General features: G+C 37.9%; 6 protein-coding genes and 3 pseudogenes across 11 annotated transcripts; 3 read left to right on the top strand and 6 right to left on the bottom strand.

Moving 5' to 3' along the window:
• The first annotated feature begins 26430 nt into the window (after positions 1–26430).
• Positions 26431–34286, top strand: LOC149842802 (ATP-citrate synthase beta chain protein 1-like). 2 transcript variants are annotated; one of them, XM_089999445.1, is made up of 17 exons: positions 26431–26618; positions 28065–28193; positions 28299–28401; positions 28507–28572; positions 28677–28800; positions 29007–29141; positions 29589–29649; positions 29724–29800; positions 30446–30601; positions 30685–30813; positions 30950–31082; positions 31185–31312; positions 31429–31534; positions 31715–31791; positions 32267–32337; positions 33130–33414; positions 33953–34286. In XM_089999445.1, exons 2-17 carry the CDS (start codon positions 28094–28096, stop codon positions 34026–34028), a joined length of 1827 nt encoding a protein of 608 aa, XP_089855571.1. In that variant the 5' UTR covers positions 26431–26618; positions 28065–28093; the 3' UTR covers positions 34029–34286. The 2 variants fall into 2 exon arrangements, with proteins under 2 accessions (XP_089855571.1, XP_089855572.1); XM_089999446.1 differs by lacking the exon at positions 33953–34286 and having other exon boundaries at positions 33088–33211.
• A 1425-nt stretch (positions 34287–35711) lies between these two features.
• Positions 35712–38543, bottom strand: LOC149842801 (small ribosomal subunit protein eS21y-like). Of its 2 annotated transcripts, none has more exons than XM_089999448.1 (4): positions 38486–38543; positions 36551–36641; positions 36185–36317; positions 35712–35896 (listed from the first exon to the last, which is right to left on the bottom strand). In XM_089999448.1, exons 2-4 carry the CDS (start codon positions 36598–36600, stop codon positions 35834–35836), a joined length of 246 nt encoding a protein of 81 aa, XP_089855574.1. In that variant the 5' UTR covers positions 36601–36641; positions 38486–38543; the 3' UTR covers positions 35712–35833. The 2 variants fall into 2 exon arrangements, with proteins under 2 accessions (XP_089855574.1, XP_089855573.1); XM_089999447.1 differs by having other exon boundaries at positions 38447–38538.
• Positions 38544–41035: 2492 nt separating this feature from the next.
• LOC149842800 (putative inorganic phosphate transporter 1-7) lies at positions 41036–42620 on the bottom strand (annotated as a pseudogene).
• Positions 42621–53199: 10579 nt separating this feature from the next.
• LOC149842799 (prohibitin-1, mitochondrial-like) lies at positions 53200–54499 on the bottom strand (annotated as a pseudogene).
• A 9027-nt stretch (positions 54500–63526) lies between these two features.
• LOC149842798 (uncharacterized) lies at positions 63527–64861 on the bottom strand. The gene is made up of 3 exons (XM_090001590.1): positions 64732–64861; positions 64570–64645; positions 63527–64448 (listed from the first exon to the last, which is right to left on the bottom strand). Exons 1-3 carry the CDS (start codon positions 64768–64770, stop codon positions 63631–63633), a joined length of 933 nt encoding a protein of 310 aa, XP_089857716.1. The 5' UTR covers positions 64771–64861; the 3' UTR covers positions 63527–63630.
• A 9970-nt stretch (positions 64862–74831) lies between these two features.
• LOC149842797 (uveal autoantigen with coiled-coil/ankyrin) lies at positions 74832–88968 on the bottom strand. Of its 4 annotated transcripts, none has more exons than XM_090001586.1 (7): positions 88652–88952; positions 88462–88500; positions 88301–88351; positions 88114–88167; positions 87873–87926; positions 87720–87791; positions 74832–75006 (listed from the first exon to the last, which is right to left on the bottom strand). In XM_090001586.1, the coding sequence occupies exons 1-7, from the start codon at positions 88706–88708 to the stop codon at positions 74956–74958; spliced, it is 378 nt and encodes a 125-aa protein (XP_089857712.1). In that variant the 5' UTR covers positions 88709–88952; the 3' UTR covers positions 74832–74955. The 4 variants fall into 4 exon arrangements, with proteins under 4 accessions (XP_089857712.1, XP_089857711.1, XP_089857714.1 ...); XM_090001585.1 differs by having other exon boundaries at positions 88301–88354; positions 88652–88951; XM_090001587.1 differs by lacking the exon at positions 74832–75006 and adding an exon at positions 75444–75601 and having other exon boundaries at positions 88301–88354; positions 88652–88968.
• Positions 88969–90137: 1169 nt separating this feature from the next.
• On the bottom strand, positions 90138–104766 carry LOC149842796 (NADH dehydrogenase [ubiquinone] iron-sulfur protein 5-B-like). Its single transcript, XM_090001589.1, has 2 exons — positions 104534–104766; positions 90138–90431 (listed from the first exon to the last, which is right to left on the bottom strand). The coding sequence occupies exons 1-2, from the start codon at positions 104681–104683 to the stop codon at positions 90339–90341; spliced, it is 243 nt and encodes an 80-aa protein (XP_089857715.1). The 5' UTR covers positions 104684–104766; the 3' UTR covers positions 90138–90338.
• A 2280-nt stretch (positions 104767–107046) lies between these two features.
• On the top strand, positions 107047–118142 carry LOC149842795 (dephospho-CoA kinase-like). Its single transcript, XM_089999443.1, has 4 exons — positions 107047–107179; positions 113927–114038; positions 114654–114799; positions 117544–118142. Exons 2-4 carry the CDS (start codon positions 113931–113933, stop codon positions 117977–117979), a joined length of 690 nt encoding a protein of 229 aa, XP_089855569.1. The 5' UTR covers positions 107047–107179; positions 113927–113930; the 3' UTR covers positions 117980–118142.
• Positions 118143–120262: 2120 nt separating this feature from the next.
• LOC149842794 (spliceosome-associated protein 130 A pseudogene) lies at positions 120263–121021 on the top strand (annotated as a pseudogene).
• Positions 121022–125246: the final 4225 nt, after the last annotated feature.

The raw sequence follows: 125246 nt of genomic DNA, 5'->3' as shown, positions 1-125246 counted from the left end.
AACAATAAAGATATTGATTGTTTTCGATGAGGCAGAGTTTCAATATGTGATGTATCACTTCTTTTTAATCTTGGACATGCGTGTGCACATGTGCGCATGGAATGGAGAGAGAGAGAGAGAGAGAGAGAGAGAGAGAGAGAGAGAGAGAGAGAGAGAGAGAATGTGTAGGTATTTATAAAATTTCACCGAGCTTATAATCATGTGCATAACTGTTTAGTATACACTGTATGAACCAACATGCGAATTTCGTTGGGGAATTCGTTGGGGCGTTCCCTACTAACCGACGCCCTGTACTCTATAGGCCCGAAGGCAGTGATAAGTGGGCAAGGGTAGTTAGGACATTGCCCGATTGCGGCAAACCGGTGCTCGGGGGTGGGTTCAAATAGGCAAGGGTTCCTGCACTTTGTTGGATGGGTGAGGGTAAAAAAGATAGTTCAAGACCATACAATTAGGTTAGCCACTTGGAACATAGGGTCTTTTAACAGGTAAGTTGGTAGAGTTAGTAGATGTTGTGTAGGAGAAAGATTGATATTTTATGTTTACAAGAGACTAAATGAGTAGGTAATAAAGCAAAAATGATACAACCTTGGGGATATAAGATTTGGTATATAAGAATACATAGGAATAAGAATGAAGTTGAGATTGTTATTAGTCGTGAGTTTATAGATAATGTAGTTGAGGTCTGTAGGAAGGGGGATATGATTATACTTATTAGATTAGTAGTAGGTACGGATATTATTAATTTTATTAGTGTTTATGCACTTCAAGTTGGTTTAGATGATTTCATTAATCTTCAATTTTGAAAAGATTTAGACGGAGTAGTACAAGGGATATCTCATGGTGAAAAAATTTTCATCGGCGGAGACCTTAATGGACATGTAGGCATTAATAGAGATGGATTTGAGAGTATCCATGAAGGCTATGATATAGGAGAAATAAATGAAAGTGGAGAAAGGATTTTAGATTTTTGTTTGTCCTATGATTTGATCTTAGCCAATACGTGGTTTAGGAAGAGGGAGTCTCACCTAGTAACATTTAAAAGTAGGGTTAATACGAGTCAGATAGATTTTTTCCTACTTAGAAAGAGAGATAGGGGTTGTTGGATCAATTGTAAGGTTATACCGGGAGAAAGTGTAGCTACACAACATAGAGTCTTAATTTTAGATCTTAGAATTAGACAATGCCGCAAAAGGGATAGACATAGGATAAATCCTAGAATTAAGTGGTGAGCACTGAAAGGAGCTAAACAAGGAATGTTTGTAGAGCAGGTAGTTAAGGAAGCTGGTTGGTATCTCGAGGATGATTCATAATCAATGTGGAATAAGATAGCAGGTGACATGAGAAGGGTGGCTAAGGAGGTATTGGGTGAGTCTAAAGGCGGTGCACCATTAGGTAATGATACATAATGGTGGAACGAGGATGTCAAATTAGCTATTAAGGTTAAAAGAGAGTGTTATAGAAATCTAAGTAAGAGTCGTGATAATGAGAATTTGGAAAAGTATATGATAGCAAAGAAGGAAGCTAAAAAAATAGTTCGAAACGCGAAGGATAATGTATATAAGAAGGTTTATGACAAGTTGGATACCAAAGAGGGCGAGAAGGATATTTATAGGCTTGCAAAGATGAGAGTTAGGAAATCGAGGGATCTGGGTATGGTTAGATGTATCAAAGATGAAACACAAAGGGTTTTAGTCAAAGATGAGGAGATTAAGGAGAGATGGAAAGATTATTTTGATAAGCTATTTAATTGCAGTCATGCTCAGGATCTTGAAGACATCTCTATTCATTTTCATGAGATGAATCGTGACTTCATGCGCAAGATTCAAAAGAAAGAAATTACAGAGGCTTTGAAGAAAATGCAATCCAGAAAGGCAGTTAGCTCGGATGGTATACCTATCGAGACTTGAAAATGTTTGGGGGAGAAAGGTTTAGTACGGTTGACAAATCTTTTTAACAAGATTTGGCGCACAAATAAGATGCCTAATTAGTGGAGGAAGAGTACTTTGGTGCCTCTCTATAAGAATAAGGGTGATACACAAGATTGCATAAACTATCGTGGTATAAAACTCATGAGTCATACTATGAAACTTTATGAGAGGGTGATTGAGTGTAGGTTGAGGAAGGTTGCCATGATATCGAAGAATCAATTTGGTTTTATGCCTGGAAGATCAACTATGAAAGCTATACATATTCTTAGACAACTTATTGAGAGATATAGAAAGGGGAACAAAGATTTGCATATGGTTTTTATTGATTTGGAGAAGGCATACGATAGAGTATCTAGGGACGTTCTCTGGTGGACAATGATGAAGAAATGTATCTTTCTCAAGTACATTAGTGTAATTAAAGATATGTACGAAGGAGTAGTAACCAATGTCCACTCTTGTGGAGGGGTGACAAACAATTTTTCTATAACGGTTGGGTTACATCAATGATCTGCATTAAGCCCTTTCCTTTTTGCTATAGTGATAGATGAACTTATGAGATCAATTCAAGAAAATGTGTCGTGGTGTATGTTGTTTGCTGATGATATTCTTTTGATTGATGAGTCTAGAGCTGGGGTTAATGCTAAGTTAGAATTATGGAGACAGACTTTGGAAGCAAGAGGTAGAGGTTTTACGTTGAGTAAGAGTAAGACAAAATATATGGAATGTCGGTTTAGTAAGCAACAAAGTAGGGATGAGAGCGTAGTGAAGCTTGGTGAGCAACAAATAGCGGTGGATGACTGTTTCAAATATTTGTGATCTATCATTCAAAAGAATGAATAAATTGATGGAGATGTAAATCATAGGATTAAGGTTGGGTGGATGAAATAGAAAAGTGCAATTGGAGTGTTGTGCGATCGTAGAATGCCATTGTTGTTGAAGGAGAAGTTTTATAGGACAACAATTAGACCCGCTTTACTATATGGTACGGAATGTTGTATGCTTCGATGGATGTGTGGAAATACGCTAAAAGATAAGATTCAGAACGAGAAAATACGTAAGAAGGTAGGCGTTACATCCATTGAAAATAAGATGAGTGAGAATCATTTACGATGGTTTGAGCATATTCGACGAAGGCCTAATGATGCTCCGGTTAGAAGGATGGAGAAATAAGAAAATCTATTAGTTAAAAGAGGCTGGGGTAGGCCTAAGAAGACTTGGATGGAGATAATAAGCAATGATATGAATGCTTTGAACTTCACCGAGGACATGACATTGAATAGAAATGATTGGAGGAGAAGGATTCATGTGGAGGAGCCAAAATGATTTTCTTTTTGGTTCATATCGCCGACCCCGATTGTTTGGGATGAAGGCGTTGTTGTTGTTGTTGTATCGAGCTTAGATAATCATGCATTGCCAAATAACTTTGGCGTTGTAAAGTCCAAGTCAATACAAGACCAAAGCCAAAAAAGACAATCCCTATAATCAAAGTGCCCAAGGAAAGAATCTATAAGCAGAGTGAAAAAAGGCACAAAAAACAAATCATGCTCAAGGGAAAATTAGCAAGACTTGGACCCATGTTAGAAATAGTAGGAGGATTCAACTAGATAGACTTTGAAAATGGAATGAACAGCTTTTAACATGAACTGTGTTGGCTTTTGTTGTTTGAAAAATGTGAGCCTCGGCATCATTTGTCTAGTTGAATATTTAATGGAATCACCAGGCATCTTGTGGGCTATTTGTTCACTCCCCCAAAGATAACAATATTAAATAAAACAAATAACAGCAAAAGAATAATAATATGACATAAATTCATGACGTCTTAGTTACGGGTGTAAATAGTTCTAATATAGATTGATACCGATCTGAATCCACATTTTATCTCAGGATTCATATCCTTGAAATAAGATCTGAATATGCATTCAGATTTGGATTTGAATTAGCTTGGAATAGTTAAAGATTGAGATCAGTCGTTCTAGGTCAGATCTAATTCAGCTTTGTAAAAAAGAATCTGATCTGATTTTTTTTTTGTTTACAGGTAAAGATTTTTTTTTTCAAAAAATGATTGTACTGTACCCTAAAAAATGATGTGTTTTTCTAAAACCCCACAAATTTTCAAAGTCTGTCTGATGACCAAAACAGTAAATAGCCAACTTTGTTAGGACTTTTTTACTTTTTGCATGTGTGAAACAGACAGTTTGCACGATATATCTATCCGCTCGTCGGGTATCACAAACTCTCACTTAAAAGAATGTCCGCATATTTTTCTTTGCGAACATCACGAAGTTCGCATAATAATATTTGTGAACATCCTTTTAAATTCAAACCTCGAAACTTTGCAAATACCTAACTAAGTTCACATATATATCCTCTTAATAGGTGAAGTTTCGTCAAATATGTGAAGTTTCTTCCAAATATGCAAATTTTCTCTCAAGAGATTCATAAATACATATTGATTTGCGCAAATTTTTAGCATGCAAGTATGTGTAACTTAATATGCTTTGGTGAATCATATATATATATATACACACACACATTTTTCAATTTTTTCTTTTTTTTTGGTTTATTTTTGAAAAGAATCATAACCCTTTTCCCTCTAAAACCGTAAGCATTTTCTCTCTTTCCTTGCGGCGAGTTCTATAATTTTTTTTGCTGTATTCCAATGAGGTTGTAGTATCATCCTTTTTATCGACTTTCTCAGTTAGGTCAAAAGTTGAGTTCCATACAAACAATGTACATATGCTTATTGTTATATTTCATTCTGATTTTTTTGTAGATATAAACATTTAATAGTCTATGCATATTTGTGTTTGGTTGTTGCTGTGGTTGTTTTTTGTATGTTTTTATGTATTTTATTGAATACTTTCTACCAGATTTAGCGTTTAGAGTTTTTTCACACACACACACACACACATATATATATATATATATATATATTTGTTTGTGTTGTAGCCGACTTATGTTTTTTTTTCTTATTTTTTAGTTAATATTCAGTGTTTTTATATTAGTGTAATGAGGTTAAGAGTTTACTGTTCATATCCATTGAATATGGGTTAAGGAGTTACTGTGGGTAGTTGGTTTTCAGAGTGATTGATTTAGGTAGTTTATGTTAATTGAATGTATGAAATGTATTTAGATGATCTTTTTTCACATTCTATTTTCATTAGATGAATGATGTGTGGTTGGTATATGCAGTTAATGATGGACTCTGAAATGGATAGAGTATACTACTGTAGCACTAATCACTCTATTTACATATTTATAATTGTCTTAAAAAATAATAGTTATAAAAAAATTATGGCTTTATTGTCTCGTAAAACCAAATATGAGGAAGAATCAATGGTCACCCGTTGTAGTTTTTCTTTGAACCTAGATAGCCAACAAATATGGATGGATGTGTTGGACCATGATGATGCGAAATTAATGTATTTCATAGTGATGTTTACTTAGTTGCTCACAAATATAAAGAAATGAAAAATGTGCATATATCTGAAGCACCATCTATCAAACTTAGTCCTTTGGCGATCATTCAACTGTCCCAAATATTGAACGATATTGATGTCCTAAACATTCAGCTTAGGCACACAGAGCCGATTAGAGTTATAGATGTTTGACGTGCAGGCAATGAAGAACAAATAATTGATATTGTACATGATCATTACAGAGGATGCTAAATCACGTAGGCAGACCAATGCTAATTATGCTTAAAATTAATGATGGATGTAAAGTTGAATAAGTTCTCATTCGATGGGTTCTCCTATAATGAAGATCAATTAAAAATTATTGAAACAAAAGAATCTCGTTTGTATGACGACTTGCATAACAAACAAATTAATGTTTGTGAACAATTCTATAGGCTAACAACAAGCTCAAATAATCAAGAAATTACTTTAAGTAAAATGTTTAATGATCTCCAACATTGTCGTAAATTTTTGAAAGATCATGTGATCATGAATAACTCTAAAACAAAATTATTAAAGAGTTGCAATAACATAGTCATGATCGTATGCATGAGAAATAACCCACAAACAATGGTTAATTGCTTCTGAAAGATCCATTACACAAATTTACACATAATAGGGTTCTTTCAAGTGAAGTATTAAAGTGAACATACATGTGATGGATCAATGGGCAATCATGTAGTAAAAAAAATATATTCCAAGTGAATTTCATGTTATTTATAAACACATGCACGATAAGCCAAAGATAACTCAAAGAGAAATCATAAATGACATCAATAGCAAGGAATGTGTGGATGTTACTTACAAACAAGCATGACATGGATGAGAACAAACTAAGGATTTGTTATATGGTTCATTCGAAGAGTCCTTCAGGATGCTTCTCTCTTATTTGGATCATTTGATGAAGGCTAACCGAGGATTGCTCGGGTACATTAAGACCAATTAGAAATGTCAATTTTAGTACTTGTTCTTATCCTTTCATACAAACATTGGTGATTTTTTTTAAAGATGTCCTCCAGTTTTTATGGTAGATGACACATTGGAAGATATACAAGTATATTATTGTCGGCTCATAATATTGATCCTTATGGTGAGATATTTCAGTAGCCATTATAATTACTGATAAAGAGTCAAAGAATTCATGGGCATGATTTTTGAAGCATCTAAAAGCAAAACTTATATGCTTTGATTTATATAATATAGGAGTGCAACTTACATTTATCTCAGACATAAAGGTCTAAAGTATGTTGTCTTTCACATATGACATACATGTCGTGTTGGATATTGCATGAAGCATTTGACAACGAACTTTTTTAAGTGATTTAGTCTACCACTCTGTGGTGAAGTGCAGCTCGAGCAACCATGAGATGACAACACAATTATTTTTTTTTAAAAAAATCTTGAAGCAAGATGAAGCCACATACAATTATTTTGTCATTGATGTGAAACTGGAACATTGGGCTAACAATCACTTTTCAACAAAAAATATTGATGCTTAACATTTAATATAATATAGAGCTTTAATTCATGAATGCTCGCAAGTCGCGATAAGCCCTTAATTTCTCTTATTGAAAGGCTTCGTCTTATGCTGATGAAACTTTTTGAGAAAAAAAAGAATATCGGACAACATATGGTTGGTGTTGTGGTGCCAAAGGTAAAAGAAAAGCTTGAAGAATTGAAAAGAAAGACACAATAACTATGTGTGCAAGTAATGCATTGCCACCAATATCGATATGAAGCCCGCGATCAACCACACGATTATAGCATTGATCTTGACAAGCAAAAAATGCTCTTGTGAATGGTGACAAGTTTGCAAGATTCTAAGAAAACAAGCGATCACATGCATTTTGCATGAGGACAAGCTACCAGAGGATTACTGCGACAAATTTTTCACAGTTGGACCATATTGAACTACATATAATGGATATCCATTTCTTTCGATGACAAATAATGTCTCAACATCGCTTTATTGATTCTTACACCTGTCTATTTACCAAAAGTGGTATATAAAGCAGGATGACCTAAGGTAAAGAGACAGAGAACAAAATATAAGGATGTTGTGCTATACAAGTACAATGTATGTGGTGAGGTTGACCACAATAGGTGGAAATGCAAATAACAATATGTTATAATACACATAAATGAATGAAATAAATGTGATGTATGAACAAGATGTGAACTATGAGTTTAAATTTTGGATGTTTTTTAAATATTTTATTCTCTGAAAATTATATTTTATAAGTAAAGAATGTTTCTTAAACAATTAACAAGGTTTTATATGTGTAAATGCTATCAATTTGAATTGTGTAATTGTAAACATGTGGAAACTGTAAACAAGTAATTTGTGTCTTTGTAAAGCGGTGAATTGTGTAAATACTATAAATTGAGCAGCTAAAACAATAAACTTGCGAGGATGAGAAAGTCCACATAAAATATAAGAGAGCAATGACAAATATTTATGATGATGAAGTTCACATCAAATATAGGAGAACAATGACAAATATTTGTGAGGATGAAGTCTGCATAAAATATAAGCAAACAATGATAAATATTTGCAAGGACGAGGAAGTCTGCATAAAATATAAGCAAATAATGACCAACATTTACGAGGATAGAAAGTTCATGAGGTATATGTGAACTTAGTCTAGTATTTGCATAAAATATACACAAACTTCATGAGTATAACAAACTTGGTCCAATTTTTTGCGAAGTTATATAGTTATGTTTAACTTCACATATATAGAACAAAGTTTACATAAATATATTTGCAAACTTCTTGTAAACATGTCGAAACTTCACAAATATTGCACAGGTGATTCATAAATTTACTGAAGACTTAAATGCGAACCTCACCATATTTTTGTGAAAGTTCCTATAAGCATTAACTTTGACACTTTGATTTTTAAAATAATGTTTCGATAGCAAAAAAGTGATTGTTCGATTTTAGGGTTTGCTTTTGCCTTTAAAAAGCGATGATAGAGAAGATTTTGGAACGACAAGGGAGGATGCTATGGCTAAGGTGGAGAAGATTTTGGAAAAAATAGGTGGTGGATATGCTGAGGTGGTGAATGATATTGATGATCCTTAATAAAAGGAGCCAACTTCGGTTGTGGAGAATGCATAGAGGAGTTGATTTTGCCTCAATCATTTACTTGAGAGAAGAGAGGGTCTGCAAGCAAAAATAGTAATTCGACTAACATTAAAAAGTAAAAAATTGAACCTAAAATGCTATGCGGAGTTATGCCTGACTGAAAATGAACCCTTAAAGAAACACATGCATACTCCAAGGTTGGGTTGCAGGATTCACAGGTTCGAGAGTCGGATTGCAGAAAAGTCAATTTTGGCTCAATCATTTGTTGGAGAAAAGAGAGGGTCTACAGACAAAAACAATAACTTGATTGACATTAAGAGGCCAAAGATCGAACCCTCTAATGTTGAGCTATGTGATCGGATTTTGTTAATCGTTATTTTAAAACATATTTTTTTATTGAAATACTTTGAAAAGTCACCAATCAAGTAATAAAACCGACTTCCCACTGTCGTGGTGAGTACAAATCGATCCACAGGGAACATGATACACGCAGATTAAATCGAACAATCACACTTTATTGATATCAAACTTGTTCAATTACAGAAAACAATACAATGAAAATTAAATTGAACAAGTTATAAAAAAAAGAAAAACAATGATATGAATCCAAAGCTTTATGGAGTATGTTGAGAACTGCAGCTTTGTATCACCATGCATTGGTCGTCCAACGAAGGGAGGGATAGAAGGAAAGCGATTTAAGTCCATGGACTGCACGACTGAACTCGTTATGTGGAGGCTTCACATCAACATAGCCATTGCTGCTACTGCAAGGGGTACACCCAATGGAGGTGCCGAATGGTGGAAGGTAAACCGAGCCACGCTCGAATGGGGAAGAAGATTGGAGAGGAAGGGCCGATCGTTCCTAATGGAGTAGACAACACCCCAGTTAGGAAGAGCTCCTTCGTTGGTCTGTAGACCCTGCAAAAACAACAATATCACACGTTATTGTGTAAGCAATATGAAGGGGAAGAAGATGGAAGAGGAAGAGAATGAAACACATAAGAGAAAATGCAAAGGCATGAAGAAGAAGCTTGGAAACTCATGGAAATGGAGAAAGAAGGAGATGGGCATGAAGAGGGAGGCGTGGAGGGGGCTGAGGTGTTCAGTTGGGCATAAATCCTTAGGCAAAAATGATTTTCCTAGGGTTTGTAGCCACCATTTATAGTAAAATCCCAAATTTTACTATTTCCAGAAAAGGGATTAAAAGAGAATTATTTGTTGGGTGCCCTTTTTAGAGGGGGTTTTTAGTAAATAAAAAAAAAACCGAGTTTAGGTCTGTTTGGGCTTGGATCATATGGTTTTTGCATGGATCCACGACCCATATTGGCCATTTGAATCTGGATTTTTCCCAATTCGCCCCGAGGTTTGACCTAATGCACTGAAAATGCAATAGCTTTCTCATTTTAACTCCGATTCAAATGAGATTCAAACCATAGCTCATTCATGTTCAAATGCATCTAAATGTGGGTTCTAAACCTAAAAATGATGCTTTAATGCATGACTCTAATGTAATCTTTGATGCACAATTTATGTTTCATCAAATACCCCCATGCTAGAATGATTGCTAGTCCCTAGCAATTTGCACTACCCTGACAATAAAGATACAGACTTACCTGATAAAAATGCAAATTATTTTATTAAATTAACTCAATTTTGTAGGAATAACAGTTGCATTTTGCTCATGCAACAAGAACTTTCAACTCTTGGGTTACCCTAGTGGACGAGCAAGGTCTCGTGAGGGTTTGCAGAGATGCTACCCACAAACATCAGAAATCATGCAGAATTTCAAAATTTTCTTCTAAAATGCTAGGCAATTCTAGAAATCAAATTTAGCAGACATTTCATGTAATTTTTCACTTTTCAGAACATAAATAGATATTCTATGCCTCCACGATAAAATTTTTCCTTTCACTCTTCTAAAAATAGCATTTATCTATGATTGTTTCTCAGAAAATCATGTATTATCATGCTGTTGTTCATTTTTCATCACTCATATCTTTTTCTGCACAGTCTTTCATTCTACTTCTAAGTAATGACTTTTTCTTTTCATTAAGCTCTTATTTTCATTGAATTTTTAATTTTTCTAATTTTTTCTTTTGCTAGCTTGCATGTGGTTTGCTTTTGTGTCCTGTGCAATGTTAATGCCATCCTATACCACTATCTGTATGTTAAAGACATTAACTAGACAAAAAAATGACTTCATTTATCCCTTCGACATGAGGTTCAAACACTTTAACTTGTGTCTGATCTCAGCTTCTAAGGTTCACGAAGTTCTCACTTTCCATTTTGAATGAAATTCAAACATTTTAACTTGTGTCTGAAGTCATCGTACTCGGGATTGTGAAATCATTCAAACAACCTAACACATGCTCTTTTCTTTTGAGCTCTAGCTTTTTCTTTATATTTTTTAATTACTTAGTAGTTTATTTCGAACAGTGCTTACTTATACTTTGTGATTCAAAATTATCTTTTCACATTCAAATACAATCTTTTCTTTGAACTTCACATAAACACTCATTCTATTTAGCTTTGTTCAGATTTTTTTTTCTTATGGGGCTTTTAAAATTTCTAACATGTCAGATAATGTCCACAACATTCATATATGCTAATTTTTTTTTGAAACGCCTAATTTATGAGTTTTAGCTACTGAAACATGATAAATAAAAGAAATAATGTGTATCTATCTACTGACCGCCCCCCCCCTCTCCCCCATGCTTGAATGACACTGTCCCTAGTGGCATGCATGATGTAAGAATGCAATGTAGATGCACACTAAAAGACTTTCAAATTCAAGACGAGAGAAATGATAGATACAACCTGATATGCGGGGCCTCTTGAACTGATTCTTGACTTGATCATGCTCCACCACTAAGCATACGCGGATGCTTAGTTTTCAGCTGACCTTGCCAATTGTCTGCTTTGAAGGTCGTGTCCTGAATCTGGTAACCTATACTCACACAATGAATGTCAGATAAACCTGCATGAATCAAATCAAATGTAAGCTTATATGAAATCAAATGACAAAAATAAATGCTAAAATCAAAGATCCTAATTCTACTATATACATATGATATATTCTTCCGCTCAGACCCTATTCCTTTGTGAGATCTCAGGCCTCGGACTTACCGGCCTGTAAGGTATCTGAAATGTAGGGCTTCAGTCTTTGCCCATTCTCCTTGAATGTGCCTTTGGTACATGGGTCAAATAATGTCACTTCCCCGTGTAGAAATACTTCTCTCACAATGTAAGGTCCATCCCATCTTGGCCTTAATTTACCTGGGAACAGATGCAAATGAGAATTGAACAACCAAACTTTCTGATCTGGCTCAAACACTTTTCTGACAATATGCTTATCATGAAAGTTCCAGCTTTATATAACTTAGTATTCTCGTATGCATCATTCCTGAGCTCTTCTAGTTCAGTGAGCTGCAATGATCGCTCTTTGCCAGCCTAGGTGATATCGAAGTTAAACTTTTTGATTTCCTAGTAAGCCTTATGTTCCAATTTGATAGAGAGGTGCATGCTTTCCTAAAAACAAGATGATACAGAGACATGCCAATAGGGGTTTTAAACATAGTCCTATATTCCCAAAGAGCATCATCTAAGCGCTGAGACCAATCCTTGCGGTTCAGATAGACTGTCTTTTCTAAGATTTGCTTGATTTCTCTATTAGAAACCTTGACCTGTCCATTGGTCTGCGGATGATAAAGAGTGGTGAAACGATGATTGACAAAGTATTTTCTCAAGAGAGAAGCTACCTGTACATTCCTGAAATGTTTTCCACCATCACTTATCATCGCGCGTGGCACACCAAAATGACTTAAAATATTGTGCTTAATGAACTTAAGCACGACTCAGTGGTCATTGGTCTTGGTTGCCATAGCTTCGACCCACTTGGACACGTAATCAACCACCACCAAGATATACAAATTGCCGAACGATGGCGGGAATGAGCTCATAAAATCTATGCCCCAAACATCAAAATTTTTAACAATTAGAATCAGGAGCAAGGGCATCATGTCCCTCTTGGACATGTTCCCTGTCTTCTGACATCGGATACACTTTCTGTAGAACTCATGCGCATCTCTGTGGAGTGTGGGCTAAAAAAATCTAGACTGCAAAACCTTTGCAGCTGTCTTCCTACTGCTAAAGTGTCCTCCACAAGTTAGCGAATGACAAAAATTGAGGATGGATTCATACTCCCCCTCTGGGTCGCACCTCTTAATGATCTGGTCCACACAATATCTGAACAACTCTGGTTTATCCTAATAGTACTGCCTCCCCTGTGCTAAGAATCGCTCTCGCTCATTCTTATTCCAATGCACATAAATCTGTCTCGAAACCAGATAGTTTACAATAATTGCGAACCAGGGTAACTGCGATGTTCCGACAACCATAATCTGCTCATTGGGGAAAAAATCACTGATCGGCCTCTGATCTTGAGTAGAATCCATGATCAGTCTAGAGAGACGGTCTGCTACTACGTTCTCACTACCCTTCTTATCTCGAATCTCAAAATCAAACTCCTGTAGTAGCATGACCCATTGGATGAGCCTCAGTTTGGTGTCTTTCTTGCTGAGAAGGTACTTTAATGCAGCGTGATCAGAATAGACAACCACCTTGGAATCGAGAAGATAGGATCTAAACTTGTCCACAATGAACACTACTGCGAGCAGTTCCTTCTCTGTCGTAGTGTAGTTCATCTGAGCATCAGCCAGATTTCTGCTCGCATAGTATATCACATAGGGCTTCTTGTCAATCCTTTGCCCTAAAATGACCTCCATCGCATAATCAAAAGCATCGCATATGATCTCAAATGGCAGCGTCCAATCAGGAGATCTCAAAATGGGCGTAGTGGTTAAGGCCTCTTTGAGTGTCTCAAAGGCCTTCCTGCAATCATCATCAAATTCAAAGGGCGGATCCTTTGCCAATAATGAGCAGAGCGGTCGAGAGATTTTGCTGAAATCCTTGATGAACCGCCTGTAAAATTCGGCATGCCCTAAGAATAAACGTACCTGCCTAACAGTGATGGGTGAAGTCAATCGTGAAATCGACTCCACCTTCGCTCGATCAACCTCTATCCATCTTTTAGACACAATATGTCCAAGCACAATCCATTCTTGAACCATAAAATGGCTCTTCTCCCAACTCAATACTAGGTTCGTCTCCATATACCTACTTAGTACTCAAGTAAGTTTCTGGAGGCAATCCTTAAAGGAAGAGTTGTACACAGAAAAATTGTCCATAAAGACTTCCATGACATCGTCCACTATGTCAGAGAAAATAACTATCATGCACCTCTAAAAAGTTGTCGAGGCATTGCAGAGCCCAAACAACATATGCCTAAACGCAAAGGTGCCATATAAACAGGTAAATGTGGTTTTCTCCTGGTCATCAGGATGAACATCTACTTGATTATATCCCGAATATCCGTCCAAGAAGCAGTAGTAGCTCTGTTCAGCGAGTCTTTTCAGAATCTGATCAATGAATGGAAACGGGAAGTGATCATTCTGTGTTGCGGCATTTAGCTTCCTATAGTAAATACAGACTCGCCACCCTGTGGTGGTCCTCATCGGAATGCTTTCCCTCTTTTCGTTCTCTACAACAGTGAGCCTTGATTTTTTCGATACGATCTGAAATAGACTGACCCACTGACTATCAGAAATGGGGTATATGATTCCCGCATCTAACCACTTGACCACCTCATTTTTCACCACCTCCTTTATATTGGGGTTCAATCTTTTCTGCATATCGTGCACCAGTTTGGATTCTTCATCACAATGAATCTGGTGCATACAGAATAAATGATCAATCCCTTTCAAATCTGCAACCCCCCAACCGATCACCGCCTTGTGCTCTCTCAAGATGTCTATCAGTCTCCGCTCCTGCTCCTGCTCCTCAGTGAGCTGCAATTAGATGATCACAGGCAGAGTCTCACCAACTCCGAGGTATGCATACTTGAGTGATTCCGATAAGGGTTTCAACTCAAGTTGTGGGGGAGACTCTATCGATAGTTTGGCTGAGGTCTTAACAAGTGGTGGGAGATGTTCATTGCTCTTTCTCTAATGATGGGGTCTTGATGGCGCTAACGACACATCTACACTATATCTACACCTATCGTCTATTGTATAGTACATATCAAGGGATTCCTCTGTCATATACAACTCCAGATGTGCTTCTACTAAATCTTGGGCTATATCATCCTGAAAGCACTCCGTATCTCCCACTGGACCCATCGTGGCATTGAAGATGTTCAGCTTGACCTTTCAGTTGCCGAACCACAAGTCCATAGCTCCGGTTCTGCAGTTGATGCAGGCATTGACAATCGCCAAAAATGGTCTACCCAGAATGATCGGAGTTTGGTGCTGGCTATCAACTCCCTCCATGTCAAGGATAATGAAATCGATCGGAAAGTAGAAATCATCCACTTTCACTAGCACATCTTTCAAGATACCTCTCGGCACCTTGACAGAGCGATCTGCTAGTTGAAGCATAATCGGGGCCGTTCTCATTTCTCCTAGCCCAAATGAATCATAGAAATATCCAGGCAAAATGTTCACGCTTGCTCGAAGGTCGAGCAAAGCGCGTTTTATCCTGATGTTTCTTATGGTGCATGATATAATTGGGGCTCCAGGGTCCTTGAGCTTTGGTGGAGTCTGGTGCTAAAGCATCGAACTCACATGCTCAGTCATATGGACCTTGGTAGGAACTCTTTCTTTAGATTTCCTCTTATGGGTACAGAGTTCCTTGAGGAATTTGGCATATATCGGCACTTGTTGAATGATATCTAGCAAAGTCATATTGATCTGCGCATGTTTGAAGATCTCAAGCATGTCCTGGACCTTCGTCCTTTCCTTTCCTCTACTAATGAGAGATTCTAACGCCTTGGGATAGGGTGGCTTGGGGATATACATCGAGGGGTCCTCTTCTTTGTGAGAAGGCTCACTTCTATCATGATTCTGAACTGGGGGCGAGGACTAAGCCGCATAAGATGGTATGATTGATTCTGGCTCATCTGTCCTTGCTCTACTTTCGACATGATACTCATATCCGCTCCTAAGGGCCACAACTGCTTTGGTCTATTGTTGTGAATCTGTCATGTACATGCCTCCTAACATCGGTTCTTTGCCTTTAGGATTCACCACAACCTGACTCGACAAGCTGCCCTCAGGTCTCTTACTTATTGATTATGCTAATTGCCCCATCTGCGATTCTAACTTCGCAATGGATTGAGTATGAGAACTCAAGATTTGGCTACACTTCTCGAAGGCATTCTAATTAGAGTTTTTTCACCTCTTGGAATGCCATGAGAAGTCTCTCTTCGAAAGAAGTCTGCTGAGCAGACTCTTGCAAGAGCTGAGGAGAATAAGGAGAAGTGATCTGAGGAAAGCTCAGCCTCTGAAATGTTTGAGTAAAAGGTGGCGACCAAGCAGACTGAGAGGGGAGAAGCTGAGTGGAAGTCTGAGGATTCTTTCACGAGAAGTTTGGATGGTTATGCCACCCTGGGTTATATGTAGATGAATATGGGTTGTTTGGGGGCCTGGCGTAACTCTAAGCGGCCTGAACTTGCTTTTGCACAAATTCAGGATACTGAGCTGCCGAAGGGCACTCAGTGACAACATGTGCCAGACTGACACGTAATGTGCACACTGGATGAAGTTGGGATGGGCTCGAGAGAAGTTGGTCCAACTTCTGAGAAAGCATATCCACTTTGCTTTGCAGCTCAGTAGACTGACCAATCTCTAAAACACCACCCCGCTTTGGTCCGCTGGGTGTGACTCTCTCAGAGCGAGAGGTAGAGGCATGGTGCAAAGAGTTCTCGGCAAGAGTATCGAATAAATGCTAAGCCTCCTCGCTCTTCAACATAAAGGTCCCTCCACATTAAGCATCGATCATCTGATGATTCTGGTCAAACAATCCATCGTAGAAACTCTGCACCAACTGTCATCTCGACACCTGGTGGTGAGGGCATTTCATAAGGAGTTCTTTCATCCTTTCCCACGTCTCATGAAATTTTTCGCCATCCATTTCAGAGAAACTAATGATGGCTCACCTGAATTGGTTTGTCCGTCCGATGGGAAAGTAGTTCTTCAGTAACTCCTGCTGAAGTTGATCCCATGACCCTGTAACTATCGTATCCAAGGATTTCAGCCAATACTTAGCTTTATCCTTCAGTGAAAATGGGAAGATGGTCAATTTCAAAGTATCGTCCTCAAAATTCTAGATTTTTACAGTAGAGCAGATTTCGAGAAACTCATCTAGGTGCTGTTAGGGATCCTCATGACTAAGACCATAAAATGATGGTAACATCTGTATCACGCTGGCCTTAATCTCATAGTGTGGCACTCCTATAGCTGGTCTTCTAATACAGGATGCCTGGGTATACTCCGTAGGCAGGAAGTACTCCCTGAGAGGGCGCATCAAAGCTTCGGGTTCTAGGCCCCCCATTTCGGTTTGGCTCCGAGGAGAATGTAAAATTCTCTCTGGATCTTCAACAAAAGGATGAAGAGGAACACCCAAAAACATATGCCCTTGCATACACTTGAACTAAGTCTAGATGTGTGCAACAAAACCTACTCTCTAAGTTCCTAACTACGTAAGTATAAAAGCAGAAAGCTAAGAACGAAAGCAGACTTAGACTAAATACAATTAACTACGCTAAGTATGCTTAAACAGAATGAAAATAACAGAAATAAATCTACTCTAAGTATGCTTAAGTACAAAAATAAAAGTTCACACTATGTTTTCTAGAACTCACATGTTTAATCGATTCAGAAGAATGAAGATTTGTGAATCCTAAATAAGCAGAATGTGAATCCTATATGTACTTACTAGTTCTACTAACTAGAACAATAAAAATACGACTAACTAAACAAATATCAATAAATTGTAATATTAGAAGTAAAAGAGTATAATCGCCGTTCCTCGGCAACGACGCCAAAAACTTGATCGGATTTTGTTAATCATTATTTTAAAACATTTTTTTATTGAAATACTTTAGAAATTCGCCAATCAAGTAATAAAACTGACTTCCCACTATCGTGGTGAGTACGAATCGATCCACAGTGAATGTGATACACTCAGATTAAATCGAACAATCACACTTTATTGATATCAAACTTGTTCAATTACAGAGAATAATACAATGAAAATTAAATCGAACAAGTTATAAAAAAAAGAAAAACAACGATATGAATCCAAAGCTTTACAGAGTATGCTGAGAACTGCAACTTTGTATCACCATGCGTTGGCCGTCCGACGAAGGGAGGGGTAGAAGGGGAGCGATTTAAGCCCATGGACTGCACGGCTGAACTCGTTATGTGGAGGCTTCACATCAACATAGCCACTGCTGCTACTGCAAGGGGTACACCCAATGGAGGCACCGAATGGTGGAAGGTAAACCGAGCCACGCTCGAATGGGGAAGAAGATCGGAGAGGAATGGCCGATCGTTCCTAATGGAGTAGACATCAACCCAGTTAGGAAGAGCTTCTTCATTGGTCTGTCGACTCTGCAAAAACAACAATATCACACGTTATTGTGTAAGCAATATGAAGGGGAAGAAGATGGAAGAGGAAGAGAATGAAACACATAAGAGAAAATGCAAAGGCATGAAGGAGAAGCTTGGAAACTTGTGAAAATGGAGAAGGAATGAGATAGTCATGAAGAGGAAGGCGTGGAGGAGGCTGAGGAGTTTAGTTGGGTGCAAATCCCTAGGCAAAAATGATTTGCCTAGGGTTTGTAGCAACCATTTATAGTAAAATCCCAAATTTTACTATTTTCAGAAAAGAGATTAAAAGGGAGTTATTTGTTGGGCGCCCTTTTTAGAGGGGGAGAGGGGGTTAGTAAATAAAATTAAAAATCGAGTATGGGTCTGTTTGGGCTTGGATCATATGGTTTTTGCATGGATCCAAGACCCATATTGGCCATTTGGATATGGATTTGCCCCCGAGGTTTGACCCAATGCACTGAAAATGCAATAACTTTTTCGTTTTAACTCATGCGAACCATAGCTCATTCATGTTTAAATGCATCTAAATGTGGGTTTTAAACCAAATAATGATGATTTAATGCATGCCTCTAATGTAATCTTTGATGCACAATTTATGCTTCATCACTATATACTGTGAATGTTTGTAACATGTTCATCTTTGAATAAATAAAGTGAATATATGTATGAGAATGTTTAATTTTGAATGACTAAAATATATATATATATATATATATATATATATATATATATATATATATATATATATATATATATATATATATATGAGCAAGTTTATTTTTAAATGAATGAAATGAATATATGTATGACCACATTTAGTTTGAATGAATTGAATGAAGTTGTATGAACAAGTTATTTTCATGCGGATCATACAAGTTTTAAGAGGTTTCAATTTCAAGAAGTTCGTTACATTTATGTGATTTTAGTTCAGTATTTGCAAAGTTACGTGATTCAGCTTAAATTCACATATATTTTTATGCGAACTTTGTGAGGTATATGCAGATTTAGTACAATGTTGACGTTACGAGGTTCAGCTTAACAAAAAGTTCACACTTTTTTTAAGCGAATTTCATATTATATATGCGAATTAGTTAGGTATTTGTGAAGTTTCGATGTTTGAGTTTAAAATGATGTTCACAAATATTATTATGCGAACTTTGTGATGTCCACAAAGAAATGTGTGGACCCCCTTTTAAGTAAGAGTTTATGATACCCGATGTGTTGAGCGATATATCGATTGAACTTCGTGAGTTTCTCACATGCGAAGGATAAAATGATCCTAATGATGTTGGCTATATGCAGTTTCAGGCGGATTTTGACAAATTGTGAAGCTTTTAAGATAACACATCGTTTTTACATTATAGTACGGTCATTTTTCATTTTTGTCCTGGATCTAGTATTACCATGTATATTCCAAATCTGAATTCAAAACCCTATCTCATCAGATATGATTCAGATTCATATCGAGCATGATTTGAGCCCGTCCAATCTGCACCAATGTTGTCAGTATCGATGTGAATCAGTCGATTCAACTGCGATTCACCTCAAAATCAGTACAATTCAGCTGAATCAGTGTTGTATCAGTGTTGTATCAGCCCTTATTTAAAATTTTTATTGCTTTTGGGTTTTTAATGCTTTTCTAAATTAAAAATAAAAGAGAGTAAAGGTGACTGATTCAGCTCGATGGTTCTACTCTGAATCGTTCAGGTCTGAAACCCATATTAACAACATTGGTTTGCACCCTTAATCTTAATCTTAATCTTAATGAAAGGGTTCTTGGATCCAAACTCTCTAGAAGGTATTATCCCAGCTTACATAATTTGGATGAACTTGTGAGGAGTCGGCTTTCAACTGCACTTCCAGCAATAAAACGTTAGTTGGGCTATTTAATGAGGGGTCATTGTATGTGCAACTGCAACCAACCTGTGATTGAATCTGTTTATCTGCATTAGTGATCACATGATCGAATCAGATTCTATATTTATTGATTCGACTCTACACCACTACGGGTGTGTCCGTAGCTTTCAGAGGTGGGCCATGTGAGGCAGGGTGGTGGTGGGTCCCACCTTGGGTTTTTTTTTTGCTTCGGCGAGGGTTCCTCATCATAAAAAAAAAGAAAAGAAAAAGAAAAAGATTCTAAACCACTACGGCTACTGAGCTGAGAAGAGTCCACACCCACCAATTGCTCTTTTCAACATCATCTTTTTAAGCAAACCCACTGATGTAGAAGCAATGCATCAAGAATTCAGTCCATATCTACCAACAAGAAAAGCTTGGAGACCACACTCAGGACTAGGGCCGTCGAAGGGTCCTTTTTGTATAGGATACCCAAGCAGACCCGGACCTGAAAAGTGTCAACCTGAATAATATTCGGGCCGACCCGAGAAATCCAAGTCATTGTGAGCTGACAAAAAAGGGAAAGGGGAAAGGAAAAGGGAATGACAACCAAACCAACCTCTTCCATTGCAACAGTTACCAATCCCTGTTGTGTCAACATCTACATATATCTGACCTAGGCCCACAAGGGCTTGGCTCATCTGGCAGGTGCGACTTGTGAATATTACCAAGATGACAGGATGTCACAAGTTTCAGTTCGAAACCCATGGGTGACATCGCTTGTCGAAGCTCAATGTATTCTCCAGCAGGCAGGGGTGAGTGATGGAGGGTTTTTTCTCTCAAACTATCCAATATATATATATATATATATATATATATATATATATATATATATATATATATATATATATATAATCACTAGAATATGAGAATTGAAAATATAAGAACTATGTGTGAACCACAATTTTCATGATTTTTTTGTTCTTTTCACTTGAATCTGACCGTACTAATATAATCTACATGCTTAGTTTCATAAGAACACGCTCTTGAATCATCCTATTTTGATCCATAAATGAGTTTTTTTAAGGCTTTAAAATCAGTGACTCATATTCTTCATAAATATTCAAGCATTAAAAATCTGCAAAAAAAATATTGAAAATGCACATATTTCTCGTTCTCATATTTTGGTTTTCATATATATATATATATAATCACTAGAATATGATAACTGAAAATATGGGCATTTCCAACACTTTTTTTTTGCAAATCCAACCATGTGGATGTGCTTGGCACCGTGAATTTGCTAGGAATCAATTATTGGATCGTGTATTTTTGATGAAAAATATATTTTTTGAATGCTTGAATATTTATGAAGATTATGAGCCATTGATTTTAAAGTCTTAAAAAAATCTCATTTATGCATCAAAATCAGATGATTCAAGAACGGTTTCTTATAAAACCAAAATCTTGATCACATACGTACGGTTAGATTCAAGAAAAGAACAAATTTTTTATAAAAATTGTAGTTCACACATTAGTTCTCCTATTCTAGTGATTATATATATATATATATATATATATATATATATATATATATATATATATATATATATATATATATATCTTCTCTCCATCCAAATCTGTGTCTGATTACGAATCCTATTACCTTAAATCCAATTATATCCTACCAGAGTCCAATCCATTTACATCCCTTATTATTTTTAAAAGATAGGTGGGACACAAGACAATGTCACAATGTGACGTTTGGTCATGCACCTACCCCTAACCAACAGCCAACCACATCTCATAATTAAATTTTCAAAAAGCTGCAACCAAAATAGAATGGAAAGCTTACAAGGAGCGAATTCATGATTAATTTACCCAGCCCACCTCCTAACCGTGCCCCCTACAATGGACAATCAACGTTTCGGATCTGGAGCAGGTAAATACATAAGGATTCAGATCAAAATAGGATCCGGAGCAGCCAAGAATTGCAAAACCTTCATCCTGGATCCAACTCATTTGCATCCCTAATCATGCCCTTCATTCTTGGTTGAAAAACAAAGCACAAGAACAAAGACACCATGCTCATCCTTGCACCTCTCTCTCTCTCTCTCTCACACACACACACACACAGTAATGAAGTTACAGTTTGCATCTCTTCAATCCACTGGTCCAGTACATTAACTGCAGAGACAGCATGGTGGACAAGTACCACCATTACTGCACAATTGGTCTATTACTAAGGGCCGACCCAGCCCAGGGACCATGGGCCTGACAAAGCTCTTGTGGGGTTTGGGTTATTTCAGGTCCGGGTCGGACACTTCTAAATCTTTCTGTATATGTTTGGGCTGTATTGATATAGTCTTTTCACCCTACCAAATGCGATCCCACTTGGACCCAGTTCGGCCCAAGACTTACCAGGCTTGAGGCTGCACAAGCAGCCCAAACCTAACTCATCTTGGGTCGGATACCTGACTAATCGTTGGGTACCCAACCCGATGTCCATCCCTATCCAAAAAGAGGCTCCAGGACCACGGGATCCATCAAGATTTGTTTCTGTTTTTTATTTCATCTTTTTCACATCTTATCAATTCAATCTTCTTTGTTTCTTTTATTATACAAACCGATTTCATTTTGTTAAAACAAACCCAACTCAAAATCTTAACAAGGTTCCTTAAGGGTTTGATAAGTTCATTAGGAGCATGTTAATGCACAATAAGAGTGAATTATATAATAATAATGATGTTGTACACTAAATTGATTAACGAGTTTTGGTTGAACTGAGATGGAGGTTGGCTGTTTGAGTTCAAATTGCACCGGGTTGAAGCTCAAAAGTGTACGGGTTATGACCTGATATTCACTTGAATAAGATTTGATAGGACCCGGATTTAGGCTGGATGTAATAGGTCTGATTAGCTAATCAGGTTGGATCTGGTGGATTCGAGTAGGATGTGGAACAAATCTAGTTTAGGCTGGATGTAACAGGTCTGATTAGCTAATCAGGTCCGATCTGTTGGATTCGAGTGGGATAGGGAACAAATCTAGTACATAAATTGTGAAACCAGTTTTGTGTCCAACCCGAATTCTGATCTTTAGCGATTATCCTTAACCTAAAAAGAAAATTGTAAAAGCTAGGGCGTCTCGGTTATGATATCCATACCTATCTCTGTGTATGGTTATGACTAAGCCATGCCCAATTGAGATTGGGGACCATAAACTCAAAGTTGGACATAATTCAGGTGCACCGCTAACCCACCTGGCCCTAGTGCATTTGTTACCCCTTTCATGGCCCTACTTAACAAGTTTTATCGTAAGGGTGCAAATGGACTTGATTTGATTTTTTGAAAAATATAGTACGTCAGAATCTAAAAAATAACCTTTAAACTTTATGAAATTCAACACATCAAAAATCACTTATTCTAATATACGATTGTAAAGTTACGGCTTCGGCGGCAAGATGACTATGTCAAGTGCTATCTAATTTTAGGACTAAAATATATATGATTTAAGCAGAAATTTTAATAAATAATATAAATAAATTGATAATCACGTCAAGAAATAGATAAAAAGAAAATGTACATTTCACCATCCACAGCTATATCAACTTACTTTAAGTTGAACCGGCGTAAGGATCAAGCTTTTGTGTCCACTCTAGGGTTAGAAGCACACCTAATGGGGAAAACCTGAGAATGACTATTGGCTACATGACATAAGGTCCATTGCTCCTCCTTATGGTGAGACTTTCTGTTTATAGACTATGTAGACTCTAGTCTTCCATTAAGAAAAAAAGTCACGGTTGATGCTAACCTTCAAAAATACTTTTTAAATTGACAAAGTAATCACTCATTAGATAATATTTTTAATTAAAAATAAGACTTAAAAGTTATAGAGATTTTATAGATACAAAAAATAAAATTTAATAAACACAATAATTATAAAAAAACAAGATTTACAAATAAATTGGTTGGCAAATCAGGATTTTAACTCAATATATGCATATTTACTAGTATACTAAATGAGACCTTAATATAATGCGGTTATACTAGTTACCATTAAAGGCATCCAAAAAGCTTTGCTCACCCCGTACATAAATATATGGTAACAATATAATATACAATGATTGTTCGAGACTAAAGTTCATGTAGCCAATATCTCAAAAGCTTTGAAGAAAGAGTGGTTATTAACCATTGCCTCTTAATAAGGCTATATGCCCTCACAAACATCAAATTGCCTAACTGACATAGATACAAAATCAAATCTATTACAAACATGTGCCGCAAGTTCTACGATCTTGGCTGAGTCTTCAAGTAATTTTCTCATACTAATGCCATGAGTAGGTCTATCTTTTGAAGGTGTCATTTTCAAGAGATCTTATTACAGAAAAACAATAAGATACACTGCATTGCCCGTATTCACTCAGGCTTGTACCCCTAACTTGATTCGTGAGACATCAAAGGTATTGTATCCAAAAGTTGTAAGGTTGAGACTTTTTCTTGTGTTCAAATATTGATATACCTTATATATGTTTCTAGATAAGCTCATCCAGCAACCAAAACTAGTAAAACCATGATAAAATATTATATAAGTCATAATTGTATACAATATCAATACAATGATTCATTAACATAATCATGGTCATATTTGAATATTCATAAATTTTATCAAAAGCTATGCAAGACCATATAAAATGTCCAACATTTTATCATATTTTCAATACACATCAAGCATATTATTTTTTAATATAAATGCTTAATATAAGATCTAAGTGTGCATTCAAACGGAATTTGAATTTACTTAATCAAATTATTCATTGGACTTGGATAAAGTTCATAATTAATATATGATATTGGATCTTCATTCAAAATCCAATCCATTTTTCATTTTGATACCGAAAGGCTTGTTTTATTTTTTTTCTACAAGATCCAATATTACCATATATATATATATATATATATATATATATATATATATATATAGGAAAATGCATAAGCGCTTAATGCATAGGTGCTTACCATGCTTAATCATGTTGATTGCCCATCACGTGCATTGATGGATGATCATGTAAAAAAAAATGAAATCACGTAAAAAATGGCTCAAAAAGCACCAAATGGACTTTAGCGACCCACTTAGAGTGCTACTACTCTGCCGGGTCCTTGGATCTACTGCAAACATGCAAACATGTGTGTCATAAGTCCCACAATTAAGCTCCTATGCATTAAGCACCTACGCAGTTCGTGATTAAGTATGAAAACCTCCTCAATGGAAAACCCTCCAAAACCTTTTTGATGGACACTTTATTGGATTTTTGGTGTTTTTTTTTAAAAATTTTAATCATACAAATCACTTCTTGGAGTATTTGATTCCAATGCATGGATAGTTTTTTTATAAGTTTTAAAATCAACAACTTACAATTTTCACAAATTCTCGAAGCTCCAAATACCATTTTTTCTATCCAAAATTCATGATCCAAGTGTTGATTTATAATACATCACTCATCTGAACACATTTGTAAGATCAGAATTTTGAAAGGGTTTTCATTGGAGAGGTTTTAGTTTTCATAGACATGGAAAATAGAAAATGTACCAACCCTACCCACTAAGAATTTTTTTCAATATTTTTTTGAAATACTGACCTTACTTATGTGTTCAACATGATTGATTTATTAGAAATTGACAATTGAATAATGTATTTTGGATGAAAAAATGTTATTTGAAGCCTTAAAATTTTATGAAAATTGTAGACGGTTGATTTTTGAATCTTATAAAAACATATCTATAAATCAGAATCAAATGATCCAAGTGTCAATTTCTAGTAAAACAATCATGCTATCAGAATTTTGAAAAAGCATGAAAAATTGACTGTCCAATCTGGTACCATCTGACAAGGTCGGGTAGCTTCCCACTGCCACATATATATATATATATATATATATATATATATATCAAATCTTAATAAATGGCTTATTGAATTTATTACAAATTGAAAGGGTGCAGCATGATCCAAAAAGCATCAGACTTGTTTGCATCACGCATGGTAAGAGGGCACTGCTTGAGGCGCTTTTATACTACAACACCATTCAATAGTACCTACTCTTGTTTGCATGCATCTAACGATCCAACGTTACAATCTAGTCAACCGGGGCATTGATCAGAAAATAGCTCAAAACACACACACACACACATATATATATATATATTAAACCATGGTAATCCGGCCAGCCACCGGCTGAGATGGTGTCACCCCCCTCCGGCGACACCATCCAGGCCAGCGGCTGGCCCAGAAATGGCCAGCCATCTTTGTTTTTTTTTAAATTGAGGGCTGGGGTAACACCGATCAAGTCATTTCTTGGCCGATGGCTGGCCAAAAAATCGCCAAACTTATTTTGTTTTTGAGTGACCAAAGACATGAAAATCAGATTTTTGGCATCCAAACAGGTTCATAAAATTTTTTTTTGGCAAATCAAAAACCTGATTTTAAGCAACTGACAAACCCATGTTTGGTCAATTGAGGTAAAAGCTGAGGGCGTTTTAGCAATTGAAGAGAGATTCAGAGGCGCTCATGCGTGGGCTGCAGCTACTAAAGAAGCCCGCTTAACTATCGAACTCCTCACACCACGTGACGCGCGCTTCGTTTTGTTGCTCATCATCTATACCTACCAACACCCTCTGCTCCTTCCCCCTCTCACTCCCTCTTTCGTCTTCATCGCTCCCTCTGTTCTTCCTTCTAGTCCTCTACTGCGTCTGCGTCTGCGTCTCTCTGCAGCGAATCTGAGATCATAAATCCTGAACTTGAGGTTATTTTCCCGGTTTATCCTAAATCATCATGTTTTCGTTGCTCTTTGCCTGATATGTTTCTTTTATGATGTTGTTTTTTGGTTTTAGAAAGATGCTTGAGATTATGATGTAGTTTTTTCCTCGTTCGTTTTTTTCTGTTTTTTGTTACTTTTTTCTTTTCGTCTGTTCTTGCGGAGGATTGAAGAGATCTTGAAATTTTAGTTAAAATTTTCTTTTTCTGCAAAGTTAATCACCGTTTTGAAGAGTGTATGTTCCAAATCTGAATGTGGAGAATTGATTTGAGTTTTCTGGGAGCTAGGATCTGAAAATTTTTCGTTTTTTTATGAATTTCGTGAGATTTTTCTCTCTAGAGGCTTGCATTTTGTTTTCTGTTGATTAGGGATGGGTAGAGTTGTGGCATTTGAGTTTATGGACTTTGTTAGAAACTTTCGGAAATTTTTCTTTCGCATCTTGTATTTTTTTTCCTTCATTTTTTAAAATCGAGTCTTTTGTTGGAAATGATTCTCTTTGTCTTATCAAATGTTATTTCGGAGTTGAAATTTATTTGATTTGTTGCAAAATGGTGGGTTTTGTTGCATCTTATATTTTTTTGGGTTGAACCGTGGAAGTTAGGGGGCTTTTTGGTGGACGTTCTTGGATTTTATTGAAGTATAGGGATGTTTATATTAACAAAAAATTTGTTTTTTTTTACTTTTTTTTTGGGGTCGAATCGTTTGATTTATTGATCTAAACTCTATTTATCATTCTCCTGAAACTTCTGTATTTTCGTATTTCTTTTGTTATGCTGGGATCTTGGCTTCTTCTTCTTCTTTCCCCACCTTCTTCTGGAGGTAAGGTTAAATGGTCCTCTGATTGAAAGAGCAAGTGTGTATAATTTCACGTATGCAATTTTGTTTTCCTCCTTGGGTTGTTTGTGGATCATTTTGAAGCGCATAATTTAGTATCATATTGAATTTTTACTTCTTCCCAATTTGGGTGCTTTAGTTATAGGATATAGTTTTTATAGCCGTATTATGTGAATAGGTGGGAGAAATTATCAATTGTGTTGGGGAAGGAACAAAATATCCCTTTTTGTTTTATGGATAACAAGTTTTAATAACTTTTAAGGTTTTTTGAAATAACCAGATTCCATATTTTATTATTTGTGTCGCATTTTGTGGTGCTGCCTTTATTTCTTCATCTCGAGATCATTAATTTCATTAGTTCTTTTCATATCTCCCACCTATTCAGATGATAAGGCTAGCGTTAGTTTAATAGGCTATTAAACTGTTGGTTAGAGGGAGCAAAACCTTTGACAGGCGCTTTAAACTGGCACAGATTGTTGTACTTGTACCATTCACGATCTTTCTTTGGATCAACACTTGTGCTTGCTATTATCGTTAATCGTTTCTGCAAACAAACTTTCATTATGTTCAGAAGTCCAATAAATCCATCATCTCCTGCAGGTTGTTTATGCTGAAGGCCATTTGACAACATGGCGACTGGGCAACTATTCTCCAAAAATACGCAAGCTTTATTTTACAACTATAAACAGCTTCCTATTCAGCGCATGCTTGATTTTGACTTTCTATGTGGTTCGTCTTTCTCCATAATAAAAATGCCAATATATACATTATAATTACAATTCCATAATTTATGGTTCATGTTGAGTTGCTAACCCTATGTGCTGGTGTATCTAGGAAGGGAGACTCCATCTGTTGCTGGCATAATAAATCCTGGTTCTGAGGGATTTCAGAAACTATTTTTTGGTCAGGAGGAAATTGCCATCCCTGTCCACGGAAGGTGATCAAGTTTCCTAATTACAATTGTTATAATTCTGATCTATAAACAGACGTTCCAGCAATCAGAAAAATCTTCCTAACAAGCCTCCGATTTTTCTTTCTCCAGCATTGAAGCAGCATGTAGTGCACACCCAACTGCTGACGTTTTTATCAACTTTGCATCCTTTAGAAGGTCAGTGACAGGCTCATGCATAAGTTAGAAACATTATACAGGCATTCAGTAGGACGTTTTTCTAGTGTTGCCTGACTGAATTAGTGTTTTTGCTGTATTTTCAGTGCAGCTGCTTCCTCCTTCGCTGCTCTTAAACAGCCTACCATCAGGGTTGTGGCTATAATTGCTGAAGGTGTTCCAGAATCTGATACTAAGCAGTTGATTGCTTATGCCAAGGCTAATAATAAGGTGGAGTTATTGACTTCCCTTTCATTTTGGATTCTATTTGCATTTCTTGGGAAAGTGGTGCAACTTGTAAAATTGCAAAAGATTGCAGATACACGTGAATTCATCTGAAACTTACTTTAGGTGGAAATTCAAGTCAGTTTTTGTCTGGGAAGGAGCAATTTCTTGTTCATGTCACATTTAACCTTACTAGCTGATCTCAATGACAGGTGGTTATTGGTCCTGCTACTGTTGGTGGTATTCAAGCAGGTGCATTTAAGATAGGGGATACTGCAGGAACAATTGACAATATAATTCATTGCAAGCTTTATCGGCCTGGATCTGTTGGATTTGTCTCCAAATCTGTATGCACTTTTCCAATTTCTCACTTGGTGTTTAACTTTGACTTCTTTGCTATGCTTCTTATTCTTTGTTTGTTTTCATAGGGAAAAAAATGTGCTCTTGTTATTGTTTATTCTGCCAGCATGCTTGTTATGGATGAATCACAGTCTTAAGAGCTGCACCTATAACAGACTGAACACTGAACAGCTTCTGTAATGAAACTTTCTAACCTCTAGATTGCATGCATCTGTAGAAGTAGAACCTTAAAAGACTAATGTTAGCAGTGTACTGTCCTCATTATATTTGCTCGATGAAGTCATTATGAACTGGTGATGCAGCATATTATTGTGTAACACAATTGCTTCAGTTAATGTTTGTATGGATGCATGTCTCTGGCAGCGTTAGTTTCAGTCATCTTCGTTAAGTCAATGAAAAAAGGTGAATCTCTTATTTCTTCACTATAAATTCAGGGTGGGATGTCAAATGAAATGTACAACACGATTGCACGTGTCACAGATGGCATTTATGAAGGTATACACAGCTGTCACATATTGCTATTGGAGCATCCATATTCCAGGGTTTCTGTTTATTATTCATTTTTGCAGGCATAGCAATTGGAGGAGACGTCTTCCCGGGCTCAACGCTTTCTGATCATATCTTGCGGTTCAATAACATTCCTCAGGTAGTTCATAAATTCATTGTCTGCTATTGTCTTTTGATGGTTCTTGTACATGTTTTTACCTGCTACATCTGTTCCACATTTTTGTTTTTTGCCCAAATGAATACTGAAAACTGATGGTAATGCTGGCATAGTTCCTAATCCTGTAGGGTTTTTACTTGAAAAGATTAAATTCTAGTTCTTCTTGCACACAGTTTCTGAACCCGGTCATAGCACTAAGTATTGATCTGAATGATAAGTTCTCTATGCAGAAGCCATACCATTGGAGGCCCCTGTTGTTGATTTTTAGAACTGCAGATTTGGACTGCAGAAACCGAGTCACTCTTGATTTTTCAAACCTTGGTCTTGAATGAATCTGAATTCAATGCTTGTTCCTAAGTCATTAGCATGATACTTCTAACATTTAAGCTATGTGCTGTGTTGGGCTTGTTCAGCTTTCTATAAACATGTCTATTCTGTAGGCTTTTATAAACATAAGCTCTTTTACAGAGCTCTACAAAAGGAAAATTTTAGTTGAATGGAAGCATTTGGAATAATACCTTGCATTTGAAATTTTATATGAAAATTTTCCCTTTGTTTCTTCTTTGCAGGCCTTAATGCCTTCAAGTGACCTAAAATTTGTGTTGGCTTTATTAATTGACATTATAGGTTAAAATGATGGTGGTTCTGGGGGAGCTTGGTGGGCGAGATGAATATTCCTTAGTTGAGGCCCTAAAACAAGGAAAAATACATAAGCCAGTTGTAGCCTGGGTCAGTGGAACCTGTGCGACACTCTTCAAATCAGAAGTGCAATTTGGCCATGCTGTAAGACGTTGATCATTTTTTTTCACTGTTATGCTGAAAGACCATTTCTCTCCTTTAATCTCTATTAAAATCTTCAAACTCAGGGTGCTAAAAGTGGGGGAGAATTGGAATCTGCTCAAGCAAAGAATCAAGCATTAAGGGAATCAGGTGCAGTGGTTCCAACTTCCTATGAAGTATTTGAGGATGCTATTAAAGCAACATTCCAGAAACTTGTATGTTATCATTATGTCTCTCCACATACAGCTATATTATAGTTTCAATATTTTGAAGCCTGCCTTGGCCAATTAGCCATGTGTATGAAACCTACAGTGGAGCCTTATCCCACATTGTATTGCTTTCTTTATTTAGGTTGAAGAAGGAAAGATATCGCCTGTACCTGTAGTCAAACCACCTCCTATTCCAGAGGATCTTAATACAGCTATTAAAAGTGGAAAAGTTCGTGCACCAACTCATATTATCTCCACAATCTCTGATGACAGAGGTTTGACTCTTGGATTACCTTAGGATTTGCTTAATTTTGTAGTGTTACATGGTCTCAAAGTCTTGGTTGACTCTTTCCTAAGTTATCCCATTCTGTATCCAGGTGAGGAGCCATGCTATGCTGGTGTGCCAATGTCAACTATTGTGGAACGAGGTTATGGTGTTGGTGATGTTATCTCGCTTCTTTGGTTTAAGCGTAGCCTTCCAAGATATTGCACACAGTTCATTGAGGTGAGGTTGCTGTGTACCACCTTCCAACACACAGACCTATCTCTTTTTATTTTGTGGCACAATTTTGAGAATGGCTGCGATGCAGTTAGCTTATCAAACTGTCTTCACTTTGTCAGATTTGCATCATGCTATGTGCTGACCATGGTCCTTGTGTCTCTGGAGCTCACAACACGATAGTTACTGCACGGGCTGGAAAAGATCTCGTGTCAAGTCTTGTTTCTGGTAAGACATAATTTGTTTGCTGCTTGTTGCTTAAGTGTAATGATAGTTGGATGTGTTGAACCTAGTTTAGGGTTTCCCTGTAATGCACTAAGTAGGAGTGTAATGTGCTATTCTTTCAAACATTTAAGAGCTGGTCTAGTTCCTTTGAAGGGATGTTAAATCCTTCTATATTCCAAACAGGGCTGCTCACTATTGGTCCACGATTTGGTGGTGCCATCGACGATGCTGCTCGGTTTTTTAAGGATGCCTATGATAAGGTAAGTTTGGACAAAGGATCTTGTAGGTATCCATAGTAGGGGTGCCAACAAGTCAGTTTTACCCAGACCCGACCCAGACCAAACCCTATAGGGTACGGGTATGGTGACAAATAAGAAGACCCGGTCCGGACCCGAAGGTCCAATTCATACATGGACCGGGTATATTTTGTGAAATTTTATACCAGATCTGGGCTCGACCTGAGTTCCGATTAATACCCGCCAATTTTTCAATGTAAAAATGATAACAAATATTATTTTACCGGGTATGATCGGGGTCTGGTTCATGTAGTTCTTATCGGGTCCCGGTATGATTTCTCTTATAGTAGACCCGGCCCAAAAATCTGGTCGAAGTCTGGTTCCACCTGGGTCCGAACCAAATCCGACCTGTTGACACCCCTAATCCATAGGCTTTAAGTTGTTTGTAACTTTACCAGATTAGATCAACTGAAGAAATTTGTTTGTTGTTCCACCTCAGGGCCTTTCTCCTTACGAGTTTGTTGAAGGAATGAAAAAGAAAGGCATTCGAGTTCCTGGCATTGGTCACAGGTATAGGAAATTGCATAATTGACCAGTCATGGTACATATTGTCATGTTGGTCACTTGGTCCTGATTTCACATGTAATGCATTCGAGTTCCTTGCATTGATCATGGGTATATGAAATTGCATAATTGATCAGTCATCCTACATCATCATGTTAGTCCTGATTCCACGTGACACTGTTTTATATCACATAGTGTAGTATAAAATAAATAGTTGGAAGTGTTTCACTTGCAAATCCTATTGCTTCTAGCATTAAAGGAAATGTATTTTCTCTTCAAACGAGTCTGCTTGAGTTTGGCTCAATATGTCTGGAGTTCAAATCCCATTACTTCCTGCTTAGAAAGTTTTTTTCTTCTTCTCTTTTTCTGTAAACAAGCCAGGGTTGGCTCAGCTCATTTAGCTTGTGCTCATCATGAGCTTGAGGTCAGCTCAACTGGCCACAAAAATGACCTGAGTTTGAACACCTCCAATTCGGTTCATTCGTCTCATTTACCAGCTGTAACCCCTATCCCACCTCCAATAATAAAAGAACAAAAAGACATGGGGCTACTTCTCTAGAAAGGCACAGAGATTGACTTGATGTGGTGTGGTCATGTAGCTCCGAGTCCATACCGATTTCTGAGAATTCTACATTAGTAAATATTGTCCTTTGTCTTGACATCGATCATTCTAGTTGTGTTATGTAGTTATCGTTCGGCTAGATATCAAGTTACTTGGTATACTTAAATCTTAATTGTTTGATGCTTTATTTCAAGATCTTGAAGCAACCTCTAAAACCAATTCTTCTTTGGTGAAAGAATCAAGAGAGGAGACAACAGAGATAAGAGGGTGGAGCTGCTGCAAAAATATGCACATACATATTTTCCTTCTGTGAAATATATGGAATATGCGGTGCAAGTAGAGAAGTACACCCTCTCAAAGGCAAACAACCTGGTACTGAATGTTGATGGAGCTATTGGGTCACTTTTCCTGGATCTCCTTTCTGGTAGTGGAATGTTCACCAAGCAAGAAATTGATGAGATCGTTGAGATTGGTTATCTTAATGGGCTGTTTGTGCTGGCACGCTCAATCGGTCTGATTGGGTAAGTTTTTCTGAACAGCATAAAGCATTAGATTTCATATTTCTACCCTGCTTTTCTGCTGGATGCATGCTTCTTAGGTGCATACATCTTATCTGAGTACTTGGAACTCAATTGCTCACGTTACTATTGAAGGGCCATTTCTCAATAATTGATGCAATTGTGGTCCCTTTAGCTGATAATAGTGTTTTCAAGTACGACTCAGAATCATGCAAGGTTTTGCTGGTCATTTTGGAAAATCAGCGCATGCATGCAAAAAATAAGATGTACCATGCACATGCATGCACAGACTATTCCAGCCTGTTTATTGCATCTTATCTTGACGGAACCATCTCGAGTTATTAGCACTCCAGTTGTGATTTCTGTTAGACCTGGATTTTAACATTGAGTTTGCACCTTGTTCACTTTCCAGTCACCAGTGCCAACGAATTTTCACTATCAAGAAAAATGAAAATATTTGATTCCTTGTCCAAGAGAATGCAACTCGAACCAATCCAGCTCTCATTATCAATATTTTGACTGTTGTTTTGGAAATGCACAGGCATACGTTCGACCAGAAGAGACTAAAACAGCCACTGTACCGACACCCCTGGGAAGATGTTCTTTACACAAAGTAAGAATGGAGTTTTGCTGTTGCTGATTACTTTGCCCACCTTTCTTTGAAGATGTTCTTTACACAAAGTAAGAATGGAGTTTTGCTGGCTTTTTGCTGTTGCTGATTACTTTGCGCACCTTTCTTTCTTGTCTTTGGGTTTCTGTTGTTTCTATTGCATATGAAGCATACCAAGGAGGGAACAGTTTTTTCACTGCTAATGTATTAGGCGGCTGTATTGAGACGAATTATAATTTAACATGTGCGGCAGTTTATTCTGGTAACTGGCTACCTGTTATAGTGTTATTGATTAATAACTTCCTCTAATTATCAATCCTGAAATTCTTGTATCCAAGGCTAGCAATTGTTTCTAGTGGCTGGAGAGGGTCACTATAAACAATTAGGTCTGCCTATTTTTTTGAAAAAAATAGGTCTGACTATTGAGCATTTTGTATTCAAGAGATTTTGATTCTTAAAAAAATTCTGAATCGTAATTCATAAATATCTCAACTGAGAATGTGCTTAGATCCCGTTATTTGGACCTGTCAATTCTATTCCCTTGCTTGGCGCCCGACACCCTTGGACCCTCGCAAAACCTTTAGTATCTCCTCTAACAATCCTTCATACCTTGACCTAAGAATTACTGATTCCACAATCTGGGTCACCTCTCTACCGGCATATGCTGTCCTGGTCAACTTTGTCCCCGAACCAAAGTAAGCATGCCTCCCAAGCTCCAGCACAATATCCAGACTTAGTGGAAAGGAAAGCCGCTTTCCCATACCATACTCAAGACCCCACCACTTGCAAAGGGAGAAAGGGAGCTTCCCGCAAAATTTTACAAAGGCATGTAAAGAAATGCAGTTTCATGTTTCTTTGAAAAAGGCTTCTGCTATGTTTAGGGATGCAAACAGAACATCCAAAAATTGCAAAACCTCCATCCTGGATCCGACCCATTTGCATCCCTAGCTAAGAAAAATAAGAGCAAAAGGCATACACCAAGGAGACGGCCCTTTGACCTTAATCTGCAAGAACAAAAGGTTACCAAATGGACCATTGGAAGGTTCCAACTAGGCCGAGTTACAACTTAATTTGCATCCTCCAACTTGAGCTAAAAAAGCTTCACTGTGACATATCACCATCTAAAGTGCAGCCTAAACAAAGATGAATTTAGTAATAACACTTTCTCAATTTCAGTTAAAAACTTTTCAGTGACGCATCACCCTTTGAGATGCAGCCTAAGAAACTGTGTTTAGCAATACCAACATCAACAATTATATGAAGCATGCCATCACTCCAGTTGTAAACTCCGTTTCACTCGTTCGTTCAGTCGCTAGTTCTTGTCTCCTTACTGACCAGGAAAGTTTGCATAAGGATTTCCCAGCTCTAAAACCATTTCTATATTAAAAAACTAGCTTTTTTTTTGTTGAAAAATAAGATATCTCATCCTCTGGCTATATACATTGTAATTGCACGTTTAGCTTATTAGGAAAAGCAACTCATCCGAGGTCTTCAACTCAACACCTTTCACAACCCCACCCCCCATCCAGTTCTCTCACTTAAGCAAGGGTTCCTCATCACCAAAAAATTAAAAAACAAAGACCTACCAGTTGACTTGTTCCATCCCTGAGGTCGAAACTCACAGCGATTCTATTGTAAACGTCTAATAATTCAGCACTCTTTGATATGCTCTTGCAATGACCAAAAGAAATGCAGTGAATGAAAAACATTCAAACTGGGGAATGTTTTACGAAAACTAAATGATGACAAAATCCAAGACAGCAAGAAACATTAAGCTCTCAAACAAGTAAAATTCTTGAGAAAAATTTTCTCCTACTGTCGAATTTCTGCCTTCTTCTTTTGCCACAACCTGTCCAAAGCACTGTCTGCATCCCCCTGTAAAAAAACAAACCTCAGCATAAGAACCAAATGAACTTTTTTAGAATTGCATTTATTCAGTTTGACAATACAATTTCCAAGGATAACAATATAATTATATAAATTATAAAACTCCAGATCAAGAAAGACGTTATTTTTTCTCTCTGGCATGTTGAGTCCTTTCTCTTCCAGAAGAGTTGTAATCCTAATTGATTATTTTCCACAGGACAAGACAAAACACAAAATTCAGGAACAAAGACACATCCTGTCCTTTCTCTAGCTGATATATTAATTTTGGAGGTAAACCTGTGCTCGGACGAAACCACAGAGCGCAAAAGTGGTGAATTGACCAGTGTAAATGCCATTCTCATCCAGATGTCCAAGGTTTATCTGAACAGAGGCATGATCCTTTGAAGTAATGAGACGATTCGTTGCAGAACTGCACAACAAGATGCACAAGTAAAAAAAAAGAGAAAAAATCTAATCACCTCTATGTATGTACAAAGATCAATAGAAATGAAAATCAGAATATGAATCAACTTGATATAAGAAATATAATTTGAAAGAGATAAAAACTATTCCAATCATAGAAAAGGGTACATATGTGTTTTCTTTTTTTTGAGACTATAAAAGAGTTGTATGTATTTCTAATTTCTGGATAAATTTTATTACCATTTCCTTGGGATGTAAAGATCCATGTATTGACCCTCTTCATTCTGCATCTTGTCAGTGATTTAAGAAGTGCTACGCAAGTTCAATCTACCTGCAACAAGATATCACAACCAAATGTTAGATAATCCCCAAGTTTGAAAGAAGCTGCAACCTAATTTTAGTTTTAAAGGATTGAAATATTTATCAGTTCAGCTGATAGAAGAGCAGCTTTTGATACATTTTTTTAAAAGAATACAGAACCAGCAGTACCTGGTTTTACATATGCAAATAGGCAATCATGTTATCAGAAATCAAAATTTTATCATTTAACATGGTGAATTCTTAATTCCTCGGCCATGTATTAGTTGCAAATAACAAATCCTATCACAAACTGACAATCTTGCTGACTCAATAATCCATTAGGAATGTTGACATAGCTACTGAATCTTAGCCATCCTACTCTCTGTCCAGGATAAGCTAATGGATTCATTTTTTGTGTGTCTTAGTTTGTAGCATTCAACAAGAGGAACTAACAAGTTACCCATGGAACATGATGAAAGGCATTGCAGTACAAACATACTTCTAAGACAAATTTTAGTACACGACCAAAAGCAACAACTAGTTCACAGACAGAGGAATGAGAAATTGATTAAGAGGCCATTGACAAAAAATCCCCCACATAACTTACAAAATCCAAAGGATAAACTGTTGCCCATGGAACATGATGAAAGGCGTTGCAGTACAAACATACTTCTAAGACAAATTTTAGTACACGACCAAAAGCAACAACTAGTTCACAGACAGAGGAATGAGAAATTGATTAAGAGGCCATTGACAAAAAATCCCCCACATAATTTACAAAATCCAAAGGATAAACTTGTTATACTAATGCATATTTGATTGCAACCATTCATGGCTGATTTGGGATATTGAATTACGCACCCTGACAGCAGACCAGGTATTTCCGTGCATCAAAAAAGTTCAATGTGCCACAGTTATCTAGATAAATGGGATGAGTTGAGATATTGTATTGTGCAACACAACACATTACCCTAAATCATCACAGGTTTCTTGGCTACTTGCCCTAAAAATAAACAAGAAGGGCTAACCAGACAAAGATGGTCGACCCAGAACTAAATATTAAAAGCCTTGAATCAACAAACCAATGACACACTACACCATGATGCCTTATACAAGCCGATACAAATTGGGTCCCAGCATTAACATAGACCGCATGAAACCCGATTTAGTCATTAATTCATTACAGACTCTAGTGATGGAACAGAATTACCAGCAGTCATTCATACCCAATCAACCCGGTTGATTAAGCCTTATTCCCTAAGGATTCAATCCAACACCCTAAATTTAATGTTGATTCAATCTGAGCCACATAATCCAAAGATGAGGATCCAATAAACCAACCAACTGACGATAGCATCACAAGGTAACATTGCAACCACATGAGAGATCAAGGTGGAATCATGTAGTTCCCAAAAACTCAATTGATACTAAGTATGCAAAACCAATGCCTATTGCACGTAAAGTTATCCATTTTATCTAATCTCCCACAGATCAAAAGATACCGATAAAATCAACTCCATCCTTATGTTTTCAGAAGAAAAAGAAGATCACACTCCGAACGGAATAATTTCGCAAAAAATAAAAAAATAAAACGCGCTAAAAAGAGAAACACGGTATCCAGATCGCAAGCGTCCAGCATTAGCAACCAGAAATTCGACTAAAGAACGAAAGCAAAGATCCTTCGGCGATTTGACCTCTAGAACAAAAGGAAACACATAAACACGACAAAATTGTCCATAAGTATATGCAAATACTATGGCAAAAACCACAATGGTTCAGATGCAATGGTCAGATTCACCATGAAATCCAGAATTCTAATGGATTAGGGATACTCACAAGCACTTCAGAGAGAGAGAAGAGAGAGAGAGAGATCACCGGAAGCCTCTTACGGAGCCGCAACACAAAAACCCTATAATTTCTTTAGCGATGAGGCGAGGCCGCTAGGGTTGTATTGGCTTTATAGACGCGTGACATCCTCGGGTTGGATATAAAAACTAACTTAGATCCATACCCGCAAATCTGAGGTGGGTCCACGCTAGGGGTGCAAACGGGTCGGATTCGGTCTAGATCTTATCAGATCCGAATCCCGATCCGAAGAGGTACTGTTGGATACGATCCCAAATACATGTGGAAATAGTAATACTGGATCTGGAAAAAATATAACAGAAAAAAAAGTGATTTACATGTAAATTTTTTCATCCGATCAGATTTTGATTCAGATTAACTCCAGACCCAACTTAATTGCTGATAGGAATCTAAAGGTAATCCAATTGAACAGATTCTAATCTGATCCGAATGGGCATTGGGATTAATAACATGTCGGATTCGAATTGAATATCCAGCCATATCCTATCCGTTTTCAGCCCTAGTCCACGGTAGGGCTATCAAAGGGTCGAGAGTATCCGATGGCCCGACCCATCAAATTGTACCCAAACCAGCCCAAATAACTAGTTGCCAGTTTTATGTTTTGTCAGATCGTGTAAATTAAAGAGCTTACATTCACTAAAAATGCATGGGTAAACCTAGGTTGGGTTGGATATCCAATAAAACTCATAATGCAACCCAACTTGAGAAATAATAAGAGTTGGGCTTGAGTAGACCCATATAATATCCGTGTCAGCATTTTTTTGTGTTCATACTTGCTCACAGTAGCTGAGATGCGTATGCTTAGATGGATGTATGGAAATACAATAAAAGATAAGATTCGGAATGAGGAGATACCTAAGAAGGTAGGCGTTGCACCCATTGAAAATAAGATGAGAGAGAATCGTTTACAATGGTTTAGACATATTCGGCGAAGGCCTAATGATGCTCCAATTAGAAGGATGGAGAAACGAGAAAATATATTAGTTAAAAGAGGTTGGGGTAGGCCTAAGAAGACATGGATGGAGATGATAGGAAAGGATATGAATGCTTTGAACCTCACCGAGAACATGGCATTGGATAGAAATGATTGGAGGAGAAGGATTCATGTGGAAGACTCAGAATGATTTTCTTTTTTGGTTCATATCGCCTACCCCAATTGTTTTGGGATGAAGGCGTAGTTGTTGTTGTTGTTGTTGTATACTTGCATATTCGGGTTTAGGTCCGATAAAGTACCCAATATAAACTTGACTCCTGTAGGTTTGGGGATGGGATGTAATACTTATTCAAGAGTTGGATCCAAAAGTCGTGATGATCCAACTCAAAGTCAGCTTAAGTTTGCGACAAGGTGGTTCGAAACGTGTTGAACTTGTGCAATTGAAGCTTGCCACGTCCTAACTTGTTTACCAGCCTTATGATCAACTTTAAAACCTTTTAATTACTTTTTTTTAAGGCAAGCTGGGGTTAGTCAATACCACCGGTTTTGAACCTGCAACGTCCCACCACAAGGAGACCTGCACTAACAGCTCCTACCAACCACACACAACTCCTCGTTGGTAACTTTTAAATTTTAGTACTCTTTATGATCGACCTGAAAAGATCAGGTGCAATATGATTGCATAAATATTTGTGCAATAAGCACAAAATCACTGTTCATCTTGGGGACAGGCTTGACAGTTGTGGAGCCCAAGGCCTTATGGAAGGCGATCAGATGCTTAATGCACAAACTTTTAAGGTGTCTTTGATTACTTCATATCTCTGGAGAGGACCTCTTGTTCATTTGATCATGGCGTGGGGCTCACATCTTGATCCAACTTTCATGCAAATTAAGGATCTCAAAATCGAGGTTTCGTTTTAGGCCCAAACCCTTCCAAGTTCACAAATTTGAAGCCCGAGAAGAGGGGGGGGGGGGGGTTGTATGTTGGATCCTGGTACAAATCCAGTATGGCCAATGGGTCTCATATGGAACCCTGATGTTGGATCCAGATAATGGATTTAAAATATGGATCTAAGTAATTAAATCCAATGATCTAGTGTAGTGGGCTAGGAATCCAATGACCTACTTACATAGTGGGCCATTGAGATATGAACAACTATGATAGTGGTGAATCCTACTTCATATTAGATTTCCAACATAATTAAGAACCCAATAAGCTGATTATGGCTGGGTAACGACTACCTAGGAGAGGATAAATACTCAAGCCCTTGTCTCTACAAGCAAGTGAGAGCTCTCTATAATTTTATATAGAAACCCACCTAAAACAGGTCGTTAATCTCAACTCTATTCCCTTCTCCAATTTCTTGCCTTCACTGCGCATACCTCGATTCTAATTTCTACACGCCACAATCTTAATTCCTTTAATGGTATCATAACCAAGTTGCGACAGACATTGCTTTACTGATTCGCCTGTAGAGCATGTGACTTTTGTTCGTGGAGTATCAATGACGAAAAGTGTTGTTCTGCTCTTTGAAGTGCAAAGGCCCCACACCAAATGACTTTTGTTCATCCATGAAACAGGATACCCAAAAAGCACCACCCATCAATGTACCTGCTTAAGTCCTTTACACAGGAGGAACCGTGATGCTCTCATCTGCAACGCTGCCTCTGGTGGCTCCCTTCGACTCGCCAGAGGCCTCCTCGAGGGACCTCCCTTTTGACACATGCACTAGGAACATAAACAAGAAGCCGAGCAAGTTGCAAGCTGCCAACATGAACAACGAGTTCCTCATGTCGATTACCAGCTGGTACCCCCTATCCACCTTTGTCGGGTCGGGGCTCTGCTCATCATACAGGAACCCAAATGCCCCCACGATCGCTCTGGCCTTCCCCATCGTCGTCGATATCCCATGGAACGTCGACTGCAACCTTGTCAAAAATATCTTTGCTAGCACCACGAATGTCGTTGCGTTCGGCTCGAAGTTGGAGAAGAAAAACGTGAATGCGTACAACACCAAAAACTCGATACGAGTCTTCGATATGAGCCAGTGCTCGTAGGGAACCTCTAGTGCCAGCATGAATGCCATCATGAACGTTAACCCCCCCGAGCTGGATGTAGAATCGCCTGATGCGATTGATGAACGCCATGGTGAACCTGTAGCCTGAAACAGTGGAGAAGAGGGCGATGAGGGTTTGGGCTCGGGCGATGTACACCTCCTCGATCACACCCATCGTCTCCACCATTAGAATCCATCCCATTTTCGAGAAGATGTCCTTCTGAAATAGGTTATGGCTGTAGAATGCCACATCTAGTAGGAACAAGGTGGTTGTCATCCCCAATAGCGGTGTCACATACTGCCTAGTGAACTCCGAGTTGAACAACCCAAACCAGTTAGATTCATCCGATATGATCCGATCAACCTCAATATCGATGTTGAGCATCTTGGACATGTTGGTTGCGACACGCTTTGCATCCCGGGCCACGAGCGCCATGAACCGGGCGGTCTCGGGCATCCACATCCGCCAATAGTAGGTGAGCACGATGGAAAGCATGTTGAACATGAGTTTGAGATGCCAGACGTAGTCAGACTGGGGAGGGACTGATCGAATCATATCGGCTTTGAAGCTGGGTGAGTCATATCAGGCCCGAAAGGCGGCCGAGATGACGATGGCAACCATCCCGCCGGCTAGGATGCTGAAGCCTTGCATGGCAAAAATGACCGCGATGAAGGAACCCCTGGTTTTCTTGTTGGCGTACTCCAAAATGATAGTCGCGGAGAGGGGGTAATCGCCGTCAATGCCGAAGCCAAGATGAAAGTGGAAGGAGCAGATCATGGCCATCACGACAGTGTGGGACATGCCAAAGGAGAAGCCAAATGCGATGGAGCAGATGACCATGAGCACGAGGGTGAGGTTGTAGACGTGCTTCTGGCCAAGCTTGTTGCCAAGCCAACCAAAGAAGAGCTGGTTGATGAGGGTGCTACAGAAAGTGATGTCGTTGATGGCAACAAAGATGTTTGGCGGGAGGGAACCCAGATTGTTGTAGCCGAGCTGATGGTAGTAGATGTGGCTGAGGAGATTGGTGATGAGGGAGATGTAGAAGAGGTCGTAGGCATCGGTGAAGAATCCCATACTAGCTATGACTATGGCGGTGAAGTGGTACCACTATATATTCACCACGTCCAGCGCCTGCAACTGCTCCCTTGCCATTGTTGTTGGCGCAACCATCGATCTTCATCACTGCCTACCGCGGTTACCGAATCTCATGGCAAAGGCAACGACGAGGGTGAAGGTGGCAGTGAGGGCGAACACAGTCGCGCCCCCTTTGGTTTCTCTGTTTTTCCGTTTCGTAAAAGGGGGAAAACCCTCTCTTTTACGAAAGTAGATGAAAAAAAAACCAGGTTTGGAAGAATTAAGACCCCCTCAATTGTTTGGTATAAACACTTTTTCAAGTATTTTTACTTCTTTGCCCTCTCTCTCTTTTTTGATATTTTTAGTCGCATCCATTTTTTGTTTGATTACTATTATGCCCCTATACTTTTTGAGTTATTTCTCTTGTATCCTCTATTTTACAAAACAGAGGCCTCTATTTATGGGTAATTCCAGAAATAGGCTTGTTCTCTAGATATTATTCGAGACAGGGTTATTGTGTCCAGTTTTTTCAGAACCACCCCATATTTTTATAAAATTATAAAAAACCACCTAGAGTTCTCTATTTAACTCAAAAATTTATGGATATTATGTTATGGATTATTGATTTTACCCAGAACTGTTTCTGACTTTTATGATTTTGCAGAAAAATGCTTCTGGTTAGCGAAATACCCCCCAAAATTTTATCGAGACATGTTTGAATGTAGATTGGTTTAACTTAGTATAGATAGTTTCTCATAAACCTGGTTGGATCCAGTAAATTTCTTTTGGACCCAGTTATAATCTGCTTTGGATCTGATATGAGAGAGGTTGCTTTTTACATGCATCTGACTTGAATCCTTAAATATTTGCATATTATCTTTTATATGCTTTAATATTCTATTCATGTTTTGGATCATATTATATTTTGATTCAATATGTCTTTTTTCTTTATCGAGTTTTATATGGATCAAGTATAATGAGACAAGGATTTATTAGATCTAAAGTTTGGGTCAAGATTGGATCTGATCGGTATTAGATCAGATGTTTGGATCTAGTAAGGTGACACGGACCTTGGTTTGATCCAGTAAAATATTTCAGATCTGGTTGAATTTGTATAGATCTTGATAGACCAAAATAAGAATAAAATCAAATTGATTGAGTACTGATCCAATTGAATGAGTTTAGATCCAAGCAATGCTAATGGATCTTGTTGAAATTTAATGGATCTAAATAGATCCAATTTGATTTTTTTTATTCAAAGCTCATAGTATGATATATACCCAATTATAGTTTGATGCATGGATAGTCTCTTATTGAATGAATCTAATGTTGTATCGAGATAGTATAATTCTCATATAGGGGATATCCAGTTTTGTGATGGATCCAGTTAAGTATAAATTGTTGTATATGGGATATGAATCTAGAGACAAAACTATATATATATATATATATATATATATATATTCAGATATATTATATAGATCTAGATTAATCCAAGTTTTATGTTGGATTTACATAGTACCAGGCCATATATTTGGACCTAATAATGACATATATTTTGTATGAGTCTTTGTTTGACCTGGATAGATCTAGAGAAGTAGAATGTTGATTGTGTAATGTGGATTTACTTGCATTTGAAACATAGGGTTATCGATATGGATTTGGATTATGGTCAAATCCTGTGTGATCCATGGTTTTATTTAAGCTTGTATGAAGATCCATTTTAATATGGATTGTGTTGGGCTTGATAGATAATATTTCAAGTCAGATTTGGATATGCACTCGTACAAATCTAATGAATTTGGGTATATATATCGAGTAGATCTGGTAATGGATCCGAACTTATATGTTCAAAAGATTGTGGTTTGATTAAAGCCTTAGAATTAGCTCATCATGTTTGGCATATCCAAATGGTAATGGGATAACTCTCATTGAATATGGATATAATGCATATTCAAATTAGATTTGGATATAGAGATTCATGCTTTACTTCATGATGAAAAATCAACCTAGTCTCTGTGTATCCTTATGATATATCATGAAGGAAATGTTCAATTAGTTTATGTAAAACCATATGATGTCATAGCTTAATACAAATATTGTTTAAATGCAATGCATTAGAATAATGTGAGTTGAATTATAATTTTACACATGCATGTGAGGATATTTTGTATATAATGACAAATAATCATTATAAATAATTCTTCCTATGGTATGCTGACATGAATGAATATTTTTCATACTTTAAAGGCTTATGCATAAAATACAACATGGTGAGTCATATTTATGACTATTTGGATATACTAATCTAAAATAATCAGGTGATGATCAACATGTGATAGTGCACATGGATAGTGGGAGTATAAATTATGATAAAAGTTTGAAAAGTGGGAGTATTTGTTATATTTGGCAAATTATGGACTTATGAATTAATAAATTCTTTAGTACTTTACTATAATGCATGCTTATAATATGGTTATGAAAGAGCTACAAGAAGAACCCCATGACTATGTGAAACCCATATTATGATATAGTCACATTTTCTTTAGAACTATGGACTGCATGACTCAATATGCAGTGGATGGTGAATACTTGAAATAAACTGTTACACATTAAAGGTTATAATAAAATTTATGACATGATAAAAAAATAACTTAGTTTGTGAATGACTAGCCTCATGATAGGGATATATCCTGAATGAGAAATCCATCTAGCGTAGGTAAAATCTCATGATGTCATATAGTTATGAGTGTGATACACAATGCATCGATTATGATACAATGTGGGTGTTCACCCCATATGGCCGATGGGTTTCACATAGAACCCATATGTTGGATCTAGGTAATGAATATGAAATATGAATCTTGGTAATTAAGTCCAATGATCCAGTGTAGTAGGCTAGGAATCCAATGACTCACTTACTCAGTGGGCCATTGAGATATGAACCATTATAATAGTGGTGGACCTCACTTCACATTGGATTCCCAACATGATTGGGAATCTAATGAGATGGTTATGGCTAGGTAATAACTACCTAAGGAAGGATAAGTACCCCAACACCTACCTCTACAGGCAAGTGAGAGCTCTCGATAATTCTATCGAGAAACCCCCTTAAAGCAGGCTGTTAATCTCAACTCTATTCCCTTCTCCTCTATCTTGCTTTCACTGCGCAAACCTCGATTCTAATTCCTACGCACCATGGTCTTAATTCCTTCAAGGGGGAGGGGGGGGGGGCTCAGACTAAAAATCCTTGTGTCTATAGTTAAGATCCAAGATAATCAAACGAACGATTGTCAGAGACACTTCATTTTTTTCTTTTAAACTTTTATCACTACATCCTATCCAACACAGGATATGGATAAATCAGCGTTTGGTTTCATTGTGAACACACACACCTTTTGGATGTATGACATTGTTTAGGTTTTTGTAGGACATGGACGTGGATACTTTCATAAGCTTTGTTGTCTCTTGAAAAAAAAGAAGAAGAGTGGGTGTTTTAAAATTTGTTTACAATTGATTTCTCATTTTTAAATTTTCTTGTATGACAAGAAGGTTTTACTGTCTTTATTATTTATTTATTTATTATTTTCTGTCATTAGTTCATGTCATTGCTTTGTGTAAACTAAGAATATGGAATTGAGGCATATGTATTATATAGAACTCATGGCAAACTATAAAAATTAACCGTACTTTACGACAAAAATGATGCGTTTCTTAAAAAAACCCATAATTTGTCAAAATTTGACCAAAACCGTAAATGTTGAGCATTAAAATAACTATTTTAAGCTTCACATGTGCAAACCTTCTAAGGATATGCAAATTTCCTCTATGATAGACTTTACTACTAATTTTTGACCAAAAAATTGAAGGATTTCAGGAAAACATAGAAAAGAACACAAAAACTAAGCAAAAACACCTTTCCAACGATATTTGAATCACTAAAAAATGATGAATGAGTGCTGAGATACATCCCCGATAACGTTCCAAAAAAAAGAAAAACAAACACAATTGTGTCAACCTCGATTATTTTTTGTTATTTTCGGTCACCTGCATCAGAAATTCAAAAAAATAATAAAAAGGGCAAATAAATCGACATACTAGCTTTTCTGTGCCACCAAGATCGATTTGATTTGATGAACGGGTTAGGATAAACGTTCTTTGAAAGATAAAATTTTTAATTGTATTGCACCCTTTGATTAAAGGATAAATTTACATGATTTTTTTTGCGAACCTCATGAGGTCCGCATAAAATATAAACAAAAAATAACTAATATTTGTGAGGATGAGAAAGTCTAGATATATTTTATGCAAAGATGAGGAAGTTCACATATATTTTATGTGAGGATGAGTAAGTTTGCATATATTTTATGTAAGGATGACCTTACGAAGTCAACATAAAATATATGCAGACTTTCTCATAATTACATAAAATATATGTGAACTTCATCGCATCCTTCTTCATCCTTGCCTATATTTATGTTGACTTCCTCATCCTCACAAATACTGGTTATTTTTTGCCTATATTTTATGTGAACTTCGTGAGGTCCACAAAAAAAAAGTATGTGAATCTACTTTTTAGTCAGAAGGTGCGATACAGTTGACAAGTCTACCTTACACAGAATGTTTCTTCCTAACTGCTCATCAAATGATCTTGGTGGGGTTGAAAAGCTAATGCGTCAATTTGTTTGCCATTTTTATTATTTTTCTGGATTTTTGGTGTAGATGATTCAAAAATAACATAGAATAATCGAGCTTGAAGCAATCGTGCATGTTCATCATCTTTTTTGGAACGTTGTCTAGGATGTATCTCAACACTCGTTCACTGTTTTTCAGTAATTCAGATGTCATTGGAAAGATATTTTTTTTTAGTTTCTTTGTTCCTTTGTGTGTTTATTTAGAATCCTTAATTTTTTGAGTAAAAAATCATTAGTAAAGTCTGTCACAGAGAAAATTCACATATCCTTGAAAGGTTCATACATGACAAGGTTAAAATAGTTATTTTAATGCCCAACATTTGCGGTTTTGGTCATCGAGTGAATTTTGGCAAATAATAGAGTTTTTTTAAGAAAATACATCCTTTTTATCATACATTACCATCATTTTTTGTAAAAAGACATGTTTACAAACTTGTGAGCCACTTTCACGTAGCATTACTTCTATGTAAGGGTGATCATAAAAAGAGGGTCCACTATGCAGCATGTTTTGCCGAAACTACCAGAAACTGAGGCACTACTTACCTATCCAAATGGGTATTCTTTATGAGCTAGACAAAAGAGAAGCATATCAGGTCATGCTGAACATGAGCATTTTTGCTCATGCTGACATCATGGTCGTCTGTTTGCATTTTGGATGAATGCCACATGGTTTTGTTGACTTTTGAGCTTTTTAAAATGCAAATCGGATGGCCACAATGTCAGCATGAGCAAAAAGCCTCATGTTCAGAATGACTTGATCTGCTTCTAGACAAAAGGAGAGCCACCCATCATTGACCGCACATTGACAGGCCTTCGATTGGTAAAACCCTTGAGGACCCCTGCTTAGGAGGTGCCTATAATTGACTTTAAATTCATTGCAGACAAGCTCCCTGAGGGCAAGGAGTGAGTCCACAGAGTTTTATGCTACTAGGACATCGACCTTATGTATGGCAGGCAAAGCCAGAGCATCTCGATCTGTGATCCTGCGAGTGGTTTCTCCATGTAAATATATAAAAAAAATCCTTCGCAGAGAAGAACCAATATCCCCATGGAGTTAAATAATCTTATAGGTGAACTTGCTCATAGCTCTCTCGAAGGGAAAATTCTTAGATCTCAATGAAAGAGAGACCAAGGGGCATTTGAGCACCAAATTTTAAGCATGCTAGAATCTCGATTGCATCAGATTTCATGCTAAGATTTCATTTTGGACCAAAACCATCTTATACTTAAAATGCTCAAAATTTAAGCAGCTTGGGAGCTTTAAGCTAGATGGGATGATGGCTATTGGTAAACCCTACACATGATCCATTGCTTGATCCTTTTTCTTAAGGCATTTCTAAGGTCCAGACTAAGCATAGTCAAGAAAACCCAATTGCGGCATTATACTGCCATTTTGATCCAAAGAAAAATTATAAGCTTGACCTCAACCCCTACAGACAGACTATTCCTAGTCAACTAGGGACGTCAATGAAGATTTTATCTGATATCCAGATTCGATTCAGTTTAGTTGCATTTGGTAAACCAAAACCATATCTGATTATAATTGGATGCAGATAGAGTTTTCATTTTTTGCTACCGAAACTAACAAATATTTGAATTTGACAGATATCTCCAAATCCGTTTACATGTAAAAAAGCTGATCTGGTATGAGCTTTTCACCATTTGAAACCGAATTATGAATGCAAATCCATTTAGCCAACATCCTATTAGTTGATCCGATCCAAATGTGAACCCTTTACATCCCTATAGTCAACAACCTAGAATGAAGCCAGCTTGCTTCATTTGGAATATATTACACACGCATTTCCGAGAAAAAATGGATCAAAAATTTGTTTCTCACAAAATTTTGAAAATTTGAAAGAAGCGTCTAATTTTGGCACTTCTGAAGCAAGTTTCCAAGGTCTTAAGAAGCTTTCAATGATTATGGCTCATACAATAGGGCAAGTAAAATAATTTTCTGAAGAAAAGAAACTTGTAGTCACCCCCAAAGCCTTCAGGATGATGTTGTCTAAATCAGCATGAATTTGAATCTAGCAGTTCAAGCGCACAACAGGGAGCTACTAGGATGACTAAAATGACCCAAGACCATATTTCCTAATATCCCAAGTAGCCATTTAAGTTTGAGACAATGGTCTTAGACAAAGGGCCAACATGCCTTATTCCATACTTGCTTGTTGTAATATCGCGTATTTTAGTACTTAGTCATTTTATAATTTTGACAAAAAAATTGGCTAAGTGTAGGAGAAAAATTGTGTGAGGCTCAATTTTTAGACTGGAGTCTTTGAGTTTGGGCTTGACCTAGGTCTCATCGACAAAGTCAAGGCGAGCCAATCGAAGCAAGATAAAGAGTTTTAATTTCGACTTTTAAATTCAACCAAATTTCAGGTTATTTTCAAACAAAATTCGGAATTTGATATTAGTGTTATATATTGTTGGATGCGTCTCGAAACTTTGAGCGCAACAATATTTCACTTTCCTAAATTCGAGTTAAGGTTGGGTCAAAAATCATATTTTTCTGAAAATTTTAGCAGTTTGTCGAAACAGATCTGGAGTTGGATCAGATTATATCCAATGCATAAGATTCAAATTATTATGAATTTGGACCTTATGTAAGACCCACTTTAAACTGAATTTAATCTAGATCTTGATTCATTTTCGTTTTGGGCATGGGTTTAGACTTTTGGATTTGGATCGGGATCCAAATCCAAGCTCCATAATTTTTCTAGCTTTAAATTGAATATAAAGTTTTAATTTGGGGTTTAATAAGGTTAGGGAGCCTTCTGCGTGAATTTGGTCATTTTTAGAAGTTTTTAGATATTTTTTATTAATTAATATTTAATAAATAAATAATATTAATTCCAAATTTCTATTTTTGGGCTGAGTAGGACTTATTAATAGCATCCTTATTCTTGCTTAAGAGAGGGTAAGAAAGAGTTTTAAAAGTTTTAAAAAGGGGGAAAAATTACCAAATGTAGAAAAGTCAACTTTTTGAAGAGTTTCAAAAAAATTGGAAACTATAGCAAGTGAGAGAGTTTCATCTTTTGGAAACTCTCTTAGAGAGGGCTGGAGAAAAGGGGGGGGGGGGGGGGGAGGCGTCTTCCCCTCTCTCACTCATTATATAAAGAAAAAAAAAAGAGAAGGAAAAAGAGAAAGAAAGAGGGAAAGAGGAGAGAGAAAGAAAGAGAGAAAGGGAAGAAGAGGAAAGAGAGAAAGGAGGAAGAAGAAGGTCTTCTTTTCCAGCCATCCAACCCCTTTTTCATCATTATTTTTTTCATTTCTTTCGATCCACGCAAAGGTACAAGTCTCTTCTTTTGAATCTAGGTGAGAAATCAAATGCTGGTTCGATTTCATTTAATCTCTTGGATGAAATTCATGGGGAAAACGTTCTTATGGTTGTTTCCTTAAAAACACATGGGGGATGATCTATGGATCTTCTTTCATGGCTGATTTTCGGATGTTCTTTCATCCCTTTTAAATATATATATATGTATATATATATATATATATGATTGAATACGGCTCACGATTTTCTGTTTTGTCTTGTTGGTTTAATATGCATGTTATGGGTGTTGAAAGATGGTGTTCTTACATATGCATAAGTGCATACATAAGTATGCATTGCTAGGAAATCTGTTTATGCACCTTTTTTTTATGGTTATTAGATGTGGCATGTTCATGCACGATGGGTTTTGTTTTATTACTGTTGTGCTCCAGCCAACTCACAGTCGGTTGAGCCTTTGGGCTATCAGCCCCAACTGACTAGGCTGCGTGATTGACCCAGTCGACTGGGTCGGGTGGGTGGGTTTGGCTGTATGCTAGACCCAGTCGAATGGGTCGGCTGAGTCATGTTTTTGTCTAAAAAAAAGGGGTTAATAAATTTTTTTTATGGTGGTTGTTCAGCCCTGATAGCACATGCATGTCCGGACTGGGGCTTGTGCATGGGATGTCAGGTCCAGTCGACAGGGTCGGCTGGGCTGACTCAGCCAACCTGGCTTGGTAGAGACTTGCCTAGCCCAGTTCGCCTGCCAAGGTTGGTCAGACCCGACCCAGCTGACCCAGGTTATCTGGACTTGCTGGGAACCCCAACCGACTAGGTCGGCTGGGTGTGAACCCTGTAAAAAAGCAAACAAATTGAGGTGGCTGGATTTGTGTTCTTTCCAAAAGAAAAAAGATGTATTGTATGAAGCCCATGTATATTTCTAGATTTTTGCCCTTGTGAAGGATTCAACTATGTGCATGTTAGAAAAGAATTTTCACATGCTTATGATGAACTAATTTTGCGTGATCAATATTCAAATGCAATGTTAACTACATGGGTATTTTGTGAGCAAGTATAAAATCTAAGATTTTAGATTATGTTGCATGTATAGTTGCACAAGTGGTCACATGTTTATGAATGAAAGCTCACATGTGACGCAAGTATGTGAATTAAAGCTTGCATTTGCCATGAATAAATGCATTTAATGAAGTCATGCAATTGACATGAATGCGTGAATCAAATGAAAGCATGCAATGAATATAAAGTGGAATTCATGCGCATGCATATTATCGTTTTAAGCACATCTTTAAATGACATTTATAAATGTACATTGAGAAGCATTTAGAAGTAATGCATTGTGGTATGTTATTCATGATTTTTGCATATGGTGCATCGATGATCCAAGTTAATCATTGTAGGCCTAAAGAGCCTCGAGCACTGAATGCTCCTTCTTTATTTACTTTTAAATGCATCGCAAAAATCATATTTATTTTTATTGCATTATGTTTACACTGTTCTATGTTTTTCCGTGGGCGATGGTCTCATGATGACTCTCGCAGGGGTAGATGCGAGCTTTTGCCTCATGCATATTTCTGCTATGCTTTAGATCATGCATATTTACCTGTTTTCTTAATTGTTACATGCATATTTACCTGTTTTCTTAATTGTTACATGTTGGTAGTTGCATGATATTGTTCCCTAATACATGTTAACTGGTTATTTTGCTTAAATGGTGATATCTGTTATTTATTAAATATCTCCTTATGCTTAATAGTTATTTCCTATTATGTGAATACTTAATTGAATTATGAATTTGTCATAAATTCATACCTCTAAGATATTGCATAAATCTTATTTATATTTTTTATGCTCATTTATTTCATTAGAGGGATTCATATGCAGATTTTTTTGGATTTTTGACACTCTTACTTTTATGGTTTTCGCAGCCACAGAGAATCAGTGAAATGACTAGCTTCTTAAAGAGCTACGAGTGTCACAATCTTGCTAGACAGTTCACCGAAGGATACTGTGACTCAGTTTTCCTTTATTTACTTTTATGTCATTTAAATAACTCTGATATGTCTCTTGTAATTAGTGTTAAACATTCTTTATTTCATAATTAATAAATAATGAGTTGCTATAGTTTGGGGTGATAAATGTAAGATCTTTTGTGGTGTGTTTGACTATTCAATTGAGAGTGAAACGGTAAAGGCCTCTGGGATCTGAAAATATTTTCGCAATTGATTTAAAAAAAAAATCTGCATTTTTAAGAAGTATGAGTTGGGGTCGTTACATTTGTAGTGCATTGCTTGAGTGCAAACCTGATCAATTTTGCCGACTCCCATTAAGAGCAAATCTGATTAGATTTGTAAAGCTTTGCTTTAGTGCAAACTTGATCGGTCTACAATTTCAAGAAGTAATAAAAAAAAATGATTCAAGTGTCATTTTTTAGTAAATTTATCATTAGTCAGATTTTTATATAAAAAACTGAAAACCCTTATCCAAACTCAGCACTCAAGCACAAAAAGAGTTAGGCACCTACCTTTTTCATCCTTACAAAAATTGCCCGGTAATTTCAATCATTATGGTCTTTTGACATGTAAATAGACATCATTCACAAGGAAGTCTTATATGATTCTATCGCTCTAAAAAAAAATAAGAGCCCGAATACCACTCGATGCAGAACGTCTACCACTATTGGAGATAAGGTTGGAAGACACGCCTTGTCATTTCTTTGGTGTGTCCGGATTGATCGTTTGGAGGTTCAGCAACAGATCTTCTGAGCTCAAAAATACCCTATTGGCAGAATTTGAGATCGTCTGTGCTATCTCCCTTGCAGCTTCAATTTTTCTTAATGTAATGAATGCAGGATTGTTAGAAATGGTTTGACCAATCAGCTGAGCACTCTTGGCCTCACCCTGGACAAACACAAACTAAATAGATTAAACAAACTAGTTGCAGGAAGGTTACATGCAATGAAACGTGGAGGTCAATGCAGCATAAAACCAAGATAATTTTGAGTAGATGCCGAAAAAATGAAACCACACACGCAGCAATGGAATGATGATCTTGACGAGAGAACCAAAGGCGATTTCTCACCTGTTCTCCGATAATAGCACTCTTTTCGTCATGTTCTGCCTTCTCCACAACAAACTTCTCTCGCTCTTTTTCTTGTGCATTAATCTGCTTAGCTTCAATTGCAACAGTAAACTCCTTCCCATGACGTTAGACTTGTGATGGAGACATCATCCAGTGCTGTGTTGAAATATGCTGTTCTATCAGTCAGTATTTTCCTTATCTCCCTACTAACAGTCTGCAAAGTTGACACAGTTATTTATTATGCATTGATCAAAAAGGGTCAAGAGACTAATACTTGTAGTACATAATGTGATCAGCATCTTCAGCCATGTTTAAACCAGAGCATGAAGTTAGTTTCAAAATGTAAACTTGATTTGTTGATTGTTTAATTGAAATGCCCAAAGGTTATTGAGAGATTGGCAGAGCAGTTAATCATAACTTGTGACCATGATGACAGCCACTACCTTAAATCTGGAAAAGTTACAAGCTCATACCTCTCGCTGAGAGATCAGCTGGCTGGCATTGTATTGTGCAACCACTGCTTTTAGAGATTCATGAATTATTGAAGGCAGGACTCTCTCATTGTAATTTTCACCAAGCGCTCGGTAGATTGTTGGTAATTGATCTGGTATGGGTGGAGTAAGAACTCGAAGAGCAACTCTGACCTGAGTAGATGCATGACCATCACATGTGATTCAAAATTTTAAGTTGTAAACAAATTTGAACAGGAAAAATACAAAAAAAAACTAAAATCTCTCTCTCTCTCTCTCTCTCTCTGCCAGCAGATTGACCTCTGTTGGAGGTAAGGTGAGTTGTAGATATCATGGTACATCACGAGGGTTATGAAATAAATGCCAATGCTTGTTCTCAATTGCTTTTTCTGAAAGAGTATCTGTACCACTAGCAACCAGCCAGTAAGATCTCATGTAGTTCTCTTTGTTTAGAGAATAAGTTACTCTTGTGGTGAGAATAATATGTATATGACCCATTAAAAATCAAGAAATGTAACTTAGTGTTTGTATTTAATGGTTCTCATTATTTTGTTTTTTGAGCAAGGCATTGGCTCTTTTGTTGGATAATCAGTTGTGAGTATTGAGGGTATTCTGCAGTTTCAACTCCAATCTATTTCATTTATTGCCAAAGAATATAACAAATCAGAATTTACAATTTGTTGGAAGCCTTCTTGATCATGATCTACCAATTTCCATTAGGGTAGAGACATTGCATAATAGAAGAATTGTTACATGCATTATATTTTTTTGAGTATGCTAACACTGGAAGTATATAATATAAATAAAGTATGCGTGATTATGCATGTGTATTGGATTTGACACTGTGCATATATTAGATTGATAAACAAGTTCACATTACTATCAAACGAACAACCCTCTTCAACCTCTCAAATGGTTATTAGAAACATCAAATTTTCAGGGAGAAACTGGATCATACAATATTGTGCAGAATAAGGTGGGCATAAGAGTAAACTATACGAATTCAGTAATAATCATCTTAATATTGGTTTATGTTTGATCTTAATTGATTGTAGTACATGTGTTGCACCTTTTCATTGGTTGTTGATTATTCTATTGATTAATCAAAATTATTGTCAATTTCTATACTTATCTATGCATTTTTAGCTTGTAAATGTTTCTCATTTTTTATGCACCCTTTTTCCTTTCACAATTTAACAAATTGATGACCTAAATGTTCAGGTATCTGCTACTGTTTTACCATATGAAAAAGCTGCTCAACTGTGTGGTCGATATCTACCTGATTACATCTCTAAGGTTAGCTGATTGGTTAGGCATTAATCTAGGTCAGCCTGAATTACTTAATGTTGTTTGCCTAGGAGAGCATACGCTATTGGCTTCATTTGTAGTTTCCAAACATGAGTTGCCCATGCCTTGGATTTTGAATATTTTGACAATCCATTTATTATATCAATCATGACGTGCTGCATGCATGCAAAGTATCTAAGCACTAGAGCTTAGTTCTGTCAGCAACAAAAAGAGGGTTAGATACAAATAATCCTCCCTTTGGTATATGATTACGAGTGAAATGATATGCTGATTGTATGCTTCCATAGTGAAACTGCCTAGTATATGATCACAATGAAATTAACATATCTGGATAAAAAATGAACTAGCTATGACATTAGTCTTAAAGAAAAAAAAGTGCGCTAAACACATTACTTTGGTTGTTCAATATTTTGTCTTAAAGAAATATGATTTTATGCACATGTTAGTCGTGATATGTCATTTGTATTAAAAATAAATTGTTTTTGTGATAGCATATCTATGATTTAATCTGCAAATAACATGCATTGTGATGCGATTAAACTTGAGTCCCTTTAATCTAGTCATGTCATATGAATTTTACGTTGAGATCAACATGCATAATTTCTTAAATCCCGAAAGTGACGACCTGTAAAAAGAGCTACCTGATTTGCGGTCAGAGTACAACCACCATGGAGAGTAGGCCGTCTGTGATTTAACGACATAGAAACTCTATTTTGTTGCATGCTTAGTAAGATATAAAGTGTGAACCCTAATGATATTTTAAGATTGAGAGTGAGATTCATCATGATTATTTCACGAAATCACTCGTGGAAGAATGAGTGAAACACGAGCTTAAGAGTATTGTTCAATGTAATAAACTTAAAATACGACTTACAGTTGTATTCACATAGTATTTGAGACTCTAGACAACTATAGATGGTTGAAAGTCATTGTGGCTAAGATGTACTATAAACCATGCAGAGATTGAGTTTGAGCCTGACTTCTCGACTAGCTACCGGTGGTGTTTTTCTTGTTATTTCACTGTAATGCCTAGTGATCTGGGGATTACTATGAGTGTATGATTCATAATATAGCTAACATTATATAATTGGGGTGTTCTACGCGAGTTGCTACACCCACGGATAGCTATGACCGGTATAGCCGACTTAGTGTTATAGTTTGGTGTGAGTTAGTGTTTTATTGAAAAAGTTAAGAGGAAAAAAATTAAAACATACAAACCTTATGTGATTTGTCGAAAACTAAACTTAGAGTAGAGACTTAGAGCCCACTATAATTGTAAGTTAAAGTCATTATTTACTTATAAATATTCTTTATTGAGTTGTAGACTCATTTCCTGTATAATTACAACGGTAGGTTTCATGCACACTAACATAGGCAGAATGTGATCAACTACTCAAACTTTGCAACAAAATACTTGTTGATTTATTTTCTTGTCATCGAATAGTTATGCAACCATTATTTCTGCATGTTATGAACTTTGTGAAAGAAATTGAGTTATTAGAAAAATAAAAAAAATGTAACTATGTTTTCTTTGTGTGAACTTTGTATGTTTTTTCTTTGGAAAGTAATGCCAACTTGACTTAGACTCTTAAGGTCCTAGATCGGGGTATTACAAAATAGTATTGAAGCCAGGTTCATAAAAAAAAGTTTATCATTCAAAACAAGTTCAATGACATAGAATATAGTATAAGTCTCTACTCTCTAAAAATACGATAGTGACTTGGTTGTTTTGTAATTAAGAATGACTAGCGAGTGCGATAATTATAGAGATCATAGGGCGTAAGAACCTTTTAGGCCATCGATCGTAGAGACAGAAGAATTCATCGATGCAATGACGATGATTGCTGGAATCATGACGAGCATGACTCAAATAGTGCAAGAGTTGACATCACAACTCCCACCGATCTATATTATAATTGAAGAAAGAAAAACGTATTGACATAACGACCCCGACATTACTCAGTAGTGATGCCCGCAGTCCTACGAATGATAGCCACAACTCTATGGGCAAGACTCAGCAGTTTCACCATCTAAGAGCTCGGTCAGTGCGTGGTGCGTGGGTGAACGGTGAAGGACTTAATTATAGTTTTATCTCATATCTTTTGGTGTTCCTGCGATGTCATTCGATGAATTGATGTACTAAACTATGGTTTAGTAGTCTTAGCATGGTGCATTGGTTAAAACTCTCTGTCCCTTTCCTTAACAAGTTAGAAATTACTAAAACCGTGTTTTTTGCTTTTAGGCAATCATTTCTCTGCTTTAGGTTGAAAACTCTACGTCTCTTTCTTCAAATAGTATAATATGACATATCTTCTTTGACCTGCACACCTACTCGCATTGCACCCACCAATGAAGTGGTTATGCATGAGCTCACACAAAGATACAGCACCGTCGTGTCTTCTTTCTAACTCAAGTTTTCATGTTGGGCCCAGACTTGAAATGAATAGGAGCTTTACACTGTGGATTAGTTATTTCTTGCAAGCCATGTCATAATCTTTTTTCTCCTACTATTTTTCCTCCAATGAGGAATGGGGGAAACCACCCTTAGGACTAGAGACCTAGTCACGCTGGCTGACTGCGATACTAACGGTCGCTTTTCTGGCAGTGTAAACCCGTGGTGCACCATTTGCCCCCCAGGGAGTCGCCTTACTTTGGCACAAGCAAGGACCATAATGCATTTTCCCCTTCTTATATGCTAGGGGTTGATACCCATGAAAATGGAATCTTGACCACCCATCTTTTGTCCAAGCCCCCCTTCCCACTACACCAAACCCCTTGGGGCTAATTTTTTCTTTTAACATTTAAAACTTGAATTTTCAATGAAAGAAGCATTGTCATACATCTCAATTGAGTAGAGGCTGATACTTTTAGTCTATGGTAAGGGGCCCTTTGACAACATGCGTTTTTTTGCAGCATACTTCTCTCTCTCTCTCTCTCTGTGTGTGTGTGTGTGTGTGTGTGTGTGCACGCCTGTGATGCACTAGCCCTGACTGAACCTTTGAAGGCTTCAAAGTGGCTTTTCCATTTCAAAATTTCAACAAAGCCAATGCTAGATCTTAACTAAAAAGTTGCAAAAACAGCACTCTAATTACTTACAGCTTAGTGAGTAAAAGTAAAAGAAAACCTTGTCAGACCTGTTCGATCAAAGTAGTAACTAGTAACTAATTATAACATAGACAATAATTCTTGTAGGTCCACGAGCAGGCATATATACACACACACACAGAGAGAGAGAGAGAGAGAGAGAGAGAGAGAGAGAGTACATAAATGATAAATGATGACCTTAGAGCCTTTGTTCTTTTTACTGTCCTTCAAAGCTCCCACTCCTTTCGTAGTGAATGATGACCACCTTAGTCTTTGATTTTAAAGTGAAAATGAAGTGTTTATTTTCTATCTTCAGTTTGACAACCCTAATACAATCAAAGGAAATTGAACTTGCCCATGGTTCAGTTGGAAAAAATAAGTCTCACAGCTGCCTTTTATACCAAGTTTCTGCCCATTTCGTGTGTGTGTGTATGTGTGTATGTGTGTAAAACGAGTGTAAAGGCAATTTATACACAACCATCACATACCAAACCCTAAACGATGGCTGTGGGTGGGAATGATTGCCTATAGTGACTCACGTAATTGACAGCACAGTGAGATGACATTGGCCTTGAGCTCTGCTTGGGAGCCCGGAGTTGGTGGGTGTTGGGGGGGATTCACAGAAATCCCAACACCTGCCACTATTTGGGAGCTAGGATACGACAAATTCCAAATTGGTTGTTGTTGGCAACATTAACGCAGGACATCCTTGCCAGCTCCCTTCTCAACTCCTCTGGCCCGCTGCCTTCTCAACTCCTTTTAAGCCTTGTTTGGAAACTAGCCGTTGGAGGTAGCCGGAGTGAGTAGGGAATATCGAGCACCAAAGTCATTTGTGATGAATGCAGTGGTAGAAAATAATGACTCCACCAGTTCCACGTTTCACTTTCCACCTGGATGAGGTGGTGGTTGCCAACTACTACTTGCTCCGGCAACCTTCTCTTTTTAGCTGCATTCCAAACAGCCGCACAAGTGAAAGTGGTAAATTCCCAGTTGAACCGTTCCACTTATCCCAAATAACCATGTGGATTTGCTAAAACCACAAATTTTGAGGATTTCGCATCTGCATCCTCAATTGCTACTGATTGGCAGTTTCTGAACAGGGTCTTAATTACTTTATATGGGCGGTTTACGAGCTTGTAGTTGGCAAGGAGATGCCAACTTCAACCACTTGCCGAATACCAGCTCCCAAACAGTGGTGAGTGTTGGCAAATCCCAAAGCTCATAAATCCTGGATTTTGGGATATCCAAGATTTGGCATTTCAATGCCAAATAAAGACTCCAAAATGGTCCTTACTCTTATTGGTTTTATTGCTTACCAATGACCTTCCATCTTTCACCTCTCTTTCTCTCCGTTTGATATTTAAGAATTAAGGGGAAACTCCAAACGAGGTGGTGGAACTCTAGAGAAAATGACACACTGCCATATGAACATGGACCACCCCCAAGCGGTAAAACCCCCTTCTCACACCAGGGAACTGCTGCTTTTGCCTTACGAAAGGATGCACACCTCGAGTATTGAAATTTTAACCTCCTTTATAACGTCCTTTAGCTTTCATGCCAACCCACCTAGCCAGGTGTATGGAGCCTAGGGGTGGCAATCATGTCGGGTTGGCGGGTCGACCCGACGGGTTGGCGGGTCAGCAAACCTCAACCCGAACCCGACTCGTTTATTAAACGGGTCGGTTGTGGCAAACATGAACCCGGCCCGTTTAATAAACGGGTAACCCGACACGACCCGCCAACCCATTTAATAAATGGGTTGGGTCGGGTAAACGGGTTCTCAGGTTGGCAGGTCGGGTTGACGGGTCGGGTTGGCAGACAGGTTGGCGGGTTGACCCGCCCGCCTAACCCGTTTATTAAACGGGTCAGCCGGGTTGACGGGTCGGGTTGGCGGGTTGGTAGACAGGTTGGCGGGTTGACCCGCCCGCCTAACCCGTTTATTAAACGGGTCAGCCGGGTTGGCGGGTTGGCATACCCCCAACCCGAACCCGACCCGTTTAATAAACGGGTAGGCGGGTCAACCCGTTTATTAAATGGGTTGGCTTAAGCCCAACCCGAACCTGCCTAAGAGGTGGGTTGGCGAGTCGTGCCAGGTTTTGCCACCCCTAATGGAGCCCATGTAAAGACTGGCAAATGCAAAAGAGGGAGGATCATGTGAAATGTGATTGCACATTTTTAGTGTGCTGATGCACCATCTTTGGGATGCAGCCTATCAGCTGTGGGGTCCCAACAGCAGATGGTTGGTGTTGAGGTGCAGCAGCGCACTAGAAGTGTGCAATCACATTGCACCTGATCTCAATTCAATGCAAAATGCTTCAAGCTGTCCGAGGCACAAAATTCTGTTTAATTTTCAAGATACTGTTTGCTGTATCTAGAGCATAGCTCTCTCGCACCAATTTCACAAACGTTAAATCGCATCAAACTAAAGCTAAAGCAAGATTGTCTCTAGTAGCTGTAGCTGAAACGTTGCTCTCTCTCTCCAGTTATCTGCTTTTTGCAAGTTGTCATAAAGATTCAAATAATTGCTTTGGCAGTCTTTATGCTTAAATGTAGTAAAAATACAGCTTGGCTTTTCCATTCAGTCATTTTTTGCGTTTAGATTCCAACCTACCTTCTGCCTCAACGTGACCAGTTTCTTTTGGATCTACTCAAATCACACCCTTAAATAGAGGAGCCTTCCATCACCTCTGTGGAATCTGTATTAAAACAAGTGGGGGTGTAGCTGCCTACCAAAAAACAAGAGCAACTCTCTATGATAGGGCACAACTTTTTCTTTTTCTTTTCTAGGCATTGTTCCTCCATGATCCAATAATAACCAAAACAATATGTTCCTTAATAATAGATTATGGTGAGAATTAATTGAAACCCTCAAGGAACATATTCAAAAGAACCAGGTGGAAATTGACAAAAGTTGGAGCTTGGGATATGATCTTAGCGAGATTCGGTCAACTGATAAATCATCTAAGGTACTGTTTGATATTTGGATTACTTGCAACAACTGACAAATGAACTGAATTGATCTCTTCAAGCTTCGCGCGTTTTTGCTCAATATAAGCATCAACTCAAGCCCAGGCTGAACCATTATGAGCATCAGCTCACCCTATCTAGCTCGTTTACCAAAAAATTAAAAGAAAAATAGAAGATGAGCGCTCAAATTTATTTGCATTTTTTTCTTACAAGCCATCTAACAGATCAGCTATTTACAGTCATTTTTCTTTTTTCCAATACAAAATATCTCACAAGTTGGGCAACTTTTTGTAAATTAATGTGAAGAGATGAACTAACATTTTGTAACTAAGCCATGCTCCACGAATAATTTATTCATGTGTTGGTATGTGATATATATCCAATAAAATGTACGCATATTTTATCAATACAAGTTATCCAAACTTATGCGAGCCAGGGCGAGCCTAGATGAGCATCCTTGCTGGTTAAGCTTGGCTCATTTAAGAAAACAAACTCATAATGAACTGAACACAAATAATAACCAAATACAGCTACACCCTAGGCCGAGCCTGAGCCAAGCTGAGAGATGAACGGTGAGCTGTTCGTCTCATTTCCAAGCCATAGCTTTGACTTAGGGAGTTTCCCACCCTTGGCTTCACTTAGGGTTGTTTGAAAGCCTCGGATCTGAGATCTGATGTGGCATGGGGAAGGCTTATGTGGCATAGGCCAGAGGAAAATATCAAAAGCTTCTCAAACACAAGATCTCAGAATTAAGGATCTGAGATCCCCCATATACAAGGGAATAAGGGTGAGATCCTGCACCTGATAACAGGCAGAGAGGGTCCCTTCTTAGATTCTTGGACCTCAAACCCAAGGAACTCTCTTGGATTTTAGATCCGAGGATTTAAATGCACACATACATTTTTCCTGAATGGGTTGGGAATCGGGACACCAATAGCCTCAACCCAACATTACTACTAGATCCCTAGCATATATATAGAACCGTTTAGTTACTAAAAAGAGGTGGGATTTGTGGTTGTGTAATTAGAGTTTTCTGAATTTTTATACTCACCATCTCTTTTTTTTTTTGGGATAGTCCAAGGGAAAACACCCCCATCACCCACTGCACATTGGATGGCCTTGGGTTGGTAAAACCCTTGAGGACCCCCCAGACCACCGGGGAGTACACCGAGCTTTGACATTGCCCCAAGGAACACCACCTATGGGTTTTGAACTTGTGACATCCCAACAACTTGGTGACATTAAGTTAACCCTACCAGATGAGCAGAGCCCTTGTGAGCATACTCAGGCACTGACCTAGAGTAAATCCTCAGAGAAATCACCATCTCCTCTAATGCGGTTTCTTAATTATTCTACTGTTTAGTTGGCTAACTAGCACTCTCTCTCTCTCTCTCACACACACATCCTGACCTTGTTTGGGAATTGGGATAGAAGATAATCTGATGAGCAGTTCGGTCATCACATGGCAAGCAATCAAAATCAATTCTTAACAACAAAAAGCACAAATTTGAGAAAGATAACCAGCCCATCAACCAAACAAATACATCCACTTAAGAGATAACGATAACAATAACAGCCAGCCCACAATAAGCCAAACTTATCATGGCCAGCTAAGAGCAACCACAAGGTATGTGAGCTTTCCCCAAGATAACAATGGTTTTTTTAAACACAAAGAGAGGGAAGATGACCCCCCCAAATCACATTAATTTACTAGCGTTCAAGTGGGAATCTACTAGCCCTCCTCCACACTCGAAAGGATAAACCACCAACCAGAAGTGACAAAATTCCATAATGCAAACCAACTAATTTGTACAACCTAATCACCCATTTTTTTTTAAAAAAAAGGGCCAAAGTCTTATGTCCACCATGACCCAACTAAGTGATTAACTACTTAAAACTTTTTGCCCCTCTTTTTATAACCCATAATTAAGAAAGATAAGCACTGCCAATTAGCTCTTTTTTCAACTAAAAAGGCAAATATTTTTATCTAAAAACTATTATATATAAAAAAAACAGATTCCACACTATCTTTCCTTATTAAGCTAAAGTTTCTCCGTTTTTGCATTCTACTACACATCAGCAAAAATGTCATCCAAGAACAAGAAGAAAAAAAGAACAAAAGGGCATATAACCAAAAAAGAAAAATGTACAGGGAGGGCATGTCGACTTTGCTAACCTCCGCCGGAGATTCTCCTCCGGCGGATTCGTCACATCACCGAGCAACCGGTGGCGTTCTCGTCGTTGAACATGTAGTAGTCCTCCGGATTCTGCGGGTAAGATCCCGGCGGGACGTACCGGACGATCCCGCCGGAGCTGTACGGCACCATGAACGATGCGTCGACGTAGGGAGGGAGCGCGTAGCACCCGCCGTAGCTCAGAACGGGAGTGGCCGTGCTGTAATTCAAGGCCGGCGTCCATTGGCCCCATCCGGCGGATACCGGCGGAACCAGCGGTACGTATTGCTGGAGCAGCTGAGGATGGGGCGCCGGAGCAAGGAACGCTCCAGCACCTTGGGTGGTGATAGCCGGAGCCCCCGACGCTGCCGGAATCTGATCACCACCTCCGCCGCCAGTATTTGCGGCAACACCATTATCGGAATTCTCACCACTACCCTTCTTACCCTTCTTCTTACCTCCGCCACCACCACCACCGCCTTCGCCGGCCTTACCACCATCTGGCGGTGTCACCTCCCCGGCCGGTTTTTCGGCCGCGGCTGCTTTCGCCCCATCCCCATCGCCGGATTTCGCACCACCGGCATCCTTCGCCGCTCCATCTTTCGTTCCGCTGCCTCCGCCGTTCTTCTTTCCGGAATTCTCGGTAGATTTTCCAGCGGAGTCTTTCTCATTCTTGCCACCGCCCTTGCCACCCTCTCCAGCGGCCTTCTTGCCGGATTTATCCTCCTTCTCCGGCCATAATTCGGCGTGCTTTCCGTACTTCTGGAGCTTCTTGATCAGCGTATCGACGTCGATGTCTCCGGTGACCGTCACCTTCTGTTGGACGGAGTCCACGGTCGTCAAGAATACCCCTGCACCGGAAAACCACCAACCCAGAAAAGAAAAAAAAATCAAACCGAGTCAGAAACCACCATGAAACAAAGAAACCGCTCGGAAAACAACTACGGATTCGAGAAAACGAAGATTTCCGACCATCGATGCCCTGCAACACTTTCTTCACCTTCTTCTTGCAGCCTTCGCAGTGGATGTAAACCTTCAATACCCACGTCTGCAAACAAAGAAGAATAAGAATTACAGAGTGTGCGGGAAGTTACACCATCTTATGAGAGAGAGATAGAGAGAGAAAATGGGTACCTTGTATTTGAGAGGTTTAGAGGATTCATCTGTCTCCATTGCCAAGGAACGAAGGAAATGAAAAAGGGGTGGGCTGCTGCAGTAGAGAGAGAGAGAGGGAGAGAGAGAGAGAGAGAGAGAGGACGTTTTGGGAGGGATTTTAGGAGAGGTTTTCAGGGGAAGGAATGCAGAGGAACCTATAGTGTAATTGGAGGGAAAAGAGAGGCGGTTCTAGGGTATCATAAATGCCAAATTTTCGTACCATGAAGATCTTAAAAAAAAAAAAAGTATTATAATATTATGGTCTCACCGTAACACTGTTACTATTGGCATTTATGGTGAAAGTTAATTACTTCATTATAATATTTTATGACATAAGGGTGGAAGGCGCTTTTTTTTTTATCTTTTTACCTTTTTTTTTTTTAAAGGTAGGCTCATGCTTTTTCATATTGTTGAAACGTGAGTGGTATGCGAGGAGCCACTCAGAAAAAAAAAATGAGAAGGATTGAGATGGGCACTTAGATACACAAAATGAGAAAAGATGCACATACACTTAATGGAAGTTACAACAGAAAAGAATATGGAACTAACCTGATTGCCCTAATTTAATTGAGACCGAATCTGTTGGACAGCATTTTATAATGAGTCGATGTCCTTGTTGTTCATCTTCCAAAATTTTGTTGGGTTTCTTGAAGTCAATATAATGTTAGGCCCGTATGAGAGGGGACTTCAATTCAAATAGGTGAAGACAATGATGTACCTCTTTGGAATCTACACTATATCATGGTAGTTGAATCTACACTATACCATGATGGTGTATATAAGTACAATTTCGCAAAATAAAATATTATTGTCATTAATACACGCAACCCCTAATTTGGTGGCTCCAAATGGTTGGTATTTAGGATCTTACGCCATGAGAGAGAGAGAGAGAGACTTACGTTCGATCCAGCTCCTTGAAGATACGTGGATTAAGCATAATGGTCACTTCATAAAGATAAGGGAGGTTTAAAAAGATAGCGGTTTTTCTATCACCACTAGTCAACTGGAAAATTGGGGGCATGGTTATACTTTTTTGATTGACATATTTCAGTGGGTGGGCTTTTTCATGTGGTTCATAACGATCCAGTACGTTTGATAGCTTGTTCAGTGTTGGAAGAAATGAATAAAAAGAATAGAGCAGGACATTGGTTTTGTTAATTTTGTTCTTTTTGTGCTAAGTTTCTTAATCAATAAAAAAAAACTAATCAAGAAGAAAACCCTAATCTATAAAAATCAAACAAAAATCCCTAATCTAAGAAAACTCTCACATGTGAAAACCTAAAAATACCTTAAAAAGAAATTTGATTCAAACCGAAATAGAAGAAGAAAAAGAAAAAAGAAGAGAAAAAAAAAACTCATCGATGGCCTTACCCCCGACGACGCATCGCCCGGACGGCAGCCTCATCCCTGGCATCGGTGACTCCCTGTCTGTCAAGGGGAGAGAGAGACCCTTACCCCCGATTTTATTTTAACGTGTTTCTCACGTCCTGTTCTTTTTGTAATAGGAGAAGGGGTGTTACAAAAAGAACAACTTTTAAAGATGCGGAGTATCCACGGCATCCCTTGTTGAAATCACAGTCTCTTACATCCATTTCGGGCGGAGGACAGTGATTCAAACATACTCTTAGGTAGCAGCCTAGAGTATAGTTATGTGCATTAAGAACTAAGGGACAACTTTGATGAATGAGTGGTCATAGTCATACTCATATGGTTTGAATTGGTAGGCCCTCCAAAGATATGTGAATAGTGTTGCTACAGTTTTCCCAAGAACATGACCGCTTAGAGAAATGATCCTCTTAATTAATTGAGAGAGCCTCTTAGGGCTTTCATAGCATATTTTTCTTCCTTGCCAAAATTTCTCAAATCCCTATTCACAATTCACAAATGCAGCCTACGTTTTGCAAGAAAACCACTTTTTTTATTGACTGAAACCATGCACAACTTGGCATTCTTTTCCATAATCGCTAAAGATACTTTTTTTATGGCAATTTAGTGTTCTTCTTTCTAATCAATCGAAGTAATGACCCCACATAGTTTAAAGGCCATAATTAAGTCATTTGAGTACTATATGATTGAAACAAAGTCCTTTTATGGCTCCATGAGATAATTATTCACAACATGCACCATTTGATTCCTCCTAGATCTCATGTGTTGAAAAAGCTCGCATCTAAAAGCCATTGCTTTGCTCTAAACTAAAGAATATGAAGGTGAAAAGGAACAAAGGAGACTAAAAGAAAACATGTGAGCCAAGTGCATTTTGGTTAAAGGCTTAAAGGTGTGCTATGCCCCCCTTGAAGGGCAAATGACAGTGACAACTTCAGAAATTAAAAGAAAAGTAAAAAAAAAAAAAAACTTGGATGTAGAGTTCGTTTGGTGTCAACACAATTGTGACCAAATTCATGTATTTCAAATTTTCCATACACTGGGAGTTCATGAACTTGGTCACATCTAGATGATGCTAAACAAAATTTTCACTTAATTTTCACTTAACACTGCCTTTGAATGCCTCGGTTATCAAATCCTGGATATCAGATTTGAGATCTAGGGATTTAAAGTAAGGGTGTCAACAGGTCAAGTTTGGTTCGGACCCAGTGGAACCAGACTTGGACCAGATTTTTGGGTATGGTATCGAGACCGGACCCAGGTCTAATCGGGTACACTATAAGATAACCCATATCTGGACCCGATAAAAACTACATTAACCAGACCCAGACCATACTCGGCGAAACCATATTTTTTTATCATTTTTACATTGAAAATTTGTGGGTCTTAATCTAAACTTGGGCCTGGTATAAAATTTCACAAACTATACCCAAGTCCATGTATTAATTGGACCTTCAGGTCCGGACCTGGTTTTTAATCGGGTCTTCTTATTTATCACCATACTCAGACCCTATAGGGTTTGATTCAGGTCAAGGTTCGGGTAAACCGGGCCCGTTGACACTCCTAATTTAAAGTTCATGAATCTCTAGCTTGCCCCACCCACCCACAAACACCTACTCCTTATCCCAAAGTACCAGTCAAAGCTTCTCTCCATATGGAAATGAATATCATGATTATTACAAAATATGACATTTTCCTTAAAATGGAGTTGCCAATTTAAGCCTCAACAAACAAAATGCATAATTAGGGCTGTAAATATGTTGGTTATACAACGGATCCAACAGGAATCTGACTGAAATTTGTGCTTCTGATGGATGGAGTTATTCAGACCTGTATGAACTGATTCCCTCAGGATGCATTTGATACCCTCGGATCTCAGATCTGATCAATCTCGATCAGATTTTAAATCTACACACCTCCCCCTTTTATCTCACAAGGCTGTGGATCTCAGATCCGAGGTAGCCTTGGATCTGAGATCCACTGTTTGCAATCTGGGATCTTAGTGCCATTCCAGCCCCACATCCGTGAGACTCTGCCGCCACAGATCCAAGGATATGAGATTAATACAACGCCAACATTATTTGATTCCAAATTCGGAGAAATACCTATTGTACCATCTTTAAATTTTACTAGTTCACCTGCCATTACTTCCTCGAGACCACGAATAGGATCAATGCCATCGCCCATATCAGTGTTCACAATTTTTACTTCTCTATTATATTGCTCAATCTGATAGAGGATAGTATTACTAATTTCGTTGGGTCTAATAGTTACCAGTCCATGGGGTTCAAACGCATCGTCAGGTTCAGGCAGACATGGACCAAGGTAGACCAGATCTTGACCACATGTGGTCCAGTAAGATTCAGATCTAGAGCCACTTAGGATTTGTAAAGTTGGACATTGACTTGGACCCAGCAGGGTCCGTCCCAGATTTGATCTGCTAACAGACCTCCAGAGCAAAGTATGGATGGATGAGTTCTGGTCTCCCTTTTCCAGTCATTTTCACTAAAGCGATCTATGTTATTTGGCAGTAAGGGTTTCATCCAGAGCTTGAAATGCTAACCAAGTTCAGGAATTTCCATCCCTTTGTTGTTGTTCAAGAACTTGGTCGTGTGATACATGATCCCAAACGTACCCAAGACCACCTATTCTGTGAAATACATTCAAGATCAGGAACTTGGTCACATGGTGCCCCATGTACAATAAAAAAAATTGGTGCTAGTGATATAAAAACAGAGAAACACTTATGGTTCCCATGCTTTCCCTATATGTCATGATTTCCATTTTGGCTAATGCTAGGTTCACCTCCAAAGTTATAGTCCTCCTTTCTTGGCTTCCTATTTTTGTGTCACATGATGGAAGATAGAACTGAAAAAAAAAAAACAAATGAAAACCAAACCCAAGCACTTAAGCCTTTGGAAGGAATCTTCTCCAGGGCTTGTATGAAGTTATGAACTCCAAGCTAGCATGTAACTTGAGTGAAGCATCTCCTTCCAAAATAAAAAAGATACTTAAAAAAGATTTGTTTAAAAGTATAATCATGCAACACATTAGCACCTACCATTCTAAAAATCAAGGAAACACAATTTTTTAGGGAACCATCCTTTCAGTAATATAAAAAAAACAGGCTCAAGTTTTCTGAAAAGACATTTTGTGGCCCTTCTTTTCAATGAAACTTGAAGCGTGTAAAATTGTGCCTGCTGTATAATAACAAAAGCAAAACACACTTTTTCCAATCAAAGTTAAAAAATATATTTCATATGCATCTTAACCATGAAACTAGCTTTAGAACTATTTTTACAGTTTCATTGAAAACATGGTTTCTGAAATGAGTTTCAGAAAACATGGGCCCTGTTTTTGAGATATCAGGCAAAAGGACGAGACTCTAATTTCCAATTTCCATTTTTTTTTTTGAAAGGCAAGCTTGGGTCAGGCAGAGCCTTACCAGTTACACAACGATACCATTGGGATTCGAACTCGCAACACCTCAACATAAGGTGACGTGCAATAGCTGTTCCTACCAGACAAGGACAGCCCCGGTTGGTACCAATTAATAATTTGAGATAGAGAAGTTCCAAGTGCATCATCTACAGGTCTTTTTTGTATAATTTTCCATTAATGGTATATAAGGGAACAAGCCCTCACAAGAGCGTGCACTTGGCTAGGGGCGAGCACAGGCGGTGCAAACCCTGCACCATGATTTCTAATCGATCAGCCCCGATACAGATTATGATGAGGGAAGATCAGGTGCACGCTTTCAGTGTACTGCTGCACCTGATTGCTGATGCAGCCTGTCAGCTATGGGGCCTAACAGCTGATAGATGGTGATCAGTGTTAGGTGCAAGAAGGGAGGGGAGAGGAAATTTCAAGAAGAAACCTGGGGTGTTTTTCTTTTTTGGAAAAAGTTTGGTTTTGATGGTGTGAAATAGTCCCACATTGATCGTGTTTGAGTTTGTTGTGAGATTTATAATCCACATGTAAACTCTTACACTTGATTCTGAGAACAAGAGGGTGGGATGACTACCACACACGTGTGCGCCCTGCTCGCCGTGTTGGGCTGTGCTGATCAAGATATGCCTTTTGGAACTTATCAGAGTCACACTTGTTCAAATCTAGTAACTCTTTGCAAGAGTCATGTCTATTCAAAATGAGCAACTCTTCAAGAGTCATGTCCTTTCGAACAGATCTCTTCCACGTCTATATAAACATGGTTAGAGAGGTTCCAAAGGAACGGATGTACACTCAATCATCTCTCTCTCTAAAAGTGTGCAATCACATTGCACCTGATCCTCCCTCGATTATGACAACATTGCCCCGTGGGAGTACTCTCAGATTTGGCCTATGTGGTGAAGGTACACACTTCAGGTATCAAACTCATGACCTCCTTTAACTTGAACACTTTTAAACCCACTCACCCTAGCCAGTTGTATCGAGCTTTGGGATTATAAACTTATTATTGGCGATTGTGGAAAGGATTTAGCAAAAGAGGGCTGGACCAGGAAAGAAAAAAGTTCAGTAAAAAAGAGCTCAGACATGGATGCTACTTTAAAATTTTACTGCATTCAAGGGCTCGTTGGTTCTGGCCAAGAAATGTGATCTTGTACTTTAGTGAGGTTGGTGCGCTGTTGTTTCCTAAGACCATTGGTGGGTCAACCAAAAATAGATGGCTGTGCTCATATTCAGGTGGGACCCATCTCGTATAAGCCATAGAGCAGGTGTACCCTCCAAAGAGTAGGTGCCTTACTCTCTGAAAAAGATTCTTTTGCTCCTTATCCTGATGCTAACAGTCTGAGTAGACGATCCTTGGTCAGGCTCATTGTCATGAAAGAACTTCAATAACAGGAGACTAAGGACATGATTAGTGCTTTGGGTGAGTCGGTCTTACATAACTCAGACCAAGTTTAAGGCCCTAAGCATGATCATGGTCTGTTTTTTCCTAGCTTCTATGTGACATAATTTCCTGATTGCGACAAATGTAAAGGAGAGAAACACGGCAGGGTTTGCGAACTCTTAACTAGATCAATGGAGTTCATGAACTTGGGCAAATGGGGAATTGCAAAAATGCAGCTGGAGCCATGTACTGGGCAGTGGGCTCTTCAAGCAGGAAGAGGCCTTTCGCACTTGTAATAACGGGATGTACCGAACCTGCTGTCTGGGGCTGTCAATGGTTCAGGTATACTGGTTGGACGCGTTGGGGTTCTTTTGGTAGTGGAAATTTAAAAAAAAAAGGCAGTTATGAGCCATTAATCTTTCAAGACATTTTTGTACTTTCTCAGGCTTTTCACAAAAAGCATATTGCAAACAAGCGAAATAGTTGGAACAAGTTTACAAAATACAAAAAGAACAGCAAGTACTGAAAAAAAAGTCAAAACTACAAATATGAACCTTTCCAAGATATCAGCAATAAATTAAACATATATAGAGCTATATTTGATTCTTACATTAAAAAAACCCATAATACTTTCAATTTATTATATTTTATTAAGAGTCCATTCCTATACAATCAAGTATGTAGAATATATTATATAGTCAAATTGGAGAAAAACATAAAAATACCTTTCTAAAGCTCAGTAATATGGCAGTAAGCATGAATTGAAGTAGGCAGTTAACACCCTACTGTATATATGGTTAAGATTTGTTGCAATACTTTGTATGTGCAAACGACCAAGCAAATGTGGCAGGCTTTTTCTGATCAACATATTTTGCTTATTGAAAATCGGCTTTTGGATAGCCAGAATCTGACCTGTATACAAACTTTTTTGCCAATCCAAAAATCAAGTTTTTCGACTCGTAAAAGCATGTTTTTCCTCAAAAAACATGATCCAAGAATTGATTCTTACTAAATCAAGCATGTTGAACACATCTACGAGGTTAGATTTTGTCAAAACAACTCGCATGGTGAGATTTAATCTAGATTGTAGGTACAATCTTTGTACCAAATATAAACCTATATATATATATATAAGGTAATTAGAATATGTAAACCAGCAAATCATGTTTGATAGTATGCACACCATCAGGAGTGCAACCCATTCTTTCTCCTTCCTTTCTTTCCCCTTTTCCCTCCCACCACCTCCGCCACAGCCCCTTCTGTCTCCCCGCTGGTGGATGACCTTCCATTCCTTGGGTTCAGCTTTTCCTACCTGCACTCGCGCAACAGTAGGCTTTAGGGATGGCAGTGGACCGGGGAAAAACAGGGCCCTGTCTCCCCCCATTTGACAGGGGATGGAGGACATGAAACGGAAAATGAACCGGGGATGAAGGTTAAAATCAAAACCCATGCAGGAATGGAGGTAGGGATGGACTTACTCTTGCCCCTGCCCTGCCCTCAACCTCTATTAAAAAAATTACTATTATACCTTTATAAATATTATAAAATCCTATATATATATATATATATATATATATATATATATATTCATAACCCTAATATAAAACCCTTTCTCGAATCTCTCCTCTCTTCTTTCTCTGACGAGCCACGCAAGCTTCCATACCTCTTATCTCCTTGTTCTCTTTACTCTAACAGTAGAAGGCAGCAACAACGAAAGGATCAGAGAAATGAGGCCCCTTCCCACCTCGCATCGTTTGGACCGGGGATGAAGGACATGAAACAGAAAATGGACCAGGGATGGAGGTTAAAATCAAAATCCGTGGGGGATGGAGGCAGGGCTGGTGGGCAAAAATTTGAGAAGGTCTCCACCCCAGCCCCCACCCCTGCCCCAGTCTACTACCATCCCTAGTCGGCTCCTCACCTAGCCGATGAGCTTCTTCACCTTGTCACAATCGTAGGTGAGGTTTGAGAGCACATCGTGCACCACCAGCCGTTCGGCCAACCAGTCGTCCCTTTCTTGCTGCCCCTTCCCTCCCTCACCCTCCTCTCCCTCCGCAATGGACTCATCGGGTATACACTCTACAACCAAGAGAGAGTATGACTCACTGGCACCAACTACCTCACGATAGCGTCCTACAGTGAAGGTACCCAGAACCTAAGCTTCGATGGCTCATTTGTGCCGAAGATGGCGGTGCCAACAACTACAATGGATCAAAAGAGTTTTTGCGGGAGAGAGAGAGGACATTGTCCAAATCCCGATGGGTGGGTGGTGGGAGGGGAAAGGATAAAGAGAAAGGAGTGGTTACAATATTAGGATTAGATGGCTCCTACTCGTCTAAACCAACAAACATAATATATATATATATATATATATATATATATAAGAAAACTGTAATATGTTTGTTGTATGAATCAAAATTTTCATAGTTTTTTTTTGCAAATCTAACCCAGTTCATTGCGGTCCATTTGCTAGGATCAGATTTCTTGATCATCATAATTGGAACAAGAAATATGATTTTTTATGCTTAAATATTTATGAAAAATCTAAGTTGTTGATTTTCAACCCTTAAAAGATATTTATTATACATCATAATTGATTCTATAAAAACCAAGAGGCTAAATCACATCCGTAAAGTGAAATTTTTGAAAAAAGTAAAAAACCTATGAAAATCTTGGTTTATACTAGTAAACATATTTGCGGTACCCTATATATATATATATATATATATATATATATGTGTGTGTGTGTGTGAGAGAGGCTTGAAAATCAACGGCTCAAAATTTTTGCAAATATTCAAGCATACAAAATCACATTTCTTGATCCGATTACACACACACACATATATATATACCAAAGCTAGGCGCCTATCATGAGTTTTAACTGGGGTTTTTGAGGTGTTTTTCACAAATCCGACCCTACAAATGTGTTCAGCATGATCGAGTTGCTAAAGAACCACACTTAGACCTTGTTTTTTATGAAAAAACATGAAATTTTCAGCTTAAATATTTATGAAATTTGTAAGCCATAAATTTTCAGACCTTATAAAAACCTATCTATATGTCAGAATTGAATGCTCCAAGTGTTAATTCCTATAAAATCAAGTGAAACACATCTGTATGGTCAAAATTGAGAAAAACATGAAAAACCCCTTCATAAACCCGATAGACTGGTGGTAGGCATGGATCGGAGTAGGCAGCCACCCTCTAATTGTATGTAAACTAAATCCAACTAAATGTCAAAAAATGTGAGCTCGTACTAAACTATTTAAGGTAAAACATAATCACAAATCTCATTCTCAAGAAAATATCATGAAATCTCAACATATATAAAGTATAAACATTGATAAAAATAAAAATAAAATACACCAACCAGATATGGATTCAGCAAGATGCCAGTTCTCAACAGAAGCCCGAGTGATTGTTTAGACCCATAACTGCTAAGCCCAAATATGTCTGACCCAATCGTGTTTATATCAAGATTGGATTTTTAGCATCCCTAGCTGCAAAACCAATTTCTGCCAAGCTATCCAGACTGAGCTAAACCTGCACTTGCAAACATGGGAGTATACCACCATATGTCATCCTGGTGTGTGTGTATATATATATATATAAAAGTGCAAATCACTGAGTCTATTTGCTAGGAAGTCGACACTTGGATTGCATTTTTTGAATAAAAAATGTGATTTTTGAGATTTAAAATTTACAAAAATTGCGCACCATTGATTTTGAAACCCTAAAGAAACTTGCTCACCCACGGAAAACGGCCGGTTATGTTGGTTCATACCCACCAAGAGAGAGAGAGAGAGAGAGAGAGAGAGAGAGAGAGAGAGAGAGAGAGAGTATCAATCCATATTAGATCAGGATGTTTTCTCTCCATATATTTTCGAAGAAAAAACCACATATGACTTGGTAAATTGTGGGACCAAGTTTTATAAAATTGTCCATGTAAAACATAAAAAAGATGTACACCCCATAATTTCTCATTAGAGCTACTTGTTTTCAGTTTGGTCCACATTTTCCACTTTGGGCGCGTCATTCATCTGCAAGACATAAATCTGTTATTTACCACCATGACAACTGTAATACCTGACCTAGCTGGCCAAGTGGGCTCGAGCGCACCTGGCTCGGCTGGGTCAAAGAGGGGTGCCTTTCCTCTCCTCCACGATAACCGAGTGTTGGGGAGGGGAAAGGCCCCCAAACTAAAATCATTGACAAGGAGACCTTCCCCTCCCCCACGCAGGTAGTGGGGGAGAGGGAGAGGTCCCTCATTAATGGGAGATTAATGGGGAGGTGAAACCCCCATTTCCCATGGGCTTATAAAAGCCCATGGGTCCCTCTCTCAGTCCCCCATTTGCAGTGATAGAGAGTTTGAGAAGGGAGAGACAAAGTAAAGTTGCAAATAAAAAGTAAAAATGGCATTTATTTCAAGCATTGCGGAATTCATTTCTCTCCATTACAGAGTTTAGCTAATCTGATTAAGTTCAGCTGGATTTCAAGAATCCATCTCTCCATTACAGGAGTTAACGAAGCGATTACAACCTCCTTATAGCTTGTAATCTGTGTGGAGAATCTACAAGTTGGCTGATTCACCAGATTATAAGGATTCAATTACTTGAATTTTTTAAAAAGGAAAGCCTACAACCAAAAGAAATAAAATGGCAAAATTGTCAGGATAACGCGCAGAGTCGGGCAACTTTTCATTTGATCGTTTTTTTTTTGACAACCAGGGAAAACCATCTGACTCACCTGTGAATGCATTGGATCATAAGATAAATAAAATGAGTCTAGTTCCAAACCCAGTTGACCTGCCCCTAAGAGTACCCAGTACCAATATGGTATGACGCGGACACTATACTGATATGGGAGCTTGGTAGAAGTAAAGAAAAAGGAAAATATGAGTGAAATGACAAGACACAAAATGTAAGTGGTTCGGATATGAGAATCCTACATCCACGGCAAGAGAAGCACACTTGTTATTTTGATAAGGGGCAAACATGCACTTATATACAAGAAAGGTAAAAATGCCAAAACTAAAGAATGAGGAATCAAAAGTGGGATTTCTTTTCCTTGAATTTTGAGATAAAAATCACAAATCCAATTGATCCGACCTTATCACACTTGCAATTATGCTCCTTCATTTGAGGTCTCTTGCAATTATCGATATCAATAACCGACTCCTTCATTTGAGGTCTCTTGCGATTATCGATATCAATAACCGACTCCTTCATTTGAGATATCTTGCAATTATCGGTATTATCCATAACCGACTCCTTCATTTGATGTATCATTTATTGATCTCCTTGCATATGGTGTTTTTGGTCTACAAATGTAGCCACAAATGTAGCTGTATCCCCTGTATCACCTCTATCCAATGGTTTGTTAGATTCATACTTATCAAAAATGCTTTTAGTCTCACTCAAACTAAACCAACTGCATATGCCGAGTTTACCCCTCAAAACTCCAAATTGAGATTTTCCCAATGCCATGATAAAAATGTTTCTAAGATATCTGTCCGATTTCACAAATTTTGTAATGAGATTTCCATGGGCTACCATATCTCTTACATAGTGAAAGTCTATCTGAATGTGCTTTGATCTGTTATGAAAGACAAAATTAATAGACATGTGAAGAGCGTTGATGTTATCACAATAAAGAGTAAGTGGTTTCATAATAGGAATGCCAATGTCGTGCAATAACGAGAGCAACCAAGTGAGTTCAACAGCAATTGATGCCATAGCACGATATTCTGCCTTAGAACTTGACCTAGTGACAACATTTTGTTTCTTCGCACTCCATAATATGCAATTACTCCTGAGAAAAGTACAAAATCCGATTGTAGATCGCCTAGTGATAGGACAACCAACCCAATCTACATCGCAAAACACATATAACTCAAGTGTGCTGTGAGAGAGAATTTTCATCCCGAAATCGATGGTTCCTTTAACATACCGAAGGATTCACTTATTGAAAATGTCTAATTTTTGGTGTGTGCATGAACTGACTGCCATAGTTTACTCCAAACGAGAGTTTTGGACTTGTGATAGTGAGGTACTGCAGAAAATCGACAATGCTTCTGTATAGCGTAGGGTCTTTAAAATCTTGATCACTTTCCCTATTTACCTGACCCTTGGAAATTATGGGCATGTTCTTTGACTTGCATTCAAGCATTTTTTCCCATTTCAAAATCTCTTTAGCATATTTAGTTTGGCATAGAAACATACCATCTTTGGTATAGACGACTTCCATGCCTAGAAAGTAATGAAGTTTTCCAAGATCTTTGACAAAAAATTATTTTTGCAATTCGCCAGAAAAGTAGTCTATAAGGGTATTGTTATTGCTAGTTAAAACCATATCATCGACATAGATAAGTAAAATCATGATATTATGCTTGAAATGAAAAGTAAGGATGGAAGGTTCTGACACGCAATTGGAAAAATCGTAGGAGAACAAAAAATTTCTCAATCGTTCAAACTAAGCGCGACAAGCTTGGCACAACCCATATAAAGCCTTCTTGAGTTTACAAACATGCTTAGGATATTTTTCATCTTCAAAACCTAAGAGTTGTTTGATGTAAACAACTTCATTAAGGGTCCCATAAAAAAAACATTTTTCACGTCTAACTGTTTGATAGCCCAATTCTTAACAGTGACCATCGTGAGGACAACTCTAATATTAGCAGGGCGTATGACAGGAAAAACAGTATCTTGAAAATCAATTCCTTCAATTTGATTGAAACTGCGAGCAACTAAACATACTTTAAGTCTATCCAAACTTCCATCAACTTTTAGTTTGGTTTTAAAAACCCATTTTGAACCCACTATGTTCATGGATGGTTTCCATTGAACTAAGTCTCAAGTGTGATTAGCAGCTAAAGTTGTGATTTCTCCATCCATGGCAAGTTTCCATCCTGGATGAGTCAAGGCCTCTTTGATGGACTTCGGATCTCTTGGAATAGAATCATACAAAATGTGAAGATTAAGATATTTGGGATTTGGTTTGAAGATACCTGTCATACTTCTGGTCACCATAGGGTGAGGGGTATGAGTTTGTTCTGGAGTAGGCTCATCAAGTTGCATTGGAATAACCAAATGATCGTTGAGATCCACCTCACGAGTATGGTTAGACTCAAGATTAGCATTCATTTCAATAGGTATTGGTTGTTCAACTGTATTCAGAATGGTGGTTATTTGATCGAAACACTCATTGATATTGAGGAGAGGTTGCTCGATGCATGTCTCCTCACTATTGTCGTTAGGACCTTAACTATTAAAAACCAACATATTCTCAGTAAGTTGATCATAACAAGTAACATTTTGGTTGTTTGTGACCCCAAGGACTGCAGTACTCTCAAAAGATTTGGAATTATTGTCGGTCTCCCAGTTTTTAAAAAAACCTTCGTGATTTCAATTTTCACTAATTGAAAAATCTCTTGAAATATTTTCATCTTTATATAATAAGGGCGGGTCCTAGTAAGGTATATTATGCTCATAAAAAACATGTCTTGACATGTATATACCATGGTTGCCAGTTGAGGAAGCGGGAGCGAGAAGCGATACGGGAAGCGGGAGCGGGAAGCGAGGCACTTTCAAAATTTTAGGAAGCAGGGAAGCGTGGGACCACTTAGGACCGATTCGGGAAGCGTCTCGGAAGCGACCTAGGAAGCGTCTCGGAAGCGACCTAGGAAGTGTCTCGGAAGCGACTCAGAAGCAACCTAGGAAGCGTCTCGGAAGCGAGGGGGAAGCGAAAAAATAAAAATAAAAAATAAAAAATACAAAAAAATTGAAAAAAAAAACAGGGGAAGCGTGATGGGAAGCGCGCTTCCCATTAAAGGGAAGCACGTCCCCCATTAAAGGGAAACGCATCCCCCATTAAAGGGAAGCGCGCTTCCCAAAAAAGGGGGACACTTCCCCCCACGCTTCAGAAGCGCGACGTTTCGCGCTTCCGAAGCGCGACGTTGCGCGCTTCGGGGAAGCGCGCTTCCCCTTTTAGCTAGGCGCTTCCGGTAACCCTGGTATATACACCCAGTAGCGGGGTGAAGACACTTGTATCTCTTATGTTTCACGCTATATCCCAGAAAAGCACAAGAAAGAGATTTATTATCAAATTTACTTTTTCTATAGTCTCTCATCAAATAGAGGAAGCATCAAGATCCAAAAACTCGAAGACTCGAATAATCCAGTTGCGTTCCAAACAAACGAAAATAAGAAGAATCCATGTTTAAACTGGAAGAAGGAAGACGATTTATTAAAAAAATGACCGTTGAAAAAGCTTTCACCCAATATCGTTTTGGAACGACACTACGAAAAATCATGGTAAGACCCAACTCAGTGATATTTTGATGTTTTCTTTCTGTAACACCATTTTGTTATGGTGTCATGGGACATGATATTTGATGACTTACGCCAATATCATCAAGATACTTGATAAATTTGTTACTTATGAACTCACCACCGCCATCCGATTGAAACACTTTAATTTTGTTATCAAGCTGGTGTTCAACATATTTATGAAACTGAACAAAACTTAAAAAAAAAAAGACTTTTGCTTCAAAGGATATATCCATGTGAACCTTTTGTTATCATCGATAAAAACTACATAATAGCGATAATTATCGCGAGACGGGATGGGAGCTGGTCCCTAAATATCAGAATACACATTTTCAAAAGGTTCTTGAGTTCTATTATCAGAATCTAAAAATGGTAGGCGACAAGCCATACCAAGCTGACAACTAGCACATATGGTACTTTTATTACTGAGAATAATATCAATAAGTTTGTTTTTATTCAAATATCTCACGATACTCATTTGAGGATGTCCAGGCCGCTCATGCCATTTTTCTTCTGAAACCTTTCAAAATTGTGTGGAGAAGAACACCTCTGAACTTCCGCCAAGAGCATAGAGACCTCCTTTTCTACTATCCTGGGCTACTATTCTCCTCGTTTTCCTGTTCTTTATAACATATTCAGATGAAGAAAATTCAAAAATATATGACAAGTCCTTTGTTAGCTGGCCGACGGACACAAGATCTTTCTTGAGAGAAGGAATATACATGACATCTGGTAAATGAATAGAAACAAAATTTACCTTAATACTAGTACTTTCGGTGTGAGTAATGGGAATTTTTTCTCCATTCCCCACCATCACAAGGTCATTGCCAGTATAAGGTTTTATATTATGTAATTTACCTGAGTTCCTAGACATGTGTATTGTCATTCCAGTGTCAGCAAACCATTCAACATCTTGACTTTTGGATATTGTCATTGCAGCCAAAGCTTGAGGCGCATCATCAGGTTGAAAAGTATGATTGAATCAATTGAAACACTTCAATGCAGAGTGATTTTTCTTGTTGCAAATTTGACAAACAACACCTGCTTCCTTTCCTTTCTTTTTAGCATTTTGCAGTTGAGATTCACTATTTTTCTTTGAATCATTGGAACTTTTGTTTTGAAAAAAATGTCCCTTTAAGTTAAGCTTGTAATTATTATTTCCATGCCCTCTTCCCTTACTCGATGTATGTTGCCCGTAAAAAAGCTATTTGTCACTGGTTGGACTCATGCATCTTATTTCTTTATTCTCAACTTTGTAAGAAGGAAATAATTTTCTTATATGAAGGAACAAGTGGCTTCAATATGGTTGTTACAAATGACTCATATTCATGAAAGTCCTTGTAACAACCAAAAGACCTTTTTATAGTATTGAATAGGTTTGCCAATGGCGGCAAGATCATCACAAATGAATTTAAATTTTTGAATATAAATGTCGATGGTATTTGTACCTTTCTTAATAATAGTCATCATGTGCATAAGATGAAATTCTCTTTCTTGAGATTCCTAAGCAAAAGTGTTGACCAGGGTCATCCATATTTCCTTCGATGTCTCTAATCGAACAACAAGTCCGAGAATACTTTCAAACAAAGTTCCAATGATCCAGCCTTTCAAAAGACGATATGATTTTTTCTAGGTTGAGTATTGAGGATTTAGAACCTCCTTCAATTCGGAATTAACATCAATGCTAATATGAATCATGATAGCATGTCTTGGCTTTCGATTAAAGTCATGATTTGGGTTCTCCACAAGAGAAAATTGGAGTGAGACAACTTCAAGGAGACGAAATTCGACACATTTAGTGTCGCAGGACATGGGTAGATCAACGGTTGAGACGCAGGTGAAGCCATAAAAATGAGATGAGCAAAATCACCTCGATGACTCTATTACCATAAAGAAAAAGGAAAATAAGAGTGAAAGAGCAAGACATGAAATGTATGTGGTTCGGATATGAGAATCCTACATCCACAGCAAGAGAAGCACACTTGTTATTTTGATACAGTGGCAAACATATACTTATATACAAAAAAGGTAAAAACGCCAAAACCAAAGAATCAGGAATCAAAAGTGGGATTTCTTAAAAGAAATCACCACAGTTTGCATATTCAGCTGAAGGAGAGAGAGAGGAAGAAAAGAGAAAGAGAGAGATGCTAAAAAATGGCAGCCACATTGGAGATGCCTAACTCTAATCCTTTATTATGAATCATATAATACAAAAGGTTTAAAATACATGCAAATAACAAAAATGCCATTACATAAAGAAATCAGTCTAAGAATGATAAGACACGGATCTGGATCCGATTAAGATCTGATGATGTCAAAACACATTTTATCAACCTCCCTTAAGTTGTGCATGGTCATGGACCATGGACAACTTGTTCTTTAAGAACCAAAATTGATGCTTTGTTAGGCCTTTGGTGAACAAATCTGCAACTTGGCTTTCTGTACGAATGTGACGAGCTTCAATCTTTTTGTCTTCAACCTTCAATCTGATGAAATTTTGATTTATCTCAATATGCTTTGTGCGACCATGCTATATAGGATTATAACCAATGTTAATAGCATTATGATTATCACACAAAAAAAAATGATTATAAGATTTCTTCTCCAAGATCTGCAAGAAGATGTCTAACCCATGTAGCTTCAGTTGTCCCAGCTACCATAGACCTATATTCAGCTTCAGTATTGGATTTAGCAATGACTCTTTGTTTTCTGCTACTCCATGACACCAAATTTTTTTCAATAAATATATAATATCCAGATGGGTTGGAGATCCGGATGAAAGGCGACCTAAGTGATGATCTCATATCCCTTATTGTCAATCCAATTTCTTTGATAAAAAAGACTGTCCCTAATAGTTTCTTTCAAAAATCTTAAAATTCTTTTCACGACTTCAACATGACCAGTTATTAATTCAGACATGAATTGAGAAACTTGATTAACAGAATATACGATGTCTGGCCTGGTAAAAGTGAGATATTGAAGCATTTCAACGATACTGTCGGATCATTATATAAGTCTCCATCATTAGAACTCAAATTTTGATGTAAAATACAAGTTGTGCTTAGGGGCATACAATCAAACATCTCTGCCTTGTTCAAAAGATCAAGAGTATTTATGTTGAGTTAGAGTTAAAACATCACCTCCTCTATCCACCTCAACCCCGAGAAAATACCTTAAGTCACCAAGATCTTTCATCTTAAAGTTTTGCATCAATAACTCTTTCACAAACTGTATATGACTGTTAGAATTGCCTGCAAGAATTATGTCATCAACATATATAAGTAATAAAGTAGTGACATCATTATCCTTGAAAATGAAAAGAGAATGATCAAGGGAGCATATGCGAAAACCATAGTTTTGAATTTTGAGGAAAAAACTATCAAACCAAGAACGAGAGCCTTGCTTCAATCCATAAAGAGCACTTTTCAGTTTACAGACATAATCCTTGGGTTATCCTTCAGCATATCCAAGAGGTTGCTCAATGAAAACTTCCTCCTTCAAATCTTCATGTAAGAAGGCATTTTTAACATTAAACTGGCTTAACTGCCAACCATAATCAACAACCAGAGATATAACAACCTGTATTGTTCCCATCTTAACAACAAGATTGAAAGTTTCATCATAGTCTTACCCATATTCTTGCGTGAAACCGCATGCCACAAGTCTTACTTTATATATTTCAATACATCAATTAGGTTTATACTTTATCTTATAAACCCATTTGCACCCAACAACATTTTTCTTCTCAGGTCTACGAACAATTTCCCAGGTTTGACATTCATGAAGAGCTTACATTTTGTCATTCATAGCCGATTTAATAGCTTGATGAAAGTTGGCAGGTTCATTATGCTTCTCTACTTGAGACGTATCCTTTTCGATCTTCTCAAAGAAGGTTGACTCATATCCTGCTCAACATTGCCTGTGACATTATCTCTTCCCCTTTGGCCATAAACTTGACCAGAAAATCTTTGAAATTCTCTAGGCATTTCATTTTTAGAAGGATGTGAAGGTTCGAGATTTTGTTCATTTGAATTCAATTCTTCACAAAATGGTTGACAAGATCTCTTTTCACTCTCAAATAATTCAGCACTTAACTAGGGATCATAAACTTCAACATTTTGAGATAAGTTCTCTTCTTGAACTAATGACATGTAATCAAAATTTTGTTCATCAAAGACAACATTTCTGAAAATCTTGATACGCTTTGTTACCGGATGATAACATTTGTATCCATTATAATCACCCGCATATCCAACAAATTTACACTTCACAACTTTATCCTGAAACTTATTCCTCACAGATTTGTCAATATGAACATAACAAACACGACCAAAAGTGTGCAAGTTATTATAATTTGGAAGCTTTCCAAGAAGAGTAAAAAATGGGGACTTGTCTTCTAAAATTCCTATGGGTAGACGGTTAATCATATGTACAACAGTATGAAAGGCTTCTGTCCAATGAATAATAGAAATGTTATTATCATTAAGTATACTCATGACACTTTCAACGATATGTCCATGTTTCCTTTCAGCCACTTCATTCTGTTGAGGAGTGTGTGGATAGGACACACGTCTACTTATCCTATTATTTCAAAGAAAATTGAGAAAGTCATTTGAAGAATATTCACCTCCACCATCACATTGGAAATACACAACATTGAAAGAGAAACGATTCTTAACAAGGGCACAAAAGTCTTGAAACAATCTAAAAACTTTAGACTTGTGTTTCATGAAGTATATTCAGGTGAAATGAGAATAATTGTCAATGAATAAAACATAATATCAACATTCAGATGAAGAACATACATGAGTTGGCCTCCATACATCAGAATACACAATTTCAAAAGCTTTTGAGGCTCTTTCATTAACAAGATTAAAATGAAGAACATGACTCTTACATAACTGACAGCTTGAACATTTTTTGACATCTAAGTCAGAATGAAGACAGGACTCTAAAATCAAATTTTCTGACACAAGTTTCTTAATGAAACCATGACTATAATGACCCAACCGATTGTGCCACAAATTTGGCTTATTACATTGAGAAAGACTAAAAACATCTGTATGGCAAGACTTAAGACCCTGAGATGTTTGCCCCAAAAAAGGTGACTTCAAGGTAGAAGAAGAATGAAAAGTTGAATCCTCCTTGAAAATGTACATGTTTCCTCATCGCTCCCCCTCAACGAACATCTTCTTGGTTTGAAGATCCTTAACATGCATAGAAGAGGGAGTAAATTCGACAAAAGAATTTGTATCATCAACAAGTTTAGATATAGAAACAATATTCTTTTTTATATTGAGAGCGAAAAGAATATTGAATAGGTTAAGAGAAGTACTAGATAAAGGAATTTATGCACTTCTAACATGAGAAATATGTTGATGTGATCCATCTCCAGTAACCATACAATCTTTTTCACAATAAGGAGATAAATTCAAGAGCTTACCAGCATTACCAGTGACATGGGAGACTGCTTCAGAATCTACATACCATTCCCCTTGATCATTTTGCTTAAAACTCATCTGAGATAAAGCTGCAAGCAAAAGTTGTTGTATATCTCCAGAAGATCTTTGTCCATTAGATTCCCTTTTTGTTTCCTGGTTTATTATTTTTTCTTTTGTTTTGAGGATTAAACAACAGTCAGCTTTCACATGTCCTTTCTTATTACACTGAAAACATGTAGGCACTCTTTTCTGATTCCCTGCATTGAAAAATCCTGGCGTGCTTAGAGTAGGAAGAATACTACAACCTCCTTGACCAAAACGACCTCGACCTCTACCACTTTGAAGACTATTACTTTTTTGCCCAAAACCATGAGATATATCAGAGGCTAAGACATTATGATAATCCACATGATCACTTCCTTCTATTAGGTGTTTTATGCTCATTTCATACTAAAGAAGTTTAGCTTGAAGATCCTCAAAGCTAGGTAACACAGGTAGAACCGATAAAGAAGTGGAGAGAACATGATATTGTGGACCCAGACCATTGAGAGTTTGTTGCACTTTTTTCTTGTCAGAGACAACACTTCCAATAATAGGAAGCTGATACGTAACTGATTTCACATTGTTTAAAAATTTCATGACCGACATTGAGCCCTTTTTAAGAGTCTGAAACTCCCTTTTTAGAAATAAAACCCTTGTCTCTGAAATCTGAGAATAGGTTTGCATAAGTCTGTTCCATAATTGACTAGCCGTATAATCATCTGGTATAGATATCAAAACTTCCTGAGATAGAGTGGAAGTAATATATGCAACTAATGCATGATCGTGTTTCATCCATGCAGTGAAATCAGGATTTAAAATAAGGTTAACCGAAGCATCTCCTTTATCATCCTTTGATTCTTGTGGAATGAATTGTGGTGGAACTGGAATAGATCCATCCAGATGCCCAAACAGATCTTGGCTTCTTATAAAAGAAACAATTTATCTCTTCCAGGTTAGAAAATTAGAATGATTAAGCTTTTCAGAGACAAGCTGACTAAAAAAATTCGAAGAGAGGCCAACATAAGTAGAGGAATTCATTTAAAAGAGACAATATGATAAATAAGAAGACAAAAGAAATGAGAGAATGAAATTTATCCAAGGGCAAAAATAAAGCAAAAAAATAGATTAGGCAAAGTGCATGAAATAAAATAATATAAAATGTGGCCCTTTTTTTTTAAATAAGGCCATTATTCTGAACTCAGTCTGATTCCTGCAACAGACCAGCAGATCACAATAAAATGCTGCTAAGATGATTATACTAACTGAAAATAGGCTAAATAATGAAGAAAAATATTGGAACCGAAAAATCAAGATTAACGATAATCAATCAATATTCTAGAAAATAGAATTTGGACATTTTTTTTTAGATGAGGACATATTAGAACAAAAAATATTCAAATTAAGACATTCGAAACAAACAACCACTATTTTGGCATCAAAAATTTATTTTTTTTGCTTAAAATATGTTGCCAAAATAAAAGGCGCAATATTGGAAGAATAAGACGAAAGAGAAGTCTGCTGTCAGTAAAGGAAACTGGCAATAGAAAAGAAGAGGAGAAAGAAGAAAGATTAAAAGAAAGAAGAAGATAAGAGAAGATTTTGACCGAAAGAAACCAATATTCGATCTAAATGGGTATACCTTTTGGAAGAAAACCGAAGTCGTGCTCTGATATCATGAAAGAAATCACCACAGTTTGTATTAATTTTGAAGGAGGAGAGAGGAAGAAAAGAGAAAGAGAGAGATGTAAAAAAGCGGCAACCACATTAGAGATGGCTAACCCTAATCCTTTATTATGAATTATATAATACAAAAGGTTTAAAATACATGTAAATAACAAAAATGCCATTACATAAAGAAATCAGTCTAAGAATGATAAGACACAGATTTGGATCCAATAAAGATCCGATGATGCCAAAACACATTTTATCATTTCTTTCTCTTGAATTTTGAGATAAGAAACCACAAATCCAATTGATCCGACCTTATCAGAGTCTTGCAATTATCGATATCATCTATAACTGACTCCTTCATTTGAGGTCTCTTGCAATTATCGATATCAATAACCGACTCCTTCATTTGAGGTCTCTTGCAATTATCGATATCATCAATAACCGACACCTTCATTTGAGGTCTCTTGTAATTATCGATATCAATAACTGACTCTTCATTTAAGATCTCTTACAATTATCGATATTATCCATAACCGACTCCTTCACTTGATGTATAGTTTGACATTTTTTGTCCACAAATATAGCTTTATCCCCTATATTACCTCTATCCAACGGTTTGTTGGATTCATACTTATCTAAAATCCTTTTAAAAGTACCTCCATATTACTAATAGTAGAGGCAGAAATACAAGGATGGCAGTGGACCTGGGGACAACAGGGCCTCGCCCTGTTTGGACCGGGGATGAAGGGCAAGAAACAGAGATGGAGGCGGGGATGGACTTACGCTTTTCCCCACCCCGTCCCCGTCCCAATCTCCGCCTAGCCCCGCCCCCGTTTGGACCAGGGATGGAGGACATGAAATGGGGATGGAGGTGGGGGGTGGAGGTTAAAATCCATCCCCGTACGGGGATGAAGGCTGGGATGGAGGTTCGGATTTTGAAACGAGGTGGGGGTGGAGACCTTGTTCCCCACCCCCGCCCCGGTCCACTTCCACCCCTAAATATAAGGGCACCTTTCAACTAAAATTTTAGAGCAAAGAAGTCTGCCCGCGAGAACATAGGCCCCCAATCATATCCTACTCCAGTTATTAACTCAAAACAATATGCCAGTAGATCTCTCCCCTAGTATAGAATGTGAATATTGATCTCAACTTTAGGCTATTTAGCTAAATAGAACCTTATATGAGAGACATCACAAATCAAAATTTAACATAAAAAACTTCACCTATTCAGCATTTAAGTGAAGGATCAGAGGATAAATATGACCAGCGTACCGCTAAGTTGCTCAAACTGTTCGTAACTTCTTCTTGTTGTTGTTGCAGAGTGTTCCTCAGTTCTTGAAATTCCTGTATTTTTAAAACATTATTGATGCCGAAGGTGAAAACAAGAATACCATTCCAGGTGAAAGTTAGGATTCAGTTCTTTACCGATCTCAACTGCTCAACTTCAACATTGAGGGTCTTTTTTAGTTCTGATAATTCCTGAACATAAAAAAAAAATGATAACTAAGATTCAGGAAAAGAAAAAAAACAGATGAAAACAACAAAAATTTTTACAAACCTACAAACGAACTCATTTAGTCATCAGAGAAGTTAAAATTAAGAGTACCAATCGTCATGACTGCTACTAAAAACTTCTATTTTGTAATAAAAGAAACAAAAACCTCACCTCCCGGTAGGTCTTAACTTGCGTGTCAAGCTTCAATCTCCACCCCTGCAAATCCTGCATTCGATCGGAAGAGAAACTACAGTAAAAAAAACGATCTTCGAAATTTAGGAGGAGAAAAACAATGCAAAACCCAATGTGAATTCCCATTTTACGATGTCTAAACAAAGTCTGGGCTGAAAAAGCTTACCTTCTTCAAACCTTGAATCCGAGTTAACAACTCAGACTTCGACTCGTTCAGCTTCTTCCTCAAATAAACCAACATATTCAGAAAAGAAAATCCGCGTTTCTTTTTTTTTTGTTCTAGTTATAGAAAATTACAGAAAAGGAAAAGGCAGATTCGAGACATACCGCCATTCTGGAGCTAAGGGGAGGCAGATTCTCTTTCTTCTGTAAAATGGGGGATCACGGAAGCGGGGAAATGAGTGCGGGAGAAGAAATTAAGAACCAAAAATTGCAAGCAAATCAATCCACATGGAGATCTCAAGCACTTAAATGCTGAACGTCCAAAAAATATTGAGAGAGAGAGAGAGAATATTACCGAGGAGAGAGAGAGTGCAACAATGGATGGCGTAGCAGCGTCTGAGGCGTCCGCCATTGTTGACGACCGAGAGAGAGAGAGAGAGAGAGAGAGAGAGAGAACCAAGCAAACTAGTTGGGAAGAGAGTTTATTTATGCATCCGCACGATGGCAAAAATAATATCTGAAAAAATTGAATAGGCTCGAGGAAATTCAAAGCCAAGGCTGCCTTTGAGCCTATCCGACGGCAGCGGCGGCGGCCACAATAAAAGAATGGACGCTCCAGATGCCACGTCGACCCTGAGGGCGCGCGATTCAAATATGAGCGAGACAGCCGACGCCGGTCCCTCACGAGCTGAGCTTGGGATTTTCCGGCTCGGCTCGTTAAGTGTACACCCTTGCTCAGATTCCGCTTGAGAACTCTTCACGAGCTGAGCCGAGCTTTATAAGGCAACCATGAACTAGCTCGTCTTCTGAAAAAAATTGTTTTTTAAAGCTTGCAAATATATAATACACATATAATATGAAAATCGAGCTTATACGAGTCAAACCAAGCTGAGCTTGCCATGTTCGTGCTAGGCCCATGTACCTAAATGGCTTGTAGCTTGGCTTGCCGAGCTGAACGGCGAGCTGCTCGTTTCATTTCTCAGCTCTACTCATCATCACTGGTTGCAGGGCACACAAATGGGTCGGATCCATGTTTGACAACCAGGACCATAATTGGGAGCTATCTACGGACTTCACAGATGTTGGTTTGTTTGACCGACTGACGTAATCAGATCCAATCCAAATTCAAAAAAGAAAAGAAAATGTAGCCGTTGGCGAAGCATCTGGAAGGAGTATGAAGCAAGCAGTAACTAGTGAATACACCCATTTGGCTCTCATCATCTCACACAACATAACGTCAAAACGAATAAGCCAAAGAAGACAAGTACGTTCGACTTGATCTTAAGGTGGCTACTTCGTCCTAAACAATATGGCCTCCACTGAAAAATAGTTCCTAGTTATGGGCCCTTAGTCACCATGGATGTGAGTTTTGATCAGTTGAACAAACAGATCCTCAAACTCAGACTCCTCCTTTCGCTCTCTATCCCTCTCCCTATCTCCCTACAAACAGGGGATGATCTGAGAGTGGTACTCAGAACTTAGAATCTGAGATCCTATGATCTCAGATCCGAGAATCAAATGAACCCATAAAAGTTCAGTCTCGAAAGGGATCAGGAGATGGAATTCAAGTACCCGATGGACAAATGGTCATAACAGCACCTGCCATTCTGCCCACCTCAACAAGTGACCCACAAACTGAGGTCTGATTTGGCAAGCATGCCATTTATGGGAGCTGGTTGGCCCAGCACTTTTACAATTAATCGAATACCAACACCTAATCAGCTCCAGCTGGCTCAGAGCATCTACACTTTGGCAACAGATTTTTACAACTCATATAACCAAAGCCAATGCTGTTTCATGCACGGCTTTAAGATGCTAAAACTAGACAGCCTTCCGGCGCATTTATGCAACTAAACTTGCTCAAAGTATCTTTAGAAAGACAAGTGGTCTTCCAGGCCATGGGTTTGAATAATCTCCAGAAGATGGTGATCAGGTGTCACAAAACTTACAATATCAGCACACGAACAGCAACATCAGTCAATTTTATTCCCAAGTTCGAAGAAAGATGAACTTGATGAAATATGCTTCAACTACCATGTTACTCAATGTTCACCATGACCTTCATCTTTTCCTTTACGTGCAGCAGCTCTCAGTTGGCGCTGCTCTTCTTTGTAAATGGTGTTTCTCCGGCGGTACTGCAAGAAGGTTTTTGTGCTGGTTATTATGGTGAAATATGAGGAAAAATGATACAACCGTGCCGATAACAAATCTGTAAACTGCTGGCAAGATAAATTCAGTGCCAAACAACATCTTAGTAATATATTAATGTGTTACATGGAACACAGTTTTTAAAGGGAGTAAGCAGACCACCACCATAAGTATAATGAAGCATCAAGAAACCTGTTAAGGCGGCAAAGACAGTTCAACAAATAGGAGTTTTATCTTGCATTATCCTGTCAGCTATGAAATAACCCTTGTAGATGATGGCCACCACAATGTTGATTTTATATAACTGTCAGTGAGGTCAAGTAATCCACAATCTGGAGCAGAATATCTGACATGTTAAGGGCGGAAAATTCAATAAAAGACACTGATACTACAACATCCTGAAGAATACTCATTCTAAATTTGACCAAGGCTTCAAATCAGAGCAGCACAGTCTATGACTAACATTTCGGTTGTCTTAGCGTCCAGTCTGTGTGCTATGACACTAACATTTCAACAGCATCAGAAATTAGCCTATTGAGAAGTCATATTTAATACAGTTCTTGAGAAGACAGCACGAGTCTATGAGCTCCACTGATAATTTCTCTGAGTTAGTTCCTGAACATGAAAAATATTTCCTGAAATAGTGGAACGATAATCTTATAATTTCCCATCATTCACTCCAACAGTGAATTCTAATATAGTCAACAATTGCTACCGTCCCCATGAATCAATCAAACTCCCAAAGTCATTTTCCAGTGGCACTTTTTTCCCATTTCCATTGAAAGCAAAGTGAAAGGAAGAAAAAAGTGACACGTTCAGAAGCAGTAATTAGCAAGGGGAGTAAACCATTCCACTCTTCAAGATCAAACCCGAGATGGATCCACCTTCAAGTCAATAGATTTTCCCAACTGTATATCTACTTTGGATATGGGTATCCATCTTTCTTCCCTCTCCCTCAGGATTAAACCCAAGATGGATCCACCTTCAAGACAATAGTTTTTCCAAGTGCATATCTACTTTGGATATGGGTATCCATCTTCCCCCACCCCCCACCCCCCTCAAGAAAAGAAAAGACAGGGATTTGTCATTCAGACATTTTCCAGAACGTCACTAAAAAATCAGTGGCACATTCTTTCCATAAAACCCGCCAAGAATAGCTAAAAAATGCCATGTTTCAAATCATTTCTTTACCCCTTTTGTTGAACCCATCTAGCCAAAAATTAGTTCCTTACCACTTGAACCCTAGTCATGGATATCTTCTTCCTCCAGCCAAGCTTGAGAGAAAAGCACCTCTAGAGATGGCTGATGAGCAAATACATGAAGCAACAAATTAAGCACCATTAAGGTAAAGGCTGCAGTGGCTCGCAAGATGGTGATATCAAGTTCACAAATTGTCAATAGTTATTGGTTTATGATTGCATTATATTAGGTTATAACTTATATGTAATATCTTTTATTTCTTTTATGTATTTTTTTTGTTTATATTTTTTGTAATAGGTAGTGGCCATTAAGGGCACTTTAGTCTTTCTTTTTGTAGCCGTTAGGGCTAGCCCAACGGCTAGTTGAGCTCCCTCTCTCCCACTCTTTGTAGTATATATATGTGGGATCTAACCCACATTTTTTATGCTTCTCTTAAGCATTTGAGTTAATAAAACTACTTATTTTTTATGAGTGTTTTAGCCCTTTAGTGGCTTGTGTCTGTGCTATCCATTGAGAGTTTGTATTAGCCCTTGGTGGCTCTTTGTATTTGCCTTGTGTGGTTTTGCATTTGTGCACACTTTGTATTCTTGTAGCCCTTAATGGCATCTACTTGTGCACACTCTTGTTTGATTGTTTCATTATATGGTATCAAAGCCTTGAGCTCTTGGAGTTTGCGGGTTCGTGTTCGTGGATTGTGTGTTGGAGGCTCGTGAGAGAGTTTCTTGGTGGAGCCTTCATCATTTATTCTACTTTTCTCTTCTCTCACCTCCTTCTCTTCTCATTCCAATGGCCGACAAAAAAGTTGTTATAGTTGTTTCCACATGTGAGTCACGACGGTGAAGAGAATTTTCATGGGCAAAGATTTGTAGCAATATGTTGATGGCTCCTCTCTAGAACCTCAACATGTTCTCACAAAAACCGTAATGGGAGAAGATGAAGCATCTAAAGAAGAGACTCTTAAAGAAAGCGAAAGAGAAAAGGCATTGTTGGACTACAAGAAAGCCCATAAAGAATGGAAGGCATGCCAAGGTCCTCTCCCTCTTCATGGGAAGCATGAATGAAGAACCATTTCAATTTTGAAAATGTTGATGAAGAATAGGAGTTTTTTTTTTTTGAAAGGCAAGCTGGGTTTAGGCAGACCCCCACCAATTATTATTCAACGTACCACTGGGGTTTGAACCTGCAATATCCCACCACAAGGAGACATGCACTAACAACTCCTACCAACCATGTGAAGCATGGGAGTTCATCAGACAAACTTATACACAAAAATGATGTCACACATAAATGGGATTTACAGGACCACATCCACAATGGCAAGGAGATAAATCCGTTAAAGGGTACTATGATACTCTTAAAAGACTTCAAGATCAAATAGCTAAGTTGGAACCTATTTGGATGACTCCTAATGACGCTCTTCAAAGGAAGAAACAAATCCTTTAGGAGCAATTCTTTCAATTTATGAGCGGCCTTAGGCCCGAGTTTGAACAAGTACCGTGAATATTATCCATAGAGTAAAAAATCTATCCCTACATAAAGTTTTGGCTGAAGTTTGTATGGAGGAGACAAGATTAAGATCTATGTCTAAATCTAAAAAAACTAAAGAAATGTGTTGGCCATTTCTAGACCCAGAGTCAACACAAATACTTATAAGCCTCCTCACTTTACCAAGCCTCATTTTGAGAAGTCATGCAATGCTGATGGAAAGAAGAAAATCATTTGTCATAATTGTGGAAACTCGGAGCACATTAAGCCCTATTGCCCAAAGTTCAAAGGAAGATATTGTAATGAAACAAGGTACAATAGAACAATAGGAAAACAAACACAATGCCAACAAAGGGCTTTAATAAACTCACTTAAAGTTGGTCACTAATGGACCAAATACAATCTCAAAAGAGATAAAAATACCAAACAACACAAGAGGCATACAAGCCTATAAGATGGGAAAAAACTCTAGAGAAAACCCTCAAATGCTTCTAAAAGCATTGAGGAATAACAAGGGAGTGAGGCTCTATTTATAGAGCCTCACTCCAACACATGGGAGGCAGTCCAGCTCTTTGGAATGCCTTCCAACAGTCATTATTATGACTGTTGGGTGGCAGTCCAACGTCTAGTTGAACTGCTGCCCAACAGTCATATTTTGACTGTTGTGCACAACAGTCATATTTTTGACTGTTGTGCACAACAGTCATAAATATGACTGTTGACTGTATGACAGTTTATTTATTTATTTATAATGTTAAATTACATTTCAGTCCCTAGTGGACTGTACTATATGATAAAAGACAAAAATACCCTTATTGGGTATTTGGATACAATTTTATTTTTAACACTCCTCCTAAAACTTATGGGGAAATCACCGAAAGTTTGCTAAGAAGATACAAAAATTGAGGTAGTGGAAGAGCTTTGGTGAAGAAGTCTGCAATCTGAAATTCGGACTGGACATATGGCAATGTAATGGTCCCCTTCAAATATTCTTCGCGAACATAGTGACAATCCATCTCAATGTGTTTTGTTCGCTCGTGAAATGTGTGATTGCTGGCTATATAGATGACACTTTTATTATCACAGCATAGCTTTGAAGGTTCTGAGACATCAACACCCATATCGGAAAGTAGTGCTCTCATCCACACAACTTCAGTGGTTGTGGTAGCCATTGCCCTGTACTCAGCTTCCGTAGAGGATAAAGACACTTTCTGTTGTTTTTTGCATCGCCAAAAAATGAGAGAATCACCTAAAAATACACAAAAACCAGTAGTTGAGTGACGGTTATTGGGATCTCCTCCCCAGTCAGAATCAGTGTAAGAAATAAGACTTAAAGATGAGGAAGAGGATAAGAATAGTCCTTTAGATATAGTTTTCTTGATATATCGAACCATTCTTAATACTGCACTCATGTGGACGGTTGTGGGCGCATGTTGAAATTGACTTGCAGAATGTACGGCATGCGCAATATCTGGCCTTGTAATGGACAGGTACATCAACGATCCAATAAGTTGTCGATAAGGGGTTGGATCATCTAATAATACTCCATCTTCAGCTCGCATTTTCACATTTATTACTTCAGGAGTATCAGCATATTTTGTGTCCGTGATTCCTGAACGCTCAACAATATCAGCTGCAAACTTGATTTGAGATAAAATATATCCTCTTGGTGAGTAGGCTACTTCAATTCCTAAAAAAAATCTCAAAAAACCAAGATCAGTCATATCAAAAGATTTTTTAAGCAAAATTTTAATATCTTCAATTTTCTTTTGATCATTCCCTGTGATGATCATATCATCAACATACAAAAGAAGAATGATCAATGAGGTACTTGTAGATCTCACAAAAAGAGCAGTGTCAGTGTAACAAGATTTAAATCCAAGTTTTAATATCGTACCACTGAACCGATCATACCATGCTTTAGGGGCTTGTTTAAGCCCGTATAGGGCTTTTTCAATAGACAGACCAGAGGGATGATCCATATATACTTCTTCATTTAAGTTTCCGTTCAAAAATTCATTTTTAACATCTAACTGATATATCAGCCATTTTCGAATGGATGCTATAGCAACTAGAGTTATAACTGTAGTCATACGAGCTACTGGGGCAAATGTTTCTTCATAATCTATACCATATTCTTGAGAATATCCTTTTGCAACAAGTCTTGCTTTATATCTCTCAAGAGACCCGTCACTTTTTGTTTTAATTTTAAACACCCATCTACACCCTATTGTCTTCTTTCCGATAGGAAGAGGTTGAATTGCCCAAGTGTGAGCCTTGTGTAATGCATCTAATTCAATTTTCATGGCTTCAACCCATTCGTTTATATTTTTGGCCTCGTTATAGTTGGATGGTTCATGATAGGAATGAATGGCTAGAAGACATGCCCTGTAGTTTGGTAAGAAGGATTCATATGAGACAAACCTACTTGGAGGCCTATGTGTTCGTTCTGACCTTCTAACACTAGTTTCTTCAGTATTTGTTAATTGATTATATCTGTCAAGGGCACATGGATGCTCCCCAGTATTTCGTCTAGAGTATTGAAGAAGATCTTGAGATGGTTCACTACTTGAGTCATTAATAGACTCGAAGGTTTCAATATCATTACTAATACCTTTATTGGGTAACAAATCAAATAAGAAAGCATACTCAAATTCTTTTTTAGGAACTTCAAAATCAAATCCACTGCCATTTTCTAGAAATGTAACATTTCTAGAAACATAGAGTTTATCATTTGTTTTATCATAACATCGATATCCTTTTTTATTATCAGCATAACCAAGAAAGACACATTTTATGGCTTTAGGAGAGAGTTTGCTATATTTTTCAAGAAGCACGAAGCATTTACAACCAAATACCCTTAGCCTTTTTAAATCAGGAGAAATTTTAAAGAGTTTTTCAATAGGAGACTTGTTTTCCAAAGTTTGAGAAGGCATTCTATTTATCAGATAGACTGCGGTTAGGGCAGCTTCAGCCCAAAATTGCTTTGAAATTTCTTTTGAAATAAGTAGGGTTCTAGTAGTTTCAATGATATGACGATGTTTTCTTTCAGAAATCCCATTTTGTTGAGGTGTCCTAGGGCATGATTTTTTATGCACAATTCCATGATTTTTTAGATATAATTGAAATTCATTTGAAAGAAACTCTCCCCCAGAGTCGGAGCGGAAGACTTTAATATTTGTTTTAAATTGATTTTTAACTAGATTATGAAAGTTTTTAAAACATGAAAAAACTTCGGATTTGAGTTTTAGAAAGTAAATCCAAGTATGTCTACTAAAATCATCTATAAATGTAACATAGTATGAATAACCACCTTTTGACATAACATGGGCGGGACCCCACACATCCGAATGCACTAATTCAAAATTTTTATGTGTCACAGAGGTTCTAGACCCAAAAGGTATCATTTGCATTTTTCCAAGTATACAATCTTCACATACAAAATTTTTCCAAAAATAGAAAAAGAGATAATTTGGATATACTTGGGTGTCCTAATCTTTTATGCCAAAGATCTATATTAATGTCTTTGACATGATTACAAAACGAGTATTTTGGTAAACACAGGAAATCCATGTAGTAAAGGTCTCCTCGTCTATGGCCTTGCCCAATCAGCTTCCCTGACTGGAGATCCTGCACCCAACACGCCTTAGATGAGAAGAATACTTTACAACCATAGTCAACAATTTGAGAGACCGAAAAAAGATTCAAATCCAGTTTGGGAATGACTCTCACTTTTGGAACAAAATTTTTTTGAAATATCATCAAGGTTTCCTAAGCTTTTGACTTTTAAAGAGGTACCATCGGCAGTTGACACACATGAAAAATATGATTTAGTGCAATCAGATAATAGAGACTCATTATGAGTCATGTGGAAAGAAGCACCTGAGTCTAGAATCCAAGAGGTCTTACCTGGAGGAGACGAGGAAAAGATGGCAGCTCCGGATGTAGAAGGTGCAGCCTTAAGAAGTTGTGAGACGGCTTCTGCTATTTGAGCAAGATTTAATTCATTGAAGCTACCCCCTTTTCTTGATTCTTGAGGTTCTTCACTTAAGGCGGCCACCTTTTTAAATTTGGGACATTCCGGCCTTATATGTCCGGGTTCCTTACAATGATGACAAATAATTTTTCCTTTGTATCCTCCCTTGTATCCTCCTCCATTGTGTCCTTCTCTATTGAACTTCTTCTCAAAGTGAGGTGGTTTATATGTTTTCACAAAATTTTCGGGCCTTGCCATGGCAAGGACCTCATCATTAGACTTGTGCATTCCAAGTCTTGTCTCTTCTTGACAAATTTGAGCAAGGGCCTCACTTATAGAAGGAGAAGTGGTCCTATAAAGTAAGGAAGATCTTACTTACTCAAATTCCGGTCGAAGGCCATAAAGAAAGGAGAAAAGATTTTCTCTTTCGATTTGGGTCCTTCTCATATCAATAGCCGAACCTTCCCATTTTGGTTCCAACATGGCTAATTCATCCCAAATAGGAGATAAAATACCGTAAAAATCTCTTACACTTTTATCTCCTTGTTTTGAATTACGTACCTTATCTTGGAGATAATAAAGTCTAGCCATATCCTTTTGGATAAAAGTACTTCTTAGAAAGCTCCATGCGTCACATGCCTTCTTGAATTTGATGATATTGGTGGCGATCTTGAACTCCATGGTATTCATAAACCATGAGAGTATTTGTGCATTGCTTGCCTCCCAATCTTCCAATTTATTTTGAAATTCTTCTAAGGCTTTTTCTTTTTCTTCTTCGGACAAGGCTTTGACTTGATCTCCTTCTCTTCTAGTCAATTTGAGTTGTGGTTCACTAGTAGAACCACTAACAAAACCCCACAATTTTTTTCCTTTGATATGATTCTCCATAGCCGTCGCCTACATCAAATAGTTGTTTTCATTGAGTTTGTAGGTGATGACGGTGGCGAACTCTCTTTCTCCCATAATGAATACTTGAGTTTAGACTAGAGAAGATAGGGAATGATCAATGATCGAAGAACACTTCCTTCACGAGATTCTCCTTCTTTCAAGAACCTCGCTCTGATACCATGTAATGAAACAAGGTACAATAGAACAATAGGGAAACAAACACAATGCCAACAAAGGGCTTTAATAAACTCACTTAAAGTTGGTCACTAATGGACCAAATACAATCTCAAAAGAGATAAAAATACCAAACAACACAAGAGGCATACAAGCCTATAAGATGGGAAAAAACTCTAGAGAAAACCCTCAAATGCTTCTAAAAGCATTGAGGAATAACAAGAGAGTGAAGCTCTATTTATAGAGCCTCACTCCAACACATGGGAGGCAGTCCAACTCTTTGGACTGCCTTCCAACAGTCATTATTATGACTGTTGGGTGGCAGTCCAACGTCTAGTTGGACTGCTGCCCAACAGTCATATTTTGACTGTTGTGCACAACAGTCATATTTTTGACTGTTGTGCCCAACAGTCATATTTTGACTGTTGTGCACAACAGTCATATTTTTGACTAATGTGCACAACAGTCATAAATATGACTATTGACTGTATGACAGTTTATTTATTTATTTATAATGTTAAATTACATTTCAGTCCCTAGTGGACTGTACTATATGATAAAAAACAAAAATACCCTTATTGGGTATTTGGATACAATTTTATTTTTAACAGATATAAGAAGAACGTAGTGTCGGTGGGAGCTTTTCAAGAGGACAAGGGTGAGGCCGATGAAGATTCTAAATTCCTTAGAACTATGCCATTGTCTCAATCCATGAAGGCTCTACAACCGTTCATTAAGAACTCATCCTCCTTTATCTTGGGAGTCACAGTCTCTACCTCTTCACCAACCAGTAAGGTTTTTGGCTCTTAGACTCTGGGGCAACTTTTCATATGACTTCAAATGATTTTTTGTCTTTTGATCGGGCACTAATTCAAGTAAAACCCATGTTTTTATTGTCGATGTGTCTTCTCTTGATATAAAAGGAATTGATGATTTAAATAAGATTTGTTTCAAAATTTAACTTGAATTTACTTTTCATTTTCCAAACTGTCGACCATGGATGTAATATCTCCTTCTCATCAAACCAATGTTGGGTGCTAGATCTCCAGTTCGGGAAGAAGATTGAAGAAGGTCATAGGGAGGGAGATCCCTACTAATATAGATTGGTTGATTCTTCTAAAAGGCATTTTTTGTTGCAATGTGAAAAACTTGGATATTTTTGTGTGGCATCAAAGGCTTGGACATCCTAGAATATATATCTAAATTATCCCATATATCACATTTGAAAATGTTTTTGTAATCAAGATTTCTATTGTACGGATTGCATTATTGGCAAAATAAAAATCATTCTATTTGTAAAAATGAGTCTTTTCCCATCTAAACCTCTTGAATTAGTGTACTTGGATGTTTAGGGCACTACTCCTGTTGCTTTTAAAGGTGGTTATGTTTATTATGTAATATTTGTAGATGACTTTTATAGATATGCTTGGATTTACTTTCTTAGGCACAAATATGAAGCTTTTGAAAATTTTAAAACTTTTATAACCTTATTAAGAATCAATTCAAAACCAACATATCTATTTTCTACTCGGATTTAGGGGGGAAATTTATGTCAAAAGTTTTCAAAGAATATTTGAAACTTAATGGTATTTTGATCAAAAGTCTTGTGTCAACACACTCCAACAAAATGGATTGGTTGAAAAAAAACAGACACATAATTGAAACCACAGGGACACTTCTCATTTTAAACCATGTTCAAAAAGAATTTTGGGCCAAAGCTTCTTTTATTGTCGTATATCTCATAAATAGAATTCCTTCTACTAAACTCAAAAACATCTCTCCCCTTTAAAAACTTTTCACAATCTCTCCTAATTATTCAAGATTAAAGATTTTTTAATGTAAACATTTTGTTATTACCAACAAAAATGATAAACTTTCACCTAGGAGCCATACCATGCGTTTTTCTTGAATATGGTAAAAACATAAAAGGATTTAGATGTTATGATTTCAAAAATGATAAACTTTATGTTTCAAGGAATGTCTCATTTATAGAAAAAAAAAGCTTATTTGATCACAATGTGTCTAAAGAAGCTACTGAATATTCATTCTTGTTAGAATTATTGCCTAAGAATAATGATGAATGTGTGATTGATGATGTTATTGTTAGCGAATAACTACAACTCAATATCTTGGATGGTGAAAATATAGACATGGTTAGAGAATTGAACCTACAATGATAAAATATAGTAGGCGAGAAAATGATGTACAACCTCATGCCCTAGAAAAATATGTCCTAGAAAGATAGGAACAAGCAACTTTAGAAGATTTGACAGGATTTTTATACCTCCTGATAGATTTGTATCATATGAATCTTTTTCTCTCCAATAATAGAACTTGTCTAGATAAAATTTTGTCATATTTTGAGCCAACCACATATAACAAAGGAAAAAATTACCTGAATGGATATGAGCCATGAATGATAAATTAGAGGCACTTGAAAAAATCTAAAACATGAGAAATAAAAGATTTACCAAAAGGAAAAAAACCATAGGTTGGAGATGATTTACAAAGTTAAGACTAAAAGTGATGGGTTACTAGAAAGATAAAAAATTAATGGCTAAAGATTTTTCCCAAGAATATGGTATATATTATGATGAAACTTTTGCACCCATTGTTAGGATAATTTATATTAGAACCAGTGTTGTGAAAAGCGTTGAGGCGTAGCGAGGCGCTCCACCAAAATTTGAGGTGAGGCGTAAGCCTCGAGGCGCAAAGAGTAAGCCTCAATTTTTTTTTTAACTTTAAAAAACTATGAGATTAACATGTAAAAGTAACATTAATGCAACAACTTGATCTATGTAAGTATCTAAGAAATAAAATCTGAGCATTCATTCAATAAAAAACTAACATTAACAACAAAATGCATAGCCCCCTGCCTCACGACAAGGTGAGCGACAGGGGGCGGAGCCCCCTACCGAAAAAGAAAGCGACAGGGGGCGAAGCCCACTAACGAGAAAGAAGGTGACAGGGGGGGGAGCCCCCTTTCCTGCCGAACAGAAGGTGACAGGGGGCGAAGCCCTCTGCCGAAAAAGAAAGCGACAGGGGGTGGAGCCCCTACCGACGAGAGGCGACAACAGGGGGCTCAGCCCCCCTGTCGGTCGACCCAAAGAAAGAGGCAGGGGGTCCCCCCCCCCCCCGGCCGACGACAGGGGCTTCGCCCCCCTGTCGGTCGACCAAGAGAGAAAAGCAGAGGGGGGGGGGACCCCCTGCCGATGAGAGGCGACGACAGGGGGCTCTGCCCCCTTGTCGGTCGACCCCAAAAGAAAGGCAGGGGGTAACCCCTGCCAATGAGAGGCGACAATAGGGGGCTCTGCCCCCTATCGATCGACCCCTCATGGAGAAGAAGAAGTAAAGAAGAGGGGTTTACCTCACTGCAGTGACTCCGACATCATCAAAAAATGTTGAGGAAAGGCCGTGTCCGGGATGTCGGCCGAGGTCGTCGGAATGGACGGCGATGGCGGTGAGTCGTTGGCGCCCACACAACAGAGAAAAGAAGATGGTGGTGGCCGACGGGTCGTCGACGCCTTCTCAGCAGAGGAAATAAGAAGGTGGAAGAGGCGATGACCGGCGGCGGGTGGTCACCGGCGAAAGCGATCGCAGGGGGCGGAGTGGAGAGAGAAGGGGCAAGGGCTTTTGCCCCTCGCCCGAGGCGCCTCTGTCTTTTTTAAAGACAGGTTCTCTCGAACCTTCGAGAATACGGGTTTGTGTCCGGGTCAGACTCGGGTCTGGGTTAATGTTGGTCAAATGAGGGCTATGACCCTCATTTGACCAACAAAATAAAGCGTGTGTGCCTCGCCTTAAGGTGCATGAGGCATACGCCTTTATACTTTTACGCTTTATAACTGCACCTTAAGGCACAAACGCCCTCGCCTCGAGGCGAGGCACGCTTTTTGCGCCTTGAGGTGCATTTTTAACAACACTGGTTAGAACTATCTTAGTTATAGCTACTGCCAAAGGATGAGTTATTTATTAATTGGAAGTAGAAAATGCCTTTTTAAATAGAAAACTAAAAGTGAAAGTTTATATGAATTCACTCCCTGGATATGAGATTACATCTGAAAAGGCCCTTCACTTAAGAAAAGCTTTATATGGGTTAAAACAGACTTCTAAAGCCTTGTATGATAAGTTCAGTTTTGTACTGATTAAAGTTGAGTTTAAATCTTGTTATACTGACACTGCTATGTTTGTTAAGAAATTTAATGCAAGTAACATTGTTTTGCTTCGTTATGTTGATGACATGATCATTACGGGCATAGATAAACTAGGGGTTAGCTATATCAAAAGTGTTTCTAAAGAAACCTTTGAAATGACCGACCTAAGATTTCTCATATTTTTTCTAGGAATTGAAGTAGTTTATTCTCCTCTGGAGGATCCCGCACCATATCGTCAGATGATTGAAAATCTCACATATTTGACTATCACTCGACATGATATTGTTTATGCAAATCATACTGAAAGTCAGTTCCAGCACTCACCTAACACAATATATATGAGAGTTGTGATGAGAATTATTAAATATTTACAAAATTATGCTTCTAAGGGTCTTATGTTATCTTACTCCTCTCCAATGGAGCTTATAGCTTATTCAGATTCAGAATGAGAAGGAGATCCTAATGATAAAAGCTCATAGACTAGTTTTTATGCCATTTTAAGTTATTCTCTAGTGTCTTAGATGTACAAAAATCAATAGAAAGTATACTTATTGTCAACTAAAGCTAAATATTGTACTATGGCTACTACAACATTAGATATCATGTGGTTGAGAAGATTACTTCAAGATACGGGGGTTCACCTACAGATGCCCTCAAAATTATGTTGCGACAACAAGAGCACAATCTATATAGTTGTCAACCATACATTTTATGAGAGAATTAAACATATCAAGATGGATTATCATTATGTGCGTGAAGAATTCTTGAAGAAGATTATCACTTTTCCTTATGTCTCCTTAGAAGCATGTCGATAAAGAAATCGACTAATATTTTGTCACCCCAATTTCACTTCCTACTTGACAAACTCTCAGTGATATCACCGTAAGTTTGAGGGAGGGTGTTAGAATGTATAGCTATTTGTAAATACATATAGTAATATGTATATACATTTAATATGTATATATATGTTGTTATATGTAATATCTTTTATTTTTGTATTTTTTGTTTATATATTTTTGTAATAGGTAATGCTCATTAGGGGCACTTTAGTCTTTATTTTTGCAGTCGTTAGGGCTAGCCCAATGGCTAGTTGAGCTCCACTCCCATTCTTTGTAGTATATACATGTGGGATCTAACCCCACATATTTTCATGCTTCTCTTAAGCATTTGAGTTAATAACACTTTATTTTTTTGAGTGTTTTATCCCTTTAGTGGCTTGTGTTTGTGCTATCCAGAACTTGTATTTGTTCTTAGTGGCTCTTTGTATTTGCCTTGTGTGGCTTTGTATTTGTGCACACTTTGTAGTTTGTATTATTGTAGACCTTAGCAGCATCTACTTGTGCGCTTTTTTGCTTCATTACACTGACAAGCATATGGGCCAAGGAAGCAGCACAGTGAGCCGATGAGTGCGCATCAACAAACACATGGTAAAGAGAGTGTCATATGCGTGTGAACTGTGATGTAATGGTGATGTTTTAATCACAATGACAGTACCACCGTACAATTCAATACAGAAAGGATCAGGAAAAACATGAACGCACCAACTTGGTTTTGAACTCACATAACAACCACTCGTTTTAACCTAATTTCAAATCCAATCAATCAATACAAGCATTCCTTTTAACATGAATGTTGATCAATTGGCAAGCAAATCACTTATAACAAGTAATCTCCTAATTGCTACCCGCAAAGACAATCATCTAGGCACGAAGAAGAAACATGGTCGAGTGAAATGAATGAACCAACATCTACAGGATGGTTCAACTCCAACTTGAATATAAGCCCGCCAAATCTCATGGGCCAACCGCCAAAGCTAGGGCATATAAATCCTTACTTTTCCTTGAGAACTACACTTACCTATTCAACCGTTTTATTCAACTAATATGAATCGATGTTACGTCGACCCAACAACAGATCTAATAAGGAACCAATACCAAAAATCACTAATTCAATCAATTCCTCGACCATTACCAGCGTAACGATAGACAGAACCTTTAAAATTATAAGCTTACAGAAAAAAAAAAAAAGCGATCAGAAGACGAAAGCAATGGCATCAAGAAACCAAACACAATCAAACAAATTGGTTAAAATCACACAGATTGTCTCGACCGACGTGAGATCGAAACCAACAAGGCAAGGAGAGTAAAGATTGATCAAGCGATAAAGAAGAGGAGCTCGAGAAAGGAATGAGGTGTTGGGGGAATGGGTGGTTTACCTCCTTGTCGTGGTGGAGGCACTCGAGGTAGTCTTCGTGAAGGAAGGAGCACTCCTGCGGCTCCCTGCAATGAGACATGCACTCGCTGAACTCAGTCCAGAAATCGAAGCATCGGCCCTTGTTCCCGTTCATCCCCCAACCCGACGCCATCTTTTATTTGCCCCCTTTTCGCTTCCCTTCTTCTTCGTCTGGTTCTTCCTTTTCTTTCCCCCCTCTCTCTCGCCTCTTCTCTATGCGTGGGTCGGGTTTGTGCTGGGCCCGACCCGTACCAAACTCTTTCGTGTTAAGGTTTGGTGATAAAGAAGAAGGTCCAATTATAAACCATATATGGAACCGGGTATGGTTTGTAAAATTTTATATCAAACCCTGATCCAACCCGAGTTCCTGTAATTTTTTAATATATATTATTTTATCGAGTATGGATCAGGTTTGGCTCATGTCATCCTTATAGGACTCTAGTATGTTTTTTTTGTTTTAAATATCAGACTCGATGGGACCTTGGTCTGGACTTGGTACCAGTACCTCAGAAACAAGTCCGGGTTTGAGCTTACCTGGGTCCAAACCAAATCCAACCCGTTGACACCACTAGTGGAGATGGATCAAGGATACAAATCCGGTAGTTGGTGATACGAATCCGAATGTTATCAACAAAAAAACAAAATTTGGTGCTTACAGTTACAGAGGCCTAAGGTGTCAAGAAATTTCGTTTAACCGGCTGGCCTTTCAAAAATTTTAAGCAGGCATTGAGGACGGAAAGCATCAACTTTGTAATAGAAGCAGATCAGGTTATGCAGCGTTTCCGCTCATGTTCAGCATGACGTGATCCGCTTCCTTCCTTCCCTGTTAAAAAAAAAACCACACGTTAAAGAGGATCCAGACATTAAGGGGAGGGTGCCCACCCTGACCCGCGTATTATAAGGGCAGCGGTCAGGGTGGGCATTGGTGCTGGTCTCAATCCCCCTCCCCCTCGCCCCTTTCGTAACTTTGTTCTCAATCCTCTGATTTTGCCCTAACCGTCTCTCTCTCTCTCTCTCTCTCTCTCTCTCTCTCTCTCTCTCTCTCTCTCTCTCTCCGCCCTCCAACTTCAACACCCTCGATTACTTTCGCCTTATCACCATCACCGGCATCTCTGTTACCGTCGGATACCTCTCCGGTAATCCTCGAATTCCTTCGTCTAATTTTTTTCGTTTCTTCTGTTTGTTGGTATTCTTCTGTTGGTCTTTGGGATTCTTGGGTTTTGATTCTTTTAGGAGTTTTGGGGGATTATGGATCAAGCCCAATATCAAGGGGCCCTTCGGTGGTCACTGGCAGCTTAATCATGCTAACGGGTGGAGTCATGTACGCCTACCAGAACTCTGCGGGACGACTATGGGTTTCTTCCTCAATGACAAAGAGGTAGCTCGGTACAAGAAGTTTAGCTACTAGGATTCCTTGGGTTGTGGAAGGGTTTTTATGGTGCTCTTTTGATGTTTAGCCGTTGAACAATTAGATGGTTTTTCTTATTGCTCAGGATTGATTTTTAGATGGATGCCTGGATTTGGATTGTCTGAGAGTTTTATTTTTTGATTAGATAGGCCTAATGTAATGTCTGTCACCTATTTTCACACTTAGTTAAATTTGGAATTCTCGAAAATTTGGCTAAGTCCGGGAGAAAAATAGTTTGAGCCTCGATTTTATACAGATGCTTTTGAGTCTCGGCTTGGCCTAGGTCTCATCAACTAGGTCCAAACGAGCCAATCAAAATAGAGAAAAAGTTTTATTTTTTACCTTTAAATTCAAAAGAAATTTGAGTTATTTTTAGGCGAATTTTAGAAGTGAAATTCAAGTTATATATCATTAGATGCGTCTCGAAATTCTGAGTGTAATGATATTTTATTTTCTTCGATTCGGGCTACGGTTGACCCAAAAAACGTATTTTTTCAAAAATTAAGCAGTTTGTCCGGACTTGGATCGGACCGGATCTGATGGATTTGAACTCTATCCAAGACCCATATTAATCTGGATTTGATCCAGCTCAAGACCCATTTGGATTTTTAAGATGAATTTGAATCTTGGATTCAGATCCGGATCCAAACCCATGCCCAACGATTTTTTCAACTTTAAATTCGTCAAAGACCTTTAAATTAGGGGTTATTAAGGTTTAGAAGCCTCCTAGGTTGATTTGGTAATTTTTGGAAGCTTGTGAGAATTTATTTAATATTAAATATTAATTAATTTAATTCTGAAATTTTATTTGATACTTGATTAAGACTCTTTATAGAGCCTTGTCCATGCTTTAGTGGTTTTAAGAAATACTTTTAAAAGCAGTAGACTTGGAAAAGTCAACATTTGAGGAAGTTCGAAAATTTCGGAAACTTAAGAGAGAGAGTCATAATAGATGAAGGCTCTCTCTCCAGCCCATTTTAGAAGGGGCTGGAGAGAGGGGGGGGGGGGGGGGCGTCACCCCCTATGCCTATAAATAGGCTACTAAGACAAAAAAGAAAAAACGCCTAGCCCTAGAGAAGAGAGAAAAAGAAAGGGAAGAAAGAAAAGAGAGAGAGAAAGAGGGAAAGGAGAGGAAGAAGAAGAAGAAGAGGGGGAGGAGATCCGGTCGTCTCCAGCCATTCATCTGCGTTTTTCTATAGCTACCATTGTTTTCTTCACATGGTACGGGTTTCTCTCTTGTTTCAGATGAGAAAAAGAAAATGGATTGGATTTTCATGTGATGTTTTTGAGAAAAGTCCATGGGAAAAGAGTAAATCTAGTTATCTACTCTAAAATACATGGATGAGGTTTTGTAAACTCTCTTTCATGGAGGTATTTTCGATTTTTCACACCTAGCAACAAAGGAATTTTTGTGCAGGACATATTTACACCAAAACAGAATTTTATTTTATGGTAAATACAGTTTACTATTTGTTTGTTCATGACGGATTTTTTTTTTTTTTATGAATACCCTATTGAAGGACCATTGGATGTATGCTAAAATAGTGAGTTAAGAATGCATGTTCAGCCTATTCCTTTAGATCTACAAGAAATTTTGATTTCAAAAAGAATATATATATATATATATATCGATGTATGTTTCTTGATGACAACGCAGATAACGCATGTATCGTTGAGGTTGTAGGTGTACTCTCATGAGCATCTAAATGTTTAAGTTGCATATGCATGCTTGATGAAGCTAGTATATACATATTTGAAGTGTGGACCAGTCTCTGCATGCTAGACTAATTGAAAATATGCCTATGCTCACACATTTTGAAAGAGAAAATAAAAATCTATATGTGTGCTCATGCTGGACCAGCTGGTAGCCCAGCCGAGTTGGGCTCGATTGGGCAATACCCGGCCCTTGCGGGTGCTAGCAGCTCGTGCCAAGTGCTGGCAGCCATGACAAGCCCAGCTGAACCAGGTTCGGCTGGCCTGGGCTTGTTGGGTTTGCCGAGCAAGCCGGACATACTCGAGTGGGGTCGACTGGTAGGTTAGGAAAAAAAATTATCAGTTAGGCCCAATCGACCTGCAGTCGGCTGAGCCATGGGCAATCAGCCCCTAGCCGACTGGGTCGGCTGGGTGGGTTTTGGCTGCGTGCTAGACCCAGTCGACTACGTCGGCTGGGTCAAGTGTATTAAAATAAATAAACAAATAAATATAATACAGCGTGTGGTGTATTTTTAAATTCTTGTTTTCTGTTAAATGGGTGTATTCGAATACATGCTAAAGAATGAAATTGTTACTTGCCTGGATATGTTGAATCATGGTAACATTGGCATATGCATACATTTAAACTGATGAATTTTGACACGTGCGCCATCACTTGAATGCTCACATGTGAGTTGAAGCATGTGTATGACAGGAATACTTGCATTAAATGAAATTATGCTATGGACATGAATACATGTATTGATTTGGAAGCATGTTCTTAACCTGCATACGTGTGCACTCATGCATATGCTTATGAATTTTATTATTTCATGCACATCTCAAAATTTTGCATACATGAATGTGCATTGAAAGGAATGCACAGTGGCATGAGATTGATGATTTTTGTATATGAATGCATTGATGATCAAATGGATCATCCTGGACTGTGTGAGCCTTGAGGATGTGTTGTTCTTTGTTTAGTTGTTAAATGCATCGCAAAAATCAAATGTGATATTATTGTCTTATTGCACTGTTCCATGTTGCCACAGGTTGTAGTCCTGCGAAGAGCTTGGCATGTTGAATTGCACGCTTATGTTATTAATTCTACATGTTGAATTGCAAATTAAAGAAAATGAATTAATAACAAGATACAAGAAATTAAATAACTGTGTAATCTACGTTTCATTGATGTTCTTTCTTTAGTGTGAGAATCTTGGATATTACGGTTTCGAAAAAACCGTGAGGATACTAAAACTCCGTATGCGTTGTTGTTGCCCCTAAACTCGATATTGAGGTTCTTTTTTTTACCACGGTTTTAGGGAGAGTCCGCCACTTTGCCTGGGGGTGGTGTGTAGACACAACTGTTGTTTTGATACCAAGAAAAGTGGCATTATGGTTGTTGATTTCCATAGTGTCCAGACATTGGTTGTTAATTTTCAATATTCTGATGGATGATGTTGATTCTTGATATCGGTCGAGGGCTAAGTTTGGAACCCAGTAATAAAATACAACTTGTGTGCTAAGTTACCCTGGGAACCCTACTTAACCTCGAGAATTCTTACCCATTTGGAGTATCCACGAACAATGGTAATTAAAAAGAGAAACTTAAATTATGTGCATTTAACAGGGACATGCATATAAAAAGAAAACTTTGATAAAAGCTAATAAATTATTCATGCATTGCACTAAAATCATGCATATTCATGCTATGCATTAGATCATGCATATTTACTTGTTTCCTTAACTGTGATATATTGATGAATGCATGATGTTGTTCTTTAATGTACGTTAAATCTCTTTAATGCTTAAATTGTGATCCCTGTTGTTATTGAATGTTCACTCGTACTTAATAATTGTTTCTTATTATATGAATGATTAATTGAATTATGAATGTATCATAATTATGTCTCTCTAAAATATTGCATGAATCTTATTTATATTATTTTTACTTGTTTGATTCATTAGAGAGATTCATATACATGATTCTTTGGATTCTGACACCCTACTTGTTTTTTTTGCAACCTAGTAGAGAAGACTTGCTTTTGAGAAGAGTCACGAGAGGACTGAACGGCTGCAGTGCAGATTCTTGGGACGACATGATTCTTTCCTTTTGCTTTCTTTACTTTTATTTACTCACGTCTCAAACTATGTGTATTTGAATAAATAAAGTTTGATATGAAAGATAATATAAGATTCCTTGTGGTGATGGTTGTGTTTAACTGTAATGGCCTCGGGTCTCTGGGATTGTTTTCTCATTTGTTTTTTTAAAAAAAAAAATTTGTCACTTTTTCATGGGTATGAGTTGGGGTCGTTACACCTACCCATTAAGGGGTATATACAAAGTTTATTTATTAGTCTTGCCTTTTTTTTTCTCTGCTTTGGTTTGTTTTGGTCTTATGCACGATTAATTTCTTTTCGACTTCGTTGTTCTTTGTTCTAGAATTTTGGGTTTTTTATGGTTGGGAAAGTCACCTTGAAAGTAGCATTGGCTTACATTTGGACATTCAAGTGACAGGTTCCCCATTGTTAAAGTTATGAACTTTGTCTTCTGTTTTTCTGCCTTTAAGTTACATTTAGCGTTGAAAAAAAAATGTCAGTCTGCCTTTTCGATAATCTTACTAAAATCAGGAATTAAGACAACAATTATAACGTAAAAGCTTTTTCTTATATAAAATTGGAAAGCGCACTTTGGATTGAGTTGTTTTTGACATAAAAGATTTTTATAGTGTTATGAGATATGAATGGAGGAGAAGGATTCATGTGGAAGACCCAGAATGATTTTCTTTTTTGGTTCATATCGCCGACCCCAATTGTTTTGGGATGAAGGCGTAGTTGTTGTTGTATGAGATATGACGCAAAAGTTGTTTAAAGATATCAAAATCTAAACACTCATTTAGTAATTTAACTATAGAGGTTGTGGTTGTGGAGAGTTTGATCCACAATGCACTCGATCTAGCGATTAACTTCTTCATTCCTTCGTATACAAAGCTGCAACTTAGTGCACCACACATTATTTATTCCTCCCTTACAACTTCAACTCTTCATTGCCATTTCTCTTTTCATATATTTTTTAAACTTGTATCTTGTCAACCTTTGAGTGGCTTCTACTTTTTCTAATTATTTATAATACATTTATGATGTCTTGTAGATTTTTTGGCAGATTAACTAATTAATTGACTATTTATTTTTAAGGTATTTGTGTTCCTTTGTCACGACTTGCTTAATGCATTTCAAGATTGAAACTTGAGTTTAGTCACAATGCATTATTCATGGAAGGTACTTTCTTTGGTCTTTACATCAAACAAAGCTAAATTTTAGAGTATACATGTATGTTATTATGATATTGTGCAATTCTTAAATAATTTTTTTATTACTGAAAATATCTTGTTTAGTTTCAACCTAAGTCACACAGACCTGGCTCTAAGGTCGACGCACCCGCGTCGACACGCCCCGACACGGGTTCGTCTTCGGACACGGTCAACCAAGTGTCAAACTCGGTCAATGCATCGGGGTCGAGTCCGTCCACATTTGGACTCGGTCAACTTTGACTGAGTCTATTTTTGTCTATTTTTTTGGGGCAAAAGATGTATAAAAACTATAAAAAAATCAAACTTTATATATATATATATATATATATATATATATATATATATATATATATATATATATATATATATATATATATATATATATATATATATATATATATATATATATATATATAGCTGAGTCTCTTAATGGGCACAACATTGACCGAGTCTTATTATTGTTATATATATATATATATATATATATATATTTTTAAATATATATACATATATATAACTGTCACTGTGTCCCCGTGTTCAAAAATTTTGAAATTGCTCCGCACCCGTACTCGTACCCGCACCCATGTGACATAGGTTTCAACCAGAGTTACTGGAAGCGCAGAACATCGCACTTTCAAAATACGTGGGTAAGCACCCTTTTTAAATGGGAAGCACACTTCTCTTTAATGGGAAACACACTTCCCTTTAATGGGGAGCGCGCTTCTCATCACGCTTCCCCCGCGCTTCCTCTATTTTTTCAATTTTTTGTATTTTTTATTTTATTTTATTTTATTTTATTTTTTTCGCTTCCCCCTCGCTTCCTAGGTCGCTTCCTAGGTCGCTTCTGAGACGATTCCCGATTCGCTCCTAAGTGGTCCCCCGCTTCCTAAAATTTTGAAAGTACCTCGCTTCCCGCTTCCTCAACTGGCAACCATGGTTTCAACCAAGGTTCCTAATCATGAATATGGTATTTTGTAGTTCCTCAAATTGTTTTTGCACTTACTAATATAGTTTATTATCATAAAAATTAGTTTTCCTTTCTACTGTGCATTTGTGCCCACCCTAACTTAAATTCTTGGCTCCTCCCCTGATGGTTGTTGCAACTCAAAGGCACCTAAAGTCGCCATCTCCGGCCGGTGAGCTCTCTCTCTCTCTCTCTTCAGTTTGATTTCCTCCCTTAGTGTGAACTCCAACTATTCAACCATTTGCCTCAACCATTCAACATCTCTTTAAAAAAAACTCTTGGTTCAGCATCCTAGCTCTGTTTTGTGATTGAGGAATCTGCTGCTTGTCACTGAAAATGGATTATGACTGGTCTTTGCAGAAATTACTTGTTCAGACGGTCTGTTCTAGCCGATATGGAGGGAATGAATGACATCATACCAGAGTTACCGGAAGCGCCTAGGTAAGTGGGGAAGCGCAAAACGTCGCGCTTCCGAAACGCGAGGGGAAGCGCCCTTTTTAAATGGGAAGCACACTTCTTTTTTATGGGAAGCACACTTCCCTTTAATGGGAAACATGCTTCCCTTTAATGGGAAACATGTTTCCCTTTAATGGGAAGCGCGCTTCCCATCACGCTTCCCCCTCGCTTCCCCCATTTTTTCAAATTTTTTGTATTTTTTTTTTCGCTTCCTAGGTCACTTCCGAGACGATTCCCTATTCGCTCTTAAGTGGTCCCACGCTTCCCGCTTCCTAAAATTTTGAAAGTACCTCGCTTCCCGCTCCCGCTTCCTGCTCCCGCTTCCTCAACTGGCAACCATGCATCATACTGATTTTTTATTCTTGTTTGGGGGTTTGATTGATGCTTGTATCATTTTGAGATGTGTAAGTTTACAAAAGTCAGTCTGGGTGATAGTTGTTATTAACAGTAGCTGGTTGCTAAAACCAATTGCTGACTTGCAAGATTTCTTTACATTATTTGAGAGTGGTGATGCTCTTGAAGGTGGCTTTTCTTAGTACATCTCTTGTTTGATCCTGTTTTAGTCTGCGCATTGCTGTTATTGAAGTTCATTTTCAGCCATCTTTTTTCTGTGGTCTAACTTGATTTTTTTTAAAGTTTGTGCGATTTTAAATTTTAAATTAAATCAGCTTTTAAAATAAGCCGATTCGATTTGATTCAATACATTACCAATTCAAGTCTTTTCTTGAAAAATCGATTTGGTGCAGAATCCAATTTTGACACGTTCAAAACTATGCAACCATGTGTCAAAGTTTAATTTCTTTGACAAAATTTTATTGATTAGAACAAGTTGTCCTGGCAACTCAAAAAAAAATTATTTGTTCAATGCTATTTGTTCTGTCAAATCAAACACAGAACAAAAATTGGTTAAGGACAGCTTGTTCAGGACAAGCTTGTCCTGAACAAACTGGTCCTATGAATCAAAGACACCCTTAATGGTTTATATTTCTTCTTTTTATGTCGGCAAGCTTTTTTTCTTCATTTCCTCCTGGCCTTTATATAGAACACAATTTGTAAAATTGTGAATTTAGTTTGAATGTTAAAATTTTGTATTAAGCATGATGTAGGAAAAGGGGGTTTCAGGATCTTTGTGTTTTGGTGTTTGGTTAGTAAAGCGGAATAGTAAATTGTTGGTGACTTAAAAAATGAAAAACTCAAAACATATAATTCCAGGTAATGGTTTGAAATTGGAAAATACAAGATGAAGTTTATTTGATAAAATGATTAAATGGAAATTTGTATGGGCAGACTAAACCTGAGAATACAGGAGGTGTTGCTTTCCTTCTTTAAACTTTGGAGGAATATCAAGGTGCATGTCAACTGTTTGATGAAATGACTTGCGATCTGTATGGGTCTTTTTTTCTTCTTGTTGTGTTGTTTGCTGTGTTGATTAATTACCAAACATTATTATTGTGATCTATCAGATTGCTTGTTCTGTTAGATTCTATATATAGTTAGAGGATCTTGTGAAATTCTCATGTCTTTGGTTGGTCTATGGTAGTGAAGGAAGATGAGACTTGTTGGATTGACGGGCGGAATTGCTTCAGGGAAGAGCACAGTGTCCAACGTTTTCAAAGACAATAACATTCCAGTCGTTGATGCAGATGTCGTTGCTCGGGTCTCTTTCCTTTCTTTCTTCAACTTCTTGCATTTGTTTATTAGTTTGGTTTTCTATATATTGGATTAAAATTAGGACATAATGCAAAACAAAGTTTGACATGTTAGGCCTATTTTTTTTTCAAATAGGCCTAGTTTATAATTAGCAGTTAATGCAAGATTATGAAAGAATATTGCCACTCTTGGCATCTTTGTTTTGCATATTTCATGTTTATCCTAGAGATTGAAGTGATTAGATGTTTTTATAAAACAGAACTAGAAAATGCTTTCTTCTTCTTACCTGAAAGGGATTGGAAACTTTCTCGTCTTCTGCACGAAGACTAAACAGTGAAAACAGGGATTTTGTGCTTAAGATTGTAATCATATGATTTCTGTATAGTCATCTATGACTTATTATGATTCGTCCAAGTATGCAATTGCCTTATAGACTGCCACAAAAGTTGCTATCTGTGGAAGTTGTTCACTAATTAAGTGTCGGAAATTATTTTATAAGTGCTGGGGTATTCAAGTTCTTTGGAATGGAGAATAGTAGCTGGAGTTGTTTTCCACTACTTGGATGAGTCTCACCCTTGTTTAATTATTTTATTTTTTCTTTACTTCAATGGGATTATGGCAGGATGTTTTGAGACAAGGTACTGGTGGTTGGAAAAAGGTTGTAAGTGCATTTGGGGACGATATTCTACTAGAAAATGGGGAGGTTGATAGGTCATGTTTGGGACAAATTGTTTTCTCTGACCCCACAAAGCGTCAACTTCTTAATCGGTATGATTTTGTCCTTTATTTGTGCTTTAAAGCCTTTAGCATTTCTGTCTTTTTTATGGAGAAACCGACTTAAAATTTTATGCTTTCCAGTTATGGTAGTTGTTCTGTTTCCATAATCTAGTGCAATTTGGTCCTATTTTTTTGTATTAATGGTGTGATGCTATGAGTTTTTTGTCTGAAGTATTCTATATTTTAACACTAATGAAAGTTTGTGGTTCATATATTATTATAATGACACTTTGATTGATTTCCATCAAATAGGTGACACTTTGTATACTTTGCAAAAAGTTATATCTAACCATTAGTTGAGGAAGATGTAATTTCTTTATGTTCTGTTCTTTAAACTATGTTTCTTTCAAATCAAACTAATGGAATAAGAACTTGTCAACTACTGGTCATCCATTGCAACAACACTAAATTGAGAATTTCGTTGATCCAAATCTTTCTGGTTGTTATTGCTAAAAGCCATGCATAGCAATAAGTACTATTGGATAAAACTCTTTGTATTTCAAATGGTTAAATGGTGATTTGAACCAAATGAGGAAAACACTTGCAGAAATAAAAGAAATTTTGTTCAAATTGGTAGGCAGGCAAAACCCAAAAAAAACATGACAATGACTATATTAAGATACTAAAATTTGCAGAATGTGCTGAAGAAGTTGGAAGCCTAAACTTACTGAAAACTGAGATATTTTAAGTTTGCATAATTATCCAGGTGCATAACACGAATTGCGAACTATTTGAAATAAACCATTCACCTGAAGAGATTGAGAACATCATAATATTCTGGCTTCTCCTCCTCCTCAGAGAAAGGTTAGACTATAAATAGTCTCAAGGTAAAAATTGAAGTTTAGAACTGAAAATTTGTCTGGAACTTGAGGAAAAAAAAGATAGGTTGTTTATTGAATTTTAGGGGAAAAACACAACTTAAGAGTCAGATTTATGTGTGGGTTATTAAACATCGAGTTTGATGATTAGATGAGATTCTGATCAGAAATGCTGGTGGGCAATCATGGATGCAACCACAGGATATTGCACAATTACCTTGTGTGTGGTGGGTAGACAACAGGAATGATGTTGGTGCTTATACGCAACTTCAGCAGAATGAAAATTGGTTTCCTTAAGCAAACTGCTGGCATGCCATATCTTGCAAAGGAATCTGGGAACAGAAAGATATGCCAGGTCAGCTGCATCTTTCTGGACCCAGACAAAATGAGTTTGCATATTAGAAAGAGGAAATGGGCGTTAGAGAAGAAGCCCTTGTTCTGGCAGTAGGGGGAGCACTGGAGACAGAGATGTGGTATTGGATCTGGCTGAGCATGTTGGCCAGTACATTATGCTGGCTGATTGAGTAACCTAGCTAGCATGATGGATCAAGGGAGCAGAAGACCATGATTGTAGCTGTGGTGGCTGCTGTCTTCATATTGACGTCTTATGGAGATGCAGGATTGTTTCAAGGTGAATTATCTATGCCATTTAGGTTTCATGTTTGGATTCAACATGCTGCATGTGGAGCTCCATCTATGATGCCCGAGTTATGTATTGAATATAATTTTATAGGCATGGACCTTAGACTGGTTTTAACTTGTTCACTTGTTTGCATTGTTTAGTACTATTGTGAAAACTATGATGACCATTGCATCTTTTCTCTTGGGAATTGCCAAATAAAGAATCATCTTTTACCTTAAAATTCGACGAACCTATATTTTTGAAAAGTCCAAATATAGAACCAACATTTTCATGGAATAGCCAAATGAATATCCGCTGTCACCTCTTTTTGGTTAACTATAGTTATTAGTTTTTTCATCATGAACCAAATAATGTAAAATTACTTAACTACCCATAAAGATTTAGGATGACTGTCAATGTGACCCTTCCCTCTTCCTGCGGGATGCAAGCCAAAGGTGGGAACCCAACAGGCTTTATTTTGGAGGAGACACCAACATCATCAAAGTATGTACATGCTTTCTGCTTCACATGAGGGCACCACCATGATGCCTCCACACTGCGGCACCCTGAAATTCTCAATCTCACGCACATAAATATCTTTCAAGTAGATGGGAGAAATGTCCCTAAGCTGTTCTTTGCAATATATACCTACCCAATATGGGGTTTCTGTCAAGATACTCAAAATTTATGTCATTCTCTCACTCTAGAAAACTAACATCCCTCAACCTTTTATGTGTGCTCTTCTCTCTAGAAGGTGATTCATCAGAAAAAACCCAAAATGAAGGAGATGGGTTAGATGGCCTATTAGGTTATAGAGGTCTTCTGTGCATTTGTGCGTCTGTGTAATACAACACAAGCAAAAACCAAAGGTGTTTTATTAAAAAAAATGGCACAAGGCAATGGTTTTTTATGATAAAAGGAGAATGGGTATTTCACTTAACATTTAAAAAAAATGTCATAAGGTATAATTGATCTGAATTTGGCTGTTTCATTGAATCGTTGTGTTTGTGTTTGGATTTTGAAAAATGGTACGGTTGCATTTGGAATTTAAGGTAAAAAGATGGTCTCTATTTGGGAACTTCCCTTTTTCTTTATGAAGTTTTGATTGTTGTAGTAGAAACAAAAAACTACTTTCGGGCTTGTGCTGAAAACCATTGTAAGTGTTTACGATTGTGATTGATGAAAAGTACAATAAGATTTATCTGAAATATGAAATAGCGATACATGTTACTAAGGACATACTTGGTATTGTTTCTTTATATATTTTATTCATCAAATTGTTTATTTTCTTGCAGGTTGCTTGCTCCATATATTGCGTTTGGTATCCATTTGGAAATACTGAAACTTTGGTTTAAGGGTTATAAGGTTATTGTTCTTGACATCCCATTGTTATTCGAGGCTAAGATGGACCACTTGACAAAACCAATTATTGTTGTCTGGGTGGATCCTAGTACACAACTTCAAAGGCTTATGGCCAGAGATGGGATATCTGAGGAGCAAGCTCTGAATAGGATCAATGCACAAACGTCACTAGATTGGAAGAAGGGGAAGGCAGATATTGTGATTGATAACTCACACTCGTTAGAGGAAACAAAGGAACAATTTCAGAACGTGCTAATCCAAATCAGAAAGCCATTAACGTGGAGAGAATTTGCACTCTCCAGACAGGGTGTTGTATGCTTCCTCTCTTCTGTAGTTCTTGGAATTCTCGCATACAGGTATGCTAAGTAATTAAAGGATTTGCTAGGTCTGATAAAAACAGTGACAACTATTCTTACTCTGTCTTTGATGATGATGATCAATTTCTCATTTATGAAATGTAAACTGGTGTTGGCTGTTGGAAAACATCGTGGGTTAAGATTCTACAATAACCAATAAAAACTATATATTGGAAGTTGGGACTAGGGGTATACATGGATAGGTGAGAGTTTTCTTAAATGAGAATCTTCATTGGGCTTCACAATTATTTTTTGGGGGACCCATTCCACGAGAACCCCACTTTTGTCTCTCTTGAATTTCTAAGATCAATGACAAATGCAAGCCTCTTCGTGGAGGTGGTAATTGTATTTCTTGAAACTGAGGAGCCTATTGAACTTTTTAATTTTCTTATGCAGTCTTTTGAATTCACATTTCACTTTAACAAGAATTCATGTTAGTCAACCCTGAATTTTATTGTAGTTTAGATCTTCAAAGTTCAAGTAGTTAAGATTGAAAATTTTTGGAAACTGAAATACAAAACTTTGTACTCTTAAAAAGAGCTTTTCAACACACTCAAATTTTAGCAAATCTGATCGGGACGTTAAGTTCCAACCTCAGCAATCTTTGTATATTAGATTATATCCAACTATAAATCATGATTATATCCGATTAAATGGCGTGTATCCAAACTCTTAACGCTAGTTGCGACCATTGAGTGCCTTTTCCCCATGAACTCTCTTCCCCATGCAGCTTGACGGGATTTTAGCTATTTCTGGAAATTCAAGTGCTTAGACCTGTTAAAGCTTTTTTTTCCAAATTACTAGTGGTTCTTTCATCTTTTTGAGGGAATCTTCGCACTGTGTGTGTGTGTGTGTGTGTGTGTTTTCTTTTTCTACCAACCCTGACTCACAGTTGTAACTCCGCAAGTTGGTCTGTTCACGTGATTCAGAATTTAAGAACTGAAGACCAGTTCAACCTTCCCTTAAATGAACTGAAAGAATGTCAACAGTCTCAAACTATTGACAGTATCAAATTTTAATGGAGTAATTCACGTTTAGCGAACATTTTTATGATTCTTGGGCATTTAGTAAGTGAAATAGCCCTGTTTCCATAGTTTAGGCTGCTTCCATTTTGCTTGCAACCGTTATGGGAATCACTTTTGCTTTCTTTTTCTCCTACTACTAAGGTACATTTGATCTTGAAAATTTAAAAGCACATGTTTCTAGGAATGATAATGGATCAGATTTGGGTCGGGTATCTGACTGAATTCAAATCTAATTAGTCGGATTCAGTAAAACACATAATATTCAATTAAGAATTGGTTTGGATTTCGGTACTTTTTACGTCCAGATCTAATAGATAATGCAAATCCCAATACATATATGCATCTGATTATCTAATATTCAAATTTGAATTCTGTCTTATGCTTTTCCATCCAAGTCCATAGTCTAACCTAACTCCGATTAAGCAATATTCAATTAGGTTGGAATCAATATACCTACATCTGAACTGAATCCCACTCGTTTACACCCTCGAGAGCGTGTCTTGGGGTTCACTGTGTGGAATTGTGGGGGCGTATACGCTCATACGGTATGCCAAATTTAATGTAATGAGGCCTTCCAAAACTGTCTCACCAGGATTGGATCAGGTTCCGTAGGCAGGACTTTGACCAGCAGCCTAGCAAGAGTGCGATGCTGTTCATGTGCCCAAGAAACCATGTTATGCCACCATGGAATAGACGCTAGGGCCAGCAATCCAGCATGAAGCTGCTTCATGGGGCTTCACATGAGATGACCACAGTTCGAAACTCATGGGAGCAGTGGTGGAACCACATTGAGGCCAGTGTGGACACGTGCCTACCCTGACCCCAAAATCCCCCTCTAATAAAGGTGTCCAGGTCAGTGTCAGCACTTCACACCCTGATCTTTCATTGTGCCCCCTTCTCTCTCGGGCAGTGAATATCCCACTCAAGGTTGTTAAATGCGATGAGGCGAAGCTAGGCGTTGAGCATGTTATGAAGTGAGGCGTAAGCCTCGAGACGTTGGAGCGTAAGCTTCATGATCAATCAGGGGTCCAATCGAACCCGATCCATTTTCACCCCCCGAGTCCCCGACCCCTAGAGCATCCTCATCCGTGTGTCTCTCTCTCTCTCTCTCTCTCCCCTCTCTCTCTCTAAACAACTCATAGGAAGCAACGGCAAAATCCTCTTTTTCCCTAAAGAAAAAAAAAACCTAGAAAGAAACAAAGAACGAAGAAGAAGAAAATGAGGGAGTAAAGTGAAGGTGGTCTTGGGAGGGTAGAGGGGCTCAAGGAAGGATGCATCTGTACAGCCTGACGCTGCAACGGGTGACTGGGGTGGTGTGCGCGACGCATGGCAGCTCCGTGGGTGGAAAGACGCAGGAGATCGTGGTGGCGCGGGGAAAGGTGCTGGAGCTCCTCCGCCCCGACGACACTGGCAAGCTCCAGACCCTCCTCTCCGTTGAGGTCTTCGGCGCCGTCCGCTCCCTTGCCCAGTTCCGCCTCACCGGCTCCCAGAAGGACTACGTCGTTGTTGGGTCCGACTCCAGCCGCATCGTCATCCTCGAGTACAACAAGGAGCGCAATGCCTTCGACAAGGTCCACCAGGACACCTTCGGCAAGTCCGGCTGCCGCCGAATCGTCCCCGGTCAGTTCGTCGCCATCGACCCCAAGGGTCGCGCCGTCATGATCGGCGCCTGCGAGAAGCAAAAGCTCATCTACGTCCTCAACCGCGACACTGCTGCCCGCCTCACCATCTCCTCCCCTCTCGAGGCTCACAAGTCCCACACCCTCGTCTACTCTATTGTTGTCGTCGACTGCAACAACTCCATCTTTGCCACCATCGAGCTCGACTACTCTGAAGCCGACCAGGACCCCTCCGGCCATGCTGCCATCGACGCTCAGAAGCATCTCACCTTCTACGAACTTGACCTCGACTCTCTCGCAAGTGGTCCGAGCCCATTGACAGCGGCGCCAACCTGCTCGTCACCGTCCCCGACGCCGGATTTTGGCAGGAAAGCGGCGGTTTGTAGGGACTACACAGATGCGTACGCTTAAGAAGCGAAGCGCGTTTCGACTTGAGGCGTGTGCTTCACATGAGTGAAGTGTGTGTTTCAAGCCTGAAATGCCTCAGTACCTTGAGCGTGCGCTTCGCCTCTGAGGCGTACGCTTAAGGTAATGAGGCGTATGCCTCTCACAACATTGATCCCACTATTAGTAAACTTGAACCTGGTTTGAGTATTCATAACCATGTACAAGGCCCATAGTAAGTTAGACCTGAAACCAGTCTGTCAATATAGCTGTCAAAGTAGCACCCTGTTTTGGCTCTAGCCAAGCCTTGTAGGGGAGATTCAAATTTGAATAAGATCAGAATGACCCAAAACTATGTCCGAAGTTTGAAGAGTTAATTAGTCCGGTTTCAGAATGAGATCCAAATTGAATATCACATTGAGGCCGGTTCTAGATTTGGTTGAGTTGTGTTCTTGCGGTACAGGATGTTCTGAAATTGGGTAAAATCTATTGTTATCATGTGTAAAATGTAAAAGATGGATAAGATTTTACTGGATCCATCCATATCTATTTACACCCAGATGATCCATTTCTGTGTTTCACATGCTACCTGATATTATGACGTTCCTAAGGGATTAAAACGGATCATTTACCGTAATATCAAAGAAACACAAAAGCTGGAGAATAATATGGAAAAGTGGAATGTCAAATATATACCGTTTTCTTTCTTATTGGTTATGGATATATATTCCAGGAAACTTCTTTCATACTTTAAAAACTCATCTTAGTTTAGACGAAAAAATATTCACAAGGAATCTCAGGTGGTCCTTGCTTTGCTTTTACAAGAACAAGAGATTTGAATTGAAAAAGTAAAAGGTTTCTTTCAAAAAATAAAGTCTTGAAAAAAAAATAAAAATAAAGGAAAGCTACCTCATTATTGAACAAGAAAAAAAATTGAGGAAGGAAGCACACAAACGTGAAAATCACCGGCTGCTAATTGGGCCCGGGTGCAGGGCGGGGGACTTGGCCAAACTCAGGGTCTGTTAGGGCTCAACATGCCTGACCAGACCCAGGTCTCATATGAAAGCCTGACACCACTCACGTTAGGTTGGGGACCAGATCTGAGTCTTACTGGATCGTGTTCCGGATTGATCGAGTTAGACCCTTGAAACCCAACTAGTAAATGAGCTGGGGTCCATTTAGATGACATTTTGCTCTTACTAATGGGCCGTGCACCGGCCCAATAGTGATCGAGTTTTGGAGAGGACAAGGCAGCCCAAACCTGCCTGAACCGAGTTGAGTAGGGTTCCCGTGTCCAGCTCTACGGCTAATGGTCAACCATCACATCACCGAACAGTTATATACACTATGAAAATCCAAGTTTTAATTAACACCCAATAGCCTATATGAAAACATTGAAATATTTCAAGTAAAAGACTAAAACTGGTGAATAAGAAGTTGGAGCTCATGATGTAGGTGAGGCACATGAGCATGCTCAATCTAATGGATTGTGAGACCAATAATCATTAAGTTCGTTGAAATTACATATTTAATACTAAACATCACATTTCAAGGGAATATGTGGACTTATGCCTGCTGCCGGGTATCAATAAATCAAACACTTATATATATTTTACTCTCTCTCTCAAACAGATTAACACGTGAGAGTTGTGACAAAGATCAAGCATAACTTAATCATATGTTTTATTGAGTTTTCACTAATTGGGCATATTTAAGGATGGTATTGATACCCATTACATCGGGGACTTTATGCTTAGAATGGGAACTCATAAAATATATGTAATCATGCATTTTTTTGGCAAAGCATGTAAAATATGATTTTTAGACTAAAATAAATCCACAAGTTGAGTATTTATCAAAGTTACGCATCACTATGACAACACACAAGTAATTAAACACCAATATACCCTTTAGCTTTAACCAAAGTTGAATATGTTTTTTAAATTTTGCTTTATAAAGGTATAAGTACCCTGATAGCGACCATCGTTAAAAGGAACATTCCAATCTTGTCTTCTCGAAAAAGAAAAGAAGAATTCCAATTTCTAACTCTTCACAACCCGTAATGGGAATCTCTTCCTAATAATATTTTACAACATTATTATATATTAATGAGACAGAGAGAGAGTTGGTCGGATGGGATCCTTCCTCTTTTGCCTCCAACAAAAATTCCTCGGGCCCTCACTTTTTATCAGAAAAAGAATGAAATAATTATTCCACCTTTTTATCCAAAAAAAGATTGAAATAGTTATTAAGTCATTGCTTGATGGAGGCTGGCATCCCAAGCTGGGGGAGGGTGGTGTGTGTTATCCCCGAAACACAAATTTGTGTGTATGGAGGAATATCTTGGGACCCACGATAATTCATATGCCAATGTTGCCCACGATGACTTTATAATAAAATAACATATAAAAAAGGTAGATATGCGTTTGACGGAAATGTCCTTCGATAAGATAAATATGTGTTGGATGAAAATGTTCTCTCGCTCCCCGTAAATAGATTTACACGTTTCGCCTTTGTTTTTAGCTTGTGTTACAACACATGATCGCCTTCTCGTTCTTGCTTGATGAGTTGTGGAACCTGATTCAAAGTTTTTTTTTGGGCTTATGTTTGAGACTCGGTTTCTTATGGATCAGACCCAACTTGTTTAGGTTTAGGGTTATCACCTTGCCTTGTATAAATTCTTTCTTTTCTTTCTCTTTTGTAACTGCTGAAAAGAGCAATAAGATTTATTTCTGAGCGGACGTAGTTTTTTTTATTCTCTCCATGTTTAAAAAAATGATTTACAGTAGAAATTAAATCAGAGAGTAGCGATTTACAGTAGAAATCAAATCAGAGCGTAGCGATTTACAATAAAATCAGATATAAGAGTAGCGATTTACAATAAAAATCAGATAAGAGAATAGCGATTTACAGTAGAAATCAAATAAAAAAGTAGCGATTTATAGTAGAAATCAAATCAAAGAGTAACAATTTATAGTAGAAATCAGATGAGAGAGTAGCGATTTACAGTAGAAATCAAATCAGAAAATAACGATTTACAGTAAAAATATGATTTGTACTGTAAATCGCTATTCTCTGATTTGATTTCTACTATAAATCATTACTCTTTAATCTTATTTCTACTGTAAACCGTTACTCTTTGATTTGATTTATACTGTAAATCGCTACTCTCTGATCTGATTCCTACTGTAAATCGCTACTATCTTATCTGATTTTTATTGTAAATCGTTACTCTTTGATTTGATTTCTACTATAAATCGCTACTCTCTTATCTGATTTCTACTGTAAATCGCTACTCTCTGATTTGATTTCTACTATAAATCGCAACTCTCTTATCTGATTTCTACTGTAAATCGCTACTCTCTAATTTGATTTCTACTGTAAATCGCTACTCTCTTATCTGATTTCTACTTTAAATCGCTACTCTCTGATTTGAATTCTACTATAAATCGCTACTCTTTGATCTGATTTTTAATGTAAATCGCTACTCTCTGATTTGATTTCTACTATAAATCGCTACTCTCTTATTTGATTTCTACTGTAAATCACTACTTTCTGATTTGATTTTTACTTTAAATCGCTACTCTCTTATCTGATTTCTACTATAAATCGCTACTCTCCTATTTGATTTCTATTGTAAATCGTTACTCTCTTATTTGATTTCTATTATAAATTGCTACTCTACTCAGTTTGACGTTGCCATATTTATCTTTATTGTAAATCGTTATTCTTTGTCTACTCAGTTCGATGTTTGCACCCTCGTATCATGATGAACAATAGATAGAATGCTGATTTTTCTGGTAGTTCAACTATTTCTCATGAACAGACGATGACAAAGGGTGCTCCAGCGATAATAGATGATGACGACGGCAAAAGGTGCTCTGGCGGTAGCAAACAACGACAAAGGGTGCTTCGATGACAGCAGACGACAACAAAGGGTGTTCCGGCGACAACAGACGATGGCAAAGGGTGCGTTGTCAATCAGAGCTCCTGTTACAGCAGATGATGCATCACCAAAGGGTGATCCAAAACATTTAGGGCGACATATTGCGAGGAGCTCCTATTAAAGCAGAGGAGTTTACTCCTTTGGGCAAAAACGATGATGATTTTAACCCTTTCTGGCGAGAGGACATTTTTGTCTTTTACTCGAAACATCATTTTATGGCGCTAATGCGAGAAAGGGTACTTAAGTCTTTGCAAACGCACCAGACTCCGATGCTAAGTGATGTTGACACACACGGGGAAATGCGCC

This window comes from Nuphar pumila, chromosome 3 (assembly GCF_984573655.1).
Source record: "Nuphar pumila chromosome 3, dmNupPumi1.hap1.1, whole genome shotgun sequence".
Classification (NCBI taxonomy): domain Eukaryota; kingdom Viridiplantae; phylum Streptophyta; class Magnoliopsida; order Nymphaeales; family Nymphaeaceae; genus Nuphar; species Nuphar pumila.
This window is presented reverse-complemented; position numbering and strand designations above follow the sequence as displayed.

Coding starts and splice junctions, on each gene's coding strand:
- LOC149842795 (XM_089999443.1), top strand. CDS start 113,931: ATGAGACTTGTTGGATTGACGGGCGGAATTGCTTCAGGGAAGAGCACA. Junction 114,039..114,653: donor ATGCAGATGTCGTTGCTCGG/GTCTCTTTCCTT, acceptor GGATTATGGCAG/GATGTTTTGAGACAAGGTAC. Junction 114,800..117,543: donor AAGCGTCAACTTCTTAATCG/GTATGATTTTGT, acceptor ATTTTCTTGCAG/GTTGCTTGCTCCATATATTG.
- LOC149842802 (XM_089999445.1), top strand. CDS start 28,094: ATGGCGACTGGGCAACTATTCTCCAAAAATACGCAAGCTTTATTTTAC. Junction 28,402..28,506: donor GCCATCCCTGTCCACGGAAG/GTGATCAAGTTT, acceptor TTCTTTCTCCAG/CATTGAAGCAGCATGTAGTG. Junction 29,650..29,723: donor CACAGATGGCATTTATGAAG/GTATACACAGCT, acceptor TCATTTTTGCAG/GCATAGCAATTGGAGGAGAC.
- LOC149842798 (XM_090001590.1), bottom strand. CDS start 64,770: ATGGAGACAGATGAATCCTCTAAACCTCTCAAATACAAG. Junction 64,646..64,731: donor CTAAACCTCTCAAATACAAG/GTACCCATTTTC, acceptor CTTTGTTTGCAG/ACGTGGGTATTGAAGGTTTA. Junction 64,449..64,569: donor AGTGTTGCAGGGCATCGATG/GTCGGAAATCTT, acceptor TTTCCGGTGCAG/GGGTATTCTTGACGACCGTG.
- LOC149842797 (XM_090001585.1), bottom strand. CDS start 88,708: ATGGCGGACGCCTCAGACGCTGCTACGCCATCCATTGTTGCACTCTCT. Junction 87,927..88,113: donor AAGTTAAGACCTACCGGGAG/GTGAGGTTTTTG, acceptor TTTTATGTTCAG/GAATTATCAGAACTAAAAAA. Junction 87,792..87,872: donor AAGTTGAGCAGTTGAGATCG/GTAAAGAACTGA, acceptor TTAAAAATACAG/GAATTTCAAGAACTGAGGAA.
- LOC149842801 (XM_089999448.1), bottom strand. CDS start 36,600: ATGCAGAATGAAGAGGGTCAATACATGGATCTTTACATCCCAAGGAAA. Junction 36,318..36,550: donor CTTTACATCCCAAGGAAATG/GTAATAAAATTT, acceptor CTTGTTGTGCAG/TTCTGCAACGAATCGTCTCA. Junction 35,897..36,184: donor GTGGTTTCGTCCGAGCACAG/GTTTACCTCCAA, acceptor GTTTTTTTACAG/GGGGATGCAGACAGTGCTTT.
- LOC149842796 (XM_090001589.1), bottom strand. CDS start 104,683: ATGGCGTCGGGTTGGGGGATGAACGGGAACAAGGGCCGATGCTTCGAT. Junction 90,432..104,533: donor GCCTCCACCACGACAAGGAG/GTAAACCACCCA, acceptor ACCTTCTTGCAG/TACCGCCGGAGAAACACCAT.